Source organism: Panthera pardus, unplaced genomic scaffold (genome assembly GCF_024362965.1).
Source record: "Panthera pardus isolate Hobbes unplaced genomic scaffold, ASM2436296v1 HiC_scaffold_6, whole genome shotgun sequence".
NCBI lineage: Eukaryota > Metazoa > Chordata > Mammalia > Carnivora > Felidae > Panthera > Panthera pardus.
The window spans coordinates 112545818-112689996 of record NW_026526991.1 but is presented as its reverse complement, the minus strand read 5'-3'; the positions used below and the strand labels follow the sequence as shown (position 1 = coordinate 112689996).

Below are 144179 nucleotides of genomic sequence, written 5' to 3'. Positions count from 1 at the left end.
TGTGCAGTTCAGTAACATTAAGTACATTCATCATGTTGGGCAACCACTTCCGCTATCGATTTCCAGAACTTTTTCATCATCTCAAACAGGAACCTGTTAAACAATAAATCCCCATTATGCCTTTCCCCCCATCCCTGGTAACCACATTCTGTTTTCTGTCTCTATGAATTTGCCTATTCTCAGTGCCTCATTTAAGTGGAATCATACAATATTTGTCCTTTTGTATCTGGACTATTTCACTTATCATATTTCCAAAGTCATCCATGTTGTATCATGTGTCTGAATTTCATTCTCTTCTGTTGTGGAAAAATAGACATGAAATTTACCATTTTAACAATTTTTCAGCATACAGCTCAGTACCATTAAGTACATTCCAATTGTGGTGCAACCGTCACCACTTTCCATCTCTAGAACTCTTTCATCTTCTCAAACAGAAATTCCATTCTCATTAAACAGTAATTCCCCATGCCTTCTCATCCCACCCCCTGAAAAGCACCATTTCATTTTCTATCCCTAGGAGTTTGACTTCTCTAGGTACCTCCTACTAGTAGTCTCATACAATACTTGTCTTTTCGTGTCTGCCTTATTTTACTTAGCATAATGTCTTCAAGATTCATTCATGTTGTAGCATGTGTCAAAATTTCTTTTCTTTTTAAAGCTGCATAATATTACATTGTATATACCACATGTGCTTTATCCATTCATCTGTTGATCGGCATTTGGGCTGCTTCCACCATTTTGTTATTGTGGATAATGTTGCTGTTAACATTAGTGTGCAAGTATCTGTTCAAGTCCCTGCTCTTAATTCTTATGGGTATCTATCTAGGAGTGGGATTGCTGGATCATAGGGTAATTCCATGTTTAACATTTTGAGGAACTTCCAAACTGTTTTCCACAGCATTTTACATTTTCACTGGTAATGCACAAGGGTCCCAATTTTTCTACATCTTTGCCAACACTTGCTATTTTCTGGGTTTTTATTTGTTTGCTTGTTTGTTTGTTTGTTTGTTTTTGATAACAGCCATCCTAATGGGTGTGAAGGATCGTCTCATTGTGATTTTGAGTTGCAATGCCCTAAGGACTAGTGATGTTAGATACCTTTTCACATGCTCATTGACCATTTTTACATCTTCTTTGTATATCTTTTTTGGAGAAATATCTACTGGAACCCTTTTTTCAAGTCCATTTTTGTATCAGTTGCTTTTTGTTATTGTTGCTGAATTATAGGAGTTCTTTATATATTTTAGATATTAATCTCTTCTGAGATATTTAATTTGCAAGTATTTTTCCCATTCCATAAGTTGCCTTTTCACTATGTTAATTGTATCCTTTGATACACAAAAGTTTTCATTTGAAGAAGTCTTGCTTATATTTTCTTTTATAGCCTATGCTTTGGTGTCATATCTAAGATGTATTACCAAATCCAACATCATGAAGCTTTCCCCTATTTTCTTCTAAGAGTTTTTATAATTTTAGCTCTTATGTATAGGGCTTTGACCCATTTGAGTTACTTTTTTGTATATGATGTAAAATAAGAGCACATATATTATTTTTAAAGTTTTAAAATAAACATTGGTAAAAAATAAAATAAACATTAGTATATATATATATATATATATATATATATATATATATATAAAATCACTCAACCATAAAAAAGAATGAAATGTTCACATTTGTGACAACATGGATGGACCTAAAAGGTACTATGTTAAATTTCACAATAAGTCAGAGAAAGACAGATGCCATATGATTTCACTTATATGTGGAATCTAAAAGACAAAACAAATGAACAAAGAAACAAAAAGCAAAAGCAAATCCATTAGTACAGAGAACAAACTGATGGCTGCTGGGGGGGTGGGGGAGGGGGAGATGAGCAAAATGAGTGAAGGGGAACGGAAGGCACAGGCTTCTAGTTATGGAATGAATAAGTCATGGGAATGAAAAGCACAGCAGAGGGAATATAGTCATGATATTGTAATAGTGTTGTATGCTGACAGATGGTAGTTACACTTGTGGTGAGCATAGCATAATGTATAAACTTGTCAAATCACTATGTTGTACTCCTGACACTAATATAACATTGTATGTCAACTATAATTGAATAAAAATAAACATTAATGAAGATAAGACATAAAATTATTTTTAAACGTTGGGGATCATTCAACAGGATGTTGACTATCATTTAAAAATTACCCTTGCATTGTTACTTTTTTTAATTCTCAGAAACTCATAGCTTTGAAAATCACATTGCTCTACTTTTTCTTCCTTAAGTTTTGCAATGGCCTTTGGTTGAATTGTATTGGAAAGTCCAAAATAGTCACCGACTTTAAGGTCAACAATGACTTTCCCACAGTGCTCTGGAAAACCTCAACCCCTGACAGGAGCAGGTGGTTTCCAGCCTGCTCAGTTCCAGGGAAGTTTAGCTTCTCATTTGGTTCATGAGGAAGAACAAGAATAGATTCTCTAAGCCTAGTGCATTCCACACAGTAGGTGATCAGTAAAGTCTGTTCAATGTTTGTCTGATTGGTTTGTTGACTGTCAAATTCCTGGAACTGAGCACATCCCATTTACTGTCATGCTGGCCGGTGACACAGATGAGATCAGCCTCTGCTGGGCCTCCACTAACAGATCTCCCAGCTTAGGGAATGAGGGACTGTGCAGATTTGTCCAGATTTGCAATGTCCTCTTCCCTTCAGTCTGTGAGCCTGGGCATTTAGGATGATTGGGCACTTGGAGGGTAAGAGCTTCCCTCACATTAGCACCACAGACATAGGCTGTTTCTGTGAAATCAACACTTCTCCATAGACCTGCCTTACAAAATGCAACAATGGCTTCCTTTTAGTGAGTACTTAATTGATTCTATGTGACTATGTCATCTAATTCTAGAGAATAAGCTAGGAACTTGGTTGGTTTTCATTCCATCTTACAGATGAGCATACTGAGGATTAATCAGTGTATTTCAGGCTATTCAGGTAGAATTCAAACCCAAGTCTGGCTGGCCTGAAGACTCTTCTCTGAACCATCACAGTATCTACACAGTCCTGATTCTAGGTTGCATTTCACTGTTCTCATCCTCCAATACTGTCAAATTATCTCATAAAAGACCAGTTCCCAAAGGCCTAAATTCATTCCTTGGCTTCCCAGCTAAGATCCCTTAGCAAAGCCTTCAAGAACTCAGAAGACACAATAACTGCCTGGAGAAGGCTGATCAATGAGATTGTTCTGGAAGGCTCCTGCGGGGCAACTTAATACCAGAAAATAGGGCTCTCATCAGCTCTTCCTGAAACAGCTTTAAAAAAATGGTAATCATCGCTAAAACCCTCTAAGATTCTGAAAAAGCAAATACAATTATGAAGGAAATATATATTTTATTTGCAACAGCCTGAAAGGATAGTTTGGGAGGTCCAATTTATGATACAACAGAGTTTTATTGTGTCGGCCCTGTGTATTCTTTAGATTATATACCAGCTCCTGTATACCGATATGGCAAGTACACTGAGATTCCCAAAGGAAGGCAGCAATAAATAAAAGTTGAGAGACTAAGGGTTTCAGTGTTTTATTGCTGCCGAGCCTGGTGAATTTAGGTTAACCACTTTAGAGAACTAAAGATTATTTTTAATTAGTTCATTCATTCTTTCATTAAGACGGTCAAAAATTTATTAGGCATCTTCTGTTCTAAAGTGTATACTGTGTGATTTTAATTTATGGAGGTGACATATAAAAGCCAATGCTATTGAAAGAAGGATTAATTCTATTTCTCAAGAGAAAGGAACACATGACTCCAAGCAAGGCCACAGGGGAAGCATCAGGATGGTGAGGAGACAGAAGACAAAAGTGATGGGAAAGTCTGAGTTGGAGTCTTTATTGAGGCTTCCTCAGGAAAGGCAAAACAGGGTGGGGTTAAAGGGCTTAGTATTGACTAGATGGAATAATTACATTGGGCTTTGGACAATAGGGATGGTCTCTAGTTACCTGGTACTGGCCCTGGGATGATGTAGGGCAGAGGAAGTATTGGCCAGGTGTGCGGGAGTTCAATGAGCAGTGGTAAGGGCTTTAGACCTGGGACTGTCTGTTTTGCATGTGAGAGAGGTGTTCCTGACCAAGTGGTGTGCTAACTAGTCCTGGCAAGGGTAATCTCTCCCAGAGTCTGCAAGATCCCCAAATGCCAGTGTATCAAGAATGCAGAAAATACAAAAATATACTTAATAGGAGTGACATCAGCAAGATGGCAGAATAGGAGTTTCCCTCACAGAAGCATCAATTTGAACAACCATCCACCCATGAAAACACCTCAATAAGAGCCAAGGAATCCAGTGAAGAGTTTGCAGCACCTGAGTAGAGCACAGAAGTGCAGAAATAAGAAAATGCACTGAAGAGGGCAGGAAGGACAGTTTCACATTACCCATGTGCTATGGTCTGAATGTTTGTGTTCTCCTAAAATTCATATGTTGAAACCAATGTCCCCTGGGAGGGCATTAGGACATGGCGCCTTTGGGAGAACTTTGGGAAGCAGAGCCCTCAGCAATCAGATTAGTACCTTTATAAAAGAGGGCCACAAAAGCTCTCTTGCCCTTGTTACCATTTACCATTTTTTTTAAAACATTTTTGCCATTTTTACCAGTGAGAAGTCAGAATTCTGCAATGCAGAAGAGGTCCTCACCAGGACCTGACCATGCTGGTAGCCTGATCTTGGGCTTCCAGTCTCGAGAACTGTAAGAAATAAATTCCTGTGTTTATAATCCTCTCAGTCTACAGTATTTTGTTATAGCAGCCTGAATGGACTAAGACACCACACCACCCCTCCCTAACTCTTTACAGTGAAGCATGGAGAAAGATACCCACTGTTTGCAGGGGGAAGAGTGACAATGAGCACCCCTCTTTGCCATAGACCACAGCATCAAGATTGCCTCAGTGAACCCAGGCAGCAGGCTGGTCTATGCAGCCCCAGTGCCAAGCCATCCCCTTACCCCAAGCCCCTGGCCTCCTTCCCCTATGGAGCTCCAGGTACCTCCCAGAGACTCAAGTTCCAGTTTGATCCCAGCGCCACGCTGACCTCCATGGATCCAGGCACCAGGCCCACTTCAGTAAACCCTGGTGTCAAGCCAGCCCCCACAGACTCAGGACCAGTATTATCCCTGTGGATCCAGGCATGAAGCCCATTCCAGTACCAAGCTGGCCCCTGAGGACTCAAGCTCAAAGCCTGCCTCAGCACCAGGAGGGCCCCCACAGATTCAGGTTCCAGACACATCCCTGCAGACTTAGTCTCCAGGCATGCCCCTTGGACCCTAGTGTCAGGCCAGCCGCTGCCAATCCAGGACTCACCCACCCCAGTATACTCAGGTTCCAGGTGTGCCTTTGTGGACCTAGGCACCAGGCTCACTAACCCACTGACCCAGGCACAAGCCCAGACCCACTGAGGAATCTAGCACCAAACTAGCCCATGGCCCCCACAGGCTGATCTATCCAGAATTTCTGAACAGGCTGACTGCTGAAGAGCTTTTCCTGCCAAAGTCAATCTGTAAAAACTGGAAGAGGTGATTATCTCTTCAAATGCACAGACATCAACACAAGGCAACAAGTATCATGAATAATCAGAGAACTATGACATAGCAAAGGAATAAGACAATGTTCTAGTAACTGATCCTAAAGTAATGGAAACCTACAAACTGCCTGGCAAAGAATTCGAAATAATTGTCAAAATAAAGAAGCTCAGTGAGCTTAAAGAGGACACAGATAAATAACTAAACAAAACCAGGAAAATAATACATGAACAAAATGAGAAGTTCAACAAAGAGACAGAAACCATAAAAAGGAACCAAATCATTTTAGGAGCTAAAGGAGACAATGACTGAACTGAAAAATTCAAGGGAGATTTAACAGTAGACTCAATCAAGCAGAATGAAGAACAACACTTTATTATCAGATAGGCTTTGTGTTAGGTGATTTTGCCCAACTGCAGGCTAACATAAGTGTCCTGAGCACATTTAAGGTAAGCTAGGCTATGATGTCTTTGTAGGTTAGATATATTAAACGCATTTTCAACTTAAAATATTTTCAACTTAAGATGGGTTTACTGGTACATAATCCCGTCATAAGTCAAAGATGTAGGCACATTGTTAAAGACCTAGGAAGAGCAGGAAAAGAAAAAGGTAAAGAAAACTTACTTAAAGAAATAACGACAGAAAACCTCCCAAATCTGAAGAGGTACTTAAACATCCAGATCCATGAAGCCCAAAGAACTCGAAATAGATTAAATATAGGGGTGCCTGGGTGGCTTAGATGGTTAAGTGTCCAACTCTTGATTTCAGCTCAGGTTATGACCCCAGGGTTGTGGGATCAAGCCCCATGTCAGGCTCTGTACTGTCAGCCCAGAGCCTGCTTGGGATTTTCTCTCCCTCTCTGCCCCTCCCCTGCTTGCTCACTCTCTCTCTCTTTCTCTCTCTCTCAAAACAAATAAGTAACCTTTAAAAAATAAAGTTAAATAATAGATTGAACATAAAAATATTGTCACCAGAACACATTATAATCACATTCTCATAAGTCAAAGAGAGAATTTCAAAAGAAGCAGGAAAAAAGTGACTTGTAATACAAGGGGACCCCCATAAAACTGTCAGTGGATTTTTCAGCAGAAATAGGCCTGGAAAAACTGGGATTATACAGTCAGAGTTGAAGGAAAAAAATGTAGACCAAGATTACTATACCCAGTAAAGCTGGCCTTCAGAAATGAAGAAGAGATAAAGATCTTATCAGATCAAAAAAAGCTGAAAAAGTCCATCACCAGTAGACCTGCCTTACAAGAAATGCTAAAGGGAGTTCTTCAAGCTAGAAATGAAAAAATACTAATTAATAACAAAAACCATATGAAAGTCTAAAACTCACTGTAAAGGTAAGAATACAGTCAAATTCAAATACTTCAGTACTGTAATGGTGGTGCATGAATTATTTTAACTCTAATGTAAAAGTTAAGACAAAGTATTTTACTAAAGCTATAGCTACAATAATTTGTTAGTGGATTCACAATATTAAAAGATGTAAACTGTGACATCAAACATAAAATGTGGGAGGAAGAGAAGTAAAAATGTAGAGTTTTTGTATGTGGTTGAAGTTCAGTTGTTATCAGCTTAAAACAGACTATTATAACTATAAGATGTTTTGTGTGAGCCTCGGGGTGATCACAAAGAAAAAAACCTAAACCTATAGTAAATACACAGAAGATTAAGAGAAAGGAATCAAAGCACACCACGACCAAAAAAAAAAAAAAAAAAAAAAAAAAAAAAAAAATCATCATCATCATCAAATCACAAAGGACTACAGCAAAAGAAGAAGAAAGGAACTACAAAGCAATCAAATCACAATTAACAAAATAGCAATAAGTCCTTACCTATCAATAACTACTTTAAATGTAAATGGATTAAATTCTCAATCAGAAGACATAGAGTGACTGAACGGATTAAAAACATAATTCGACTATGTGCTGCTTATGAAAGAGTGGCTTTAGCTTTAAGTACATTCTTCAGGCTGTAAGTGAAGGGATAGAAGATGTCCCATGATAATGGTAACCAGAGCAGAGCAGGAATGGCTATACTTATATCAAGACAAAATAGACTAAGTCAAAAACTGTCACAAGAGACAAAGAAGATCACTATATAATGATAAAGGGATTAATTCATTCAGGAAATATAACAATTATAAATACATATGTACTCAACATTGGAGTACCTGAATATACAAAACAAATATTAACAGAACTGAAAAGGAGAATAGACAGCAATATAATAATAGTAGGGAACATCAATACCCTACTTCAACAATGGATAGATCATCTAGACAGAAAATCAATAAGGAACATTGGACTTAAACTGCACGTTAGACCACATGGACCTGACAGACATAAACAGAATACCCCAAAGACCAGCAACAGAATACACATCCTTTTCAAGTGCACACAGAATATTCTCCAGAATAGACCTTATGTTAGGCCACAAAACAAGTTTTAACAAATTTAAGAAGGTTGAAATTATATCAAGTATTTTTTCTTTTTATACCACAATGTTTGAAACTAGAAATCAATAACATGGGAAAAATTGGAAAATTCACAGATATGTAAAAATTAACAGCATGCTCCTGAACAATCAACAGGACAAAAAAGAAATCAAGAGGATATAAGCATTATCTCAAAACAAATGAAAATAGAACACAAAATACAAAAACTTATGGTATGTAGTAAAAGCAGTTCTAAGACAGAAGTTTATAGAATTAAATTCTTACATTAAGAAAATAGATCTCAGATAAACAACCTAACTTTATACTCAAGGAACTAGAAAAAGAGCGAACTAAGGTTAGCAGAAAGAAGGAAATAATAAAGATCAGAGCAGAGATAAATGAAATAGAGGTCTAATGCATTATTAGACTGTGCTTATTAATACTGTGTTGTATACTTGAAATTTGCTAAAAGAGTAAATCTTAAGTGTTCTCACCATACACACACACACACACACACACACACACACACACAGTAACTATATGAAGAGATGGATATGTTAATTAGCTTGATTATGGTCACCATATCCCAATGTATATGTATATGAAAATATGTACATTTTTTAATTTATTAATCATACCACAATAAAGCTGAGGGAGAAAAGAAAATATAGTTAATATAATTGGCCCAGTGATAAATGAATGCCAAATAGACCAAAAAAAAAAAAAAAAAAAACTAAGAAAACACAATTAGAACTTCTTCTATATCTTATTCTTTGTGCTCTTGAAAATGTGGTAGTAGATCTTGAAAATGTGGTAGTAAGCAAAACCAGCATGGTTATCTTTATGGAACATTTAGTCTAATTGTAAAAGGAGACTGGATTAGGTCATCTAAATTCTGCAATTCATTGCATAGTATTTACATGGTGAGGGCATCACCTCTACAAGTTATTTGCTAAGTCCTTGGTCAGGATGTAGCCCTTAATTACAACATTGTTTCAGCAGAGGAAAAGATTTTCTTTAAGCAACCACCTCTGTGTTGGTTTCCAGGAATACACCATGGAAATGAGTGGGGCTAGTGTCCCTCAGCCACATAAACTTGTTCTCCCTGTTCCAGAGCTGCATTCAGCAAGGCAGAGGGAAGAGATTCAGGGCCCCTCTCTGGACTCTCCGTGGCTGAGGACCGAGGATGGTCTGCCCCACCCCATGCCAGAGGACCAGAATCTCCCTGGGCATGCCTGCAATGTGACTGAAAAACAGCCCTGAAAACCAGAAGTAGATGTTGGGGGTAAAGAGTCCATCCTTCAGTCAGGAGGATGGGAGAGAGCCGCAGTGCATTTTATTTCTTTCCATCAATTTTCTTCCTCAGTACATCACAAATCTATATCACAATTCTTTCTTTCATTCATGGTGATTGTAACCCAAGCCTCCATCATCTTTCTGGACTGTTCCAGCTATCCCCTCACTGGCCTCCATGCCTCCACTCATCCTCCTCTTCCAAATGATTTCTTCTTCAGCCACCAGTTATTTAGAAGTACTGTAACATTTCTAAGAGCATGGGAACTAAGAACATTTCCATTTCTAAGAACATGGAAAATTTTTTTCCCTACCATTTTATTTTCTCATTTCATTGCACTGTGTTGAGAGAACCTGGCCTGGATGGTACTAAAGTGTTGTAATTTCTCAGGCTGTGCTGTGAGGCTGGTATGCGATCACTTTTTGAAAATGTTCCTTGTGTGCTTGAAGAAAAAGTTTAAATTCTCCCATTATGAATGTGAATCTGTCGACTTTTCCTATGAGTCTGTCAGGTTTTGCTTTGGGTATCTGAAGGCTACGTGTTAAGTGAATATAGATGTACAAAGACTCCAAATTATTATATTTTTCTGGCGAACTGTAGCCTTTACCACTGGGCGGTGATCTTTCTGATGGTCTGTCCTTTGAAGAAGAGCTGCCTGTGGGGCGCCTGGATGGCTCAGTTGGTTGAGCATCCAACTTCCATTCAGCTCATGATCTCGCAGTCAGTGAGTTCGAGCCCTGCGTCAGGCCCTATGCTGACAGCTCAGAGCCTGGAGCCTGCTTAGGATTCTTTGTCTCCCTCTCTTTCTGTCCCTCCCCTACTCATGCTCTATCTCACTCTGTCTCTCAAAAATAAATAACTGTTAAAAAAAAAAAAAGAAGAAGAAGAAGGAGAGCTGCCCTGTGTCAGCTGCCAGCATGCTCTGCCTCTGTCATAGCACTTGGTCCTCATGTTGCCTGATATTGCTGACCCAGAAGGAGAATATAACTGCTTTGGGTCTCTGTCAGCCCAGGAAGGTCATATAAATCCACTGACAAACCAACAAGGCCAAACAACTACACAAATAATATTATCACTGAGCATATTCAGGTGTTTTAAAATATAAGGTACAGGGGTACCTGGGTGGCTCAGTCGGTCGAGTGTCCAACTCTTGATCTCTGCTCAGGTCATGACCCCAGGGTCATGGGATCAAGCCCCTCGTTGGGATCCATGCTGATCCTGGAGCCCGCTTAAAATTGTTTCTCTCTCCCTCTGCCCTTCCCACGCAGGCCCACTTTCTCTCTAAAATAAGAAAATAAAGGGGCGCCTGGGTGGCTCAGTCGGTTAAGCGGCTGACTTCGGCTCAGGTCATGATCTCGCGGTCCGTGAGTTCGAGCCCCGCGTCGGGCTCTGTGCTGACCGCTCAGAGCCTGGAGCCTGTTTCAGATTCTGTGTCTCCCTCTCTCTGACCCTCCCCTGTTCATGTTCTGTCTCTCTCTGTCTCAAAAAAATAAACTTAAAAAAAAAATAAAATAAGAAAATAAATAAAATATAATGTTCAGATAATTATGGATCAAGGTAGGCTCATCACTTGTAACAAATGTACCACTTTGCTGGCAGATATTGATAGCTGGGAAGGCTATGCATGTGGCGGGGGGAAGGGGTATGTGGGAAATCTCTGTACCTTCTGCTAATTTTGCTGTGAATCTAAAAATGGCCTAAAAACAAAGTCAAATAAAATATAATACAGTAATAGAAAATTTGAGGTACAGTAAGGCCAATAGATCAGGAGATGGTTGCCATTGAAATGACAGCTTGTCACAGTTCTCAAGAGGAGGAGACATGGAGTGGAGGGCAAGCACCCATCAGGGGGCAGAAGGAGCCAGAGGAAATGTGGGCAAGAGCCTTTATTGTGCTTTCCATGGGAAGGGACAGGGAGCTAGGGTAAGAGGTTTAGGATTAGCCAGTTTTCAGCAGGCTCTGAACCATAGGGACTCTCATTGCACAGTGCCCAGCTTTGGAGTGATTAGGGCAGGTAGATAGTAGCCTGGAGTCTGCGAGCCCAATGAAGGAAGTGGTTGGTTGTGTGGGCTCTGGGTTGGTTGATTTGTATTTGAAGAGCATGCTTGCAGGCAAGTTGTTTACTACCTCTAAGAACTGACTAGCCATGGGACAGCCAGGTCAGCAAGACTCCCAGATGTCAAAGCATCAGATTACTGGGGGGGGGGGGGGGGGGGGGGGGGAAGGCATGGTTAATGCAGTAGGGCATTTGCTATATGCCAGGCACTGTACTTGGGTCTTATGTCAGTTAAGCCCCAACAACTGTAGGAGGAAGAGATGAGGATACAGGCCCAGAGACATGAAACAACTTTCCCAATGTCACAGAGCTAGTACATTGTGAAATCTGGTCTGACTCCAAAAGCAGTCTTCTAAGTAGTTTCCAAAGAAACTCTGACATTAATTCTACCAAAGGAGGGAATGTGGCTCATATCATAGTTATTGACCCTTGACCTGAAGCTTGGGTGCTCCCTGCCCCTTCCTGATCTCCAATATCTGGATATTCTCTAGTCTTCCTGGGACCCATATAACTCAGATTCATGGTCCTGATTCCTTACCAGGGAGTTGAAACTCCACCCAATGGCTCCGCCCACAAAGCCAATGAGCAATGATGCTGTAGTCCCTTCGGTCAAGTACAGAATGAAAGAGTCAAAACCATAGGTTTCTAAGGCCATAGTTGCCAAGTTCCAGGCCCCAGAAATCCCCTGTAGCCACACACCCCCCACTGCTCTACTCAGGCTGCTCAGTGCAATGCTGACCAGCCTATTAGGATTCATTCCCCAGCCCCATACTGGCCTTACAGTGTCCTCAGCCCTAGGCACTGCTGATTTCAGTCACCCACTTCTCCTTTCCACCTTTCCTGCCCCCACCCTCCCACAAATCTGCAGAGACCCACCCAGAGCAGCTTTCCTCCAGCCCCCACTCTCCCCACCACAGCCCCAGCCCTGCCCAGGAACAGGTGGGTAGCTGGCTGCTGGGCCACTCAAAGAATCTGGCCGTGGTTCAATAGCCAGTGCTATCGCATGGGCCATTCTCCATAGTTTGAAAAGTCCTGGGAGAGGAGAAATCTGGCAGCAGTAATAAGGGAAGTGAGCACTTACAATGTCAGCCCCAATCTGCCACTCTCACTCCTCCAGGTGCTCAAGATGCCCCCCCACAGCCCACCCTTCCCCTCAGCAGCCAGGACCTGCTTTGTTCACTCTCTGCCCTTCCCAATTCCTGGGAGGTGCAAATCTCCTCTTTTAGGCCTAACTCAAGTTTCCTGATGGCCAATGGTGGACCTGGAAGAGATTTTGGACATCATAAAAACTCAACTCCCTGGTTTTAGAAACAAGAGAACTGAGGTACGGAAAGCTGAGGGCTGGCTGCTCCAAAGTAGGAGATGGGACAGGTGGTGTGCACAAACACATGCACACACACACGGACATGTATACACGTAGATGCACACACACAGCATCCACACATCAGGATGCAGGATGCTGGTGTGACTGGTGAAATCTGAATAAGCTTTATGTATTGTTCTAGTGTTAGTTCCCTGGTTTTGATAGTCTACTGTGTTACACAGAATGTTACCACTTGGGGAGGCTGGGTTGAAGGTACATAAGACCTTTTTTTTAAATTTTTTTGGAAATCTATAATTATTTAAAAATAAAAAAGTTTCTTTAAAAATCACCTGAGGAGTTTTTGAAACATGCCAGTGTCTGTGCCTCAAAACAGAACATTTGAATTAGAATCTCCAGGGGTTGGGAGCCAGGTGAATATATATATATATATATATATAAAGGGTCAATAAAACCCAATAAAGGAGAAGTTATATGTATATGTATATATATATATATGTGTGTGTGTGTGTGTGTGTGTATGTATATGTATATGTACATGTACATGTATATGTATGTATATGGAGAGAGAGCGAGAGAGAGCCCAAGGGGTGAACCTAATGGGCATGTGTAGTCTTAGGGCTCCAGTTGGGACATCATATACCTCGGGTTGAACACGATGATCCCGGCATGCCGCAGGCGGCCGTGTGGTGGGATTTCAGGGGCTCTTGAAATCGCAAGCCAGCAGATGCCTAGCTAATCTCAGGTGACAGGATCCAGGAGACGAGGGTTCTCTGCAGCCACACGCTCACTGCAGGGCTTCTGCCCACCTGGCTGTGCTGCGAACCTGGCGGAGAATCAGAGCCACAGCACGCTGGTGTTGAGGCTGCACAGGGAGACCCACCTTCTCTTTGTGTGCCGGCATTACGTTCCCCGGATGGCAGTCTTTCTCAGACAGTCTGGAGCACGGACTCGGCAGTTGGGCATCACCCACCCCTGAGGTGTCTAACCTATGCCGTCACTGTCTTTGACTCACACAGCAATCCCTGATCTGTCACCTGTGGTGAAGGCGACAGCAATGGTGTCCCTTATGATGAGTAGCACAGCGATAGCCGTGCATCCAGGAAGGCACTGACTTGGGCTATTTTTCTTAAAAGGCAGCTGAAGACCGTGGGCTCTTCCTGCAGCCAGTTCAGCATAACCTTCTTTGCCCCATAGACACGGTGTCCCGGTTCCAGGCAGCTGAGGGCCTCTTCTACAAGGGCCCGTGTCTTGGGCTGGGTTCCCCACAAGCAATCCCTGAAACAAGGATTGGAGCGTGACTGATTTATCAGAGAAGGGATTTCAGGAAGCACCAACAGGGAAGTGGGTGAGTCCGACTGGGCAGGGAGAGACCAGCCCACAGGGTGCTGGAAGCACGGAGCTAACAGACTCCAGGGGCTGGACTCCCCGACGCCCTTGGTTGTGGGCTGCTCCCCGGCATTGACTCCTGGACACTCTGGGCCTGCCTGAAGTCCCCCTGACTCCCCACCAAATTCCCGAATAACAGAAATCATAAGAGATATTAAAGGATCCTTGTCAGGGGAGCCTGGGTGACTCAGTCGGTTAAGCATCCGACTTCAGCTCAGGTCACGATCTCGCGGTCCGTGAGTTCGAGCCCCGCGTCGGGCTCTGGGCTGATGGCTCAGAGCCTGGAGCCTGCTTCCGATTCTGTGTCTCCCTCTCTCTCTGCCCCTCCCCCGTTCATGCTCTGTCTCTCTCTGTCTCAAAAATAAATAAAACCTTAAAAAAAATAAAAAAATAAATAAAATAAAGGATCCTTGTCACGTTAAGCCACTAATTGTTGGGGGTGATTTGTTACACAGCAGTAGATAACCAATATACCTGGGATCAGTGTATCCTGAAGCCCTCAAAAAAAATCTCAATGTTCCCCTTCTCCCAGTGTGTATATTCTGGAAATATCTACAGGCTCCTTTGGAGCAGGATTAGAGGAATATCTACTCTATGCACTTGCTGCTGCTGCAGTGTCCTCCCTCAAGGAAACTTGGCTTCTCTTTTATTGGTCTCTGGGTCTGAAAACAAGTTCAGTCCTCAACTCTGGGCAAGGGAGAACCATTTCTGAGCCAGGTCAGTTGTGGCTGACCTCAACCTTCCACCCAGTCTCTTGTGATCTCACTTCACCAAGAATAAGCCAAGCAGCACCCTATGGGGTTCCTGTCTACCTTGCCACCAGATGCTCCATGGCCTATTCAGCACCACCACAGATTTCTGTGGGTCAGTCTCCCCGGTGGCCATTCTGTTCTTGCTATCTGTTATGGGAGTTCCTTGCAGTTATCTGGACTCAGAAGTATGGAGTTGTGTCATATGCGCTAATAGTGGATCCCAGTCCATCACAACATCTCCACCTCACTGACTGAGGTGGGGGTGGGGGGTGGGGTGGGCATCAACAAAGCCATTCTGGCAATGCACAGGGCCAGCTTTGGCTGTGCTTGCTAGGTTGCTAATTCCTGAGCCACAGAAGTGTGGCGCTCTATCAGTAAACTCCCATCTAGCCTTATATTTCTTTCTCCCCGGTCCTCACAACCTCCATCCATGAGCCATTCCCAGGCAGATCCTACCCAGTCCCCACTAGTGACCATCAGGCAGGCAGCCCTGCAGCACTTGGGGCCATACCCCTTTCTTCCAGTAGCTGGGACAGTGCTTCCCTGCTCAGGCCAGGCTATGTCATGACCCTTGTTACTGGGCTTGAAGACATGAGGGAAGGCAGGAAAGTTCTTGGGGAAAGTACACATCACCTTGCAAGCATCTTCCCAGCCTCTGTGTGGTGTGCAGGCGATGGGAGAGTGCTCACCCCCAGCAACAAGGAGGGCATCACCTCTGCTGGTCCTGAGGGCTCAGGGGGTCAAATTCATCCTCAAAAATGCCACATCACAGGTCTCTGGTTTCCACTTCTTCCCTAACAGTGTCCTGACTTCAGCAGATGAGACCTGCCACGACTTGAACCTCTCCCATCTTCACAATTCAGTTTGGGCCTGGCCTTCAGCACCCACCATGGCTAGATGAGGAGCTCTTTAAGTACTTCCATGGAGGCCTCTGGGGTTCACGGTGTGCCCTGAGTGATAACTGCCTGACCTAAGCCTCTTATCTTCTTTCTTCTGGGTAACTATGGCAGTTACAATGAATCCTTAACAGTGGTCATTCCCTGGAGTGCCTGGGTGGCTCCGTCAGTAAGCCTCCAGCTCTTGGTTTCTGCTCAGGTCGTGGGTTCAAGCCACATGTCAGGCTCCATGCTAACAGTGCAGAGGCTGCTTGGGATTTTCTCTCTCCCTTTCTCTACCCCTCCCTGTTCTCTCTCTCTCTCAAAATAAATAAATAAAACTTAAAAAAAATTAAAGTGGATATTCCCCCTATACATTTAGCCACTAGAGCTATTGCATTAGCCACTGTATCTGCCCTTCTGCCTGTGGCCCATCTTAACCCCCAGCAGGCAAAAAGCCTTAGTAAGTGTGATTCTGCAGCACCCTGGTGGTCAACCACCATTAGGCAGCAAGTGATGTAATTCAGAATCCAATCCTGAGGTTCTGCTTCTGAAACTTCTCCTGGTACCCATAGTCTTAGGCTGGTTCCGTGACAAACAGCTGTGGAGACAAAGATTTGGATGCAAAAGATTTATTTGGCAAGTAGTCCCAGGAAACACCAACATGGGAGTGGGAAGGGAGATAGGAGACGAGGGGAAGACACTAAGGGTATGTTCACAGCAATTTACCAGTGCAGTCAACTTGGGCTCCACCTTGCTACGATCTCTGGGAGACAGTGTGGCATGAGCTTCAGGATCCTCATCTTCTGTAAAGGCCGGGGCATTGTCCTCCCACTCCCACTTACTCCTGGAGATGTCACCCTGGTGTGTCCCATGGGCACCTGAGAGAAAGTCCTCAAGCAGAGAGTGGCAGGTATTAGCGGTCAGCTGCTGTCGGCACAGACTAGAATCAACGCAGTGCTGCAAGATGATTCAGGACAGTGGCAGCATCTGCTACAGCCTGCAGATATTCCAAACTGAGCTGAGGCAAATGTACCAGCATGGGGACACATCAGCAAGCCAATGCGAGACAGGCATGGGGTAAAAGGCATCAGCTGAAGATTGCTCACAGTGGGGCATCAGAGTATGATCTCCAGCTCTGATGGAGACCAGCCCAGGTCAACTGTGATGGAGAAACAACACTGAAAATGTAGAGCAATAGCCCAGGCCAAGGGTGGGGGGAGGGTGGCAGTGGTGGCCATGAGCATTTGAGTGTTTTATACGTGAAGAATTAAGTCAGAGAAGACCCAGAGGAAAGGCGGAAGGTGCCAAACAAGCATTTTTAATATCCTAGCATTGCCAAAGACCAGCCTTGGATGGGAGAAGATGGTCAAGCTGATAAACTAGCTTTTATGAGCATGCTCCACACTTAATCACATCAGCTGAGCACAGGACTTGATCGGTCCCATTAGAAAAGAAACAAATTCCCATACAACAAAAGCCAGTAGCTGCCCCCACATAGTGTCATAACAGTACATTTCAGGCAATTCAGTGAAAAATCAATTAGTTCAGCAGGAAAATAAATAAATAAACAAAAACAATAGCTCAACCCTCTTGGCAATGTACCAAACATCCAGTGATTATGTTTAAGGAAACGATGTTTCCCTTTCCAACCAGCTATTGTGACATTGGCTGACAGTATCATTATTACTGAGCTACCTCCAAGCACAGGGAGCTACCACAGGAAGAGCTGGCTTTGGTGTGGAACAAGTCAACTGGTAAGCAGTTGCCATGAATGAAACGCCAAACAGAAGTCAAAACCAAGGGTAGAGTCCTCGGTGATCCTCCTTTACTGTCAGCTTCTGTCTTTGATCCTGAAGAGAGAGCACGAGAATACAATTGTCCAAGGAGACATGACTAATCCTTAAATCATGCCCACAAAGGTACTGGTGGGACCCATATAATTTGTGGAGTCCAGTGGAAAATTAAAATGCGTGTCCCCTTCTTTAAAAATTATTAAGAATTTCAAGACAGCAACAGTAGATCATTAAAGCAAGTGGGGACAATCTGTGAATGCACAGATGGCATGCCCAGGAAGCCAGCCTGGGCAAAAAGGTCGGGTACAGAGAGAGCACTGGGCTGGGAGTCAGGATCCCCAGGTTTGGTTCTCACTATGCCATGTGCTTGCTATGTGACTGTGGGTGAGTCACTGAGCTGCTCTGGGTCATCTAACCACACAAGATAAAGAACAAAGATGTGAGGGAAATTCAAGGCTTCAAATCTAGTTTGCTATTTACAAAATGTTTTGTGTAAAGTCAATCTTTTAGGAATCAGTATTTCTATAAATTCGTATATACTTAGTCTTGAGAAAGCTTTATTTAAAAAAAATGTCCATTCCTTACCTGCCTCCTGCCGACCACTGTGCTAAATTCCAGGGATGATGATTAGGGAAATCCTAATCCTAATCCTTCCTTATGGGACCCAGACTCCAAATCCCCAGATCCAGATATGGGACAATGATAACAACCAGAGTATATCTACCAATGGTACCTCTCAAGGGTGTTGCCCCAAAACACTCTAATCTTGAAAGCTGCTTTTCTGGAATTGCCTTTAAAGAAGGTTAAACCACCAACAAAGTTAACCCCATTGCCTGACAATTGCTCCTATCTTTGGACCACTTACTATAGTACCTAGCTTTATTATCCATCTTGATTAATAGTTTTTTTTTTTAAGTTTATCTATTTATCTTGAGAGAGGGAGAGGACACAAGTGAGGTAGGGGCAGAAAGAATGGGGAGAAAGAGATCCCCAAGCAGGCCCCACACCGCCAGCATAGCCCTAACCCATGAACCACAAGACCACAGCCTGAGCTAAAGCCAAGAGCCAGACACCCAGCCAACTGAGCCACCCAGGTGCCCCCCCCCCATATCTTTTAATAGTTTTAATTCAGAGTAATTTGGGACCATTTCAAAAATTTAAACCCAGCCTCAGAGGTTTTTAAAAACATAACATTTGTTTGGTGTTTTACATTTTGCAAAGTAAATTTTACATGTATTTCCTTTGTTCTTCAGGACAATAGAAGTACTTACAATAGAAATAAGTATTATTTTTATCATCGTTTTGTGTATGGGATTTCTTCTCTAGTGAAAAATAGCCAAAGCAATATATAGTTAGCCTTGGAATCAATTCTTAAAGCAAAACAAAAAAAAATTTTTTGAGAAATGGCAATATCATAGGGATATGTCTTTATTGTCTTAACATGGTAACTTCAAAGGTGAAGCAGTTACCTCAGGCATGAGTTCTGGTTGACTAAAATCATTACACCATTTTAATCACACTCACACACTACCAATTCATGAGGTGTGGGCACACATGAAATGCATTGAAATAGCAGTTTGGGAATAGTAGAATTTTTTCTTCAAGTGAAATCTTACCCAGAAGTATAATATGTTATATAAAATGGGCTGATTGGATTAAAACAAGGTAGGGTAGCCTCACCCCTCTGGCTACTCCCCACCCCCTTCCTCTTCTGACTTCCCCTGGTCCTTGGAACCCTAGGGTCTCTCATAACACCATCAGAAAATCATTAGAGAATTCCAGCAAGCTGTAGAAAATTTAGTTCTAAAGTGTTATGTTTGGGGAAAGTGGCTTGTTGATTCAGTGAGGAAAAGAGGTAGAAAATTAATGCTGAGAAGCAATAATTAGTTAATGGGGAAAATGCAATGGATTAAAGTAAGATTAATCATATTTTAAAGATTAATCCTATTTACCTTCCTGAAGCACAGAAAGTATAGATGAAATTTGCTTGAAAACATGCACAAATATTCCCACTCATGCTTCTACTACAGCCGGGGTCAGAACAGAGGTAAATTTGTGATTCTCCTCAACAAACATGGTTCATATTAAAAAGAGTGGCACACAGCTCTTTGCGATTTGTGAAGAGAAAAAACAATTTCATGTTTTCCACATAAGTCCTCCAGGGTGGAGGGGGTGGGTCAGGAGGCCTCGGTGGCACCGGTCTGATGGACACAAGTGGTTACTAGTGGTTCTTTTGGGTGGCGTCTTTTTCAGTGGGGAGTGGGTGGGGGGGGTGGGTGAAACTCCAGTTCATCCAGGACCTCAGAGCCCCCGTCCCCCAACTCCAATTTGAGGCACTTGAGTCCCAGGAAAGATGTATTCTTCAACTTTTGTGAAGACAGCCACATTCCAGATAGGCTGGGAGTGGAAATCAAGACCCAATAAACCTTAAGGAGCACAGATATGCAATTAGAATTACGAGATTAATTTGAAAGAGTAGCCCAGTTGAGGTTGGGTGGAGGTGGGGGAAGGATATTTTAGTCCTTGGAATTTGGCCCAAGAGCAAATACATTGGCTTTCTAATTTGCCTTCCATGCCTTGATGAGCCCATATGATGAAATAATGCAAAAGAGAGTACCACAGCATGGAGTACTTACTGTGCTAAGTGCTTACTATGCATTCCTTCCCTTCAACTCACATGAGCCTTCACACGAGCCAGAGTCTCTCTCTTAGCTCCATTTTATTGCTGGCCAGGAGGCTGAGATCTGGAGATGGAGGAGCCTGTCTACATCACAGGGCAGGTAAGTGGCAGGGCCGCCTTGCTGAGCCCATGCTTCTGATTCCTAGGTCTGTGCTTTTGGCCTTTGTACCATGCTACTTGCCACACTGTATGCACAGACTCTGATATTTTGTCTGTTGTATCGTGGAAGGTGGAGAGCAGCCAAGTAGGAAGACAGTTACTGCGACTTCTCAGCTCTGAGACACAATGATGCAGGTGCTCGTGTCTAGAACAGACCACCAAACCTTCCTAGCTCACCAAGCTTCTCTCTATCCGCCTCCATGATCCACAGGAACCTGGAAGAACCATGCCAGGGTGACTGGGTGTGGTGGCCCTCTGCAGGGAGCTAGAGCGGGCCTCACCGTCTTCTCTTGGCCCCCAGGACACCACCCTTCTGGTTATTTACCTCTTAGCTCTTTCCAGAACACACTGCAGAGCAAACAGCCACGGAATTTCCTATGAACACATGGGTTTTACTACTCTTTTCCTGCTTTAGGGATTTTGAATACATTTATATGGTTCTTGTAAATGCTAAAGATAAGGCATGGAATGCAGCTCTTAACTGCCCCCCCTCCCTTCCTCCAATTTTTAGTCCTCCTAATACAAGAATGGGCCAGACTCCACCCATTATAGCTGAAAGTGCTAACATAAAAATCTGAAAAAGAAAAAATCCAAACCATCTTGCCAATACTCTCAGAAATCAAGACTTTCCACAGGGAGTGGAGAATGTTCTGCATTCTACTTTTAGGTGAAAAAAATAAAAAGAGGCAGAAAAAAAAACAGTTAAACAAAACATCCATGCCTGTTCAAAGAATAAAAAAAAAAAATTAATAGCAGCTTTTGGGCCTCAGCTCAAAGCAATATTGTGAGTTTACCCTTTGAATCTCTTCCTGCTCTGCAAGCATAGCAGTTATAGATGATTTTTTTTTTTTTTTTTTACCTAAAAAAGACAGGGTCACAATTAGAACCAAAATAAACATATCCAAGGACTAGAAACTGAACACAATGGTTAAGTGCTGATGTCATGAATTTGTGGCACTCCAAGCAGAGAAGGCCAGAACTCGATCATGGGGGGAGCTGGGACTGAAAGCTTCCTTTTCCTGGAGGCCAGATTCAAGGGAGTGGGGCAGGAAAGGCAGAGCAAGGCTGCTGTCCTAATTCATCCTCACAGCTGGGGAAGGAGCTGAGAAAAGTTTCACCTGGGTGAAGGTATCACCCAGGAATGGAGTACCTCCAGGTCAGGAAAACAGGCCATCCTGGGTGGGCAGCAGGAAACAACCACAAAAGCAAGGAAGTATGAAATGAGAGGGACAGAGAAATCAGGAACAATTCCCAGTCCAGGTGGTCTTGCAAAGAAAAGTTCTAAGGGACGCAGGAAATGTAGCTCTAATACAGTGTTTCCACAAACTCCATAACCACTCTTTGTGTAATAGAAGCAATCTCAAAGTGAACTTAAAAGGAGCATGTTTAAGCTCTTGAAGATATAAAGGAAGGCTAGTCAAAATATTAACAAGGCTTTATGAAACAAAACTAAGAAACAATGAAATGGGGAAAGAACCGATCAGAAGTCTTGGAAAAGAGAAATATAATAATTGAGATAGCAGTTGGTACAGTATAATCTCAGCTCAGAACACATTCAACAATCCTTCACACAACACAATTTCATGTTCAGAATGTGAACCAGAGATATTTGGTCGTCAGTCTCTAATGCGTGTGTGTTGGCAGGGGGTGGCCAGTGGGGGCGGTGAAGCAGTGAAAAGAGGTGCAGGTGTTGAAGGTGGTGGCACCTCAAGCCCCACCCTGCCCCATGACCAGCATTATTTAACCTCTCTGGATCTTTACAGCCTTATCTGCACAGTGAGGATAATAATGACCACTATAGGGTTGTGGCAAAGATGGAGGACATGATTTGTGTTCCGCCCTTAGAAAGAGCAACCTATCAAGGAAGGAAAGTACATCGAGACTTTTTATTAAAAATTGTATTTTTTTAATAATAAAAAAGACCATGGTACCTTATACATCTCCTCCCTTCGTTATCAGAGTAGTGAGCGTACTTTCTGGATATTTTGTTCAGGGAAATGTCCTGTAGATAGGTTGTTCCTGACTCCTATTTGTAGATGCTTTTCCTGGGAACTGCACTCTCCTTCACTTCAGAGGCTGCCATTCCACATGGCTTGAGAGAATCAGAATCAGATGGCCACACTGACGTTTCATTTGCTCAGTTGACAGGAGAAAAATGTTTCAAAATGACTCAATCCTCTTACTCCCTAGAGTCTTCCTTCTAAGTGCTCCTTCTTAATTCGATAAAAACTTATCTGTGTTAATAAATGTCTACGTCTGCTCCAGCCCTGGAGTTTGTTCCGCTTGGCATACACCCATCATCTGATCACCGAGATGCCTGGGTCTGCTCCCCAACCATGGTGAGTGGAGCACAGTGACGTTATGGCTGACTGGGGAAGGGCTCATTTCCAGTAGCTGATGTCCTCTCCCTGCAGGAAAATAGAGGGTCCTGATTAAATAAAGCACAGCAAAATTAGATCTTCCAAGATAAGTAGAACCAGAAACACCTGCATATTATTGCCTAGGGCGGTGTCAGCAAACTTAAGGAGAGAGGGTTAATGTGAAAAATTCCATATATCCAAGGTGGCCTTGGCATCAGAAATGGAGGAAACGGCCTTCATATACCTTAACAGTCTTTCTCTTCTTTACTTACCAGCAAATTTTTTAAGTTATAAAATATTTCAAACACTAAAGATAATAGATGTTAACATTTTGCCAAATTTATATCAGGTTGACCAATCTAAGAAACGAAATGGTATAGATGTGACAAAAACCCAACCCTAAAGCTTCCCCACTACCCAGTCTCTCCACTGAGATAGCTACTACTTAATATGCATGTTTTATTTTTATTTTTTTTTTACTACATACCCACTAGGTAGCCATAAACTATGTACTATCAAGTGCTTTAAAATTTACAGGAAGGGTATCATACTCTTTCACATATTCATTTTTTCATTCAGTATTGTATTTTTGAGATTTCACCCATTTATTTTTGCCACAAATAATTATAGGTTTCAAGCAATAAGTCAGTCACTGTTTTAGGTTCTGGGTGGTAGGATTGGGAAAAAAAAAAGACATAGACAACCTACCCTTGTGAGATAAATACTAGAAAAGATTAAAATGTCAAATATATGCTATGATGTATATGAAATATAGTGTGTATGGAAAATATACTTCAGCAGTGGTCAGTACTAAGGAGAACATTTAAAGAAGGAATGGAAGTAAGGAGTATGTATTTGGGGGTGGGGAGCGTGTTGGCAATTTAGGCAGATCACAGTGTTTCAGGTTCCCCATGGCCTGGTATCGTCCTGGTGAAATGGTGACTCTTACACAGAAGGCTGGCTATAGTGCAGATCCTTGCTCACGGCTTCTTTGGGAACCGCCAAGTCATAGCATGTGCACATCTCCAAACACACATCTACCCCACTTCCCCAAGGAATGGATCATGCCAATGTACACTTGGTGTTGGGATTTCCATGTCCCCACATCCTTGCCAGTTCTTACCAGACTTCTAAACCTTGCCTTTCTGAGGAGTGTAAGTGATAATTTAATTTTTTATCTCCCAGATTATTACTGTGGCTGAGATCGCCATATTGACCACTTAGGTTTCCTTTCCACAAGTGTCTGTTCACATCCTTTGCTCATTTTTCTATAGGGTTGCTTGTCTTAATTATACTCATTTATATGATTTCTTCATATGATGTGGATTCATTCTCTGTCACTTTATAGAGATTGCAGATATAGTCTCCCTCTCTGTGGCTCCTCTTTGTACTTTGTCTAGGGTATCTTTTGTGATGCAGCATTAAAACCATCTAATCAAAATGTTCATGCCTGTCATTTGTTTCATTTGTGCTTTTTGTTTCTTAAGAACAGCTTCTCTACCCCCAACGTCATAAAAGTATTTTCTTTTAAAACTCTGTTTTCTTCTAAAACTTTCACAGCCTTTCATACAAGTCTGTAATTTGTGAATGATGTAAGATAAAAACCTATTTTTCTTTTTCTCCATGACAGCCAGTTGGCCCAGCCCTGTCTATTAACAGTCTTCTCTGTTGATTGGTAATGACAACTTTCCATCAAATGTCAGGTTACCAAATATGAGATGTGTTTCTGAATTAATAATCCACCCCACAGGTCTGTTTTTCTATCCCTTACCAGTTCAGCTGTCTTTATAATTATAGTTTTATAAGTCTTGATGTCTACAACAACCCCCACCCTCTCCACCATTAGCCTTCCATTAAACTACCTTTGCTACCTTTGCCTTTTCCACTATATCACAATAATTTTAGGATCAATTTGGAAAATTCCCAGTCAGGAGTGGAATTGCAATTCATTTAGAAGTTAATTCAGGAGAACTATTAGCCTTACAATATTGAGCCTTTCCAATTAAGGAAAATTAATTGTTTATTTAAATCTTTTTTGATGTCTTTCAATAAATTTTGTAATTTCTTACACAGACTTATCGTTTTTGTTACATGATATCCTGTTGCTAGACAGAGAATATTGTCTGTAATCCCATTTACTAATAATTTATTGTGGTATATGGAACTATTAGGTTTTGAACATTGGTCTTATATCTAGCAACCTTGCTGAATTCTCTCAGAAGTTTATCTGTAGCTTAGTTTATTTAATAGTTTATCTGCAGATAAACATATTGTCTTGAAATATTACTAGTTATGATTTTTTCTTTTTCAGTCATCATGGTTCTTTTCCTTATTACTAGAACTTCAAGATTAATATTAAATAGAAGTTGTGATGGTAGCTTAATACTAATTTAAAAAGGAATGCTTTTGATATTTTACCAGTAAATATAATGTTTATTGTAGGGTTTGATAGGTTATTAAGTAATTTCCTTCCTAGTCATGGTTTACTAAGGATTTTCATTAGGAATAGGTTTTGAATTACATAAAATTTATTCCCTGCATCTATTCAAACATTACGTTATTTTCTCCTTTGATTTGTGAATGTGGTAAATTACTCTTCTTGTATTCTAGGAAAACCCCAGAGTTTGGTGATAATGTATTATGTGTATTGTTGCATTTATTTTGCCAATATTTTATTTAGAATTTTGTATCAATATTCATAAGTAAAACTGTCCAATAATTTTCCTCTATCTTACTCTTCTTTGAGTTTTGGTATCAGGGTTATACTAACTCATAAAAGAATTTGGGGGAAGGTCTTTCCCTTTTTTCCCTATATTGTGTGAACAGTTGGCATAAGATAGAAAGTATTTATCTCTTAGAGTGTTGACAGAATTCAAGGATTTTGTTTATATAAAAGAATGGGAAACAGATACTTTAACTTTAAATTCGTTTTCTTTGTGGGTTATAGATCTAGTCAGGTTTTCTATCTATTACTGAGCAGATTTTTATAGTTATATTTTTCTTAGAAAATCTAACCTCAATTGTCATATTTCTCTTGGTAGATGTTGCTTAAGACTATATGTATTTGTCTCCTTTTTCTGTAGCTAAAACTTGCGAGAGGCTTATTTATTCTTGGTCTTTTCAAAGAAACAGCTGTTGGCTTTAGTAATCTTTTCAATTCTATTTTTGTTTCCTATTTTGTTAATTTCTGTTCTTGATTTCTTCTCTTATACTTCCTTTGTATTTAATCTGTTGTTGTTTTTCCTATTAACTATATTGCTTCACTTTATTATATTTAAAGATACAGATTTATTTTTAAAAAGTGTTTTAGGGATGCCTGGGTGGCTCAGTCGGTTGAGCATCAGATTCTTGATTTCCACTCAGGTCGTGGTCTCACAATTGTGAGATCGAGCCCCGAATCAGGCTCTGCACTGAGCATGGAGCCTACTTGAGATTCTCTCCCTCTCTCCCTCTGCCCCTCTCCTCCACTTCTTTGCTCGCCCTCTCTCTCTCTTTCTCTCTCTCAAATAAAATAAAGAATTAAAAAAAAACTTTTAGCTATCTCCCACAAGTATGATTAATTTTCTACATTTTATTATAATTCTTTCTTTGACCATTAATTATTTAGAAGATGTTTTTAAAACTTAGCAAAGTAGATTTTTGTGTGTGTTTTTTTGTGGTGTTTAATTTCTTTTTTTCCTTTTGCTATAGAGAATGTGGGGTATAATATAGTAAATGTTTAATATTTTTGAAGTTTTCTCTGTTTTTATAAATTACATTCATGAATGAAACAATGTGAATTTCTTTAATCATTGAGTGAGAAGTTCTCCATATAAAGACAGATACAGATATAGACATAGGTATATAGAGAGATGGCCAATATATTAGCTTTGTCATTACACTCTTCAAATCATTTTATCATTTTAAATCATATCATTTTAATTTTTTCCCTACTTCATCCATCAAGGCTAGGCAAAGGTTCTTAAAATCTCCAAGATTGTAGATTTGTGAATTTCTGTCCATTTTGTACTTACATGATCTTAGGCTAAATTATTAGGTACTTAAAAGGTCAGAATTATGTCTTGTGTTGAATTTTCCTTTGATCATTATGTGACAAGACTCTTTATTCTTAATAGTGCTTTTTTTTTTTTTTTTGGCCTTAAGGTGTATCTTTTCTGTTATTACTATAGCTTCACAGTTTAATTAGTATTTGCCTTTACTGTGAACATTTTTGTGTGATTATGTTTTAGGTATGTTTCTTGTAAACAGCATAGAACAGGATTTTTAAAAATCCAGTCTGAGCCACTATATTATATCTGATGGTGAGATACTTTTAAATGCATCACAATTAGTAAAATATTTGGATTTACTTTTATCACCCTCATTTTTCATTACATTCATCCTCACAGAGACAAACAAAAACAGAGAGAATTCATTGTCAGCACACCTGCACTACAAGAAGTATTAAAACAACTTCTTCAGGCAAAAGGAAAATGATACCAGATGGCAATTTGGATGTACAAAGGAATGAAGTGGTCCATAACTGTAAATAAATGAGTAAATATAAATGGCATTTTTCTCATGTTTAAATGTCTTTAATTGATAATTGACTGATTAGAATAAAAGTAATAACAATATATTGTTGTTTATAACATATGTGGGACAATTTAGAACCAGAGCATAAAGGGCGGAGAAGGGAAGCCTAGGTGTACTGTTGTAGAGTTCCTGCACCATACATGAAGCTATTTAATGTTGTTTGAAGATACACAGTTTTCACATAATAATGTCCATCGTAAACTCTGCATCAACCACACATATACAAAAAAGAGGTAAGTAGTGGACATAAAATGGAATCATTAAAAATACTTAAACGAGGGTCACCTGGCCGGCCGGGTCAGTAGGGCACGGGACTCTTGATCTCTGGGTCATGAGTTCGAGCCCATCACTGAGCACAGAGTTTAAGTTAAAAATAAAAATAAATTGGGACTCCTGGGTGGTTCATTCTCTTAGGCATCTGACTCTTGGTATCAGCTCAGGTCATGATGTCATGGTTCATGACTTGAGCCCTGCATCCGGTTCTGTGCTGGCAGCAGGGAGCCTGCTTGGGATCCTTTCTCTCCCTCTCTCTCTACCCCCCCCCCACTCATGCTGTCTCAATCTCTCTCAAAATAAATAAACTTAAAATTTTTTTAAGTAAAAAATAAAATTAAGAACAGATTAAAAAAATACTTAATCCAAAAGAAAGTAGATAAAGAGGGAAAACATAAACACAAAAAAAGACAGAACAAACAGAAAGAGATAGCAAGATGATAGATTTAAATCCAATGATATGATGAGCACATTGAGTTCACATGTTCTAAGCAATTCAGTTAAAAGGCAGAGATTATCATATTGGGGGAAAAAAGAAAGAGCAAGACCCAACCACATGCCCTCTAGAAGTAATCAACTTTATGTATAAAGTCAGATTTTAAAAGGATGGAAAAGATATTCCATGCAAACAGTAATCAAAAGTAAGCTGGAATGGCCACATCATTGTCAGAGTAGATTTTGGAGAAATACATTATTAGGGATTATATGAGGTAAAGAGGGACATTTCATAATGATAAAGAAGTCAATTCACCGTGAGGATATATAATAAAACTAAATGCGAAGGCTCTCATTAGCAGAGCTTCAAAATAAATGAGGCAAAAACCAGTAGAAAGTAAACGGAAAAACAGACAAGTATACCATTATAGGTGAAGATTTCAACACTGCTTTCTCATGACTATTAGAACAAATAGAAAATCAATAGTTATCTAGAACACTGACAACTCTATTGACCTAATCAATCATTTAGAGAATACTCCACCAACAATGGAAGGATTATACATTCTTTTAAAGGGCACACAGATGATTCACCAAATAAACCAACTCCTGGACTATAACATAAGTTTCAATAGATTTAGAAGAAATGGAATTATGCAAAGTACATGATCTGAACACAGTATAATTTCACACAACTAGAAATCAATAACAAATATATTTGGAACGTGATCAAGTATTCAAGAATTTAATAACACACTTCTAAATTACCCATAAGTCAAGGAAAAAACATTTTGAATTGAATGAAAATGAAAAAGCAACATAACAATATTTATGAGATACAGCCAAAGCAATTCTTAGAGGAAATTGGTAACATTGAATACCTATATTAAGAGACATCTCAAATCAATTAACTAAATGTTCACCTGAGGAAAGTAGAAACAAAAGCAAATTACACCCAAAGTAAGCAAAAGGAAAGAAACAATAAAAGAGCAGGCATCAATTAGGTAGAAATGAAAAGGAATCTTAAAAGAATTAAGAAAGTCAGTGAAATCAAAAGCTGATTATTTGAAAAGATCAATAAACCAAAAAGCAATTAGCCAAACTGATGAGGAAAAGAAAAAAGATAAATTACCAATGTTATGAATGAAAGAAGAACCATCACTACAGATCCAGTGGCATTATTGGGATAGTAAGGAAATATAATGAGCAATTTTATGCCAATATATTAGGCAAATTAAATACACAAATTAAATAGACACAAATTGCCAAAGCTCACTAAAAAACACATAACTAGAAACCCTCAACATGTTTGCTTTTAAATGAATTTGTAGTTGTAACCCTTCTCACAAAGAAACTCCACCTCAGATGGTTTCACTGGTGAATTCTACTATATTTTTAAGGAAGAAATAGTATTCATACCACGCAGATGTTATCCATCTGATAAAGGGTGTATGTGGAAACCTATAACTACTATCACATTTAGTGAGGAAAGAAAATGCTTTACCCCTAATATTGAGAACAAGATAAGAATGTTCACTCTTACTACATTTATTCAATATTACATTGGAGTACATAGCGAAGGAAATTAAACAAAAAGAAATAAAATGTATATAGACAGTATGATCATCTATGGAGAAAAACCTAGAATCTACCAAAAAAAAAAAAAAGCTAACAGAAATAGTAATTTTAGCAAAGTGTCAAGATTAAAGGTCAACATACAAAATATCGGACTTAAGGGGTGCCTGGGTGGCTCAATCGGTTGAGCATCTACTTCAGCTCAGGTCATGATCTCTTGTTCATTGATTCAAGCCCCACAATGTGCTCTGTGCTGACCACTCAGAGCCTGGAGCCTGCTTCATGATTCTGTGTCTCCCTCTGTCTCTGCTCCTCCCCTGCTAGCACTCTGTCTCTCAAAAAATAAAACATTTAAAAAAATAAAAACAAAATACCAGACTTAACATTTGAAAATTGAAATTAAAAAAATAACATTTGTTGTGGTATCAAAATGTATGAAGTACTTAGGAAAAGATTTAACAAAATATTTTTAAAACCAATGCACCAAAAACCACAAAACACCACCAAGAGGTATTAAAGATGACCCAAATAAATGGTGAGATATATCATGTTCATGGATCAGAAGATTCAATATTGTGAAGATATCAATTATCTCTGAATTTAACTATTCAAAGCAATTTCAGTAAAATCTCAGAAATCTTTTTTTTTGGTAGAAATGTATAAGCTGATTTGAATATTTATATAGAGATATAAAGGACCTAGAGTAGTCATAACAATTTTGAAAAAGAACAAGCTGATTTTCTATAGGTTTGATTCTGGGTTTTTTAGTTGTTTGTTTATTCATTTTTTTAAAGATTCTACCTGAGTAAAATAATATGATATTTGTCATTCTCAGTCTGACTTATTTCATTTAACATAGTACACTCTAGGTCCATCCATGTTTTACAAATGGCATGATCTCATCCTTTTTTATGGCTGTGCAATATATTGCCAGAAGGGAGGTGGGTGGAGGAATGGGCTAAATGGATAAAAGAGTGAGGATTTCCAGTTTGGAAATGAATAAGTCACAGGAATAAAAGACACAGCATAGGAATATAGTCAATGACATTGTAATAATGTTGTATGGTGACAGATATGCTCACTACACTTGTAGTGAGCATAGCATGATGTATAAACTTGTCAAATCACTATGTTGTACACCTGAAACTAATCTAACAGTGTGTGTCAAATATACTCAGGGGAAAAAAAAAGAACAAGTTGGAGGAGTTATACTCCCTGACTTAAAGACTTGCTATATAGCGTATTTAAAGAGACAGTGTGGTATTGACAAAAAATAGATGAATAAATGAATGTCCTTATGAATAAATAGGGACTTGCAAAATAGACATACACATATGTGGCCAATTAATTTAAGAAAAAGTACCAAAGCTAATTCAGTGAGAAAAGACAGTATTTTCAACAAATCGTTCTGGAACAATTGGATATCCGTAGGCAAGAAAATGAAACTTGACCCTTACCTTACACCTTATACAAAAATTAACTTGAAATGAATCACAGACCTAAATGTAGACCCAAATTTATAAAACTTCTAGAAGAAAATATAGGTCAAATGCTAATGACCCTGGGTGAGGCTAAGACTTCTTAGGTAGGATATGATAAGCAGAACCATGAAGAAGTACTTGAAAAATTGGACTTCATCAAATTTTGCTTTTCAAAAGACAGCACTAAAAAAATTAAAAGGCAACCCAAAGACTGGGAAAAATATTTATTGTGCTGGACTTACATTCGGAATAAAGAACACTTAGCAACTGGCTAACAAGAAAATAATGAACCAATAAAAACAAAAAAAGGGAAACAATTTGAACAGCTGCTTTACAAAAAAATATATATAAGCGGCAAATAAACAAATGAAAATATGTTCAACATCATTAGTCACTAGGGGAAAAGCAAATTAAAACCACAATGAGGTACCACTAATGATATGTCCACTAGAATGGCTAAAATTGAAAGTACTGAGTTCACTATGGAAGGCAGACCAATGGCCTCCAAAGATGTCTATGCTCTAATCCCTGGAATCTGAGAATATGTTACCATACATGGCAAATGGGTCTTTGAAGATGCAGTTAAGGGTACAGTTGTTAAGATGGGGAGATTATGCTGGCTTTCTGGGTGGATCCAATCTACACGCATGGAGGTGAGAACCTTTCCTTGTTGCGGTCAGAGAGATGTAATGATGGAAGATAGGTTAGAGAGATGTGATGCGACGAGGACTCTACCCACCACTGATAGCTTTGAACTGGAGGAAGGGGGCCAGAAGCCAAACTGGAAGGCACATCAGTTTACAGCCAACAAGAAATGGGGCAGTGAACAAAGAAATGGATCCTCCCCTGGAGCCTCATGAAAAGAGCACAACCCTGCCAACACCTTAATTTTTAGTCTAGCAAGATTTCTTAGCCACTATATTTGTATTGTTTAAGCCACTAAATTTGTATTAAATTGCCATGGGAATATGCAGGTGTTGGTGAGAATGTGGAACAGCTGTACCCCTCAATGGTGAAAATTCAGGATGGCACAACCACTTCAGAAAACAGTTTGGCAGTTTATCGTAAGTTAACACAAACTTACTGTGCAACCCACCAATATCATTCCTGAAATGTTAGCCCACTAGAAATAAAACCGTATGTTTATACAAGACCTTTTGTAATGTGCATTGCAGCTTTATTCATAATAGCTAAAAACTGGAAAAATCCAAATGTCCACCAACTGGTAAATGGATAAAGAAAATGGAATACTTCCCACCAATAAAAAATGAATGAACTGCTGATACATACAATGACCTGGATGAATCTCAAAACCCATTGTGTTAAGTAAAAAAAAAAAAAAAAAAAAAGGGCAGACAAAAAAGAAAAGAGTTTGTGCTATGTGATTCCATTTATATCCAATTCTAGAAAAATCAAACTACAGTTACTGTAAGCAGATTAGTAGTTACCAGGCGTGGAGAGGGTAGAAGGAGAGTATTGACTGAAAAAGCATAAAGGAAATTTTAGAGGTGAAGGTCATGCCTGTTTTGTGATTTTGGTGGTTGCACAACATTTCAAATTCTTCAAATTGTATACTTTAAAACTGGTTAATCTGTTGTAGATCATTTATGTGTCAGTGAATATAATTTTAAAAAAGCAAAGGTGATGAGCTTAAATAAATGAAAAATGAAAAAAGCCTGAGAATTTAACCCATTCAAATGTGTTGTGATTAGTGATATATTTGGATTTTATTTTCATTATGTTATTTTATAATTTCTATGTACCATGATTTGTCGTTGTTTCTTTTTCTCTTTGCCTGCCTTCTCTTGAATTAATCATATTTTTATTATCTCCTCTCCCTCAACAGTGGTTTAAAAGTTATATATTCTAATTTTACTAAATTGGTATTTACTCTTAAATTGTTAAGTCATATTGATTTAACAAGATCTAAAGTTAATTGATAGCATTACCCTCCAGAAGAGCAACATAAGAATCTTAAAATTCCTTAACTCTTAACTTCTCTATCCTATCTTACTCATTACTGTGATCTATCATTTCAATTCTTATTGTTATAGTACTCAAATACATCATTATTATTGGTGTTCTTCTGTACAGTCAATACTTGTTTAAATCTGCCCACATGTTTCCTGACTTATTTTCTCAACATTGCTTCTTGTATCCTCCTTTCTTCCACCTATTTTGTTCTTACTTAGATACATTTCTTGATAATTCTTTTAATGAAGTTCTGTGAGTGGCAAATCCTCTACATTATTTGTTAACTAAACTGCCTTTATTATTTTCCCTCTCTTGGTTAATACTATAATCCTAAGAAGATGTTATTATATTATCTTCTGGTCTCTATTGTTGGTATTGAGAAATATTCTGTCATTCTAATCCTTGTTACTATGTATGTGATCTCTTATCCCTCTTTGATTTGCAGATTTTCTCTTTTTATTTGGTGTTTAAATAGTTTCACTAGGAAAAATCTAGGTGTGGATTTTTTTTTTTTTTATCCTTACTCAGCTTGGAATTCCTTAGGATTCTCCCATTTGAGGGCTCATGACTTTAATCAGTTCAGAACTATCATCCATTCTCCTCTAAACCTTTCTCTGTATTATCTCTTTCTGCAACTCTTAATATATTTATGTTGGACTTTCTCATTATCTTGAACTCTTTTTAATATTTTCTGTCTTATCTCTCTGCCATATTTTAGGTAAAATCCTCTAACCTTTGGTTCAATAAGTCTCTCCCCTAGTGTGCTAATGTGTTGTGAAACCCATCAAAATGAGTTTCTCATTCAGGGAGTATATCTCTCATTTCTAGAAAGTTTATTTAGTTATATTTGAACCTTCTTTTATTTACTTATAGTATCTTGGTCTTTCCTTCAGTTTGATTCCTTCTGTTACGTTTTAAAGCATTTTTAGCATACTTTTCTCCTCTCCAATTGTTCTTCTGTTATCTCAATTTCATGGGACTTGAATCTTACTGTTTGTTGTGTCTGCTGACTGTTGCTCACACTGAATTATTTCATTGTATGTTTTTAATTTTTTAAAGTCATGAGCTCATCTCTAATGGAGCTTATTTTCTGAGAAAATACAGTGAGGCCTATGTTGTTGGAGTGTCACTTAGGGGTGATTCAGGATCACAGGCATTCCAGGGGTATCCACTTTGGGACAGATTGTTATGTTTATTTCTCTGCTAGGAGTTTCCTGAGACTTGCAGAGATATTTGCATGTTTTCTGAGTGGATTAAAGACATGTTTTGGACCCAAAACCCAAGGGCAAGCCCAGTGCTTAATTTTCTCTAGGGAGACTGTTTCCCTAGACTCAAGCTGAGACAGCTTCCTTGTCTTCTCCTTGTGCCAAGAGACGGATTTTTTCGAATCTCCCTTTCCACTGAGAGTTCAGCTCTTCGGAATTCTGATTTATACTTCTCAGGATTCCAAGACCTTGTGTCCTGTCCTCAAATAAGTGTTAAAACCCAAGCCCCTCGGTTTACCAGGACCAAAAGCAAATTCCCAGGTCAGTTCATGCACTTACTGTTCTTTCAGTTTCCTCCTCATTTCAGATATTCATGATCTCAACTATGCAATTTTTAAGGGTTACATGTATCCAGAATTTCTGTGTGTTTGTGGAAGGAGGGATTTCAAGTTCCTTAGTCCATCATCATCTGGAACTAGAAATCTCCTCCACCAGTTATTCATGTGGCCACCTCCCAAGAAACATAATTTCAGAGTAATCTGTGACTGTTTACACATCTCTAAAACACATTAGTTAAGTTGAAATATTCTGCCAATAATCCAGATGTATTTGTCTATGCAATGCCAAATATCCAGATGTGTGTGTCCAATTCATCTGCTATTTCAAAATATAATAAACTTACATTATTAAGCACATTGCTATTTCACAAATTCAGGAATTTGGGTAGAAACCAGTCCCCTTTTTTGCTGGGACTAATTATATTTTAACACATAACTTTTATACTGTCACATAGAATGCTGTGATTCTCTTCCTTCTTGTTGTTGTTGTTTTTCACAATAATAGTATTAAGGTCAATAAGTATTTATTAAACTCTTGGCTGATGGTGAAAAGAAAGAAAACCACTCTGTCCTTTGGGAATATTAAAATCTACTTATTTTTATTTACTCACTCCTTCATTCAAAACTTTTTTATTGAGCACACACAATATTCCTGGAGAAACAGTGGCAAACAAGGGAGTCCTGCCCTTGTGAAGCAGACCATTTAGTGGGACACAGACAATCGCACAAGTAACAAATAATTAAAATTGTAATAAACATTATATAGAAAAGTAGGAACACTATTTTAGAGTCTATGATACATGGTCTCAATTTAGTCTGGGTAAGTTAGGGAAGGCCTCTGTTAGAAGTGTAGAAGCTGTAATCTTAAGGCTACAACGAGTGAGGAATAGAAAGGTACAAACAGGAACTACTGGAAGGTGTGTGGCAGGGCCTGGGACTGCAGGAGCTCAGAAGCTTAAGGACACAAAGGTTGTTGGGTGTGGATGGGAGCGTCATCAGGAGGCTGATGTGAAGGTAGGGCTGGAGAGGAAGCAGGAATCTAATCAGGTCTCAATAGGACAGAGTTTGGATTTTGGATTCCTTATAAGTGCAGTAACTCACCATTGAAGTATTGGGGCAGAAGAATGATGTGGAAAGATCCCTAGCTGCTGGGTGGGAATAGGTGGGGCAGGGTGATGTGAAGGGAAACAAATGAGTTCAGAGGCTAATCTAGGTGAGAGGACATCACAGTGTACAATGAGGCAGCAACAGTGGACATGGACAGAAATAGATGAACTTGTATGTTTTGGAACTATACTTTGGTGTTGGATATGGGTAGTATGGGAGAGGAAAGTATCAGGTTTTACCTGGTAAAAATAACTGGGTATATGAACATGCCATTTACTCAGATAGGGAGACCTAGAGAAAAAACACATTTCTGGGGGAAATTAATTCATTTGGGAGCATATTAACTTTGAGATGCCTAGGTGACATACAAGCAGAGATGTCAAATGGACAGTAGGATGTGTATGTCTGAAGTTGAGAAGAGCTGGGTGAAGTTATAAATGTGGCAGCCAATGACGTGTAACTAGTACAGAAAGCCATGGAAGTGGTTAAAATTACATGGGAGAGGCTGTAGACAGAAAGAGGGCAGGAGCTTTGGTCAAGCGGAAGAATAAATTTTGTGAAAAACTGAGGAGTATCTGAAGTGGGGAGAAAGAAATAGAGCTTGGTGTCATGAAATCCAAGAGAAAACAGGGTTTATGAATGATGAAGTGGCCAACTGAGTCCAATATTTCTGAAAGGTCAAGTAAGATAAAAACTAAAAAGTGGCCAATGGGCAGTGCAGATGCCATGGGTGGGTCTAGCAAAAGCATTTTGGTAAAGAGAAAGAGAAAGAAGCCAGAAGGAAATGGTTTAAAGTTATCCGTGGGAAATGAGCAGGCAGAGATAGAATGAGTGGTGAGCTCTCCCGGAGAGGGGTATGGGGAGGGCTGTAGCGATAAGACTCAACTCAGAAAACACAAGATAGCAGAAGACATAAGGAGTTTATCATTACAAGTTTGGGGAAAGGAGAGTCAAACAGGCTGGAACAGGTCGGGGAGAACTTCCTGATGAGATTCAGCCTTTGGGTAACGGGGAGGATTTGGATAAATGGATAGGGGAGGAAGCATGTGCCTGGGAACCAGTGGAAACAAAAGCACGTGGACGGAGGTGGGCAGAGAACAAGGGGGACCAAAGAGAGTCCAGTGTGAAGACAGCAGATGTCTGAGAGAACTGAAAAGCAAAGTTGGATGGGAAGAGTTGAGGACATCTGGTTTTTTAAAATCTGCCCACTTCTTCTGAGAAACACACTCCCCACCTTTAGATAAACCTCCCCTGCATTCCATCCATGAGGTTGTACAGGGGCTACCATCAGCCCTCTCCCACCTCCCATGGCTAGACAGGTCAGGCCGGTCAGACACCCCCATCCCCATCCCAGTACCAGGGCCCTTTCTGACAGAAGCTACAGAAACATTCTTGTGGAGAGAAGGAAATCGGCCTTCAGAAAGCAGTAGAGACAAGGGGCAAAGTCCATGGCATCCAAGCCCCTCTGGGGCCCACCCTACATCACTGTCCTTCCCGTGGTCTGAGTACAAGAAGCTCCCCATTACATTCTTTCCCCCTTGGGCCCCCGCTAATTCTACTGAGTACTATTTGCCACTAACAGGATTGTGAGCCCACAAACAAGATGGCGCCAGAGATGAAGAATACCTATTGTGAGGCTGAGCAGCACACTGAGAGGTGGTAGCCTTCCCAGCCACCTAGGAGGTTAGAGAAACCCCTACCACAAAGCAGGCAAACACCCCACATCCAGAAACAGACTATCTTTACTTGCTAGTGACAACCTTTGAAATCTCTTGCTTCTGTGTTAACCAATTACAGTTAATTCCATTAATATCATTTTGCAACGACATCAACACCCTTTTCTCAGAAGCCTCAAGCATTAGTTCATGTCAGAATCAAGACACCTAGACTTGCTGATCTGAGCTAGCGTGAAGGCTCTGAAGAACAGAGGAAGATAGAGGTTGTTGGTAAAATGAGCTCACGTCTTTTATCCACAGGCTGGAGGTCTGGCTGCCAAAAGTCCACAGAGGGAAGTATGTGGCAGGTTTATGGTATGACGGAGGTAAGAAGGTGGTGGAAAGATGAGTTCCCTTGCCAAAGAAGTGACAAGGAAGCATTTCTCGGCCTCACAGGCTCTGTCGCCCATTCTCTTCTCAGGTTTTGATGCCTTATTTGGATTGCAAATGCACACACACAGCAAAGGGTCCCCCGCTGGCTGAGATGTCAGGCAGCATTTGTTATGTTATTCCAGTGCACTTTTATGAAGAAGCCACAATAACTCTGGTTCTTATTTAGGGTCTATGAAAGCTGATTTCTTGCACGTGGGGCTCCCATAGCCCACTCGAGCTCCTCAAATCAAACCTGGGGGCCAGGCCTCTTCAGAGGGCTGCACTTTGTAGGGACACCATAAAAGTCTGTTGTCGGAGCCAGCTCCCCCTATAAAAAGATACAGTGCCTCAAAGATTTCATAACTTGGAAAATGTTTATGAGATAGTATGTGAAGAATTCAGTTTATAAAACTGTGTGTATAGAGCAATCCCATTTTTATAAACAAACATATGCATGTGTCTATACATGTGGGGTGTGTTTGTGCATGTGCGTGTGATCCTGAAGTGTTACACACCAAAATGTTAGCAGTGGTTATCTTGAAGGGAAAAGAAAGGAGGCTTGTAGGTAAACACTTCGTTTAATTTCTCCTTACTTAACCACATTTTCTCATCTTTCTACAATAAACATGTATTACTTGGATAATTTTTAATGCGGTTCTTTCTTTTTTTGATGTCATTCTTTAAATGAGCATCTGGAAGCTTCCTTATAAACAAGTATTGAAGGCTCACAGTTGTAGGGTTGTTTTGGGGTTTTGTTTTCTGTTGGGGGCTGGTGGGGGGAGGTTAGGGGAGGTCAATTATTGTTTGCTCCTATATTGCTTTATTGCAATATCCCGGTGGACATGAGGTACCCAAACAGTGTCTCATACACACCATGCTACTCTCACAAAACCACCTAAGGATGGTTCTCTGGGTTGTCAGTTTTACTTGACTAACCAGAAATAACTCCACTAGATTGTTATCTAGTGGCTGGTACTAGGGTGCAAAATCCCTCCCTAATCAGCCTTTTACACTCAGTCTAGATAACTATATGCTCACCACTTGCTGTATGCAGTTCATTAGAAACCACTTAATCACAATGCTTTCAGTCCTAGTAGGGGGAATCCCCAATGAAGCCAAGATGCCATCTTGCACTCCAAATACTTAGTAGCGGTTGTTAAAAGGCCTTGCATGCCCACATACAACCTACTGGCTTTATCCCTTGGAATTAAAAAATGCCTTAAATAGATTTCTTTCTCAGTCGAGCTCTGTAACAGAAATATATGCATACACACAGAGTCATCTATGTATTACAAGGAAACAAAAGTAAATGCATCTGCCTAGTGCCTAAGAGCATGGATTTTGAAGCCAAACACTATGAGGGCAGTAATATCCTCCATGTCACAGGTGGGGAAACTGAGGCTCACAGAATTTAAGGAGCTTGAGCAAAGTCACACAGAGAGTAAGTGAAAGTTAGAAACCGAACCAACATTTATGGGACTCCAGAACCTGTGTTTTTCCTCTCTTGCTAGTACTTCCCCCACTCCTACAAAGATAGGACTATGGAGATGTGTATACATCTTAAGGACCTATGTCACCAAGTTGTTTGGGATAACTATGGTTTTGCTCCCCAGCTAACTCCCAGAAGGAACAAACCAGACTGTTTTCCTTTTGCTTGTATTTTTCCTCCCTCCAACTTTCCTGCATGGGGTATGCACACACATACACACATACACACAGTCCTCCTGAAGTAACCATTTGCAATGGAACTAATGAGGGTTTCAGATGCCTCTGCAGCTGTAGGAGACCTCCTTCCAGGCAGCTGCACAAATGTAGGCCCACTCACTGCTAGGAGTTATGAGTTGCCTCTAGAGAGTCTGGGTTGAGGCCACTCCCTTCTTTATTAGGATGGTAAAGGGTTCAACAGTCTTTCCTAAACCTCCTTGTAAACAACAGTTGGAGATGCCATGGGAGAGGCTGGAGGAACAGCCATTTTAAAGAGGCTCCGAGGAGCTCAAGTGACTTGACTTCCCTGCCCTTTGTCTACTTCATAAAGAGGTTGTGAAGCTCTCAGAAACTTTCCAAGGAGGATAGATTTTGACAAAACATAGTGTGAGATCCCTGTGGAGGTATCTATTGCCTCTTGGTAGAAGCTGGCCACAGTGGCAGCCATTTTCTAGAAGCTGGTCACCTGGCAGCCATTTTGTAGACTCTATCAAAGGTTGTGAAGAACAAAACCATCTAGAGCCCACAAAGATGGGGGGAAATCTGCAGGGACAGAGAAGCTGGAAGGGAGTTCTTCAGACAGAGATGTCCTTATCTGAAAAATGGGGGTAATCATATTTGTGTGAATACATCCAATGTAGGGCCTGATGTGTAATGAGCCTTCCAAGAATCTCCAGTAGAGCAAATCTAACTTGATTTTTAAAACTTAATATCAATCTCAAGAACCAAATATTAGCCTAGCCAGCTGCCCCTCCTGCCAGCAGGTTTACTTGTACAAACAAATCATGTTCCCCTAGTAAAGAGGATCAAGCTGACACATGCCATTGTTCAGAAGGCAATTATCGTAATGAGGGAAAGCAAACTGAATGGAGGGCTAATCCAGCTGCTATGTTGATAAAGCATAATAAAGGTGGCCACTATGGAGCAGGACGCCGAGTTAATTTGCACTTTTCTCCACAAGCCTCATGCTGCATACACCACAACTACTCTCATAACTAAACAAGAGCTAATTACTCGTGTTAATTACCCAGCCCTGGGTCAGATCCCGAGGCTGGTTAAAGGTGGCCAAGGGCTAAGTGCAAAGGTTCTTCCTTTGAGTGTTACAGAGGCTGTTTGGGTGCCTGGATCTTGAGATCAGTTCTTACCACCTTTAAGATACATTCTCTGCACAGACGAAAGTAATTCTATAGATGAGCCCAGCAACTTCCCCACTCCCTCCTTTTAAGATGCTGCAGAACCAAAATATTTTTCCAGATTTTCTTCTGTCTACACAGAACACTATACTCTGTGAAAACTTTAGCAAAGTTAACAAATAATAAATGGAAAGACTACACAGTATATGATTCCATTCATATAATATTCTGAAAAAGACAAAACTATAGAGACAGAGGACAGGTCAGTGGTTGCTGGGGTGAGGGTGGAGGGAATCCTGGGGCTGATGGAGCTCTTCCCTGTGGATTGTGGTGATGGATATATCAAGGCTACGCATTTGTCAAAACTCACACGTCACAAAGAGTGAATTTTACTGCAGTCTACTGTATAAATTTTAAAGGTAAAGGATAAAACTTGCACTCTCTCTGACAGTTTTCCTGTCAGAAAATGCATTACTAGCAATTGCCAAGATACCTTTTTTCTGACAGAGGACATCTTTGAAACTCTAGCAAAAATGGGAGAGGGGCAACAATGGCTTGTTTCACTAATTTGTAATAAGTGCCCTGTATCTATTGTTTTTGAAATGATGAAGCAGGTGTGGATATTTTTTCCCTGGGAATGCTAAACTGGTGTCTGCGAAAACAGAGTGGAGCAGAGGCTTGAACGATTTTCCAGTGAGATCAGTCCAGTCTTAATCTCCATGACGCCAAAATACTTGGCTGCAAAGTGGAAAGTTCAGTCAATGACCTAGCTGTTTTGTCTCTGTGTGTCCCCCAATCTATGTGACTGCTCAGAGACAGGTTTCAGATTGTTTGGCTGGTGCCAAGGAAACCCAACAGAGATAGCCTTCCTCAATAAACGAACTTTCTTTGCGCTTCCTCAACTCCCTTTACTCCCTTGGGCTACAGCCTGAAGTTCCCTGTCATTTTATTTCAACAACAGTTGCTTTAAAAGACAAATCAGCAACTTTATGATGTTATAACCTACATCTTTCTTTATTTGCCCCTTGGGGCCCACAGAACAACTCCTCAAAAAGGCTGATGCAAGCCTTAAATATCACAAAGGTCATTCATTATCACAGCGACCTCAAAACTTATACCATTTCCAAAATAATCACACCAGAACTGACAGACAGTTTTGCATTCATTTGTAATGTTAAGTACTTAATCAACAAGTTAAATATTCTTCGGGTTTGCAAGAATGATGACAGCCTCTGAATGGTTTTCTATCACTTAAGTGGGGTTTGTCTGATTAGGGCTGACACATGTATATAAGAAAGCAATGAGGTTTACCTACACACTCTTTTTTTTTCTTGTTGGGAATATGATAATGTGATAAAATTAGATCTTAACGTGCTTGCACGTTTTTGCCTTTCAATTATGGGTATACCTTTGTTGCAGAAGTAAAAGGAGAGAAAGGAGTTTAGAGATGGATTCCTACTGCATCTGTTATCTGTCCACAGTGACGGGGGCCAAAGGGGGAGTCATCTCAGGGAGGTAGATGCTTAAATTCAATTTGTAGAATCATAGACTTTCAGGTTATCAGAGGCCTTAATAATGGTTCTGATTAGCTTTTCTTGAGTGCAAGGACAAGAAAACACTCCTCTTAACTCAAGAAATTGTAAGAAAACACATGAACTGGGTCTGAAGCTGAAAAACCATAAGGAATCAAGATAGCTCTGAGGACCAGTGACTTGGTTTGTCTCTCTCATGCCACATGCTTTCTCTCTCAAGGTATCTCAGCCTCTCTGTTCACATGCTCCCTCCCATCCCTATAAAAATAAACTCTTTTTAATTTCCTCACACTTTCAACTTGCTCGTGGTCCTTTATGACTTTTCCAGCCTCTCCTTAGTATCAAAACCATTGCAAACTTGCTGGTTCACACTGTGTTTCTTAGTTTTGGAGAGAGACAATGTGATTGGTTTAGCACATTTTTCCATGCCAGGCCCAATTACATACGACCATCATCCTGTGAACTGACGGCCCTGAGATCAGGTGTCTACCCAAACTGCTCAGTCCAAGGTACAGAAACAACGTATAAGACACAGCCATCTTGGCAGCCAGGGCTCTGGGTGGGCAGTTCCCATTAGGAAGGCAGAGGTGGCAGGGCTGTGGGGTCATGGTGCCCTTGTCTAACAGTTGAGTTTCTTCCCCAACAGGGGTTTCAAACGCCAGTGCCTACAGTAGGCAGGCAGGTGATAGAACTGAGTTAAACTGTCCTGGTCAAAAGCATGCATCATGTGAGTGGGAAAGACTTTGGGAAAGTGGAGAATACAGCCTGGTATAAAGAGGACAAGGAAATTAGCTCCAGTTGGTAGAATGATGTGCAGTAAAGAGGGCCCAGTGTTGGCAGGTCTTCCAATTCTCCAACAGAATCCAGACATTGGACACTTTATTTAAAATCTCCCAAACTTTAATGTTCATGTGAACTTTTTAAACAATATGGGTGAACCAAAACATTCTCTTATTTCCTCCTGCTTTTAACCAACGATTAAGCTTCAGTGCCCAGCTCCTCCTGAGCACACAGCAGTGAGGGAGATGCCGCCATCTTTAAAGGAAGTCCATTCTGCTTTTCAACAGTTCTGCTCATTTAAAATTCTTTCATATATATGAATCTAAATCTGTCTCCCCACAATATGTCCTTTATGATGTGAAGGGAAAAAAGTGGAAAGCCCCTTCAACCAAGTAGCCAAAGACGTACTTGAAGACAACTCCTGGCAGGATACCTACTTCTTTCCATTTCTTCAGAAGTACTTCATGGGGTTAATTCCCTCCACCATCCTGCTTGTGAACACACCCCATCAGTTTATGTCCCCCTCAGACTGTGGTAGGTCAGCCAGCAGTCAGAGTACAGCACAGAATGTCACAGAACTGTTTCACTTTTCCCATGTGAGACTTTATACCTCTATTAACATGATTGAAGATTATTTCTGATGACAAGTTTATACTATACACACTGTGTTTCAGGTAGACTTAAGTACTTTCAGGTATTTTTCTGGCTCTTGGTTTTTTACAGCGACACGTACTAAACCTGATGTTTATCACCTAGCTCTTGTAGAGTTGGGCTCTTGGGACCTAAGTAAATTCATTGTCTCCATTAAATGTTATCTTGTTACGTGTCTCCCACCCCATCAGCCTCTCCTGGAGGTCCTCCTGTTGTTGCTGCTGCTGTCCAAACTTTTATCTACCTAGAACCATTATTTAATATCTATACTCCAAAAAGAAATGCCAAAAGTCACACCAGCATATCAGTCTATTTTTTAGATTTGCTTCTCTTTCTTTAAGATATTTTGTCATTAGAGTGAAATTCAGTTTTTATAGCAAAATTTCACTTTTATTCTGAGGTTTTTGATAATTCTTCACTTAAAAAAATGTTTATTCATGGGGCACCTGGGTGGCTCAGTTGGTTAAGCATCTGACTTTGGCTCAGGTCATGATCTCATGGTTCATGGGTTCGAGCCCTGCATCGGGCTCTGTGCTGACAGCTCAGAGTCTGGAGCCTACTTCCAATTCTGTGTCTCCCTCTCTCTCTCTCTGCCCATCCCCCACTCACACTCCCTCGCTCTCGCTCTCTCTCTCTCTCTCAAAAATAAACATTAAAAAACATGTTTATTCACTTTGAGAGAGAGAGAAAGAGTGCGTGAGTGCGGGAGGAGCAGGGAGAGAGGGAGAGAATTCGAAGCAAGTTCCCTGCTGGCAGCACAGAGCCCCACATGAGGCTCAGTCCTGTGAACTGTGAGATCATGATGAAACAGATGCTCAACTGACTGAGACACCCAAGTGCCCCAATAAGTCTTCACTTTTATTTATGTGGCCCTAGGATTCTATCTCTTCCTTGTGAGATTGAAATCTATATTTCTAAACTCCAGAGCATACATCTGGCTGTGCTCTGTACCCCCCTTCCTGGGAGTCCTGCACAAAGACAGTCAGGTCATGTCCTCCTCATGTTCTCATCATTTCTGCATCTCCAACCAGCTGTTCTTTGTTGAACAGAATTAGGTCCACTACAACAGTTTCCCTCATTGCTCCTTCCGGCTTCTGAGAATTAAAACAGAAAGCATGATCTGCTTCCAGCTATGATGGAATGGATGATATCAGATTAATCCCCCACTGAGAACAACTATAAAGCTGGATAAAACACAAAGGCCAACTGTTGGAAAGCACTGGACAGCAACCAAGGCAACCAGGGCCCCAAAGGGGCGAAGATCCCAAAGACACAGGAAACGCATTGAAATGTGCCTAAGATTCTGCGTACAATTTCCCCTCGAGGCATTTGCTGACTTCTAAGTTGTGCTTACCCAGGCCTAATGTCTCAGGTTGGGTTCCCTAAAACAGAGACGAGCTAGCACGATGCTCACTAGAGGGTGTTTTAGGATGAACCTCTGTGAAAGGGAGAGGAAGAAGGCAGGACTGTGTTGCATGTCCAGCCTCTGCTGACCCCACAGGGAGTTCTAGAGCTAGAAGAAGCCTCCTGAGTTCTCTTAAGTTGTTGCACAGGGTACAGGCTACCCCTGGAATAAAGTGCATGTTGGTGAGGGGGAGCAGTTTTCTTCAGAAGAGGCAATTCCCAAAGAAGACTGATGACTAGAGGCTACCCTCTGATGAGACTCTAAGCAGCTGGGGTGAGAAGTCTTTGATTCCTCAAGGGTGACCTAGCCAGCGCATCACAGTATCCATCACACCTAGAGACTGAGAAAACAACCAGAAATCAGCCTCTAAGAAGTTAAAAAGACAAGTATTAACTTCAGTACTCTTATGGTACTACAGACAGGGAAATTGGAGTTCAAGGTGTAGCAAGAAGGAAGGGTACTGATAAACACCCAAGTGTTCAGTTGAGGACTTGGAACAACTAGCCCATGGAAGTAAGAGAAAACCTGAAATAATCTCAAGGAGATCAGCAAATTATCCACCTCTCAAGAGAAAGTGAAATCTTTTCTAAAAGAAAGTAACATCAGCCATACTCTTCATGATTTTTCTCTTGTTTTCTTTTTTTTTTTAATTTATTTATTTATTTTGAGAGAGTGAGAGCAGGGAAGGGGCAGAGAAAGAGGGAGAAAGAGAAAGAATCCTAATCAAACTCTGAGTTGTCAGCACAGAGACCGCCTTGGGGCTCGATCCCACAAACTGTGAGATCATGGCTTGAGCCAAAATCAAGAGTCAAACTCTTAACCAACTGAGCCACCCAGGCCCCCCTCTCCATGATTTTTCATACACAATGTCCAACATTCAATTAAAAACTTATCAGACAATCAGGAGACAGAAACAAATGGGGTGGGTGGAGGAGGGAGGTAGTAGAAAGAGATAAAACAGAAAATAGAACCAGATGTAGGTGATCTAGATGCTAAAGTAACAGACACAGGTTTTAAATAGCTATGATCAACAGTTTAAGAAAACAATGGAGAAGATGGAGAATTTCACCAGAGAACTGGAATCTATAAGACACCAAATGGAACTCCTAGAACTTAAAACACAATAATGGAAAATAAAGATCCAATAGATTAAACAAGAATAATACACAGCAGAAGACAGGTTTAGTGACTAGGAAGAGAGATGAGTAAAAAGTATCCAGGATGAAGCAGCACAGATGGGGAAAAGATGCTTTTTCAAACTTAACAGACATATGAGAAACAGTGAAATGTTTCACATACATAAAATTAGAGTCCTAGGGAGACAAATACAAGAGAAAAGAAGCAATATTTGAAGAAACAGAAGCTGAAAACAATTGTCCAAACTGACATATTTAAGAAGCTTGGGTTATTTCACACCAAGGATGCCTGCAGGGCTGGGTGCTGAGTCCTTCACCCCTAATAGCAGCAAACAGTCATCAAGCTTTTAAGATGTCCACCAGGAAAGGATTTAGGTCCACCCAAGTCCTCTCCCTCCTCCTCGCCGCACCCTTATAACTGTATCTTCAGCACAGGAAAGACGCTGAGGCTGGAGGTTCAGTCCTCATCCAAAGTCACCAGCCTACCATAGCTGGTACTCCAATCCTCTGCTATTAACCTCTCTGCCATCCTCTGCTTTACAGAGATGCATTTATTAGTTTCACTCCTAATATCTTGCTTGGATAATTCCTACAGACAAAGTGAGAACTCTCATGGGGACAGGGAGGTGGGGTGGGGGGACAATTCTAGGAGTATTCTGGAGGACAGGAACACCTGGCTGGGTGCTCCAGGGGCAGGCATGAGGCACAGAGAGGGTGACAGGTGAAGAAAGAGACAACAGCAGATGAGAGAAGCTTCCAGAAGGAGAGATGGAGGCGAGTACCTTCAATCCTGTCAATATTTGGGGTTTTTTCCCCAGTAGCTGGTCTTGGGCTCAGGAAGAATCAACTCTTTTCTGCTTTCCTTTCCCTCCTGCAGGATGTCCCCACCCCGCCAGCACTCCAAACTCTGCTATGGTCTGGTTCAGCCACATTATGGATTAAATAGGATTTTACAAGTTGACCTAGGGGCCCAGTCCCCATTGTAACACAGTTTCTATAGCAACACATGTTCTGCTTCCAACACCACTTACAACTGACCTGAGAACACAATTCATCTTAAGTTGGGATCTGCCTATACATGAGAACTTAAGGAATAGCACCAGATGATGACATAAACCTCACCACAAAGTAGACACAATTAATAACTAAAGGAGCATGGGAAACCACTGGGCACTGAGTTCTAAAGACACAGACACAGCTAAAGTCTTGCAGCTTGCAGGAGGTTGAGGTGGGGGATTTCCCTGCAGGTGGATGAAGTGTGGGATTAGCTATGAAACATAACCTGCAAGGGAGGGCAAAGAAAAGCAGCTATGCAGGCAGGAGGGCAAATGGAGGGGCACGGAGCTTGCTTTCACCTTTGGAGCCTCCCAGGAGTCCCCTTCAGTCTGCAGTACCCACCCCTGCACCCCCGTTTCCCGGGTTCCCGATCAAGTATGGGAGGCAGAGTTCCGAAGGCGCCTGGCGACCCGCAGGCTGCAGTTTGCTTTGCTGCCGGGTGTTTGTGTAGGCTGCCCGCTGGCCCTCCCGGGCCTTGCTCCATGTCTGCCCCAGGAGGTTGGCTCCTTCTGCCCACTCACAGCAGCCAAGGCTCCTGTTCAGGTTGGTAGGCTCCAGAAGCATTTATGAGGCCCAGTCGGGTGCCGGGCCCTGCAACACACAATGTGGAGGTAGAGGTGAGCTCCCGGGGACCAGGCCCGTGGCAAGGGAGGGTCTGGGTAGGTGGGCATGGGGCCAGTGCGCTCAGGGGAGCTGGAGAGGAAAGGGACACCAGGGAACTACATTAGGGCAGCCGAGAGTTTCAAAGCCTTGCCTCCCCTGCACTTGGCCTTTTCTCTACTTACCTAGGCAGTGCAGTGCTTCAGCCCCTGAGCCAGGAGATGGGGTAGAGCAGGGTCGGGCAGAGTCTGGTTTCTCAACCAGGCATCTGGCTGTCTGTCAGGTGCTACACTTACCAGCTTGGGACAGTCTCTTCTAAACCTCCATTTCCTCATCTTTAAGATAGAGATAATGGTGCAGTCAGTTCGGCCACAATATGACATAAGCGTTCCTAAAAATTACCGCTCTGCAAAACCTCAAGATAGAAACCCCAGGGTTTATGGGGAAAGTAGTGTTGGAGCACGACACCCAGAAACTTAATCAGTGACACAGAAAATAAAGGTAGAAACCTAATGACAATGGCAGCACCGTTTCACACATGTTCGATGATTAAGAAATACGTAACTAATACAAGGTAGTCTGGAGCTTCACCTTGACCGAGACCTGGAGTTAGCTGCCAGAAGTGAATGTTGGCGGGTGAGGTCCCTTCCCAGTGGAGGGAGAAGGGCTATCTGACATTGGGTGGAAAGTACTAACACCAGATGTGGTGGGTGTGGTTCCTGTACACCTGCACCCAGGTAACTGACAGGTGATTAAGTTGCAGCTGGGTGCCATCTTCTGTGTTCCTAGTTTTGTGTGTGCGTGTGGCCAAGATCAGACCAAGGCAAACACAAAATTCACAGTATGACTGAATTGTTCCCCAATACGTCAGTTATGGCGAGACCAATTTTCACTTTTAGAACTAGTGTTATAGCCAAACTGGCTGTACCAACCGCCTCAGGAGGGGATCTTGTGAGGATTAAATTAGATTGTTCACGTAAGTGTGGAATCCAGTGCCTGGCAAGTGGTGAATGAGGGCTGCTGGTGTGATGGATATACATCAGATTATTCAAACAAATCAAACAACGACCCAATGAACAGCAGAGTGCCTAACTCTGGAGTGTGGAGTGGTCATAGAGGGAGCGTGGGGGTGGGGGTGATCATTTATGGTGGTGAAGAGAAGGGAGTACATGATTGAGACACCCAGCAGCAAGCTCTGCAATGTGCTGCGACCAGGACAACGTTCACACTCTCCCTGCCCCCGTTAACATGAGTATGATCGCAGGGATATGTCTGCCCACCACTGCAGGAGCCTTACCTCCTCGTACTCGCTTACATTTTGTGGAGTAGAAATTTGGGCAAGGCTCAGCTGACTGAGTCTTCCGCTCCTCATGGTATCAACAGACGTCAGTCATTCAGTGTTAGTCAGCAGACAGGCTGGTCTGGAGAGTCCAAGAGAGCTCCCTTCCCGTGTCTGTTGCCGTGGTGGGCATGGCTGGAAGGCTGGGAACGCCAGTCAGAGTGCCTACATGTCACCTCTCCAGGACAGTCGGACTATTTACGTAGATGCAGCAAGTGTTCTTATCTAGCCTTGGAAATTCCAGAACACCACTTCTACTGCAGCTTAATGGTCAAGCAAGTTAGCCTGTCCCAGATTCAAGGGCAGAAGTTAGGGTCTACTTCTCCGGGGAAGGAGCGGCAAAGACCTTCTGCCATAATGTGGGCCTCCTGCCCTGGCTTATCTAAGGTTGCCCTTGGACTGCAAGCTCCTGTGGAATGGGGACTTGGTTTCATCCAGGTTTGGATCCAGAGCGTCCTTGTATCTGGTACCTAAAAGGCCCTAGTGAAGCTTGAGGACATGGATGAATAAATAAACAAAACAGGACCACCTCTACCCCTTTTGTTCAAAGCCTCTGATGCCTCAGGAGCAGAAAGTATGGTTGTTCCTCTTGTATCCCCAGCACATAACGTGCCGTATGACACTTAGCCAGTACTGAATGTTTACTGAAAACCCAAACACATACGCTTACGGGCTGGGGTCCCGCCATGCAGCCATGGCTAGGAGGCTGGCCCCGGCAGGCCAGAATGCAGCTGAAGCCTGAGGCCGGGCAGGCTGGGCTGAAAGCAAGACCCTAGTGGTGGGATTTCTGGTGATGGCGGATGGGGCCGGGACTTAAAGCTGGTCATGACGGTGAGCTCCGGGAGACAGATGGAAGCTGGACTGAGGGCGGGGGCAGAGGGCACTGAAAGTTCGCTCTCCTGCTGCTGGAGCCGGTCGGGCGGAGAGAGCCAGAGCGTCTGATCACACAAGACCCCGACGTTCATCCAACTGTGCTTCACAGACTTGCCTGCTAGCACACTGACCGCACCCAGCACAAAGGAGAAACAGAATTGAATTTGGGTTCAATTCAAGCCATAGAGCTTGGGAAAGAAGGGAACTGGCCCCAGAAATTGAGCACGTAGGAACGTGGGAGCCGCTGGTTACCATGAGCAGAAAACCAGGTGTTGACTGTGTGACTATTTTAAGTCTCATTTAATTTAGTACTTGGATTAGGTGAGTGCTATTTATAAGGAGTGATACGGCCCTCTGCTTTGGTCCTAGAGCAGGTGGGGACCCAGGAGCCTGTGGATCTCTCAGGTCAGGTTCCATAGTAGGAGGCCCAGGCCCTGCCTCAAACAGCGCTGAGCAGGCAGAGGCCATCAGCCTACAGACAATAGCTCTGCGTGAGCTCAGTGAATCAAGCCTCAGCCCCCACTCTGCTGGGGCCTCTGCGTGGCTACCATGCGCAGGGAGACCCTGGGCTTTGTCTTGCCTGCCCTCAGCCTTCAGGAAAGATGAGACAAAATGGTTTGTCCCTGCTGGGTGACCCCCTCCTCAAACAGGCCTTTGGTATCTTCCACTGGACACAAAGAAACGGAGTCCACATGCCTCCCTGAACTGGAGCAGCGACGAGCTGAGCTTTGAGACAGACCCCAGCTTCCTGGAAACCTGTGCTTTGGCTTCCCACGCAAGGCCCGGGTTGCCCGTGGGGACTTTCTCCGGAACAAATGGAAGATATACACCCCACCTTGAGAGGCGGCTGTGAGCAGAGCCACAGGCCCGGCTGGAGGAGGGGCGAGGCCTGCAGAATCCCACCTGCCACCAGCCGCCCACCAGGCAGCTGGGGCGGGGAGGGGGGGGGGGGGTGCAGCAGGATGGCGGCAGCCTCGGGAGAGGACAGTTTCTTAGAACAGAACCAAATGACACACGAATCAGGGTTGAGCATGCTGGCAAGTCAGCTCTGCCCGGGGTGACAGTGTGGCATGGGGGCTGGGTTCCAGAAGGGTCTGCTGTGGTAGATGCTTCTGGGGGCGGGGGGTGGGGGGGTGGGGGGGGGGAGGCAGTGTGAAGGCCTCTCCAAGCCCTCCTTGTGCAGCAGCAAATCTGGAAGTTAGCAGAGTGCTCATCCTCACCCCCTTCTGCAGGGAGAGAGACCTGGAACACTGGTCAGAGTGACACAGCCACCTCCAGAGGGAACTAGGCACCCCATGTGCTGTTTGGGTTGTAAATAAGGCCAGCGCCACAAGCGTCTGGAAAACACTGAGCAGGGCCCACTACCTGGCAGGCAGCGTATCATTTCCCGAGCCTCTCTGGCACAGTGCCCACCTCTCCAGTTAGCACTGTCCCTCCCAGTCTGGGCATGGAGGCAGTGACACATTTTAAATTGGACCTGGCCCTTTTCTGTGTGTGAGATGTCAGACCACTCACAAGGGACCCAACCTGTTTGGTGGCATGACGGCAAGGGTCTGCCCTTCTTCCAGACCCAGGTGGCCGGGTATCGATGGGACTGGGCCGCACTTCAGAGGTTCCAGGGCTGCTTTCATTGTCCCAGGACAGGTGTGACAGAGAAGAAACTGCGTTCAGGGCACGGCAGTTCTGACTAAAGCTTTCCTCTCACCCAGGAAAAAGGCAAGCCACTGAGATTTGTATTTCCCTTATCACCTTTAATTCGTTACCTGGTAAAGGTGCCCAAGGAGGCATATGTTTTTTGAAGAGGTTTTTGTCACTAAAGCATGGTGAGTGACACATCTTTCTGAGGACATGCATATGACTCCTCATCTCCCTGAAGCCTGGTCCCCAAAGCGACACCTTGGCACACCCAGTTCTCGCTGAGGGTCAGGGACACGCTTTTTCTGTTTGGAAATGTTGGCCGGGTCTCCTTGGCTCCCCTTTTGTCCCCGTTTCTCCAGAAGAGTGAGTCTGGGAGGAAAGGCTGGGCTCTCCAGAGCCTGCTGACTTTCTCAGAAATGTTCCTTCCCTGGTGACAGGCAAAGCCCCCACTTTGCTGTTACCTCATTCCTAGTGCCTGCTTCCACAGGGGAAAGCAGGCCTCTCTGCCTTATGCAAGGGGGAGGGGGTAAGGGAGGGTGGCAGAGAGTGCATCCAAACCCGCCATTTCCTTCCTTCTGGGGCAGGGACCAGCCGCCCTCCAGGCCAGGCCAGCATTTACCTCTGGGGGAAACGCCCTTCCCGTTTGCTTAGATCCTTCTTCCTCCTGGCAGGTGCCACCATATTTTCTAACACGTGATACCCCCACCTTACTCTCAGAGAGATTTATAGATACCAGTGGCTTCTTCCTCCCCTCAGTGGCAATGGCTAGCCCAGAGCTCTCTGCGTTGTTCCTATAAAACCGTTGAGACCTTCACCGAACAATGATCCTGTATATCTACAGGCCCCACCCCCTTCCTCCCATCTCTCTTCCCCAAAGAAAGCCTCTTTTCACTCTTTCTCTCATCTTTTGAGTTAATACCTCAGGGGGGCTGAAACTGGGCCCCAGGCCCTGAGACACAGATCAATGGAAATCAGTGAATTCAGAGGAAGAGGGTGAAGTGTGTGTGTGTGTGTGTGTGTGTGTGTGTGTGTGTATGTGTGTGAAAGACAGCTACTTTGGACTGTTTGATCATTTATTACCCCCCAAAAAGAATAATGGCTCCATGTCGACATTATATAATAATAGTAATTTAACAAGAACGAATTAACAAAAGGGTCATTAACAAATGTCCTCAGGCCAAGAAAGAAAGGAATTGAAGGAAGGAAGGAAGGAAGGAAGGAAGGAAGGAAGGAAGGAAGGAAAGAGAAGGAGGGAGGGACAAACAGGGAGGAAAGAAAAAAAGAAAGAAAGAAAGAGAAACAGGGAGGAAGGAAGGAAGGAAAGAAGGAAGGGAGAGAGGGAGAGAGAGAGAGAAAAGAAAGAAAGAAAGAAAATGAAAGAAAGAAAAAGAAGGAGGGAGGGAGAAAGAGGAAGGAAGGAAGAGAAAGAAAGAAAAAAAGAAAAGGAGGGAGGGAGAAAGAGGGAGGGAGGAAGGAAGGAAGGAAGGGAGAGAGGGAGAGAGAAAGAAAAGAAGGAAGAAAGAAAGAAAGAAAGAGAGAAAGAAGGAGGGAGGGAGAAAGGGAGGAAGGAAAGAAGGGGAAGGGAGGAAGGGAGGGAGGGATGGGTGAACGTTGGTCCTCAGGTTAAGAATTGTAAATGCATATAAAGCTCACTATGTGTCTGGAACTGTTCTGAGCACTGAGATGTTAACTAACCTCACCACAACCCTCCAAAGTTAGTACTATTACTACTTACCCCATTTTACATTGAGGATCCTAGAGGAAGGTCTGAGATAAGACAGCAGATGGAGCCTTCCAAGTTTCTAAGAAATTATAAGCTTTCAGGATCTTTGGAGGCAATTTAGCAGAACAGGGTTGTCACATCTGGGCTGAGTGACAGCCATGTGCTGAACTGACGTCCTCATTTTTTCAAGAGTCCCACACTGATCGAAGCCCTTGAAACAGGGATGTGAAAGAGCTGCCATATTGTGTATGACCAGAGAAAGAGAAGGAAGAGAGTAAGTGATACTCGCCCAAGGCCTCGCTCCAAAGTGGCTATTGTCTAAAGGAGAAAGGGTTCTATGGTCAGTGAAAACTAGGAAATGCTAAGTTAAATAGACTGAAAGTTTCTTTATTACAGGATTTCTCAGAGCATTAAATGTGCTATCATGCACTGTGACTCATATAAAAGGAAATAGAGAATGAAGCACTTCCTCAGCCTATTAGACCTCCTTGTGAGGAGAAACTCATGAGACCAGAATTCCATGCAATACACTTTGGGAAACATCTCGTGTCTGACTAAGTCTTTCCACTTTTAAGGTTAATGTTGGCCTGATCTGGCCTGGAACTTGAGGTATGTCTCTGTCCAAAAGACCCAAATGTCTGGAGATACCTAAAGAAGGGATTGGATCTACCATTTGGGAGACAGAGCAGCACGGGGGGAGGTGGGGAGGGAATTTCAGCACTTGCTGTGTCTGATAAGATCCCCCAACACACACCCTTACCTTTGGGCCAGTGTGCCTAGAAGAGAGGTTCTAGTTAGCAGTGATTACCCAGAAAGGAAATGCCAGGCTCCTTTTCTGCCTAGGACCACCCCCCACCAGGAAATAGATGACAAACCCACTGCTGTTTTTAAATTAGGAGTCCCTATGATCCAAGAAGTTCATGTGTTTATGGTAGAGCTTGACTGTGTGAACACCTGGCTATGTGAACACCTGGCCGTGTGAACACCTGGCCGTGCCTCCCCACCCAGGAGTAGACTATTGAGGGAATTATTTACCATGAACTCCAAGATACTCCACTATGTCACTGGGAGGGTCATTCACGCAGAGCAAGCAGTACAAGAGCGGGAGGCCAAAAGGACTTCATTGGGAGCTACATAACTTCTGAGCTAGCAGGAAGAAAACTTGAGGCGGTGCTGTCTCACTGATGATAGCTCCAGAAAAGTTATATGCACACATATACTTTGAAACCCTCCCCAATAACCAGTCATTGACCATTCCACAGAAGCTTCCTTCGGGAGGGCCCTCACACCAACCTATTCTAATTTATTTATTTTGAATAATAATTCTAAATTAACTGGTCTTCTTGGGGCACCTGGGTGGCTCAGCTAGTTAAGCGTCCATCTCTTGGTTTTGGCTTAGGTCATGATTTTGTGGTTTGTGAGTTCAAGCCCTACATCAAGCTCTGTGCTGGCAGTACAGGGTCTGCTTGAGATTCTCTCTCTCTCCCCTTGCCTCTCCCATGCTCGCTTGCTCTCTCTCTTTCTCTCTCTCTCTCTCTCTCTGTCTCAGAATAAATAAACTTTTAAAAAATTGTTTAAAGTAACTTCTTTACTTAGAGGTAATAGAGGTCTTCTTGTCTCTATTCTTGTTCAACTCCTGGACCCACTACTAGATTAATCTTAAAACATTATTTTCACCATGTTCACTTTTCCCCTGAAAAACTTTGAAAACAGTTTCAGGCTATCTGTCCTGCCTTATTCCCACAGTCCTGCAGCATGGGCCCCTGGACCAGCCAAACTGCGTATCCACCGATAATTCTGGGTGCATTCCCACCCAGTCAGCTTTGTTTATGTCGATTTCCAGCTCAAGTGTCCTTTCAAGAGTGACGGCAGCTGGAATGCAGAGGCAAAGGCCTTTGAAAATTCTCTGCTCTGTAAAAGCAATGAGAACAGTGGCAAAACTCAACAGAATCAACTTTTTCAAAACTCAGAAAATTCACCAAAGGCTTCAGCAACCAAGGAGTATTTACTGGGAGAGAAAAAACAAAAAGGGGAAGGATCTCAGGGTGCCTGGGTGGCTCAGTTGGTTAAGCGTCTGACTCTTGATTTTGGCTCAGGTCATGATCTCATGGCTTCATGAGTTCAAGCCCCGCATCAGGCTCCAGCATTAACAATGCAGAGCCTGCTTGGGATTCTCTCTCTCTCTCTCTCTCTCTCTCTCTCTCTCTGCCCCTCCCCCACTTGCACTGTCTCTGTCCCTCTCAAAATAAATAAATAATCCTAAAAAAAAGGGGGGGCAGAATCTCCGTATGAACAGTGAACTTTATGGTGTTGTAACTTGCCCAAGTCTCACCCGCCACTCCCCAGTTCCATAGTGGCCACGAAGACCAGTAGCCTGCATTCACAGCAAAAAGTAGCAGTCTGGCACATGAGGGTTAAAGCCCACTCCCACACCTGTCTGGTTCCCTGGCAGACCCCACCTATAAGACTTGTCTTTATTTGACCTGACTAAAAGTCCACCTAGTGCAACCAGTCTTTTCCTCTGCCTCCTTGGTGTTCCTTGAACAGATCAGGCACACTCCCATCCCAGGAACCTCACTATTGCCTGGAGGGTCCGTGCCCTCTCTGTCCTTAAAGTCCTTGTTCAAGTGTCACCCTCTCAGCAAGGTTTTCCCTACCCACACTGTTATCATGCAACCTGACTCACAGGCATTTCCTACTTCCCTTTCCCACTTCCTTTCTCTGCAGAGCACATATTACCTTCTAACATGCTATATATTTCATTTGTTTATAACGTGTATCAGATGTCTTCCCACTAGAATGCAAGCCAAAATGAAGGCAGAGTTTAGTTTGTTTTACTTGGTGCTGTGTCTCCAGAGCCTAGAACAGTGCCTGGCACAAAGCAAGTGTTCTGTAATATTTGTTGAATGAGTAAAGGAATGAAGATTTATTTTTTAATGTTTATTTCTTTATTTTGAGAGAGAGAGCACAAATATGGGGCAGGCAAGGAGAGAGAGACACACACAGAATCCGAAGCAGGCTCCAGGCTCCATCCAAGCTGTCGGCAAAGAACCTGACATGGGCCTCTAACTCACAAACTTCAAGATCGTGACCGGAGCTGAAGTCAAATACTTAACCGACTGAGCCACCCAGGCACCCCAGGAATGAAGGTTTAAAAAAGAAAATGTTGACAGAAATGCTGCACTTCCTGTGAAATGTAGCCTGTAGGTGTTTGGTAATTATAATACTGAAAAGAGATGAGAACTTATTTGCAGGTGAAACTGGTCACTGAATCCTTAACAGACTCTTCCAGGGCTAAAGCAAATGTCCTTCTGTCAGCACCTCCGTGCTTCGCACACAATACATTTTTGTTTATTCATTGAAGCCCAAAGCCTGGCCTTTCTCCAGGAAGTTATAATAATACAGAGCCCCCAGGGGTCCCTGTGACCCACTGAAGATAGAAGGGAGAGATTATGTCTAAGGAAGGTGACTTGTTTGGTTTGTCTGACAAACAATACTTCACTTCACTTCACTTCGCTTCAGAAGTGATACCCCAAATAAACAAGTTCTCTTGGAGGACAGTGTGCATTCTAGCTACAGTGCTATAACTTTGCTTCTAGAAAAACGTTCAGGGTCAGTAGGAGTTTTTTCTTTTAAATCTTAAACAATGGCAAATTTTCACTTTGAGAAGGAGGGCTTGTTTCTGCAAAACAAAATCTAGTGAGTACAATGGCTGAGCAGTTGAAAACATACCGAATAGATCAAGTGTGTGATGTGAGTTGAAGGCTGAAAGCTCACAGCTTAGCAAACACTGCTTAGTGCTGTCCCATCTTGGTGGTCTATCCACTGAGCCACTGTGGGAAGCCGCGGTCAAGCCTAACCCTTCTCCGTGTGCTTTGGGGCTGAGGGTTCTTTTCTTGTAAGATTAGATCTCCAGACCAAGATGGAGTATACACACGTGTCTCTGTTCCACCTGTTAAATACAAATAAAAATACTTATTTAGTAATAAATATAAATAGATCTATTTATATATTCCATATAAATATTGAATATAAATATAAATATTGCCAATATAAATATATTTATAAATTTGCATATATATATATATATATATATATATATATATATATATATATCTCAAACATAAGAAGACTCAGAAAGGTGCGGAGAAGGCAGACTGGTTAGGGATCTCAGAACTCAAGGAATGACATGGCAGTGAGTCCCCTGTGTTTCCTTTTGCCTTCTGTATCTCAGACTGGGTGTGGAGAAGCTGGCAACCTGGAAATACCAGTGGAAGAAGTAAAAAAATAATAATAAACCCAAGAAAAGCCTGCCATCTCTAGGTAAAGGACCAAGAAAGGGGAAACCTAGCAAGATGGGAAACTTCTAGACAATAACCACTCTACCCCCAGCCAAACACCAAGTAAGAATTGCTGTCACACTGCCACACCATCAGCACAGGCAGAACGGGGAGCCTGTGTATCCCACCTGTTCTAACGAGGTGCTCTTCCCTCTCTTGCCCACTAGGGTGCCGTCAGAGAAGACTGAATAGGGATCTGGAAACTTCAGTCCCATCCATGAGTTATAACCCTCCCCCTAGGGCCAGTGGAGACCATGTGGGGACCCTGGACTTCCACACTCACCCAGTGGTAATGAGGTGGCATCTCCCCCTTCCCCAGTATCAGAGGAAGATAGATGGAAAACCATAATTTTCACCACCATCCAGTGGTACAGAGCTCTGCCTTGCCTTGACCCATGTGGTATCAGTGGAAACTTGCAGAAAAAGAAGATTTAGATAAATTGTAGAGTCTGTTACACAATATCCAGGTTCAGGATACAAACAAAAACCATTTACCACTCCAAGAAGCAGGAAAATCAACAATGAGTGAGAAAAGACATTCAACATTCAACAGACACCTATACCAAGACAATACAAATATTAGAATTATGTGACGAGGAATTTAAAGCAGCCACCATAAAAATGGTCCAATGAGCAATTACAAACACACCTACAAAAAGAAAATCTCAACCAAGAAATAGAAGATGGAAAGATGTAAATTCCCTAAATGGAAATTGTAGGACTGAAAAAAAAATGTGATTACTAAAATTTTGAATACTTAATGGATAGGCTCAGCAATAGAAAGGAAAGGGCAAAGGAAAGGATGAATAAACTTGAGCATAAAACAATAGAAATTATCCAGTCTGAACACAAGAGAAAACAATGAAAAAAAAAAACAAAAAAAAAAACAAAAAATGAACAGAGCCTCAAGAACTGTGGGAGCAGAATCCCCAAAGAAGAGGAGAAGAAGAGAAGGGCTAAAAAGGCATTAGAAGAAATATGGCTGGAAATTTCCAAAATTTAGCAAAAGACATAAATTTACAGATCCAAGAAGCTGAATGAAGCCTAAATAGGATAAGCCCAAAGAAAACCACACCAAGACATATCATAGTCAAACTTCTAAAAACTAAAGACCAAAAAACAAACAAACACCCTAGAGAAAGAATACCTTACTTTACCTAGAGGGGAAAAACAATTTGAATGACAGTGAATTTCTCATCAGAAACCATGGAGGCCAAAAGGAAGTGGCACCACACTTTCCAAGTGCTGAAAAGAAAGAACAACAGTTCTTTCTTTTCAGAACAACAGAAATCCTGTGTCCAGAATCCTGTGTCCAGTGCAAATACCCTTCCTGAGTAGAAAGACATCAAGTTATTTTAAGATGAAGGAACACTAAGATAATCTGTGGCCTGCAGACATACTCTAAAATAGCTAAAGAAAATTCTTGAAAAGAAAGAAACTGATAAAAAGAATTCTTAAAACATCTGGAAGAAAAAAAGAACAATGGAAAGAATGTAAAAAAGATACATACCATAGACTTCTTGAATTTTTCTAAAGTTGAAACAAAACTTATAACATTGTTCAATTGGTTCTAAGTGTATGGAGAGGAAATACTTAAGTAAATTATATCATAAACAAGGGAGAGTAATAGGAACTGAAAAGCAGGTAGGATTTGAGCACTTTATTCAAACTGGTAAAATGTCAATTGTTATACCAGTGGTAGACTGTTATAAATTATACATGCATAATATAATACCTAAACCAATCACAAAACCATCTATGCAAAAGAGATACACTTGGAAACACTGTAGAATTCAAAATGGAATACTGAAAAATGTTCCAAGTAACCAACAGTAAGACAGAAAAACAAAAACAGAAGAAAGCAAAGGGAGCAAACAGAAAACAAAAAAATACAAAGGCAGACTTTGCTCCTAACATCCAAATTATTCCATTAAAGGTAATTAGTCTATGTTTCTGTTTACATAACATTTTCAAAATGACAAAATGAAAGAGAGGGAGAACATATTAGTGGTGGCCAAGGGATAGGAATGTGGAAGAGGAGGAGGAAGATCCTTGTCATGAGGATCTCTTGGTTTTGACTGTGGTGCTGGTTACACAAACGTGCCCATGTGATAAACTGTCCTGGTGTGTAACTGACTTTCATGTTGTTCTGTCTCTGCATAAGATGTCACCTTTGGGGAAAAGCTGGATAAATGGTACACAGGACCTCTCTAGTAGTTTCACAACTTCTTGTGAATCTGTAATTATTTCAAAATAAAAAGTTAAAAGAAAAGAGATGAAGTTAGGATACAGCTGCCTGGTTTCTAATATTTGGCCTGATGTCCTCTCTGGTAGGAATCTGTAGGTGAAACTCAGGGGTTGTCCTTACACCCCCCACAGCTTTGCCCACCATGAATTTGGTAGTTAGAGAGAAACTATTCCATTTTTAAAGTTTTAGCAATTTTAATCTCCTAAGGAGATACCAAATTATCCTGGGACAAATGTTCCTTTTTTCTGGGGGGGGGGGGGGGGAAGGGGGGTGGCGGGGAATCACCTGTAGAGGTGGTAATAAAGTAAAAACCTGTTGAGAAACCTGAACCTATGTGGTAAAGTAGTTTGAATCAGACAAGGAAGTTAAGGTTTCTCTTCATTAATGGGAATTGAGTGTGTGCATTCATAACACGGTTATTTTCTCTGTATCACATGTTGTTCTTGAGGCACCAGGTAGGTTCTTGAAACAGCTGTTTCTAAAAAGGATGGAGTTGAGGGGCACCTGGGTGGTTCAGTCAGTTAAGCGTCTGACTCTGGCTTGGGTCATGATCTTCGAGCCCCACGTCGGGCTCTGTGCTGACAGCTCAGAGCCTGGAGCCTGCTTCGGATTCTGTGTCTCCCTCTCTCTCTGCCCTCCCTGGCTTGTTCTCTCCCCCCCCCCCCCTCTGTCTCTCAAAAATAAATAAACACCAAAAAAATTTTTTAAAAAGGATGGAATTGAATGGAAAGGAGCATGGGAAAGACACACAGGCTTATCACAGGGTAAGTTACTAACATGTCTGTGCCTCAGTTTCCTCAACTGTTACATGGAATAATAACGGTAACTCCCTCATGAGGTTGTATGAGCATTCAAAGAGTTGATATTTGCACAGCACTTCGAATAGTGCCTGGCATACAGCAGGCATTAAGTTTTGCCATGTTATTATCACTCCAGCGTATCAGAAGTGTCTTTCTGGTGGCCAAGGGACAAGCACACATCTTCGTGCGTGACCTGTAAAGATGTCAGTCTGGGGGCAAGAATGAGACAGAAGTGAGGCAGGATGTATCTTCCTCTATTTGAGGCCTCCTTTCTGCTTTCCCTGGACTCTACAGCATGGAGATTGCCATCTGGAATTTTCCATGGTGGGGGCACAGACAGCTAGGATAAGGGGACTTGAGAAAGGGGTCCTGAGGCCAGGTCTAGGTCTGTGGGCTCTAAGAGCAGCTACTTGTGAGATGAGTTGCAAGTTACTTTGTTATGTGTCATTTCAATATTGATCAGGCAGCAGACCCTTCTGCAATTGAAGGCTGGTGATTCCAATCCACAGCATAATCCGAGGACTGAGTGCTAATCTCTGTCTCTGTCTCTGTCTCTGTCTCTCTCTCTCTCTTTCTCTCCCGTCTCTCTCCTTTTCCCCCTCATAGACTCTCTCTGGCACCCCAGGGCTCCTGGCCTTCCTCCATTGGCCACCTGTTCCATTATCCTCCATCTGAGGGGCTTAGACCCGGAAGGAAGGAGGAGCAGTCCCTTCCTGTTTCCTAGGGCCACACGATCCTGTCAACCTCTGGCTGGCCAATGCCCTGGACTGCATTCCATGTAAGAAATTCTCCACAGAACAATGGGGACAATTCTAAAGGTAATATCACTGGAAGAAGGACAAAGGTAGAAGTTTTGCTCACTTGAACCTTTCCTGTGCCTCACAAGGGAAGACATTTCACATTCTTGTGTCTTCATCAAGTGTCTCTTGGATGCTCCCTCCACTGTTTCCCAGACTCTGTGGCCCTGAGGTTTCAGCTCGTCCAGCAGGTATGGGCCCCCCTGAAGTCACATTTGTTTCATTGGGAGTTACCAGAGGAAATGAGTGTCTCTCACTGAATTCTTCTTGTGGCTCTCGTGCAATGGCTCTCTGTTGTTCTGTGTGTTCCCCTTTTCTGGAACAGTCCCCAGGTTTTCCTTTGGGGACCCATCCTCCCCACAAGTTCATTCTCAACCTCAGGTCCATGAGGAGACTCCTGGGGAGGCGCAGACACTGTTTTGCACTTAAAAAGAGACAAAGAAAGAGCTTCACGTCCTAATTTCTTTCGTCTTCAAATCAGGTAGCGGTCCTCTTTTTCAAAGTTGCTTGACTATTCTACCTTCTCTGCATCTCCATATGAATTTTAGAATCAATTTACAGTTTCTGCATCATAAAAATGACTGAGATTTTGGTAGGAGTTGTGTGAAATCTGGGGAGAGCTGACATCTTAGCCATATTGAGTCTACTCACAAGGTATCTTTATTTATTTAGGTCTTCCTTCATTTCCATCAGCAACAGTTCACAGTTTGCAGTGCACAGATCTTGTATATCTTTTATCAAATGTATTCTTATTTCACATTTTTGGATGTTATTGTAAATGATTTTTTTTTCTTAATTCCAACTCCTGGTTGTTCACTGCCAGCATCCAGAAATAAAAGCGATTTTTCTATGTTGATATTGTACCTGGAAGGCTTGCAAATAATTCACTTACTCTTTGACCACCTCGACCACCTTTGATCACCTTGACCATATTGTCTGCAAGTAAAGAGAGCCTTGCTTCTCCCTTTCTGTCTCAACGTCTCTTATGTCTGTATCTTTCCTAACTTCCCGATTAGAATCTCCAGTACAATGTCAAATGGAAGTTGTGAAGCAGACATCTTTGCCTCAGGGGAGGGAAGAAGATCTAGTCTCCCACCATCAACTATGATGTTAATTATACATTTTCTATAGATTCTTCTTATTAAACTGAGAAAGTTCCCTTTGGTACTCATCTCCTACATTTTTTGTGTGTTTTTTTTTAATCAAGAACAAATGTTGGATTTTGTTAAATGTTTTTTATATAGCTATTAAGATAATCATGTAATTTCTTCTTTGACTCACTGCATAGTTAAAAATGTGTTGTTTTGTTTACAATTATTTGGAGATCTTCCAAATATTGGTTATTGATTTGTAATTTACTTCCACCATGGTCAGAGGACCTACTTTATATGACTTGAATCTGTTTAAATATATTGAGGCTTGTTTTATAGACCAGAATATGATGTAGTTGGCAAATCTTCTGTGTGTACTTGCAAAGAAAGTGTATTCCACTCTTGTTGATTGAAGTGATCTATAAATGTCAAGCAAGCCAAATGGGTTGATAGTGTTGCCCAAGTCTTCTGTGTCCTTGCTAATCTTCTGTCCACTTGTACTATTAATTATTGACAGAGTGGTACTGAAAATTTGGACTTTAATTGTGGATTTGTCTATTTTGTCTTGCGGTTCTGTCAGTTTTTGCTTCATTTATTTTGAAGGACTGTTACTCAGTATATAAACATTCAGAATTGTTATGTCCTCTTGATTAATTGATCCCTTCATCATTATGAAATGACATATTTTCCCCTGGAAATACTGTTTGTTCTGTAATCTGCTTTGTCTGATATTAATATCCTCTCTCCAGCTTTCTTTTGATTAATGGTTGGCATAGTATATCTTTTCTCAGCCTTTTATGTTTAACCTACTTGTGTCTTATTAAAATTGCGTTTCTGTAGGCAGCATATAGTCTGCTCCAGGTCACAGTCTTCCGCTTCCTCACATTACATAACCAGGAACCCTGTTGTCAATCTTGCTTCTCCCAGACGCCCAAGGACCTCCCCTGACCATGGGGATGATTAGAGGGCTGCAGATGGTGGGATGGAGCAGGGTGAACAGAGGCAAGTTCTGGTTCACCCTGCCACAGGTACTGTCTTGTAAGGGAGGTCAAATTCCAGCATCTCAGCTGTGTGACCTTGGACAAGCTCTTGACCACTCTGAGCCTTAGTTTCTCCACCAGTAAAATTAATTCAATAACGTTGGTTTGACAGGGTTATAAATAACCTGTGTATAACACCTTCCCCAGGGTCTGGAACTCATTTAGTGATAGACACTATCATCATTATTGTTACTTTTATATCAATGTATGTACCATACAAATGCATATATTTACATTACAAATCAACCTCTTAAGTGAGCACAAAGCAGCAAGCATACTTTTTTTTTTTTTTTAATTAACTTGCTGTGCCAGGGAGGTAATAAAATGAATGAAATCAGCATTTTTTTTCCAACGTGCCTGTCATAAATTAAGCATCTAGGTAAGTGTCTCTTTCCAAGGCTACAAATACTCCTGCCCCAGCCCCTGTGGGTGAACAGGGCCAGATGGAGAGGGGGCAGCACATAAATTGTCTGCTGCTCTGCTCTGTGCCCCTTCTCAGAGAGGAGCCCAGCCCAGGGCACTTGCTCTTGAGTTGTGTGATTATGACTCCACCTTGCAGGACCTTGACAAGGAGCAAAGGTCCTAGGTTTTCATCAGGTGCTACCCGTGGGTCTTTTCCATCTGACATATTAGCTCCTGCCTCTTCTTGTAAAAATAATTCATGCTCCCTGGCAGCATTGTGTAATGCACAATGCCGGGTGCTAGGGATCGCCTGCAGACTTCAGCAGGGCCGTATTGTAATGTGCCACTAGATTAATCCAGCCATCTAAAATGCATTCTTTAAAAGCCAAAGGTCTTTCCCATGAATAACCTGGCAAGTATTTGAGCTTCATTATAATTTCCCTCTAATGGAGTTTGGGGAAATGAAATGGGAGTTATTAGCCAGATTTATAAGACTGTCTCTGGAGAAAATAGGGATGGAAAGGGGCTGGCTTAGCAAAGGCACAGTGGTTAACTCCCTAGCCAAGGAGAAAGAGCTGACCCTAGCTCACAAAGACAAAAATATTCTTACCCAACAACCACCATTTCCCACTTCTTCTGCGCTCTCGGTGGAAGGCTAGCTGCGCTTGTATAACTTGAGGGAGGACTGCACGTGCATCCCCCGGTGGCACCCTCTCCCTGTCTTCAAAATCCTGCCCTGCAACCCCACTTCTGTGCATTTATCCAGAAGAATGGAAATGAAGATCTCAAAGGGATCTTAGTACTCCTGCATTCATTGCAACATTATTCACAAAAACCAAGATGTGGAAAAAACCTACATGTCCATCCAGAGGGAAATGGATAAAAGACATCGGGTATATACATACAATGGGATACAATTCAGACTTAAAAGAAAGCGATTCTGTAATATGGGGCAACATGGATGAACCTTGAGGACAGTGTGCTAAGTGAAATAAGCCAGTCACACAAAGACATGATTCCACTAAAATAAAATACAGAGTATCTAAGATAAAATAAGTCAAATTCACAGAGTCAAAGAGTGGAATGGTGCTTGCCAGGGGCTGGAAAGAGGGGGAGATGGGGAGTTACTAATCAACAGGCGTGAAGTTTCAGTCAAGAAAGGTGATAAGCTCTAGAGAGGGATGGTACAAACTTGAACCTGTAGTCAACAATGCTGTATCATACACTTAAACATTTGCTAAGAAGGTAGATCTCTTATTAAGTGTTCTTACCACCACAAAACAAATTTTAAAAGAATAATAAAAATGAATCAGTAGAGTTAAGCCTTCAAAAGAAATCCTACCCTAAGAAACCATCGTGTTAGTGATCCAAGTGGAACATGCATGAATGCATTCTCTTGCTGGTGTCTGAAGGATTTAAAACCGCTTCATTTGAATGCAGATACACCTTTAAGAAAGAGGACATCTTACATGGGAAAATGGCTGGCCAAGGCTCCTGAAGAGGGAAGGAGCGAATTCTCTCCAGATGGAGTTGAGAGCCTTGGCTTCTCTCTGGGGAGAAAGAGTACTGGTGAGGCATGAGCACAGGGGCTCCAAGGACACCCACAGGATGCTGAGCATGCTGGGAAGTTGAGGGAGCTTCCAGGAGTGGGCAAGGGATGGAGAAAAGGGAACTTTTCTCTTTGGAGGAGATTTTTCTTTGTCCTTTTTAATGTTTATTTATTTGGGGAGAGGGACAGAGAGAGAGAGAGGGAGAGAGAGAACCCCAAGCAGGCTCCTCACCATCTGGGCAGAGCCGAAAAGGGGCTCGAAATCACAAACCATGAGATCATGACCTGAGCCAACATCAAGAGCTCAACCAGCTGAGCCAACCAGACGCCTCTCTTTGTAGGGGATTTTTTAACTGTCTCTTAGATCTCTTGGCCCTGCTTTTAGATTGTAAGGAACTCAGGCAGAGAAGCCATAAACAGTAGCACCAATAATCGTATTAAGGAACTACATTTGTTTGCTACAGCAGCCACAGCAATGCACCACAGGCCTGGGGGCTTAACCAACAGAAATTTATTTCCTCACAATTTTGGAATCTGGAAGTCCTAGGTCAGAGTGTAGGCAGGGCTGGTTTCATCTGAAGCCTCTCTCTTTGGACTGTAGGTGGCTGTCTTCACTCTGTGTCCTCACATGGTCTTCTCCCTGTGGGTGTCTGTGTCCCAATCTCCCAGTCACACAAGATTAGAGCCTCCATGACCTCACTGTAACTCAATTACCCTTGTAAGCCCTATCTCCAAATACAGGCATATTCTGAGGTACAGGGAGTTAGGACATCAAAGATGAATTTTAAGGGGACATAATTCAGCACATAAACCCATAACTTGTAGAATGTCCACTATTATAACACTAATGTAAAGCCAGAATGGTTACTGTTCATGGCGTATTTACCGGGCTTCTCATGCATTACCTCACTATATCTGATCTTCAAACCTACCTGTGAGGTGGGGTGCCTGGGTGGCTCAGTTAGTTATGCGTCCAACTCTTGATTTTGGCTCAGGTCATGATCTTACAGCTCATGAGTTCGAGCCCCGCATTGGGCTCCGTGCTGACAGCTCAGAGCCTGGAGCCTGCTTCAGATTCTGTGTCTCCCTCTCTCTCTGTTCCTTCCCCTCTGCGCTCTTTCTCTGTTTCTCAAAAATGACTAAATGTTAAATAAATAAATAATAAACAAACATACAAACATTTAAAAAAAAAGACCTACTAATGAGGGCTCACACTTTAGAGATGAGGAAACCCAAGGCACAGAGCAGTTCAGCAGGCAGCTCGCCAGGATAGTGGCAGCATGGAACCCACATCTCTTGCTGCCTGAGTCTGGACTTCTGATCACTCCAACATCCTGCCTCTTCTCCTAGGTCTACTACAGAAAAATGTGTAGACTATAGACAAAAAAGAAGAGAATAAGAGTTATCCACAGTCCAAGCCATCTAGGCTTTCCATATAGATCAAGACTATATTACATATTCAATTTTCCTGTTCTTCTTTCCTCTTCAACACTGGCTAACGCCTTTGATGCTGCTTTGCTGGTGGCAGAGCCAAAGGAGAGCTAAAGAGGCTTAAAAACTGCATCTACAAAACATCCAAGGGTTGGGACAATGTTAATGACACAGCGTTGGGTGTAAAAAGCCGGATCCTTAACAATATGTGTAGCATGAGCCCAACTGGCGGGGGGAAAAAAAAGACCACAGAGCATGCTGCTAAGGGTAGATCCGTGGCCATGGGACTCTGGTATGATACTAATTTTCCTCCTGTATCATCCACATTTATTTCCTATACTTCTCAAATACGCTGTAATGAGCATGTGTACAAAATGACCTCTGTGAGCAGAAGTGAAAGCAATAAATGCCATCAGAGAAAAATTAAACGGTGCTCCTTACAACACCACTGGTCCAGTTCACGGATTTAGTCTCCATTCTGGAAGACCTCTCCATATGCATTCGGAAAGGAAAACAAAGGCAGCAGACAGAGTCTGTGAGGAAATCCACTGGAAACAACATCCTGAGTGAGAAAAGCGACAAAAGAGCCACCTCCCTAAAAGCAGCCCAAAGTGGCCATTTAAATAGTAAAAATGACGCAGGGCTTCGAAAACAAAGTCCCAGCTTTCAGTCAGCTTCCTGAGCCAGTGAAAACAGCAAGCGTGGAAGAGGAAGCCTGTGCTCCCCATGTCCCCAGGGGCCCTGTGGCTGCCACCTATGCCAAGACCCCAAGAGCCCAGAGATCTCCATCTCGTCCTCCCAAGGAGACCATCAGCCCCGTGCCCCAGGTGACCGAGCAGAACCCCCGCCAACACTCTGCTTCCCTCCCAGCAGCCTAGGGGGCCACCGCCACGCTTCTCTTTCTGAAAGCGGGTGGCACTTGGATGGGGAGGCCAGGGAGGGGGCTGGGCACATGTCCCACCTCGGGCCACCTGCTTCCTGCTGGACTGAGCAGCCCGGAGCCAGCCAGCCAGACACAATGGGCAGGACCCACGTCAGATTCTTAGGGGAAGAAAATTACTCTTTGTGGACTGAGAGATCAGGACAGGATATCTATAACTGTTTAAAGAAAAGCCCGGTCTGCAACCCCCTCCCTCTTCAAGCACTTCCGAAATGTCGCGCAACACTCCCTGCTCTTTAAATATCCAAACCCAGAATAAATGTGCATGCAGCATTCCTCCCAGCAACCCGGTCCATGCGGCTGCCAGCTGAGTCAGAGTCCGAAATGTTAGAGCCGGAGAGGGCCTTCCAGATCAACAGGTTCAGACTGAGGCTAAGACGCCCGCATTGGTGCCCCTGCCCTTGGCATCACCTCTCACTGCGGCTCCCTGCCCAGGACCGTCCTGGGGCTCCAGGCACCTGGTGGCTGTGACCTCCGCACCTCCCTGCTTTGGCCACTTGGGCCACTCTGCGCTTCTGAATGAGTGCAGAGTCTAGGGAGGTGAGAACTTGGCCTAAGTTACACAACTTGTTCAGGGCAGAACAGGAGTTACAACCTGGCATCCAGACTCCCACCCTCCTGCTCTTTCCCTGGGACCCTGGACACTTGGACCTGTTGACACTTTGCTGCGGGCTGTCCTGTGATAGCACCCTGTCTGCCCTGGATTGAAAGCTGTGGCATGTGCTTTAAGACCCTGGCAAATAGGTTGAGACAGACATTTCTCTTAAGAGTTTGGGATTTCTAACTAGTTGGACTAACGTCTATGGTTTCGTTTGGCTTTTCATTTAAAAAACATAATTGGTGTCTGGTTACATATGGCTTCTACCAGACCTCAAGATGTGAAACAGATACAAACAGAGCTGATCTGGTTGAAGTGGGGACCAGGAGCCCAAAACTCCCTCACCCATGGCCTCTGCCCCCTGTATCCCTGTGCCCTGGAGAGAGGTCCTGGGACTCAGGGCTCAGAGCGATGGCTTGCAAAGCACTGGACCCATTGGTATTTTGTGGACTCACATACGTGAGAATCCCTGATCCGCCATTATGTGAGCCTGGATATGGAGGGAACGTCCTTAGTGCTGTACATTATCCTTCTCTGCTGTCTGGCAGCAAATAAGGATGAGAAAAGACGTAACAAGCGTGCCTGAATTTAATGCCACTGAAAGGTAACAGTGAAATGTGGCAAGCCCAAGCCCAACATCAACCATCCAGTCTTTCATTAGTCCAGAAGAAACTTACTGAGCACCTACTGTGTGCCACCTCCAGTGCTAGGTACAGCAAATTATTTGCAGAGAGGTAATCCATGGCCTCTATCCTCAAGGAAGTTTGTGTTCTAACAAATCTGACACATAAACACAAAGAAATAATAAACACTTGGGATATGATTCTTTTGCAGACACTTATGAACAAGAGCTACCCTTTCTAGAAAGGGGACCATTAAAGGTTAAAGAAATGGCACTTGAGGATAGTATGGTTTTGACAGGTGGAGCTGGGAGAGGAGGGCAATCCAGAACAAGGAAGCAGCATGCGCAAAGAGCCGGAGGCCCTCTGGTGCCACAGGCTATACAACTCCTGGAAGTACATTCATGGAGTTTATTATCATGTGAGGGGCAACCCCTGGAATCGGTCCGTGCGGCGGCTCAGCCAGAAGCACAGATGTGGTCAGGAAAGCGTGAGCTTGACTGGGCAGCAGGAAAGATCTGTATAGGGCAAAAGGGAGAGATCAGGCACTAGAACGAGATGTGGAGGGCCTGGTATACCAGGCAATGTGCTTTGTGACTCCACTCTGCACACAGTGGGCACCCACTAAGGGTTTTTGAACAGGCAAGTGACAACAGTGAAGCTGTAGGAAGCTGAGCCTAGTGACGAGTGCGGGTGTGCAATGGAAGGGGAGGGGGAAAAAGCTGGGCCAGTGGTTGCAAGTTTCTGCCACAGTGAAAGGGACAGGTGATGGGGTCAACCGTGAGTGGAGGCAGTGAGAGTAGAGAACAAGAGATAGATAGATGCCAGAGATAAAAATGACCCAGGGAAACCAGCCGGGCTTGGCAAACCACTGACTTTGGAGGTCAGGGGAGAGGAATACCAGAGGCCTGGGTGCCCTTGCACATTTAGGGAAGATGGCAGGGGCGCCTGGGACTGAGTGGGCACATGGGAAGTTTGATTTTAGGCTTGGAATGTTTAGAGACATGGGAGAGTCAGTTCAAATTATGAACTGAACCCCCAAGCACGGCCTCCCTAAATCCCAGCACAGGTGAGTACAGGAAAGTTCTCCATTGGATTGCGAAATAGCCTGACTCTGGGTGAGGGTTATCAGTTCCGGTAATACCCACATTGCTATGTCTCCTCCATCCGACTCCTTCCCCCTCCTCTCCTCCCGGGAGGGAGCGCAGGGCTCCCATGTGCAGAAGGCTGGAAAGACTTCCCCACGGGCCAACATGGGCAACAATTAGAAGAGCAAGAAAGGGGGATTCCCTCGGCCCAGTGTTTTCCAGCTGGGCCGTGCTTGTCAGGGTAAACAGCAACCAACATCATCACAGTTGCTTGCCGCTTGGAATATTATTATCTGAACAGTTGGTGGATATGAACTGTTTTTGAAACAAGCTATCAAAACAAACCCAGGGAGAACATCTGTGAGGCCGCCGGCCTGTGAGTCGCTGAGGAAGGAAGCCGCTAACCCGTGTGCTTCTCCGTCAGGTGTCCTTCTGCCTCCAGAGTTCACCTGGGGTGGGGTGGCCCAGGGTGGGAGGAGGCAGAAGCTGGGTGAGGGCGAGGGAGGCTCTGGTGCGAACAGATTCTGAGCAAACGCAGAAGAACTACTTCTTTTTCTTTTAATCATTGTTTTAAGTTTACTTATTTATTTTGAGAGAGAGAGAGAGAGAGGGCACACACTTGCAAGCAGGGGAAGGACAGAGAGAGAAGGAGAGAGAGAATCCCAAGCAGGCTCCGTGCTGTCAGCACAGAGCCCCATGTGGGGCTCGAACTCACAAACTGTGAGATCATGACCTGAGCCAAAATCAAGAGTCCCACACTTAACCGACTGAGCCACCCACGTGCCACCCCCCCCCCCCCCCCGCCAAAGCCCTACTTCTAAAGACACTGATGCTCAGGGGAGAAGGACTGTGAGCCAGTGAGGGGAGGACTGGACAGCCACTGGTCCCAGCACAATCACTTCAGACCCTTGGGTTGACCTTGAGTGAAAACACCACATGTTATTTATAGCCGTTGTTTCAAATCCATGTTTTTTATTATCATGTTTATAAAAATAAGTGGTAGGTGGCCTTTCCTTCCTTGCCTCTCCAGCCTGGGTATAGAGAGGTTTTTATGTGCAGACCTCTCCCCTTTGTATAGCTTATTTTCCTGTTCAAAAAATTTAACTAATGCAGGCAAGGATAACAAATGTTTGTTATTGAAAACCTTGGATGAGGCTGAGGCACCTGAACTTCCTGGAGGGAAAGTCTGCAGAAATGGGGGGGTGGGGGGAGGCGGGCTCCCGTATCCTGGTCAGGCAGCCCCGCAGGCCCTTCTTTCCTTCGCATTGACCTGGGGCAGGGAACAGCTTTCCAAACAAAATTCTTCAGACACTCTCCCCTCCCTGGGGTTTCGTCTGTGGTCTTTGTGTGTGGTGATTTTTCTGAGACAAGGGAAAGGATTTGCACAAGCAGAATTGCTGCTTTCCCTCTGTTCCACCCCACATATCCCCTAAACAACACTAATGGATACTCCCCCGACTGTCTCTTCTGGCCGTCCCACACTGTGCCAGTCACTTGTGTGAAAAACAAATTGCACCCCATGATTTAAGAATAAGGGAGCAGGTTGGGAGTTTCGGGGGAATGAGTTCAATTCAAGGAGAGATTGGGGAATATTGGAAAGCCTTCTTGGCTGTAGATCCATTCTCCGAGAGGTTTATTAGTAATAAATTGGATATTTTGATCTTTAAAAAAAAAAGCCACACAATGAATTTTCCATGGGTGAGTGTGCCAACTGCAGGCTGCAGTATAACAAAGAGGACAGTGACTGGAAGTCTGGCATGAAGTCTGTGATCCTGGACTCGGAGCCCGGGCCCCGTGGCTCCTGAAACCATCTTCCTCCTCTGCCGGCCAGAGCGCTGACCGGGCCTCAGCTGGCCTCTCTCAACGCTCTGCCGTTCCCTCTCCCCTCTCACTCTCCCAGCAATGGGAAACCAAGGCTGTGGGTTCCTGTGGCCCTGGTGAGGACAGAGCGCTCTCTAGCCAGAGCTGAGAGAATGGTGTGGGAGGATCCTGAGGCCAGACAGCATCCTGAGGGGCGAGAAGGCAGGAAGGCCAGCGAGCATTTCCTCTCTTTGAGGCTTCCCCTGGTGGGGCCTCCCTGGCCGAGCAGAAGGAAAATCTCCTCTTTCAGTGAGCGTAGACTCTCTCTTGGTGACTGTGCCACCTTAAGGAAATGCTGCCAAAGTGGGGAGGGATTCGGGGGGGCTCTCTGTGGGGATTCAGAGACTGAGATAGATGCAAATGCAGACAGAAAGAGGAGCCTTCTGAATTGTTTTGGAACAGGAAGGAACAGAGTGCAGGGCGGTTCTGGTGGGGGTGGGCATAAAGTTACTGTAAGTGAAAGGTCGGACAGGGGCAAGGGAGGACGCAGATGACAAGAGGGTCCTGAAGAGGATCTCTGCCAGAAAAAGCTCAGGAAATGGTGTCAGGAGGATGGATCATTCCACTTAAGAAAACCGTGCGGCAGACAGGACTCCAGTTGTGTCCAGATCTGCTTGCACAGCCAGAGCACTGATTCCTGGAGGGAGAGAGCCCCGCGTCCAGACACCTTTAGTCCAGGCTGCTGAGAAAGGCCCCGGTCTCCTGGTGGAGAACAAGGAAGAAGTTTGGAGTGCTTCAGGTCATTTAAGTAAGGGAAGCCACGAACTGAAAAACATACAAGATGCTGTCTTTCTTTCCACCTCTTATTGGTTCATTGGGCATTGGTGTGGTTGTAAGAATTTCCCACTAAATTGATAAAAGGACTCAATGGGATTTGGAGTAATGACAGGCAGCAGGATGGATCTCACAGACGCAACGTTGAACAAAAGAAGCAAGACACAAATGACTACATAGGGAACGCTTCCACTTACGTGAAGTTCAAAAGCAAGCAAAACACAAACTAATCCACGGGGACGGAAGTCAGAAGAGCGGTCACTACTGGTGTGCTGACTGAGACAGACCACCAGGGAGACTCCCATGTTCCATGGCTTGGTCTGGGGATGGTCATACAGAGTAAAATATGTGAAAAGTCATGAAGCCATGCAAATAAGACCCAGGCGCTTCACTGCATGTTGCCATACCTCAACAAAAATGTTCTCAAGACAGAACGATATCTCTTATGTAAGTGTATTTGCTCCCTCTCGCTGCTATGACAAATTACCATGAACTTAGTGGCTTAAAGCAACACAGATCTGTTCTCTTTTTTCAAGTGTTTATTTATTTATTTATTTGAGAGACAGAGCACAAACAGGGAAAGGCAGAGAAAGAGGGGGAGAATCCCAAGCAGGCTCTGCACATCAGTGCAGAGCCCCATATGGGGGCTCCATCCCACAAAACCACGAGATCATGACCTGAGCCAAAATCAAGAGTCAGATGCTTAACCAACTGAATCACCCAGGTGCCCCACAAATCTGTTATCTTGCGGGAGGTCAGGAGTTTACCACCGAAGTGTTAGCAGGGCTGAGTTCTTTCTGGAAGCTTTAGGGGAGAATCTGCTTCCATACCTCTTACCCCTTTTAGAAGCCACCTTCATGCTAGGGCTCACTGCCCCTTCTCACATCATCCCAACCTCTCACTTCCGTCATCACATCTCCTACTACTGTGTCTTTTACTCCCCAGTCTCCTTCTCATAAGGACTTTTATGATAACCTTGGGCCCACCCAGACAATCCAGAATAAGCTCTCCATCTCAAAAACCCTGATTCAATCACATCTGCAAAGCCTCTTTTGCCACATAAGGTAATATTCATAATTCTGGGCATTAGGACATGGACATTTGAGGGGGGGCATTATTTAGTCTATCACAATATCATTCAATGAAGGTCAAGTTCCTTATACAGGCAGAGTGCCCATTTCCAGGTCAACAAAAGTGTTGGGATAATTAATGCCAGCTGTTGTTGGAACACACAAACTCCAAAATTTTCATGGCTTTATACAATAAACAGTGGTTCTTAACCTAGGTCCAGAATCCCCAAAGGATCCTTAGATAAAATTTGGGGGATCTTTGAACTTGGATAGGAAAAAATTACATCTTTATATTCTCTAAACTTAGTATTTTCTTCAATAATAAGTGCAGTCAGTAAATCGCATCAGTATTGATACCTATACCTATAATGTACCTATAATGTCATCACCAATAGAAATCAAAGATATTTTAATATCCCCTTACATTGTTGTATTTATATCAAAATATCAAAATACTCATCACTACTTCAAAAGTATAGTGGTTATTAAAATTCCCTTTATTATTTGTTAACTTATTTAATAATGGATTAATAAAAAGATATGTATATGAAATTTTTAAAAAATATTTTGGTAATTATTTCAGTACAAATTTCAATCCACTTTGTTATTTTATCCACTTAAAACCTTTTCTAAGGAGGCTTACAGGACTTACCAAATAGACAAGGTAGTCCAAGGCTCACACACATACGCACGTAAAACAGGTTTTAAAACCCTGAAATACGGCTTTCCTTTCCGTTCCTGTAAATTTTGGCGCAGGTTGGATGGCACTCCTACCCCACAGCTGCCCCATCTGGATCACGTGACCTTCAGGTGACCCCCCCCCCCCATGGGACTCACGGGTGCTGCTTCCTTCCTGGGTCCCGGCCCCGGAGCGGGACACTCTCCCCAACCTCTCTGAAGGAATCCCTCCTTCATGCCCCAACCTTGGGGCGGGGGGGGGCGTCCTCTCAGTTCTGCAGGGAATTATCTACACAACATGCACCCCACTGGTAATGTGGGCGACAAAGCCTCTCTCCTAGGCTCCCTAGGTGGAGACAGGTGGCACGTTTGTTTAATCGCTTAACCGGCTTCTCACTCTTCCATGCTAATTCCAATTCTACCCTTATTTATTCTCCCAGACCAAAGTAGGACTCCTCACTTCTTTCTAGCTGGCTGTGAAGGAAGCAAGAGTCTGCAGGTTGTTGCTGCCACTGCTCTGCTCTTGCTGTCGTTTGACTTGGGGTCTCACTGGTGCGTTCATCTGGGTTACCCTGACGATGTAAGTGTGTACACACCCAGGCTTCCCGCCCACAGCCGTCTCCCTGGACTGCTTCCTTCTCCCTGGGTATACCACCCTTGGAGTGTTTCCCATGTTTATGATTTTCCTGACCCACCTGCCGCTGGCCAGTTATTGACCGAGTTCCTGGCTGCACTACAACTCTTCCATTGTGACCTTACCTTCCAGTCCTACTTCCTCTATACCCTCCTTTTCCCTCTCTCCCGCATCACACCTGGATGGCATCCCTCCACCTGTGCGTTCTGCCCCTCACCTCCGCCTCTGGCCCCAAGATGTCCTTCCATTGGAGTAAGTAGACCTGCCTTATCGGGATATAGCTTCCCATCTGCTTGCGGGGAGAGTGTAGAGAGTCCACCTGGGGCACTTATCCTCCATTCTTCTTTCTTGTAAAGGCCTGAAGTCCCTCAGTGGAAGCAGGAAAAGGATGCTTTCCCACTCACAGCTGTTCGCTCCAGGATCGCAATGGTGTGAGCCATTCTGCTTTGCCCAAGCAACCCACTTTATCCCTTTCTCCTCCCTGTGACGATGCTGCACCCAGTGCCCCATGGGGAGTGTGCGGAAGCTGATGGAGACAGCCCCCAACTCTTATGTGTGGTACTCACCTAGGCAAATGGAGAACGGAGGATTCTCATATGGACGGTGGGTGGCATGGGACCTCCCAGCAGGTGAGCTGGCCATTGGCTCCTCCTGCCCGTATGAACGCATGGAGCATCTGCTTCTCTGAGACCCCACTAATGGCGCCTCCCCAGCACCCACTCTGGTGCCAGCGCCCCAGGGTGCTGCATGTGACAGATGGCCTATCGGGGTAACTGCTGCTCGCCAGCCTATTGCCTCTGAACCCAGCAGAAAATCCCTTCCTGTCTAACAGCTGCTCCAGTACCTGAAGATGAATGTTCTCTGAAAGCAGAGCTGCCAGCACACATCTCCCCAGCCCATTTTTCACCTGCTCCCCAGCGACCGACCTGTGGAGCATGGAGCACTTTGACAATGCATTTGTTAGCACGCTTGAAAACCCCCAGCTCTCCAGCCAATCACGTGTCCCTCCTTCCTGCGCAGGAGGCTCTGAGTGACTTCCCCACCTAGATGTTTCCCATGACTTTGTTGCACTTTTCTGTGCATCTCAATCGTGTGAAGGGAAGCCAGAGGCGGGAACGTGAATGCACAGCAGGCATGCAGGCGTCCCGGGACGGGCAGGTGTGCACAGCTCTGCAGGAGAAACTGAAGGACTCACCACGCAGGGAAAATGAGCAAGTGAACATGACCGCTCCGTAGGGCTGTCCTAATGAAGTGCCACGAGCTGGCTTGGAATAACAGTAATTATCTCACAGTTCTGGGGGGTAGAAGCCCCAAATCAAAGTGTCAGTAGGTTTGGTGCCTTTTCAGAGCTTCTTTGGAGGACTTGGGTCCATGGCTCCCGGCCTCCCTAGTGGTGGTGGTCTGTAGTCCTTGGTACCTCTTGGCTCGTAGCAGCATCCCTCCATCCCTGCCTCCATCATCATGTGGCGTTCTCCCTGTGTCTCTGTGTCCAACCTTCCCTCTTCTTACAAGGACATGAGTAGTCTTGGATTTAGGGCCCATTCTACTCCGGTGTGACCTCATCTCAACCTGATGACATCTGCGAAAGCTCCATTTCCAAATAAGGCCATATTCACAGATTCTGCGTGGATATGAATTTGGGGGGTGGGGTGGGAGAGGGACACTGCTCATCTCTGGATAAGCAGGAAAGGAAGGAGGGGAGTAGAAAGATAAAGAGAGACAGACAGATATATAGATAGAAGGTGAGGGAGGGAAGGATGGAGAGGAAGGCAGAAAAAACAAGACCAAGGTGACATGCCAGGCAAAGGAAACAAAAGAGGGGATAGGAAAAAACATGGGAGAGAAAGGCAACTCACATTTATTCCATTTTTGCTGGTGCCTGGAGCATGCCGGGACCCTCAGCTCATCCGTTCGTTCAGCAGATATTTTTGAAGCATGTCCTAAGGTCAGGCCCCGCTGTAAGCTGGTCACAGGACAGGACAGAGCCGAGAACAATGTCTGCCTTCATGACTTGCAGGCGCATGGCTGGCTGGACCATTCTGCCAGTGCTCTGAGGGGACTGAGAAGGTAGAAGACCTGCTGGAGGTCCCGTGGCCCTGAGGCCAATAAGTGGCCGAGGGGGCATTCCAATGAGGGCTTCCCTGCTTTTACATCCAGGCCCAGTAAGAAAAGGAAAGCCTTGTGCTCTGTGAGGTTCATGGTAGAAAGTGCCCCACGTTATCATGTTACTGGTAGCAAGAAAATTCGTAGCCCTGCCTGGAGAGAGCACAGGCCACGTCTGGCACACATCCCCCACGTGGGCTCCTGGCCCATCTCCTGCAGGGCAGTCCCTGGAACACGGCCCCTGGTGGGCAGGGACACCCCTCACTAGGTCCTTCCTGAAATAAGGAGCCAGAGCCCAGGCCCAGCTGTGGAGCCGGTCTTAGGGTTTGGCGGACGGGCATGGGCAAACATGTCGCGGGAACACACATCCCTCCTCACCTTAGTCTGGCCACCTCTGTCCTCCGCACCCTCCACCTTTACCGTGGGTATCTCTCTCCAAACCCTGGCCCAGAAGCAGGAGGGACCCAGGGCCGTGGCTGTGAGGCCTGTCCCACCTCCCTCAGACCCTGTGCCCTCTGCCACCCAGAGGTGGCTGGCCCTTGCCCCCCACCCCCACCCCGCAGCGGACCCCTCACTGCTGCAGGCCGAGGGCTCGCCCCACGTGGCTCCCCAGTCTAGCTCTCTGGTTGGCTACCTCTTTCCCTGGACCCGAGGAGGCGGAGGCTTCCTGCTCTGCCACAGGCATCTGTCTCTTCCACCTCTGCTTCCTTCCTGGCCTTCCTGTCATCACTGCTCAGACAGTTCCCTGTCTCGAGGGCCCTCCTCCTTGACCACTCTCTACTTGGTCCTGCTGCCCTTCAGAACTCATGATTCAAGGACATGGAACTCATCTTCTTTCCCTGGCCCTGCTGCTCCCGGTCCAACACTGGGTGAGGAGGTCTAGATCTGCACCTCCCTCCCCACCACACCACACCCCACCCCGCCCTGCCTGAGGGTCCTGGTGGATTCCTGCCCTCTTCCTCTGCCCCCAGCACTCAAGCGCCGGCCCTGCCTTCTGGATGTCTCTCCACCTCCACTGCCCCTCCCTTAGTCCCAGCAGCACCCTGCCTTGACTCCACACTCACCTCCTAATCAGTGCTCCTCCCACCCCACCCTGTACAGCAGCCAGCATGAGCTTTTGGAAATACATGTGATTGCTATATCCTAAATGACTCTTACATATCTCGAGACTTCAAAAACATTTCTCTAGGCTTCCCTTTGCCAACTGTCTTTTCTCAGTCTGGCTCCAGCCTACCCTGTAAAGCCTTGAGTCCTGCACTCCTCCGCAGAGCAGCCTCTACACCCACGCACGCGCACACACTCACGCACCCTATGCTCTCATCACACGCTCTGCAGTTATTTACAGAGTGCCAACTGTCTGTGCTTGGGATACAACACGGACACGCGTACCGTTTCTTAAATGTCACACACGTGTTTTCTGTGCTTTTTCTACCAGGACCTCTCTCCCTTTCCTCCTAATGTGGGCCTAACCCTTTTTTTGGAGACTTGGCTCTTTTGTGAAGCCTGGCCTGCTCCTCCCTACCGGGAGTAAATCCCCTGCTGCATCTCTGATACTGTTGTCTCAGTGGGAGATGACAGCCCTGTGGGCGGGGACCTGAGTCACTCACTTTATGCATCCCGTGGCCTGACATGAGGGCCCAGGACGATCGCTGCATGAGCAAGGGAACACACGTCCCGGAAGTGCCGAGTACTCCCCAATCTTCTCTGTCATCACTCAAAAGCCCTGGCTCCCAGAGCCACCAAGTTGTGCACAGGCAGACTGGCACAGTCTTGATGCCCATTGGGCCCAGCAGCAGTCTCGCGATGTCCCCAGGAAAGGAGCTGCCTTGTCTCCGACAATTGCTGGATGGCAACTCAACTATCACTTACCCAGGGAAACCTGGCTTCCCTCCTAAACCACTTATACATGCTTGGAGACAGGGAAAAAGACACAGGGACTCACTTGAGGAAGCCCATGCTATGGGCATTGTTGAGGCCCTGGCTCGTCAGGGAGGCCACACTTGTCCTCCCCAGGTCCAGGTTCCCCGTGGGACAGATCATCAGGGTGGCTGGGTAACTGCACTGCCTGAGGGTGAGGGACAAAGAATGGGAGCACTGGGCATTTCCATTCTGGCCTGGGGGTTTCACACTCCCCCTCTTTCCCTTTCAGAGGCAACATTGCACTTAAATATTCAGGGACTTCTGCAAAAACGTACCATGAAAACCCTAGGAGCAATTCTGTTTCTTGGAATGAGTCTAGTTTGGCTTACAGTGTTTGTTCTTTTTTTCCTTCCAATTTAATGAACCAAGTATTTAGGAAATTAGCTCACAGAGTCATGCCACCAGCACCAAATTAGAGCCATCTGTACAGATAAAACAGTTAGGAGCTTTTGTGCCACAGCGGGCTGAGATGTGTGGCTCATTCAGTCTCCGAGGACGCACTTTATCCCTGAGTTTCTTTTTTTTCCCCAACACAGAAGAAGCCTCAGTCAGCGCATAGGAAACAGGAAGGAACCCGTTGTTTTAAATAGCAGGCAGCAGAGAATTGACTCATTATGGTCTGTTCATTCAGCAAGTGACAGCCAGAAGGCGGCCCGCTCAGTCCCCACATTCCCAAGATGCGGGTCAAGGGGCATGGCCAGGATTTTCTCACAGAGAGTCTAGAAGAAGCCAGTGCAAGCCCCTTCCAAGGGAATTGGTGAAGCCTAAGGTTTCTATCTGGCTAAACTTTACACACTTTATACTAGGACTTTACAACACTAGTGTCTTTAAAAAAAAAAAAAAAAGACAAAAACAAAAGCTCCAGTAGAAACCTATAAGAATACGTGGAAGTCAGACAATATCCTGTGTTTCCCTTCCCTATCCTGATTTACTCTGAATAGAGCAAACACGCTTTCAAGCCTCCTTTCTTATCTTGGCAACCGTCTATTTTCACTTTTCTGGGCTTTGGGCTGTGAGGCAGCAGGAGGGGGTGACCTCTCCTGGGACAGGGGACCCCATGCAAGGTCCACCTGCAGGGAAAGGTGCCCCCACAGGGCATTTGGGCCCAGGAGAACCAAGGGTTAATGTGCCGCAAATCCATCATCGTGACAGCCAAGCATATCAATTAGCCCTGCCTGAAGCTGTCCTGACCTCTGAATTTAAAATGTTTTATGTGTGTTATGTTGTTTCTGACGTTCAGATTGGACCCCAGGTGTCCCAATGGGACCTGAGGGAAAATTTCCTCCACTGCAGCACATATCCCTCCAATGGCCCTGCCTTTTGTCAATACGGACCCAGCGTCACCTACTTTCCAACAGACGAGCCAGGGGGCCTTGACACTGTCCCTCCTAAATCCTTCTTCTAACACTTTCCAGTTGTGAACGTTGAGAGCCTCAAGGTTCATGTGGCTACCCTTACTGTGTCCTTTCCTGCCCTTTTCAGACAATTGACTGTCCCCAAAGGAGGACCCAAGCATCACACTTCCCAACCTGGGCATTGTCTTTTGTGCCTCATAGAGTCATTTGACCAGAAACTATTGTCACCAACAAAAGTGGTCAAAAAGTCCTCTTCAGAGCACTGACATTACTCCAACTATCATGCAATCCTGGACACTTGAGGCAGCAAATTATATAGCATCTTCAGGTGAAAATGTTTTCCTGCCATTGTCCTTTTCTAAAACATGCCAAACAACCAGTTCTCAATATGCTCAGGAGGTGAGCTAAAATCCTGGACATTGAGGGTGGAGAGTCTTCCACCTTTTCATTTTCTTCAAAGCCATTTTGTATCCTACAGGTGTCAGTATAAGCCAAAGAATGGGTCTTGTTACAGATGAAAAGTTAGAGTAACCACATAATTTATTGTCTAAATCTAGACACTTTTGAGTGAAAAGGAGGGTTATTAATAATTATGCCAAACAACAAGTGTAGATGGTTGACTGTCCCAGGAAAACTGGAACATAGAATCACCCTATCCACTATAAGCTCTAAACTGGTGTCAGCTCCAATATTGGACATTCATTTGGATCCAAGTGACCCTATGCTCAACAGAATGGAGGGGATTGAGGAGGGTAAGGAGTGGCTGTCAGCAACCATGACTGTCTGAGGCTACACAGGGGTGGGGAGTGGGGAGAGAGGGGATTAGTTCATCCCAGAGAAAGCTGGCTCTGTTGCAGACCTGAGGAAAGCCAGGTTCCTTTTCTTGTCTAAGCAGCTAGCTACTCTCAGCAAAGTAACTGAGTTCTGCCAACTTCATCTCCAAATGCAAAAGACAGCAGAGTCCTGAGTAGTCCTGAGGCTGGAATTTCAAGCTCACTCTCTTCTTAGGCCTCCGTGAACTCTGTCAGAAGACAGACTCAGGTCTGTAATATTCATTCTTCCTTAGCTTTCAGGCAGAAGGTGTTCACCTCTATTCCTTCTAACAGGTACAGTGACAGGCCTGCTCCAGATCCTTTCCCCACCCTGAGCAAGGCTACAGGGTCAGATGCCATCTCCTTCCAGGTCCCCCATTTAATCCAACCAGCCAGCAGTTTGGTAAGAAGCAACTTCTCTAGCTTCAGGGACAAAATTATCTGAAGAAATCATATTGTAACTTTTTTCTCCTTAGACCCCAAAGAATCAAAGAGCTCTTAACTACTTGATGGAAACTTCTTCATTCACTTAAAAAAGGCTATTCCTGGGGTGTTTGGGAGGTTCAGCTTGTTGAACGGCCAACTTCAGCACAGGTCATGATCTCATGGTTCTTGACTTTAAGCCTCTCATCAGACTCTGTGCTGACAGCTCAGAGCCTGGAGCCTGCTTCAGATTCTGTGTCTCCTTCTCTCTCTGCACCTCCACCACTTGTGCTCTGTCTCTCTCTCTCCCTCTAAAAAATAAATAAACATGAAAAAAAATTTTTAAAGGTTACTCCCTTCTAGGGTAGAAACTCAACTGGCCTACAAAATACTATCTATAACACAACTTATCCTCAACCTCTAGGCAAAAATTATATTGAAATTATATTGAAAAATTAAGATGATCTAAAATGGTTACAAAGATAAAATTTTTCCCCTGAATCATAGTACACTGAGTAGAAGATTTAAGAAAACTCCTTTATATATCATAACATATCACCTGAAAGGGAAAAAATTCTCCATGTAACCATAAAAAGGAATAACGAGCAAGCATATATTTTGCATCCCCATATAAATTTAACTGAATAATAGAATAGAATTGAAAAATTCATTTTTCTTTGGAGCCAGTTCTCTCATTTCACTCTCATATTCCCTGAGCAAAATTAACACCGGTGGTGGTGATCATAGTCTTTTACTTGACTGTAATCTCCCAAAAGGCAAAATTTTTGCTTTGGTCACTTTTTTCCCCAGGAAGGTGTTCAATAAATATTTGATAAGTATATAAATTGAAAAGTCTTATTAAGCATCAAATTATGACAATAAATATAAATGGCTTAAATTTATCCAAAGCCTCAGATTAAATTGAAAAGTAAAATCTAAAACTTTTCTGCTTATAAGAGCTGTATCTTAAACCTAAAAAAATAGTATAAAATGATAAATATAAAAGGATTGTGTCAGTCTAAATTAAGAAGAAGCATGAGTACAGAGGAAAGATTAATATAGCAGAAGTACAATTTAAGAAAAAACATTAAAACAGAATAACAATTTCATATCATTGAAGTAAAATCAACTCAATTGACAAAGAATTATTTATTTTGTGGATTTGTATTTGTTTGTTTGTTTGTTTATAGATGTGCCAAAGAGCCATTTGAGGATTTGTTTATTCAATCCATTGCCTTCTTTATTTACTAAGTATGGCAATAGATTATATAATGTAAAAAACCTAGAAATACATAAAATATTGACAGAAACAAAATTGCCATGGGACATTCTAATGAATCTGCGATATACCAGTAGCAGATAAAGTAGATTAGAAGATGGAAGACTTGAACAATAATTATAATAAATGATGTTATCCTAAATTCTTCTTCTGATTAAAATGTAAAAAGTTGCCAGACATTCCCATTCTCACCTTTACAACCCAGACAAACTGGATAAGCTACAAAATCATAGTTTTCCAGAACCCATCAGAGAGCTGAGAATGCAAAGTAACCTAAGTGGATTTAACCACCAAAAGTGACAAGCTATTTGTAGGAAATAAGATATCTACAGCTGCTCTTATCCCTGGTCTCCGACAAAGTGGCAGGACAAGGAATCCTCCATAGCTGTGAATGAGGAGAAACCAGCTGAAACTCCAAAAACCTTTTAACAAGCATGTGTGGACTTGCATAATAGACAAAAATTCCCAGGAGTTCAAGCCACCGAGTCAGGCTATTCCTGTCCACCAACGCTTTTTCACACAGATTTCATTGAATTCTCAGGAGAGTAGGCCAAAGGCTGAGAGGCAGAGTAGAAGAGCTGGAAGAGATACAGCCTGCAGTGTGTGGGTCTTCCACCAAGTTCAAGGCAGACAATCTATGAAGGTAGAGGAGCAAAATGGAAAAGCTGAGAAAAATCAATGCCTGATATGCTGGACTTTTGACTGCCACGAGATGAAGCAGGGAAGGATAGCTGAAGGAAATTGTTCCGGGAATTCTAGGCAGATAGGTACAGAAAATCTGGGGCAAGAGCAGAGAGCAAAGAGAATTCCTCACAACTCAAAATGCTGGCAGTCAGGCTGTTAAGCCAAGTGAGAGATATCCTATGGCTCAGAAAGCTGTTAGCTCAGCTATTAAAAACAAAAACTTCTCCAGAATCTTACCATTACTCAGGCCCCCAAGACCCAGGGAAGGGAAAGTTCCGATTATACTCTCAAAACAGTTGCATCTACCAGTCAACCAAATCAAAATAAAGCTGCAATAAAACCCAGACCCAACTACACAAACTCAGGCCCTCAATTCTAGTACCCCTTCCTGGGAGTAAACTGTTTATGTCAGTATTTTATTTATTGTGTTTTATTGTTTATTTTTCTTTTACACAAAATTATTTTGTTCTTTTACTGTTTTTTATACAAAATGGCTGGCATTAATAAAAAATTAGAAGACACATGAAAAATAAAGAAAATATGATTTATGATGAAGAGAAGATATAGTCAATAGAAGCAGACAGATCACTCCTGATCCAGATTTTTGAATTATCAAACACAGAATTTTAAAATAACTATGATAGAAATGCTAACAGATCTAGTAGGAAGGTAGAAAACATGCATGAAGAGAAGAAAACATGTCTAGAGACATGGAAACTATAACAGAATCAAATGGAAAGGCTGGAAATAAAAAAAATACAATATTGCAAATAAAAGTCTCGATGGCCTTAATGGTTGGCTGGACTCAGCAAAAAAAAAAAAAAGGAATCAGTAAACTTACAGACAGAGCAATAGAAAATTTACAAACTGAAACAAAGATAAAAAAATGAATGAAAAGAACAGAACAAAGAATTTGAGATCTGTGAAACAATATCATATCAAGCATTTTACTATATATGTCATTGGAGTCCCAAAGGAGAGAGAAAGAACTGGGCAAGAGAATATTTGAGCAGGAACGTCTGGGTGGCTAAGTCAATTAAACATCAGACTTCAGCTCAGGTCATGATTTCATGTTCAAGAGTTTGAGCCCTGCAGCAGGCTCTGTGTGGACAGCTCAGAGCCTGGAGCCAGCTTAGGATTCTGTGTCTCCCTCTCTCTTTGCCCCTCCCGCACTCTCACTCTGTCTCTCTCTCTCTCAAAAATAAATAAACATTAAAAAAAAAGAATATCTGAACAGATAATGACCAATAAATTTCCAAATCCAAAGTCAAAAACAAAACAAAAAAAAAACCTCAGCAAATCTCAAGTATAGAAAATTAAAAGAAAACCATACATAGGCACAACATGATCAAACTACTAAAAATCAAATAGGAACATCAAATCTTAAGAGCAATCAGGGAAGAAGGAAATGTTATTTCTTACCAGAAACAATGGAGGTCAAAGGGCAATAGAATGATATCTTTTTAAAGTGCTGGAAGAAAACAAATTATTAATGTAAAATTCTATATCCAATACAAATTTTCTTCAAAAAGGAAGGCAACATGAAGATATTTTCAGACATACAGAACTTAAAGAAATCATTTCCAGCATACCTGAATTGGTGAAAGAAGACATATAAGAAATGTTCAAAGATTTTTCAGACTGAAAGAATTCTATCTTTCTGAAGGGAAACAACACACCAGATGGAATATATAGAACCCCAGATCTGCAGGAATGAATGAAGAGCAACAGGAAGTGTAAACATGAGTGCAAATAGTTACTATAAAAGATTTCATCTTTGTAGTTGTGTAAATGTGTGTGTGTTCAAGCATGTGTGTAATTTTTAAAAGAATTTTTAAAAAATAAAATAAAAATAAAATAATTTTAAAAACATTCCTGACTATTTAAGCCAAAAATAATATGTATTGTGAGTTTCATAGCATAAGACAATAATAACACAAAATATAGGACGGAGTAAATGGAATTCTTCTACAGCTCGTGTACCTTAGAAGGTAGACTGTGAGCAACCATTAAATGTCACAAAGAGATATAATTAAAAAGTCAATATGAGTGAAAAATGGAATACCAAAAAATACACAGTTTACCTACCCATCCCCCAAAAAGTCAAGAGACAGGGGGAGGGGCAAACAGGAATGTATTAGACAAAGAGTACAAAGTTTCAGTTATGCAAGATGAATAAGTCGTAGAAATCTGTACAGCACAGAGCCTATAGTTACCAATACTGTGTTGTATACTCCAAAATTCTCTAAGAGAGTAAATCTTACATTGAGTGTTCTTACCACAAAAAAGGAGAAGGAGAAGAAGAAGAAAAAAAGAGGGTAAGAGGAAACTTTTGGAGATGATGAGTAACTTTGTGGTGAGGGTTTCACAAATGTATACTTACCTCCAAACTTATCAAGTGTATACGTTAAATATGTAAAGTTTTTTGCATGTCAATAATACTTCAATAGAGTGGTTATTTTTAAGTCAGGAAAGAAGAAACAAAGGAATGCAGAACTAATGAGATGAATAACCAGTTCACCTGGGAGATATGAATCTAATCATATAATAATTACATTGAATGTAAATGGGATAAACATTCCAATTAAGGGTTGGAATTTGACGAACAGGATCCAAAAGCAAGATGAAATATATATGCTGTTATGTATAAAGACGAGGACAGGTTTAAAGCAAATTATAAGCAGGAGAGGGTTGGCATGGCTATAATCAGTACCAAACAAAGTAGACTTTATGTCAGAGTATTACTATAGATAGAGGGTCATGTCCTAATTATACAAGGATTAATTCATTAAGAAGACATGCATATACAACTCATAGCAGATTTTCAAAATGCATTTTAAAAACTAAAAGAGCTAAAGGGAGAAATTGATAAAATCACAAGTACATTGGAAAGTTTCTTAATATCTGTCTTTCAATAACTGATGAAAAATACTAGTGAAAATATAGAAGACATGAACAAATAATCAACTAACTAACTTAACCCAATTAACATTTATAGAACACAACTCCTAATTTCAGAGTGCATATTCTTTGACTGCACACGAACATTCGCCACAACTGACCACAGGCAGGGCATTAAAATAAGTCTCTATGAATATCAAAAGATTTCAACAATACACAGTATATCTTCCAATCACAAGCTGAATTATTTCATGGTTCCTAAAAACATAAAATGCACATTCATTTTAAGTTGTAAAAGTTGATGACATGCTAAGTAACAAAAACTAAATTTCCTCTCAATCAAATTTTGGTCAGAAATTTCTCAGTCCGTGTTCTCTGATTTCAAGTGATAAAAACTGAAAATCAGTAATCTAGACAAAAACAATGATTTTTAAAGTCTTATTCACTTGGATGTTGAAAAACACTCTTCAAAGAAGCAATGATATGAAGAAAATTAAGAATATAATGGTAAGCTATTCTGAAAAAACAATAAATGTGACCATTACTGAAACTAGTTGGGTTGAAAGAAGAGTTAAAGGGGGAGGAGAGAGGAATAGGCAGAGCACAGAGCATTTTTAAGGCCATGAAACTAATCTCTATGATACAATAACGGTGGAGACGTGTCATCACAAACTTGTCCAAACCCATAGAATGATAGTATTAAGACTGAAGACTTTGGTAAGCTCTGGAATTCAGGTGAATATGATGGATCAGTGTAGGTTCACTGGTTGTAACAAATGTACCAATTCAGGTGGCGGATGTTGATATGGTGGAGGAGGCTGCTCATGTGTGGGGGCAGGGAGTACAGGTACCTCAAAGTAAGTCTTTTGCAAATGGGTGGAGCATGAACTTTCAGAAAGCAGGGAGATGCTCTTTGCTTTATGCCATTTTTTTAATGCTTATTTTATTTTGGGGTGGGGGGGTGACAGAGCACAAGTCGGGGGGGAGCAGAGAAAGAGAGAGACAAGGAATCTGAAGCAAGCTCCAGACTCTGAGCCCTCAGCACAGAGCCCAAAGTGGACCTCGGACCCCTGAACCACAGGATCATGACCTAGCCAGGTCGGATGCTTAACCAACTGAGCCACCCACACACCCCTACTTTATGACATTTTATGAAAGGTTTCATGAAACTTCTTTACTTTTGTTTTTTTGTGGGTGTTTTTGAGAATAAAATTATTTTATTTTTTATTGAAATTGACATATAACACTATCATATTTTCAGGTGAACAACATAGTGATTTTATATTTGTATATATTGCATAATGATGACCACAATAAGTCCAGTTAGCATCCATCACCAAACATAGTTTTAAAAATTGTGTGTGATGAGAACATTTAAGATTTACTCTCTTAGGTAACTTTCAAATATGCAATACAGTATTATTAACTATAGTCACCGTGTTGTACATCACATCCCCAGGACTTATTTAGTTTATAACTGGAAAGTTTGTACCTTTTGACCCTTTTCACCTATTTTGCCCTACCTTCTGCCACTTGCAACCATTTTTTTTTTCTTTCTTAGATTCCACATATAGGTGAGATCATATTGTATTTCTCTTTCTCTGACTTATTTCACTTAACAGAATGCCCTCAAGATCCATCCATGTTGTCACAAATGGCAAGATTTCCTTCTTTTTTATGGTTGAATAATAAAAACTGTCTACTTATGCATAACAGAAGGAACCTGTATATAGGACCTCTCTGTTGACCTTCCACTCAATTTTACTGTCTATCTAAACTTATCCTAAAACAATAAAGTCTATTTAAAAAAAAAAAAAGAGTTAAACTCAAAGGAAACATCATGACCTTAATTATGTTTATTATTTTAAAAATGATTAAAAATAAAAAGAAAGTAAATAGACTATAAAGTGAACTTAACAGTAGAAAAAAATAAATTTGTAGAAAAATGAATTGAATAACTAAATTAAAATCTAGTTCTTTGACAAGAAACAAAATTGATTAACATTTGGCAAGTATAATAAAGAAAACAATTTTAATAAAAAAAGATGAGAAATTAGAAACTGATAAACATCAGAGACAAAAAGATTAAATAAATATAAATCTGGAAATCTTTAAAAAACGCTTTTTCTAGTAAATATAAATAGCCAAAAGCAATGCCACAAGATGTGGAAAGTTTGAAATCGACAAGACCTAAGAAAGTTTGGCAGGAACCACCTTCAAAGTAGACTCAGCACCTGACAGACTTCCTGGTCGATTTCTTTAAATTGCCAAGGTTAGATTAGCTCCTCTGTTACATAAACATTTTCAGAAAGTACCAAAAAAAGGAAGGAAAGTTATTAATTTATTTAACAAATCACATAACCCCGACACCAAAATCTGATGAAGGGAGAAGGTAAAAGGGCAGAGAATCATTGGCGAACGCCATGCAGGGTTGGAAAATGCCAGGTGAGCCATCCAGATCACTGATCTCTTCGTGCTGGGGTGAGATAGCGGAAATGCCAAGATAAAACCGGAAGGGTGGACACAGGCAGACATGACTCACTTCCGTTTTTGAGCCTCTATGTATAAAAAAAAATTTTTTTTAATTAAGAAATGACAAAACAGTTTTTCAAATATAACAACATTTAACGATAAACACTTTCAATACTTATAAAAATAAAGACAAATACAACTGTGTTAGAACATCATGTGGCGATAATGCCAAGAGTAAAAGCGAAGGCTTTAAAGAAGGGAGATCCTTTCAGCAACTGGCCCCTCCACACACACACACACACCACCCCTTCACCCGCCCCCACACACTTTGTGCTAGATCCCACTGAGGCAGAGAGCAGTCTGCAAGAGGACAGGAAAGTGGAAACTTTCAACGTTCCTGGAAACAACTCTTTTTATGTTTCTGCCTCCTGTGAGTGAGGTATACCATGGAGGATATAACCTGGCTGCCAACAGCATTACCACTTATAATGAGATAGTACCAGAACAAAACAGTGTTTATATTATGTGCCATTACCTCTGAAGTTCCAATCATGAAGCCTGCAGAAAGAGACGTTGCCAACCTACCTTGACTACCTTGGCCCATCTCTGCCGGGGATAACCTTCTGCTCCTCAGTTTCCCCTTCCCAGGCCTGCAGATGCCCAGGGAAAAGTCCGGATGTTCAGCCCAGAGCCCTGCTGCCTTCTTCCCCCAGGTTCTGTGCTTATTCTATCCCAACGCTCCTGACTCATTTGTCATTTACTGTAATTTTTATTTCCAGGTGCCTCTTTTGTCTCATTTGGCAAACAGGCCCCTTCACAGCTTTGTGAAGCCATGTCACTAGGTTCTGGCCAGTTGGATATTGACAGAAGTGGTGTGTGCAATTTCAAGATGTCATTAAAGGAAGAGGCAGGAAATTATCTTCCCTTTTTCTCCTTCCTGCTGGCTGGAATGCAGACATGAGGACTAAAGCTGAAGCATCCATGGATCATGAGGTAAACTTGGGGAATAGAGCCCGACACAGTGGAGCAGATATATATAAGCCCAAAGGCTGTGTAAATCTGAGGCACCAAAGAGAAGACATTGGCCCAGCACTGGCCTCCTCAGGGGAATGTTCTGCCTCCTGCCTGCTAGGAGAGCATAGGAACCCAGCAGGACTGGATCCTTCTTTGCTAAGGAGGAAAGGCTGCCCATCCCAGCAAAGGCTTGGGTGAGATGCTGATCCTCCTAAGGCAGCAACATCAGCAGTCACCTGTTCTGCATCACCTGCCACCATTCTGCTTTGTATCAGCTGGAGCTCCTACCCACTTTCAAATTGTAGAACAATGCCAAAAAAATTATACTGCTGTTAAGCTAGGTAGAATTAGCACCCCTTCTTGCCTTTATCCCAGTTGGTTTAATAACTGTCTTTGGAGGTCTTATTCTGAGCTACAGAATAAGGGGTCTGGCTTGGGGCAGAAGCTCTCACTGTTCTTTCCAGAGCTGGAAAGGGGAATGGGACTCCACACCTTCACCCCAAGCTGGCTGGCTAGCCTGAGGAAGACTCAGGGGACTACGGCTGCACAGACCTCCCCCAAACTTTGACGGACTCCTGGAAGGAGGGGCAAGAAGAATCCAGGCAAGTGTAAAGAGAGGAGGAGGAGCCAGGCCAACTTAACAACACCCCTGGGAGACTCTTGTGAGTCTGCTCTGAGAATTCCTCAGAGCCTGGATGTCCTCCTCCTCGGGAAGTAGGTGGTACAGTGCAGTTATAACCTACTTGTCAGCTAAATCCTCCAGCCACTGAAAATCTAAGCGAGGTTGGCTCACACATCTTTTCCATGACTCGAGGATGTCATGTCATCCCTAGAGATTTCACATATTCATTTGGGGACTTAAGTTTTATGGTCCAATTGGCCTCTACCCGACAGCTTGGACTCACATTGTGCTGACCGACATGTGATTTGCACACAACCAGGGTGACACTGGAAATACTTAACCATCATGGAATAGGCACTGGCAATCAGGGCAGACATCGGCTGTTAACCCTGGGGGTGAAGCCACCACTGCAGGGCAGGTGAACATGAGCTCTGCGAAGGGTCCCACATAGGCATGCATATGCCCAGTGATGCTGAAGACAGTGCACTTTACAAATTCTTGAAAGCTCAGAAGAGAGGTCATTTGTGTACCATACATCTCCTGCTTTTTTCTTGCTAACGAAAATTCATTTTTATTCCAGCATAGGGTCGATGTTCTCCAAAGGTGAGCTCTCCAACAGGAAGGACCAGGAGAGACCAGGAGGTGAACCATGATGGGCCTGAGTGATCATGACAACCCAATTTGCCCGCTGCCGGGTGGGTTTAGGTGTAGGAGGCTGAACTCAGAAATACCAGATCTAGCCGGTGTTCTAAAGGGGAGTGTCCTAGAAGCTTCCGGAAAATATTTTCCTTCTTAGTGAAAATAAAAAGATATAAAAGGAAAATCTCTCTCCTGCTCCCTTTCCACCTTCTGCCTTACAAGGCAGTCACATGAGGACCTGTGTTCAGAGTTACATAGATGTGACACAGCCAGGTGGGAGAGTCCACAAGTGGAGGATAGCGATGCAGAGAGACGGGAGGAGCCTGGGCCTGCAGCTCTGGAACCACTGCTCCCCGGACCCTCCTCAGAATCTCCGTTGTTCCAGCCACTTCATGAGAGAGCTTCTGCTTCTTCTGGTCAAAATCTTGACCACAAACAGCTTGTCACCATCTCCTAGTCATCTCTTGTCTCCTCTCTCCATTCCTCTCAAACTGAGACAAAATTTTCCTCATTTTCTCCTGAAAAGCAGGTCAAACAACTCTTATTATTGCTTGGGTCCCTGCCCAAAACCAGCCCTTGCATAGTCTCATCTTGTACCCCCAAGAGCTGAGTCAAGCTATTTATCCCAACAAAGAAAATTCCCTCTCTAGGAAGAAGTCTCATTCTAGTCCTGAATATGATTTTTGTCTGAAAAGAAAAAAGAAAGGAAAGAAAAGGGGAGAGGAGGGGAAGGGAGGGGAGGGGAGGGAAGGGAAGGAAAATTTAGGGCAGATCCCATTCAGGGATCTCCAAGAGATAGTTATCTCTACAAATCATGGAAGGCCCTGATTGTCCTTGGCTAGAGATCCAGGAAAACAACTGAGGAGGGCTGAACCCCTTAAAGAGAACTTACGATTCATTTGTTCACTCTGTCATTCAACATGTATTTATTGAGCACATACTATATGCTATGGACCCAGCAATGACAGAAAGAGAGAATGTCTCTCCCTACATGGAGCTTACATCCTAAAGGGGTAGACAGATAACCACACACACACAAAAAAAACATAAACAACCAAACTGGAAAAATAGTTATAAATTGTAATTACCCCCCTGAGGGAAGCAAAGACTGTTGACATTTTAGTGCATTCCTAAATTCTAGTAAAAAACTCCAATTCCAAGATTGAGCAGAAGAGTGCCGTGCACCCTGAGGCAGTAAAGAACTCATGGATTTGACCAACTCAAAGTAAATGTTGGATGGGAGCCAAGAGGGTGGGGGAGCGGATGGTGAATTAAGAGAGGTAGCCGTCACCAGGAACCGATGGCCTTGAGGCCATGGTAAGGCATCCTAATTTTAATCTAAGTGCACTGGGAGATATTGGAAGGACTGGAAGCAGTCAGGCAGCCTAATTATTCTGCTCTGATAAAGGAGAATGGGCTGGCAGTGGGTGGGTCTGGAGCGAGACTACCAACTTCCCCCTCATGAAATGCTTGCCTCGGCCCATCAATGGCACCCTTTGTGAAGGAGTCGCAGTGGACATGGAAAGAAATGGAACATTCAAGACATATTTTTGGAGTAGAAACAAAAGGCCTTGCTGATAGATTGAATGTGGAAAAACCATAAGGACATTAGTCCTAAGCTTGACTCTTGTACATATTTCCAAGAAAAATAGGAACTGAACACAGATCCCCAAAGCCTGAATGTTGAGAAGTTTCATAATGGAAAAGGGTAAGGAACACCATTTCCTACAAGCATTTACAAAGCACTGGTATGCCAGGTACTGTGCTAGGCTCCTGGGAAATAAACTACAAAACCCCCTAGCACTGGAGCGGAGAGGAAATCTGTTCCGGAATCTTCATGTGGAGGAGGGCAGCTGAGCCAGGAGCCCAAGATTCATCCCTCTGAGATTTATCCTCATCAGGCATCAGCACAGCCTCCTTTTCTAAGCCTCAAAGATTTGCTGGAGTGAGAACATCTCTTTCCACCAACATAGAACTAGATAGCCCGAATGCTTTCCTGTTAGAAAATGAAGACAATTCTGGGTAAAACATGAAAAACCCTTTTTAAATGCATAGCTGAGGATGGGGTAGGGGATGGGGGGTGGTCGTGGTAAGAGAAACCCCCAAAGGCCAAAAAATGAAGAGAAAACAAAACCACATTGGCCTGGGAGAACTCTCACTTTATCTTATCTCTAGGGGTTGGCTGGCCTTGGAAACCCAAAGATTTGAGTATTAATGGCTGCAGCCCTGGGCCTGAGAAAGGGAGGGAGTTGGAATTAAGACCCCCACAGGAGTCTTTGAAGTGAAAGGGTGCACCAGAAAAAAAATCAGTCCACTGGCAAACTGGGACAATGAGGAAGCTGGTCTTACTTAACCTTTTGGTGGAAGAAATGCCACAGGATTTGTTTTTTACATTGAAGAGTATTATCTCATAGTAATCCAAGAACTCCAAGCCAAGGACAGAATATAAAAAGTGATCATAGAATGGTAATCCCCCTTGTGGTCTGACAGAAACAAATGCAAAACTGCTCTGAGGAGAGGTGCCTTGGTGGTGCAGTCAGTTGAAGGTCCAACGCTTGATTTCAGCTTAGGTCATGATCTCAGGGTTCGAGCCCTGAGTTCAAGCCCTGCATCAGGATCCATGCTGTCAGGCTGTCAGCACAGAGCCTGCTTGGGATTCTATGTCTCCCTCTCTCTCTGCTCCTCCCCCTGCATGCTCTAGCTCTCTGTGTGTGTGTGTCTGTCTCTCAAAAATAAACAAACTTAAAAAAGAAAAAACATCTCTGAGGAGCCCCAGCAGGCCAGATGACAGGGCATATTATCCAAGATTACATTATATGTGAAAAGACAATTCTCAATAAACAGCAAGATTAGAACTCCAGAATTATAAAGATACTTTAAATAATTAACACATCAAAGAAAGAATTACAACACATGGAGAAAAAAAACTTTTCCATGGAAAAAGAATGTTCAACCTCACTATTAGCCGCAGAAATTTAAATTGGAACAACAATGTGGTACCCTTGTTTGGCATAACAATTATCAACCATTACAGAGTGGTGATACTCAAGGTTCTAAGAGTGAGGATAACTGGACCTTTGTCACCTGCCAGTAGGGTACACCTGATGTCTTGCCTTGGGTGCTCCTGAAGCAAAGCCTGGCATGGTGGCTTGATGGTGATCCCAGGAAGCAGTGTGGAACACGCACAGGGAAACCAAAGGAGAGACGCCAGCCCGGGGTTGTGTTATCAGGTAACTCCACACTTGGTGGCTGGGGCTCAAACCTGCAGGACCTTCTGAGGAGGCTCGTGAAATGCATCTTAAAAGTTCCCACCCTGAGTCACCTGGGAGCTTCAGTCCGTTAAGCGTCCAACTCTTTTTTTTTTTTTTTAATGTTTATTTATTTTTGAGAGAGAGGGAGACAAAATGTGAGCAGGGGAGGAGCAGAGAGAGGGAGACACAGAATCGGAAGCAGGCTCTGAGCTGTCAGCACAGAGCCTGATGTGGGGCTCAAACTCACAAACTGTGAGATCATGACCTGAGCCGAAGTCAGACGCTCAACCAACTGAGCCACCCAGGTGCCCAAGCATCCAACTCTTGATTTCAGCTCAGGTCATGATCTCACGATTCGTGGGATTGAGCCTTGTGTCAGGCTTTGCGCTGGCAGCAGGGAGCCTGCTTGGGGTTCTCTCTCTCTCTCTCTCTCTCTCTCTCTCCCTCTGTCTCTGCCCCTCCCCCACTTGCACTGTCTCTCTCAAAATAAATAAATGAACATAAAAAAAAAAGTTCTCACCCTGGGCAGGGAGGGGAAGCAATCACCTACTGGCCCCATCACCGAAGGTTCAAGTGGGCTCGCAGGCACTAATGCTTCCAGATTGCACACTTGGGTGTTCCAAGGCTTTAGAAATGCCCTAAAGAGGAATCTAGAGGCCACAGGAAGGTTGTCAGGTTGCCCCTCACATAGCTGGTCAAAAGAATGGGGGAACAAGAGGCAGGGCCCAGCAGACTGAAGCAGTGTTTGAAACACCACACTGACCACACAGCATGCACTTGGTCTCAGGAATCACCCTTCAGAGCATCCACTTAGGGAAATACAGCTGACCCTTGGACAACACAGGTTAGAACTGCGTGGGTCCACTCATACGTGAATTTTTTTCAACAAACATATTGGGAAGTTTTTTGGAGATCTGTGACAGTTTGAAAAAAACTCACAAACAGTGCAGCCTAGAAATATCAAAAAAAAAAAATAAGGAAAGGTGAGGTAGGTCATGTATGAGTGCATAAAATATAGATATACTAGCCTATTTTATCATTTGCTACCATAAACGATACACACATCTATTATAAAAAGTTAAAATTTAGGGGCACTTGGGTGTGGCTCAGTCGGTTGAGCATCCAACTTCAGCTCAGGTCATGATCTCACGGTTCATGTGTTTGAGCCCTGCATTGGGCTCTGTGCTGACAGCTCAGAGCCTGGAGCCTGCTTTGGATTCTATGTCTCCCTCTTTCTCTGTCCCTCCCCCACTTACACCCTCTCTCTCTCTCTCTCAAAAATAAATAAACGTTAAAAAAAAAAACTTATACATACAAACACAGACTGTACATTATCTTTTCATTGTTGATGTCTAGCGTCAGTTATACATATGACATCTGCAGTGTTTTATGTCACATAAGGCTATATTGATGTACGTACTGACAGATGATTCATAGAGGACACAAACTTGTGGTATTGATAAACACAGGACAGTACTCTAAATGTATTTTCTCTTCCTTACAATTTTCTTAATAACATTTTCTTTTCTCTAGCTTTTTAAAAAAATTTTTTTTAACATTTTTATTTATTGTTGAGAGAGAGAAAGAGACAGAGTGTGAGTGGTGGAGGTGCAGAGAGAGAGGGAGACACAAAATCCGAAGCAGGCTCCAGGCTCTGAGCTGTCAGCACAGAACCCGATGTGAGGCTCAAATCCATGAACCTTGAGATCGTGACCTGAGCAAAAGTTGGATGCTTAACCGACTGAACCACCCAGGTTCCCCTTCTCTAGCTTTATTATAAGAATACACTATATAATACATATACCATGCAAACTATATATTCATCAACTATTTATGTTATTGATAAGGTTTTCAGTCAACAGTGGGCTATTAGTCATTAAGTTTGGGGAAAGTCCAAAGTTATATACAGATTTTCAAACGTGTGGGGCGTCAAGCACCCCTAACCATCATGTTGTTCAAGGGTCAGCTGTAATCAAAATAGGGGTGACGTATGTACTTAACTATATCTGAAAGGGCTGGAGGGAGGAAAAGAAAAATGGAAGGAGGGAGGAAAAATGTCTTTAACCCATTAAGCTTTCCTATTCAACCATATGTTATCCACTGCCCCAGGGAAAACAGCCACAGCTTAAATGCAAAGAGAAATACAAATAGTTCATTCTTACCTTTTGAGCTTCTGGTGGCCTTAATGGATTAAGGTTGATTTAAGGAATTTCTTTCAAGATTAATTTTACCTATCCTCAATTTTTGTTTTACATTTTGATTTTAAAGCTTAACTCCAGCATCAGGTGCAACTTCATAATGCATAGATTGAGGCACAAAAATATTAACTGAAGCAGTTAATGCCACAAAAAAAAATTGGAAAAAAATCTAACCTAATTGTCCAAAAAGAATGTATTGATTAAGTAAGCAATGATACATTTTGACAATGGATCATTATGCAGTCATTAAAAATGATGTTTACAAAGAGTTTTCAATGATTTGGAGAAATATTCACAATATAATGTTGAAGGGAAAAAGTAAGAAGCAAAATTACATATATAGTATGATCTAGACCGTGTAAAAATGTATAGGAAAAAATTGGAGCAAACCAGACCATGTTAAAAAATCTGCCTGAATTTTGAGAATTTTGTGATGTTTCCTCCTTTATGCTCATTTCTATTTTCAGTTTCCAAAATGAGTAAATACTGCTTCTACAATCAAGGAAAGAAAAGCACGTGTGTGCCTCAGTGGTGTTGTGGAGGGCAATGGGAAACCTTAGGTCCCAGCATCCCAGATGATGTGACCGTATAGTTCAGAGCCCTGCCACATGGCTTCATTTCCATCCGAAGCCTCTGTTGCACCTGTGTGGCTGCTGGGACTGTTCTGACTCATTACTTGTGGTGTTGGCTATCTACCATTCAACATTCATTCGACAACTGGGGTGAAATCCAGACCAGCCCCTCGCTTGATAAACCATAGTATAGGGGATCCTAACGAATGGAGGAAGAGGAGGCTTGGAGGGTGTCTGGCAAGTCACTGGCGCAAGTTATCTTTGAGGGAGCAGCCCAGGGCCATGGGCTTTGGAATCAGATGGGTACTCGCTAGTTATACAATGGCAGTAGGTAGAATAATGGCCCCCAAAGATGTTTGCATCCTAATCTCCAGAATCTGTAAATGTGTTACCTTACATGGCAAAAGGGACCTTGCAGAGGTGATTAGTTTAAGGATTTTGAGGTGGGGAAAGTATCCTGTATTATTCAAGAAGACCCAATGTAACCACAAGTGCCCTTCTAAGAGGGAGGCAGGAGGACTGTAGGAAAAGAGAAGGTGTGATGGTACATACAAATCAAAGGTCACAGAGTGAGAGAAAGGCGGAGAAGAGAGGGATTTGAAGATGCTGCACTTTGGGTTTGAAGACGGAAGAAGGGGCCCTAGCCAAGCACGCCTAGCCTTCAGAATCTAGAAAAGGCAAGGGACTAGATTCTCCCCCAGAGCTTCGAGAAGGAACACAGCCTTGTCGACACCTTGATTTTAGGACTTCTGACCTCCGGAACAAATATAAATGAATGAATGAACGAACAAATGAATGAGTAATCCGAGCTGCTAAGTTTGTGGCAGTTTGTTAGCACAGCAATAGGAAATGGATACAACAACTGTGAACAAGCCTATTTCCTCATCTGTAAAGAGAAGCGTGTCATTTGTGTCTCTCCTCATCGTTATGAGCATCAAACCAAATACTGTACTTGCCATGCTTACTAATATGCATAACAAGCATTCAGTAAGCAATAGTTATTCTTTCTCACCCTGTAGGAGATCACCTTACAGCTGAATAGCATTTTGTAGAGCACATGAGAAACATACAATATGGAATAAACTAATCAGTGAGGTAGGGAAAGTAGCATGTATATAATGTCACCGCTTTACATATGACACCATCAGGGATGGCGGAAGTTAAGCAAATTGTCTAAGATCACACAGCTATTAGGTGGCAGAGAGAAGATGTTTCACTCTTGACTTTTTTTTTTAATGTTTATTTTTGAGAGAGAGAGACAAACAGAAAACAAGCTGGGGAGAGGCAGAGAGAGAGGGAGACCCAGAATCTGAAGTAGACTCCAGGCTCTGAGCTGTCAGCACAGAGCCCAATGCGGGGCTTGAACTCATGAATGACAAGATAGTTCCTGAGCTGAAGTCAGATGCCTACCCAACTTGGGCCACCCAGCAGTCCCACACTCTTGACTTTTAGTTCAGTGGTACTTTATTACCCTTGTGCTTCTCACCCAGGAAATCTGTTAAATATGCAGATGCCCAGAAAAATCTGGCCCAGGAATCTGCATTTTATCAAGCTCTGTAGTTACTTTTTATACAGGCTGGTCTAGTGACCCTACACTGAGAAAATGGTACCCTGCCCCATTTACTGAACAGCTGTCCAACTGCTGAATGCTTCTAACTGCTTCCACTTCTTGGAGGAAATGGGAGGCCACAGATGCCCTGTTATGTTGCTACCTTTATATTTTGAAAAATTTTGAACATACAGAAAGAAGAATTAATTAATGACCACTCATTTACCCACCACCTAGGTTAGAGAACTACTAGCATTTTGCCCTATTTCCTGCATCTCTCTAGAACCACATATTTTCCTTTTTGGCTGAACTGTCCTAAAGTATATTACAGACACCATGCCATTTTTTTTTAACTGCATTTTAAAAATAAGGACATTTTCCTGTTGTCCGCAAGAAACAATCACACTTAATGAAATTTTTTGAGATCATCTAATATCAATTCTTATATTCAAATTTCCCCAAGTTTCCCCCAAATATCTTTAATAGGTGACTTTTTTTTTCCAAAATCAGGAAGTATGCTCTATCAATTTTCATGCAGCTAGTCTACACAGAGCTAGAGGATTTCCAGGGTGATGTGCTGATGGGAGTCCCCTAGGTTTTCTGTACCTGAACAAGAACATGGATGAGAGTCTGGTTTTCCCCTGGAGTCTGGGCCTCCCTGTCCCAGGCTTTTGCCCTTTTGAGCTGAGGATTGACCGTAACGGCATTCCCTTTACCAAGGCCACAGAGCCTCTTCTGTGGCCTCTTCCTAGAACTACAGCCCCCTCTCCAGGTTCTGGTAACCACTCAGACCTAGATAAGACCAGGGATCTCAGCTTTTTCTAGCCCAAGGGTATTATACCATACCCTGTTGATTTCCCTTAACCACTGCTCACAACTTTGTAAATATCTTTGTTAAACCCTCTGCAATTACCCCACTTCAGTGTCCCATTGGGACCCTGACTGATAAAGTAATGGTACCAGGGATGGCCCTATAGGAAAATAACCCTCAGATGAGATTCTAGAATTGGGTTGCTCACATATTTGAGATGTATGGCAGGGATATCCTCTTGCCAGACAGAGGGAAACAGAATGCAGTTAATCCACAAAATACAGTAGCATCAGGGCACATGGGTGGCTCAGTCAGTTAAGCATCTGATTTGGTTCAGGTCATGATCTCATGGTTCATGAGTTCAAGCCCCACATTGGACTCCCTGCTGTCAGCACAGAGCCCCTTTGGATCATCTGCTCCCCTCTCTTTCTGTCCTTCCCTAGTTCATACTCTCTCTGTTTCTCTCAAAAATAAATAAACATTTCAAAAAATACAATACAATACAATACAATACAATACAATACAATACAATACAATACAGTGGCATCGTAGTTGCTCCAATTATCACCATGAATGGCATTAAAAGAATGTGGATGGAAGACACAATGTTGGCAGATCCAGTGGCTTAGCTATGCTGACAGTGGTGATTACTGTGGTGTGGGGTGGCTGACCTATGATAGTCCCAGAGACCATATACAGAGGAGGGATAAATCGAAGGTCCTGAATACTTGGAACATGGATGGAAATGCAGAAAGCCTTGATGGTAGCTTTGAGAGAGTCACAGATCTCTTGTTGGGCAGCTATGCCCAGGGACTGATTATAAAGGTGACATACATACAGAGTCCATTAAATGTTCAATCCCACTAGAATTCTTATGCCTTCCACTGGTACAAAAGTGAGACACTGATTCATAGGACATTTGAGCAGACACAGATGTGGCAAAGTCACCTCAGGACTTGTTCCACAGCCCTCATTGCCTCCAGGCCCATAGCAAGAGTTATGTCCTAGTATAGCCCAGATGGAGAAGGACAAAGCATGGTACAGGGGAGAGACAGCCTATACATCAAAAGGGTTGCAGAACCCCCAGGAGGAGACTGGGAAGCATATATAAGAGGGAGTCGTAAGAGCATTGAATGGGAGAATTTAATGGTACAGGCGTGCTCACCCAAGATTTAGGACCTCATGTGCTGGCTTGAGCATCTGGGAGTGGCAGTCATAGCTATACTGGCCAACTAAAGCCTGGACTCAACAGTGGCTGGCCGTTAATGAGGACTTTTCTAGCATTCTGAGAAGGAAACTGAAGATTTGGGAGGTTAAGAATGTTGGAGGGGATCTATTCTGTACAACATGCACAGCCACACCTTAACCACACTCCCCAGGAGGCCAGAGGATACTCTCCTCTCAAGGCCAGAAGAATTCCATTGTGAAGTGTTCACAGACCTCCTTGAAAAGCTTTTGGCTGTTTTCTGTAAGCAGGAAATGACAATGGGAGAGGTTGCAATGAAATTAGACTCCTTGGTTTAAACGGAAAAAACGGGATCCCAGTGTAGTAGGGGTCAGGAGTCTCAAAGCCACAGTGGACACAATTACCATAATAAGGTGTGAAACTGGAGTGGTAATTAGAAAGTTTGGGTCTGTAGGGATCTCTGGCACTGGCTACCTAATCATGGGTTCCTCGGGACTGCAGTGGATGTACAGACTATTTAGGTGCTACTTGACATATATAATTCTGGGTCTAGTGGGGAAAATCATGGTGGACAATCAGGATTTACCATGTTTGGACCCAGAGGCCCAGAATCCTTTGACTTGGGGGCAAAGGTGAGGGAGTCTCTTTGAACAAGCACCTGAAATGTGGCCATACCTCTATGCTGTGAATCTTCCCCAATCTTTCCCCAGAGAGACCAGAGGCCACTAAACGAAATGGGGAAAGGGAACTATCCAGAACTTTCAGGGACTGTTAGATTCTGTTTCTGAACTCATGCTAACCACAGGAGATTCAAACTGGCACAGTGGTCCACAAGTCATAGTGTGAGCTCAAGGAGATCAGGTGATAAATGGAATAGCAGTAGTCCAAGTCTATCTTACAGTGGGTCCAATAAGACTGAGGAACCACACTCGTCTTACCTTCCCAGTGCCAGAATGTATAATAATAATAGATATGTTACCTACTCACAGAATCTCACACTGGCTTCCTGACCCATGGAATGAGGCCATTATGGCAGTTCCAAGTGGGAAATGTCCCCTTCCAAATGGAACTTCCCTCTCCCCCACACCAAGACAGTGAACCCAAAGAAATATAGTAACCCTGTCAGAATTGCACAGATTAATGTAACCATCAAATACTTAAAAGATACAGGAGTGGTAATTACTACCACATTAACATCTAACTCATGTTTGACTGGTGTAGAAACCAGATGGATTGTAGAGAATGACTATAGATTATGGAGAATTCAGTCACATGGTGATGCCAATCGCAACTGTAGTTCCAGATGGGTAGCTCAACCAAAACAAATAAAAACACCCTTGGCACCTGCTAGGTGCAGCTACAGTCCTAGAAAAGGGTTTTTTCCAATTCCCAGCAGCAAAGCTAGTTGCCTTCACAAGGCAAGGACAGCAGTACACTTCCACCTGAGGTTTTTATGACAAGGCTTCATCCACTACCTTGCTATCGCACTATTGTACTACAGTCCACAGAACTTGATCATTTTGATATCTAAAAACAAATCACTGGGGCGCCTAGGTGGCTCAGTCGGTTAAGCATCCGACTTCAGCTCAGGTCACGATCTCGTGGTCTGTGAGTTTGAGCCCCGCGTCGGGCTCTGGGCTGATGGCTCAGAGCCTGGAGTCTGCTTCCGATTTTGTGTCTCCCTCTCTCTCTGCCCCTTCCCCGTTCATGCTCTGTCTCTCTCTGTCTCAAAAATAAATAAAACGTTAAAAAAATAAATAAATAAAAAATAAAAACAAATCACTGTATTTCATTGGTGACATTGTGCCAATTGCACCTGGTGCACAGGAAGTGGCAAATATTTTCGGTGCCTTAATAAGAAGCATGAATTTTGGGGGATAGGAGATAAACCCCATGAAAGTTCAGAGGCCTTCCACATTGTGAAATTTCTAGGGACCCAGGGGTGTGAACGATGTCAGGAATGAGTGACAAATTGCTACATCTTGCACTTCTTACCACAAAGTGATTTGATATTTGGTAGATCTGTGGATTTTGGGGAATAATATATACCACCCTTAGGTACACTGCTCTGACCCATTCAGGCTGCCAGTTTTGAGGGATGCCAGATCAAGAAATACAAGCTGCTCTGCCTCTGGGACTACACAAGTAAGCAGACCCAGTGGTAGAGAAAGTGTTCAGACATAGACTATAAAATGCTGTCTGTAGCCTCAGAAGAACTCTAATGGGAGAACTACATGGATATCTCTAAGGTGTGAGGTGTGTGGCCTCTTTTGCTGACTATTCTTCATTGACAAAGCAGTTCCCCACTTGTCACTAGGCTCTGATAGAACCTAGACCTGGTCACACAATATCATGTGACTATGTGACAGACACCACCATTGTGAACTGAGCATTATCTTATCTACCAATTCAGGCACAAGCAAATTGCATGAGCACAGTGATGGTTAATCTATATATCACCTTAGCTGGGGCAAAGTGCCCTGATATTCAGTCAAACATTATTCTTGATGTTTCTGTGAGGGTAGATTGGTGACAAGGAGAACTGGGAAGGGATATATGGATAGACTTCAATGAATGGGCCAAGATTGTGAAAATATTTACGTTCTATGTGAGTGCCTACCAGAGGGCATATTGGGACTAACTCAATGGAACCATGAAAAAGTAGTTTGCTCCACCCTTTCCTGAGATAGAAGCTATGGTAGTCTCAACAACATGGACTTCACCTCCCCAAGGTTAACATAATCAGTGCCACAGCTGAATGCCCTTGCTGCCATCAGCAGAGGTCAGTGCCGAGTTCCCAATATGGGATTATTCCCTAAACTGAATAGCCAGTCACCTAGTGACAGGTTGATGACACTGAATCTCTTCTGGCATTGTGGAGGCAGTGACTTGTCCTTAAAATGAATAGATACATACTCTACATTTATTTGTGCTTTACCCGCTCATAATGCTCTGCCAGCACCATCCTTCCCTACAGAATGCCTTATTCATCACTGTAAATCACATTGCCTATGACCAGGAAACTCATTTCTTAAAAGTAAAAAGAAAGTGCAGTAGAGAGTTTGTTCCAATTAAATTCATGTGGTCTTTCCACATGCCTCAGAAAGTAGATGGCTTCATATTCCAGTTAAATGGCCCACTGAAGGCTCAGTTACTGTGCCTGCTGGAAGACCGCAGTCTGCAAAACCTGCTATTGGACATGGTACATACCTTAAACCAGCAGCCATGTATGGTCCTATCCCATAGACGGAATGCCCAAGTCTGGAAACCAGACTGGGAGCATGGATGTGGGCGTGGCCTCTCACTGTTGTATCCTCTTAAGGGATGTTTGCTTCTGATCCTGGCAACCTTGGGCTCATTGGCCTCAGTGGAGGTCCCTGTGAACCAGAAAACATGGGTGAGGTTCTGTTAAGTCAGAAGCTGCTACTGCCTTCTAACCATTTTCAGCTTCTCATTCTACTGAACCAATAATCAGAAAAGAGGGCATGCCACTCACCAAGGTGATCTGCTTACCAAGGAGAAATTGGGTCACCAGTATACAATGAGGTCAGGAAGGACCAAATGCAGAATCCAAGACTTCATAGACCACCATTGAGTATTCTCTTCACTAGATTACTCATCAGTGGAAAACTGAGGCAACCCAAAAAAGATAGTGCCACCAAAGGACACAGATTATGAAGAAATGAGGGTAAAAAAAACCCTGATCAGTTGAGGTGGTAGCAAAGAGTTAGGAAATGTGTAATAGGTAATAACAGAAGGAAGACACAATTATCAACTTGAGTCTCATGACCAGGTATAGAAGGAGGGATAATAGCAGCTTTTATGTTAATTGCTTGATTCTCTTCCTTCACTTTTACCCCCAAACCTTACATGAAGAGCATTATCGTTAACACTTTAGGTTTCAGGTGGGAGTACGATGTCATTCAGTAACTAATGGGATTTTGTACGTCCTGGGGCTGGGGACATGACGTCTTCATCTGAACAAGGTGGATGATGAAGGGCAAAAGGTGTGAAAAGTGTTGGATATTCTCTTTCTTCCACTCTGTACTCTGTTCCTGGAAACTGGCCTCTGTGGACCACATCGATGGGCTCCTTTGTCTTCAGCATCCACTTGGGTTTGGCCATGGGAGGCTCTGACAGGAGGCTGGAGGAAGAAGACAATGAGGTCATAGCCATCAGCTCCTTAGTTTCCATCAGATCTTTCCCATCACATCACAGGTTGTCAGTGGCCACATTCCTTTACTAAAGGTTACAGTACTTTACCCTCCAGGTTCTAGTCTCCACACCTCCTCTTCTTCTCAAGCAGAGGGGTGGTAATGACACTCTACTCCCAAGATGATTCACTAAATGTTGCTGATTTCCCCTGACCTGACAAATACTCTTGTAAGTAGTCCCTTTATTAAACCCTTCTCAATTATTCCATTTGGATAATCTATCACAGTCCTCACCAACACAGCCCAGTCAGTCAGGCTGAATCTAGAGCAGATATTTTCTCAGATTAGTGCCCATCCTCACCTGTTCTGATTGGGCCTAATTCAAGGCTCTTGAATTTGTGATTCACCTGTCTATATTCTGTATAAAAGTTTTCAGTGCCACACATATTCAGACACTTTTTCACCAGCCTTCTGAATAAATAATCAGGAACTTGTTCAACAAAGCTCTTCTAGGGGTGTCTTTGTGGCTCAGCTGGTTAAGCGTCCAGCTTTGGTGCAGGTCATGATCTCACGGTTTGTGAGTTCGAGCCTCGAATCAGGCTCTGTGCTGACAGCTCAGAGCCTGGAGCCTCCTTCGGGCTCTGTGTCTCACTCTCTCTCTGCCCCTCTCCTGCTCATGCTCTGTCTCTCTCAGTCTCTCATAAATAAATATTTAAAAAATTACAAGAAAAAAAAGCTCTCCTAGCCTCAACTGGTGTGACTAGCTTGCTTGGGGAAGAGTTGCAATGGACTGAATATCTGTGTCTCCCCGAAATGTGTATGTTGAAATCTTAACCCCCACTATGATGGTATAAGAAGGTGGGAACTTTGGGAGGTAAGTAGGTCAGGAGGGTGGAACCCTCATGAATGGAATTAGTGGCCTACCAAAAAAAAGGACCACAGAGACTCTTCTCTATGCCATGTGAGGATACAATGAGAAGTCATCAGTCTATGGGCTGGAAGAGGTCCTCACCAGAACCTGACCATGCTGGTACCCTGGTCTCAGACTTCCAGACTCCAAAACTGTGTTTCTGCCATTTATAAGCCACCCAGCCTACTGTACTTATGGTAGCAGCTCAGACACTCTAAGGTGACAATTCTAGAGCATTGGCCTCTGTCACTAAAACACCTTAGGAAGAATGTCCCAAATGGTAAGCCAACTGGAGTGCTGCAGATGAGCTCCAAGAATGCCATGAGAGATGATCCCCTCATCCTTCTGGGCAGCTGAGCAGGGCCTGAGTAGCTGGAGCAGCCTCACCTCCGAATCCTCGAAGGGCAGCCCCCAGGGAAGTGGCATGCACTTGGTCCTGCAGGCAGCTTGCACAATGAGAAATACCCCACACCTGTGGTTTTGCCTCCACTACTTGCCCAAGGACTCCGGCAGCCAGCCACAAAGTCTGCACCTGCTGTTCATGGACACGACCATGAGCTACTCCAGGACTTTGTGTTCCACGTGCCAGGGGGCGTGGCCCACAGCCCAAAGAAGGCCCCTAGGGTGGCAGGGGTTCCCGCAGGCACAGCTCTGTCTCCAGCTTTGTGTATACTGGATATTTTGTTGTTATTTTGGTTGATATGCCTTTTAGTGGTGCCCAAGTGAGCTGATGACAATGCATGTTTTTTTTTAAGTTTATTTATTTATTCTGAGAGAGAGAGAGAGAGAGAGAGAGACCTCGCATGCTAGTGGGGGAGGGACAGAGAGAGAATCCTAAGCAGACTCTGCACTGTCAGCATGGAGCCCACTGAGGGACTCAAATTCACAGACAGTGAGATCAGGACCTGAGCCGAAATCAAGAATTGGACGCTTAACCGACTGAGACACCCAGGCATCCCTAACAATGCATGTTTATTCTGCAAATTAGAACTTCTTTATTCTGAAATAGTTGATATGAAATAAATTAGTTTGGATTTGGAATTCTATTTACATCACACACACACAAATCAACATTACATATGGCACAAAGAAAAAGAAGAGCTATTAGATTCCTTAAACATAAACATATATAATAATATAAATATATGTATTAGATTTACTCACTAAATACATTTAAATATATACTAGATCTGCTTAAATATAAATATATACATAAATGTAAGTGTTGTAAATATTGGAATGGTGTAAAACATTGTCTTACATTTTGTTGCCCATTATACATACATATCTTTTCCATCGGCCACAGTTTTCCATATAAATGTTATCATCTATGTGGTGTCATGTTGTGAAAAGGTCTGGGAAGCACTGCTCTACGGTAACAACACACATGATTTCCCCACCTCCCATACCTGTCATGCCCACAGCATATTAGCACAAACCACAACTAGGGATTAAACCTTGAACTGAACATCTGAATTAAAGGCTTCCCTAAACATAGACACAACTCTCTCTAATCCTTTCCCTCATAAACACAGGGATAATTCCCCATGGGGCTAATGCAGTCACATACACACATTATGTCCTCAGAGATTACCCTGATATCGGAGTACAAATTGACCTGGGGAGGAGAGAGTTGATTCTGAAGAGTAAAAGGGACAAAATGACCAGTAAATGGTTCGAGTAAAATTCTAACTCAGAAATCTGGCATGTCACAGGAACTATGTTACCTAGCTGCAGTCAACATTGACAGGTCTGAGCTTGAAATGCCTTGGTTATCAGGCCCCTACATCCTTCTAGGCCCACTAATGAAAAGGGTGAGCTCAAGAAAGGAGAGTGGAAGTCAGTGGCAACATGAATGAACCAGACACAAAATAGTGCACAGTCTGTGATTATATTTTATAAAGAATAAAAACAGGCTAATGTAACATACAGTGTTAGCAATCAGGATAGTGGTTAACACAGGTGGGGTGGTGGAAGCGAAGGTGGAAAGGGGGCGCAAGAGAGGCTTCGAGGTTGCTGATAACTTAAGGTTGCTTAATCTGAATGTTGGTTATGTGGGCTGCGTCTTTGAAATTTATCGGGATGTGTACTTAACTACACGTCCAGGTTTGTGTGTGTTTATTTTGCCTCAATAAAAACATGTTAAATGAAATGGCAGAGGGCTCATACTAACACAAAAATACTTGGTAGTTAGACCCAGGTATAGAGGACAGAAAACAAAAATGAAAATCCAGGGGCCCTAGCTGACCACAAGCTGAACTGAAATAATAAGTCAGTGTTATTAGAAGCAAAGAAATAAAGATCACCTGATAACTTGGGCTATAATAAAGGATAGTTGTATGACTTACAGAGATTGTAAAGTAATTCTTCTATGCTACAGTGTAGCTACTTGAACTGTGATCAGAAAAATGGGTAGTTTTGATTAACATCCCTTCAAAAGGACATTGAAAACCAGAGAGGATTCAGAGAAGAGCTATAGAGATAATTAAAGATATGGGAAATAGACTTTTAAAAAAGGTTAAAAGTAGTGCTTTTTGTTTTTGTTTTTGTTTTTTTTTTTGGTTGGGTGCTGGTTCTCTTCGCTTGATAAATGGTCACATGACTCCCCAACCGTTTCCTCTAGTTCTTTGCCCCATCTGCCTCTTCTTTATTGGCAGGTGGACTTGTAAGAGCCAAATACGTCAGCCGATGTTAATTTATTGAGCAGCTATGTCCATGTCATTCTAAAAGAAAAAAGATGTTAGGTCATTAAAAAGCACCAGTCAGAATAATTGGGGTGGCTGAGCTTAAGGAAGAGAAGACTTGATTGGCCTTAAAATAGCTGAAGATTTCTGAGAAGGAAGTTCATCAGTCATTCTTTACCTCTGACAAATTGAAAGTAAATGATCTTAAAATAAAGCAAAGATTTCAGCAGACCAGAAAGACTCATTAAATGAATGAATCACAAGGCCAGGGGGACACTCAAGAGGAGAATTAGGATATTCTGACTAGACTAGGTTCTCTCTAACATCATAATCTTTATTATCTCCTGGATAATGAGTTTGATTTTATTTGTACCAACAATACCTTACATTTGTAACGCCTTAGAGTTCTCCTCCAGGGACATGTTTATGCCCATTTGCCTCAACTCGGAACCCTGCCTTTGAATCAGGGCTGCCAGAGAGGAATCTGCCCCTGAAAGGAAGCCCCAGAGGCAGCCGGTGGGCAGGCCCTGGCCCTGCAGTCCTCCTGCTCCCTGGGGGCTGCAGGCTGGGGGCTGGGGGCTGGTCCGCCAGCCTGGAGGATGGAGGCAGGGGCTGCCGGCTGTCGCCAGTCACCATGGTGACCTAGCAGCCCGCAGCTGCTCTCCCCACCATCTGAAGATGTGGGAAGGGTTCCGGAGGCAGGCTGGGGGCGGTGGGCGGTCCCAGAAGTGGCCGAAGCCTAGGGAAGTCCTGGGACTTGCTCTGCACAGCCAGTGGCCTCTTCTGCGGCTCCCAGCCGAATGCAGGGTCAGCTTCGGAGCAAGCTTTGCCAGAACAGCCTGAGAAATGTCTCCTGGCGCTAACATGCTCCTTCCTCCACCACTCACTGCCCTGGGAAAGTCTGAGGCCTGGAAAAGAGACCACGGCTGAAGGCCATTTTTTTCAAGTGAAAACAGAATGACGTGGAATCTTAGGTTTAGGCCAAGACTTTGTTAGCTTGTCCACCCAGTATTTTGTCCATGTTGTAACTGTAGCTGGTGCAGGGCCTTCGGCACAGCCGCTAGGCTCGAATCCCGAAGAGGAAGCCGCCCTGCCCCTTAACAACCTGCTGCCCTTCCAGCGGCCCCTTTGCACAGCCCCCCCCCCTTCGCCCCCGCCCTGCACACTCCAGCCCCTAGACTCAAGCAGCACCCCCTGCGTGGCACCTGCCGCCTGGCACACACAGCAGGGCCCGGGCCAGCGCCCGAGGGAGCCAACAGCTGGCAGGCCATCTCTCAGCCCGGCGCCTGCCCTGCTGAGCCTCAGGGAGGAGGGGAGTCCCGGGGGAAGGGGCGGGGGGGGGGGCGGGGGGGCTCTTGATGGGGGAGTCTCTCCAGCAAGACATCTGCTCCCCTGGCCGCGAGATCTGAAGGGCGGATGCAGGAGATCCGAGGGGGCGGGGCGTCAAGGCAGCCCCTACCCCGCAGCTGTGCCAAGCACCGGCTCCCACTCTTCGTGGCCACAGTCTGTCCCTTTCAAGCCTCGCTCTTCTCCCCTCCCCCACTCAGCTGGCGGCTCGGGAAATAGAAGTATCACCAGCAAACTGCCACGGAAAAACAAAGCTGTCTGCTGGCGGCCGTCCCAGCCTGCCCGGGCTCCCCTGCCCACCCCCACCGCGGCCCCTTCCTGACACGCGGCTCCCCCACCCGGAGCAGCTCTGGGCCACCGGCCAGGTCAGTGCAGGACCCCTTCTTGCTCTCCGGTCTGGTCTGCCGCCCCTGTCAGATGCCGGGAGGATTGCTGGGCTGCAGTACTGGGCCCTCGGGGACGGAAGTGACAGATGAACAAGGGGACTTCTTCTCACTAAATCACCAGTCTGGAGCCTCCCTGGCGGCTCTTGAAGAAGCAGCCCCTCCACCCCTGTTGGATCTCTCTCTCTTGGCCACAGCTCCTGGACTGAATGGGGTGGATGGGGGCTTCAATCCACTGAGCCGGGGGAGTTGGCTTTTGGTCGAAAGCTCTATCAGCGACCCCACGCCAATTCTACCAGCCTGGTTGGGAGCAAAGAAAGAGCCTGTCATCACACCTTGATTAGCATAAGGATTTAAAAACCAACAAACAAGCAGTTCTGCCCTTGGCCTTGCCAGAGAGAGCAGTTTACAGACTGACCAAGGGGCCCAGACATTTATGTTGCCCAAGACTCTCAGGCAACCTGGGGTTTTTTCTCCAGGCACACTGCTGACTGAGCCCAGAATACAAGCAGAGATCATGCAGGAGGCAACAATGAACGGGACCTCCAGGTCCAGTCACTCTGGGAATCTTGTCCCCAGAGACTAGTGGAACCCTGTCTACAAGACAGTACTGTCCTGCTGGCCTAAGCAATCCAAGAACACTCCTTTTCGGAAGTCCCCAAATCAGGGTACAACAGCAGAAGGACAAGACCACGCCCACACTCACACCCCCAAAACAGGCTATCCTTTGGCAGCTTATAATCATTGTCCAATTGCTTCTGGTTTCTGGGTTTTGCAGTTTGGGCCATCCTCCTGGTGACGCAGAGATACATCAGAAAACTCGTAGAAAGTTGAGCTTGTTTTCTAGGTGACCACAGGGCAAGGATCCCTATAACACTCCAGCCCATGTCATTTCCCTGCACTGGTCATCAGCCTCCTGCAGCCTACTGGCCTCTGAGCACCCCCAGGCTGGCTAAGGGCTGGCAGGTGGCCTGGGAATTCTATCGCTCCCAGAGTTTCCACCTGCCTGGATACACAGAGAATACAGATCAGAACAAGCATTGTGCATCATAACATCACAAGAGCCAGTGTGTGTGTGAGTGTATGTGTGTGTGTGTGTGTGTGTGTGTGTGTGTGTGTGTGTGAGGCTGGGGGGAACCAGCACTCCCAGCCTCCTTCCTTAGCACCCCCGCTCACCCTCAGCTGCCCCAATTTATCCTGCGCTTAACCAAGATCCTTGATGAGCACATCTCCATCATAGCATCATAGCATCATCCATTCATTTGACCTCTCTAGTTCCGTGAAGTGACAGCAGAGGCTGTGTCTTGTTTGTGGCCTAGGACAGCGAGCACTTCCCAGCGAGTGTTTGTGAATCGACTCTTCCAGAGTGTTCTCTAATTCCCAGCTCAGCCATCCACCCCCCTCGTGTCAACGAGACATGAGCTAGCCTGGTCTCCTTGGCTCTTCAGCCTTCTCACCATCCACACCCAAGCAAATGGAGCATGAATTTTTAATGAATTAGGCAAGCCCCATGCTTTTAATAGGCCAAAAATGGAAAAACACTTATCTGTATACACAGAACGGGCTTTATTCTCCTAGGAGTTCCATCAGAGAATACAATATAAGAGGTGATCAAACAACAAAAACTAACAACAACAACAAAATCCCAACCAAACAAAAAATAAAAAAGAAAGGAGAGAACTAACAACAACAACAACATCCCAACCAAACAAAAAATAAAAAAAGAAAGGAGAGAAGAGGGGGCAGGGAGGGAGACATGGGATCTCTCTTCGAACCACCCCTTGCCAGCACTCAGCCCTCCTCAGACATTGTACCCGAGTCCCTGGAAGCCACAGAAACAGACGTAGTGCACATAGCAGGTGCCCAGTGCACCCATGGGAAGAATACTGCTCTGGGTGCAGGAAAATCTGGATACCAATCACGGGATACATTCTGGAATACACCACTTGGCTTCTCTGAACTCATGTTTTCCTGCAAAATAACGATAAGCCTGCCCTGCCTGCCTCACAGGAGGGTTGGGAGGAATAAATGGGATCAGAACCAGGAGAGGGAGAGTCCAGCACTCCTTCCAAGGAAAGTGTGGAGGTGATGAGCCCCCAGAGGCTGGTGTGTAGGAAAGGCCAGGTGGGCCCTGGGACAAGCCTAGAAACAAAAAGACACGGCCCCTTTCCTCGCTTCCTCTCCTCCATGCTGCCCCTGAGTGTTCCTGCTGTGGGCTCAGTCGTGTTCTCCCCCAAATTCACATGTTGACACCCTAACCCCCAGTATCTTGGAATGTGGCTGTGTTTGGAGATGGGATCCTTCAAGAGGTAATCAAGTTAAAATGTGGTCATATGGTTGGGCCCTAATCCCATATGACTGGTGTCCCTATAAGAAGAGACTGGGGCACAGACAAATGCTAACACACTGGAAGAAGGCAGACATCTACATGCCAAGAGAGACCCTCAGGAGGAACCAACTGGCCGACACCAGATCTCAGACTTCCAGCCTCCAGAGCTGTGAGGAAATAGATTTGTGTTGATTAAGCCACTCAGCATGTAGTATGTTTTTATGGCTGTCCTAGTGGACTCACACAGCCCCTTCCCGCCTTTCTACTCATCCTCTTGCCCACTGGGTGCTGGTGTCCCCCAAAGAGCTGCTCCCCTAGCCAGCCTAACAAAGCACCAGAGAAGCAAATGCACAATGCCTGGTCACCACGCTCTCACATCTGTCAGGCCAGGACACATCAACGAGGGGACACTGTCAGGCAAGATGTCCACTTCTGTCACACTGCGAAGACATTTAGGAGAACACGTGCCCTGTCCATCTCGTACCCTACACAACTGGCAGTCCCCTGCTCCCAAATGGGTCCCAAATGCACAGGCTTAAATAGCTGTGGGTATCACCTGGAGAACCTGATAACAGTACAGACTCCTGAGCTTGCCCACAGAGATTCTAAATCAGTAAGCATGAGGTGGAGTCTGAGAATCTGCTTTGAGGTGAACCTGAAGCACAGCCAGTTTCAAGAATCGCTGACCTAGCTGCCTTTGTGTGAAGGATGCCCCTGTGTTTCATAGGCCACTTTGAGGTTGGGTCCCATGTGTGAGGGAGAATGGCAGTTAGGATATTGTTAGCAGAGCTCCCCAAAGTTCATAGTGCATTAACACACAAATGCCCACCAACTCCGGAGAAGAAGACCTCTGAGAAGCCCCTCTGTGTGAAGTCCAATGGGCCCTTGCCTCTTATTTCCTCCCTTCGGTGAAGCCCAGTTAAAAATGATTTCTCAGAGTCCCATATCATAGAATACTGGAGCTATATCCGGGCATCATAAGGGGTCATGGAGCTCAAGCCCCTCCATTTTCCTATAGAGACTGCTGTTGGGAGGCCAAGTAGCCTGCTCAGGCCACATAACCAGCTGGAGCTGGAAGCCAGCACAGGTTTCCAGATTCCTTGTTGGATTCTTGCTTTCTCGACTGCACTCTTAAACGCCATTCCAGCTTCTGAATGTGACTGTGACAGCAAAGAAAATAAGGCTCCAATATGACTTATTGAGCACCTGTATGCCTGGCACATCGTATGCATTATGTCATTAGTTCTCACGATAGCCTCTCAGTAGACCTCATCCCCCACGCTTTTTATTAGAGAGCCTGTCCGATATCACACACACAATAAAGTTGCATTTAGGATTCATCCCAGGCCTGCCTAACTCCAAGTCCCAGATAACCCATAATCTGAGGACACGAAGCCTGTACTTTTTAAAAAATAAATATGGGGGCACCTGGGTGGGTCAGTCGGTTAAGCATCCAACTTCGGCTCAGGTCATGATCTCACGGTTTGTGGTTCGAGCCCCCTATCGGGCTCTGTGCTGTCAGTTCAGAGCTTGGAGCTCATGCTTCGGATTCCGTGTCTCCCTCTTCTCTCTGCCCCTCCCCTACTCATGCTCTGTCTCTCTCTCAAGAAATGAATAAACGTTAAAAAAATATAAATAAAAATAAATAAAAACAAATTTGACATATAAAATTGTGTAAGTTTAAGGTGCACAGCCTGTTACTTTGATACATTTTATATATTGTAATATGATTGTCCATGTAGTGATACTTGCCACATTACATAGTTACAGTACAATCTTATTGTCTATATTCATTACACTGTACTTGATTTCTATGGCTTATTTAGTACATACTTACAGGTATGTACCTTAAATACCATCACTCTTTACCATGCCCCCCATCCCCAGGTAACCATTTTACTCTCTGTTTTTTTATGGGCTTGACTTTTTTATATTCAAAATATAAGTGATATCATATAGTACTTGTCTTTATCTGTCCGATTTCTCTCACTTAGCACAATGTTCCCAAGGTCCATCCTTGTTGTTGCAAATAGCAGGATATCTCCTTTCTCGTGGCTGAATAATATTCCGTTATGTATATGCACCACATCTTTTTTATCCATTCATTCATTCATTGATGAGCATTTGGGTTGTTTCCTTATCTTAAGCCTGTACTTTTTGAACTACTGCCAAAGGGTGCCTGGGTGGCTCAGTCGGTTAAACGTCCGACTCTCCATCTGGCTCAGGTCATGATACCGTGGTTCCTGAGTTCGAGCCCTGCATTGGGCTCTGTGCTGATGGTGTGGAGTCTGCTTGGGAGTCTGTCTCTCCTTCTCTCTGCCCCTCCCCAACTTGTGTGCATACTCTCTCTCTCTTTCTCAAAATAAATAAACATAAAAAAATTTTTGTAACTGCTGCCAAGAGCCAGAAGAACACCAGGACTCTCTTGCTGGGCGCACAGGTCTTTCCTGGCAGGTCACAGATGACACCCCTGATGAGGTGGGCAGGGCAGCAACACCTATGCCAGGAGCCAGGGCAGTTCCACCAGAGGAGAAGATACTTCCCGCCCTAATGCCAATGGCATCTGGTTTCCAAGATAGTCCTTGGCTTTCTCTTGACCTCCTGTTCTTTAAGATGGGGCCACTTCACATCAGCTTTGACAGCAGAGGTTACATTTCACACACTGTCATCTGACATATCTCATTCTCTTCCTGGACCTACAGAACAGCTTCCTGTGGGACTCCCCAAGCTGATACCAGCTGCTAGGGCCCAGTCACAGTGACCCAGTACATGATGGAGGAGAGGGTGTGGGTGACACGGAGGGGGTTTCCCCCACACCCACTGCCTTTCATGACAACCATTTTTAGTTCATAGGTCTTTGCTCTCCTCATCCTTCAACATGGCCTCCTTCAACAACCCCCCTAATCCCCACCCTCCCCCACTCCCTGTCCTATCAGAAGATTGTAGCTTCTTTCATTGACAGAAATGGGTCTGTTCATTCATTCATCCTTTTGTTCAGCAAATATTTATTAAGTTCATCATGTGTGCCAGTCACTGTTCTAGGCATGGGGAAATATAGCAGTGAATGAAAGACACCAGCCAAACAACAACACAGACAAAATGCCCTCCCTGCACCATGGAGCTTCCACTCTAGCTGGGGAGATAGAAGGTGAATAAGAAAAATAAGAAAGTGTAAAGTAAGTAAGTGATAAGGATAAGTAAGTAAGTAATAAGTAAGTAAGTGATAAGTGTGAGGGGTGATTTAAAGGAGACCAGGGAAAGCCTTATTCGAGTTACTGTTCAAAACAAAACAAAACAGAAGAAAACCATGAAGAAGTGAAGAAACAACCATGTGGATATCGGGGGTGGGGAGGTGGGGGGGCCACAGTATTCTACTCAGAAGAGCAATTGCCAAGGCTTGGAGGCAGGAGGCAGAGGGGAGAGACTGGGACGATGGGAGATGAGGGCCCTCAGGTGGGGAGAGGAGATCATTCTCGTAGAGGAAATTCTGGAGGGTTTGGCAGAGGAGTGCCGGGACGTGAGTTCTAGCTGGATGTCTGTGTCTGCCTTGTTGAATACAGACTAAAGGAAGGGAAGGGCAGGAGCAGGGAGACCACTGCAGGGATTCGGTAGTCCTGGGGAGGTTTGATAGTGGCTTGACTACAGCAAAAAGGTGATAAAAAGTGGTTGAAAATATAGTTTGAGGACAGTGTCAATGTCAACTCTTGACTGCCTAGAACCTGAGCAGATGGAAGAAGGAAAGTGGTTTCACGGCCTTCCCAGCCCCATGCCTCCCCACCACACACACTTAGAAGCACACGTGAGCCCCCACATCCCCACACCCCTTGCCCTCCCGACAGATCCTAACAGTCCACAACTTTTCTAACTCCTCTCCAGTTACCAAAGCTCTCATGTCCTGACTTCCCAGCAGAATGTCCTTGAGCTAGTTATTTCACCACCCTGGACTCCCTCTTTATCTGTGAAACAAGAATAAGGATTATATTCCCACCCCCACCCCCCTCCACCCGCCACGGTTGTTGCGGAGTTGAGCAAGAACCTATAATCGCAGAGCACGCGTAAGCCACTCCATCGTGGATAATCACTCTTCCTGCAACGGGCCTACGTAACCACGTTTGCAACCTGGTCACGCCGTCCCGGGTGTCCAAGCCGTGGACCAGTATGAACTGGTCAGGAACCGGGAGCTGGGTGCTGGGTCCCCGCAGGAAACAGACGGCGGCACCTAGGCCCCACCCAGGGAAACATGCACAGGCCCAGGAACTAGCTCGCTTCGCAGCCTTCCTGGGCCACAGGGGAGGGGACAGGCCGCAGCCGCGAGACACGGAGCCTGGGGCGCCGCGGGGCGGCGGGAGAGAATCTCGGCCTGTGGGCCCCCCCGGCCTCGGTCGTGGGAAGGCCGCGCTGGAGCCCAAATCCTGGCCCTGGCCCAAAGCCCGGCTCTCAGCCACCTCCCGCTCGCCGCCCGCCACCCTCCAGCCACCGACCCATCCTAGCGCAGGGCTGGCTCTTTCCTGCCACCAGGGGCTGTTTCTGCAGTATTTTTGTCTGGGACCTTTAGGCCTTTCCCTGCTGGGCACTGCAGACGCTTCCTGCAAGGCCGCTAGGGACACGAGTCTCCCTTGCCTCGGCTCCCACGGCCGGTACCTGCAGGGTCGTGCCCAGAGCTGCTGGGCTGTGCGGGTCAAAATCCCCAGTTTGAGTCCCGCTCTACCACCCTGGGGCTGTATGGCCTTGAGTGGGTTGCTTAACCTCTCAGACTCCACTTCCTCTGTCATTCACAGGGCGATTAATGCCCACTAGGTGGGACTGGCGTGGGATAAAACAAAACTATGCATACAAAGCACTTAGCCCTGAATCTGTCAGTGGTAAATGCTCAAATGATGGATGGCTTCGTTAGAATGAGTATAATGTAGGCTAGCAGGACCTACCACCCATATTATATAAACAAAATTAGAATGAAAATCAACAAAACATCCTATCCTTTTCATTGCCAAAAAATGTTGACTAAGTTTGTATCCTCTAACTTGAGCTCAGAGTTCCCAGCCTTCTTCCAGAGAGCATGCACTTTTTAGGTAAGTTAATACCTTCGGGTGGGAAAGAGAGAGACAAACTCTCAAAGACACCATTTTATTTATTTATTTTACTTTTTTTAAAGTTTCTTTATTTTTGAGAGAGAGAGAAACAGAGTGTAAGCAGGAGAGGGGCAGAGAGAGAGAGGGAGACACAGAATCCCAAGCAGGCTCCAGGCTCTGAGCTGTCAGCACAGAGCCTAACGCGGGGCTCAAACCCATGAACCGCAAGATCATAACCTGGGCCAAAGTCCTTCACATAACCGGTTAAGCCACCCAAGCACCCCAAGGACACCATTTTAAACTCGCTGTGATTTGGGGGTGTGCAATAAACCTATCCAAATGTATTCAACAGAACAGATCTTCCTCCTCCCTGCTGCGGACCTGCCTGCTGCCAGCCTCCCTGGGTTTCCCTTCCTCACAGGCAGCACAGCCCTTCCAGAAGCAGGTGAGGATGGGTGGGTGCTCCCCCTCATCCTGGCTGGGTATTCACAAGTCTGTGAGCCAAGGGGCTGTCTCAGGGCTGTCTGGGTGGGCGCCAGAGGATGGGAGAGACAATAGAGAACAAGTGCTGGGGCCATTTTCTTTTCTGAAAAGATCTTCATTTCCACGCTAATTGCAATTTCTAGCCTGCCTCAGTTTCAGACTCAGCCTTATTTGCCGAGTTGTCTGGCAAATGGCTCCTGGCGTGCTTCCCCCACCTCCTTTTTCTTGGCCAGACATGGCCAGTCATAAATTGACAGGGAAAAACACAGCTCTCCAAATTATTTTGGTGTCTAGCCTAGGGTTCTTATGAAGCTTGGGACAAATCCCAAACAGGTCTCAACTGCCGACCTCACCTGGCACCTCTCAACTTTCCTACCTCACCTTCATTCCTCTCTGCTGACCACAAATGAATTCCTTCTTCCTCAAACCTTCCCAAACGGCTCCACACACCAACGACCACATGAAGGCTAGAACCAGACCCTGTGGGAACCAGAGGCCTCTAACCCAGGACTGGACTAACCCTCCCATCTGAAAGGCCCTTACTCTGCTACTTAACGAGGCAAAAGCAGCGAAGGGCTGAACTGTGGGACCGACCAGATGTGAATGGAGATGGGGAACGTGCAGGTGGAGTTGGAGGAATAAAAGGAAGGTGTTCTGAGCAGGGCGAAGCGTGGAAGTCAGAACAACATCTGTGGTCAGGTTGGTTTCACGAGACCCGTAGCTCCAGGCCTCAGACTGCAGAGGCAGCAGTTTGTTTTTAGTACATTAGGGCGAAACCAGGAGTTGCCTTGGATTTTCAAGCACAGAAATTATGATGAAAGCACACTTTTTTTTTCAAAGGTGGGAAAGAGAGTGGGTTCAGTGTACTGAAAGGTCCAGGCACCTTATCTGAAAGAAAGTGACTCCACAGGTGTACATTCATTCCTATCCTTCCAGTCCCTTCATCCTCGAACCTACTCTAACCTCTAATGAAATTTAAGCTTACAAACTGAAGGATTTCAAATGGGTCATTTTTCTACAGGGTGAAGTTCATAAAAGGGGGTCTGTGTTTTGACAGCTGAAGGGAAAAAAAATTACCTAAATTGATGAGGGAGAGGCCCCTGGGTGGCTCAGTGGGTTAAGCCACGGACTCTTGAATTTTGGCTCAGGTCATGATCTTTCCAGTTCTGAGAGTTTGAGCCCCGCGTCTGGTTTCCTGCTGACAGCACAGACCCTGCTTAGAATTCTCTCTCCCTCTGCTCTCTGCCCCTTCCCCGCACTTAAAAAGACTTTTTAAAAAGTGATAAGGGAAACAAGGGATGCCTGGGATGCAGACCAACTCATCTCATGTCAGCGCGTTAAGACTGAAGACAGGTCCCAGGTGAGAAGAATTATAACCATTTAAGAGAACTGACCTCTAATTCTAATAAAAAGAGTTTGTTTATATTTTCAGCATTTTATTCTTTCGGTTGCCAGAAGATAGGGGATACGTCACATTTAGTGCTGACCGCCACGTTTTGTCATGAGAACAAGAATTGTGAAGTCTGTGAATCAAATTGGGAAATGGGCATTACCTTGACCTTTAGAGCATCCTGATTGGCTAGCTGTGCTGCCCTCTCCCCGGGCGTCAGCAGGGTCATAAACGTAGAAGTAGAAAGGCAGGTGATCAAACAAACCTGCAGAAGCCTCAGCTGCAGCACCGGGCTAAGGGAGGAGGAGGGTGGGCGCTTGGTGCTAGGTTCAAGTCCGGTCGGTCGGTGCGCCTACGAGGGAGCACGTTATCCCCGCTAGAGGGTGCTATGGGGCTGGGAGGGGACTGGAGCAGTATGGTGAGCGCCCGCCCGCGTGCGTAAGACTAGGCGTGCCCATGAAGTGGCCCTGGCGGTCTGTGTGCACGCGTCTGTGTCCCCACTGCTCGCGGGCAGGACAGCGGGGGCAGGGACAGCGTGCTGGGGCGGAAGAGTCTGAATTTTGCGGTGGCGCTGTTCGTGAGTCTCCCGGGCGAAGCCGCTCCCCTGCACCCCTGGCCTGGGACTGATTTCTGGAGGAGGTGGCGCGTGTGTCTGCGTGGCTGTCCACCTGGGCCATGACGGGCCCTCACACAGAAAACGATGTTTCTGCTCCATCAAGGATTGCTCCACCCAAGCGCTTGCATCAGGTCCAGGCGGGTACAGCAGGGTTCGTCCATCCAGGCCTCTAAAGGAAGCTTTTCTCTGCCCGGGAAAGCAGCTTCTCTCCGGGCAACATCCGTCAAAGTCCTGTCGGGAAACCTCGCACGTAATACTAATGCGCTTGGACAGATTCGAGGACAGGAGCCGTAAAATTAAAAACCATACCAAAGTCCCGGAGTGGGATTGAGGTGTTTTTCAGTCTTCAGCAAGCCGCCCCGGCACCTGGGTGGCGGGCGTAATTAGTGTTTACTGATCAGCCGCAGCCGGGGTGCGGTAACCACGGCGACCGCGCCGGGCCTCGCACCACCCCCAGCCCAGGAACCCGCCGCTCCGCGGCTCCGCCCCGCCCCAGGATGCCCCGCCTCCTCGCGCTCCCCATTGGTGGTCGGCTCCGGCGCTCCTGAAGCCACCAATCACCGGCCGCGTCTTCTTACAAAGGGTGGAGAGTCGCCTTCCTGAAGCCATGCTCTCTCTCTACAGGAAAGCTAGGCTGATGGCTCAATTGAGGTTAATGAAAACTCCAATCAGAGAGGCAAAACGCGAGCGGGATTATCGTATTTACATAAAGGAGCAATACGAGAACCTGAGCAGCCCCTAACAGCTGGCCCTGGAAAGGTTTCTGTGGCGAAGGGCCATCAGATGTGCTCATCCTATATACTATGTACACTCTAGTTCGGGTTCCATCACCACCTAATTCCGTGTCACTTCCATCCGAGGGTCTCTGTTTCCTCAATTTAGAGAGGACTGGATAGTCTGTCGGGACCCTTCCAATTCTAAATTTCTATGAGCTGCGGAAGCTGAGTCACCCCCCTGGGAGCCAACGCTGTTTAGCATTCAGGCCTGAACAGAAAATCACAGAATGGGAGTCTGGTTTGACTTTTTTTTTTCTGTCCTTCTGTCTACAGAGGAAGAAATAGCTGTCTCATTCCCCCTTGCCAGGAGAAAAAAAAAAAAAAAATCAATAGGTGTTTAATCTGCAAGGGAGATGAATTTCCCTTCAACCGAAGGAGATGTGGAATGGCTCTGGGCTGAGGTTTGATTGAAGTGTCAGGTGTCAGAGCCCGCAGGGATGATAAACAATCTCCCTCACCCCCTCGCTTTACAGATAAGAAGTCTGAGGCTCAGAGATGCTGGGCACCTTGCACAAGGCAGCCCAGCTTTCAGAGCAGAAATACTATGCCCTTTCTGTCCCATCATGCTGGACAGCTCGGACCATCTGCTTTCCTCAGGGACTCGGGTTTGCTGTGCCTCCCCCTCTTCTTCATCCTCTCATACTGTCCAATAATAATTGGCAACATACACATCCAGCCCTCAGAAACTGGAGACAAGGACCAAGCTGAGTTTTCTGATATTAGTCAAGGTAGATCCCTTGAAGAAAGAAGAAGGTGCCTTTAACTTGGCCACAATCTGAAGCTCTGAAGCATTCCAGTGATTCTGCAGTACATAGGCTTTGACTCTGCAGGACTTGCAGATGATTTCACAAAATTTCCAAACCTTAAAAGGCAGAGTGATGAAGCATTGCATCAGCAGTATAGTGGCTAATGGCTGGATTCTCTTAATTTCCAAATATCCCGTACCCACAACATAGAATCAGTTGGATCGTGTACCTGTAAAATCTTGCAGCCATCCAAGGATAGATTTCCTCATTTTACCAAACGCACCAAAGATCTTGGCATCTTGGACCACCTTACCCCAGCTTATTGGACCATCTTACCCCAGCATCAGGCATTTACTGAACTCCCCTACAATCTCATCGATGTTAGTAAAGGCTTTTGTGAGGCAAGGGAAGAATCTCAGAAGCTTTCCTCTGGCCTATTCTCGTCTTGCTGTCTGCCCACCTTCAGCCACCTGCCTCCCCCACCACATGTACCAATTTAAAACAGCTTTCAGGCCCCCATGATTTTCTCCTAGTTTTCTGGTTAATTCTTAAAATCCAACTTTTCATTTTGTTTCATAATTTCTCCAATGCTGTTCTAAAATAGACAAACAGCAGTCAAATTGGTTAACCATCTGCACAGAAATTGGAAGTTCATGGTGATGTCTAACCAAAGAAAGAAAGAAAAGGAGGAGGAAGAGGAGAGGGAGGAGGAGGGGGAGGAGAAGGAGGAGAAACAAGATAAAGATAAAGGACTATAAAATGCATCCTATAGAGCAAAGTTCAAAATCTTTTCCACCACATTCAAAGCGGAGCCTACCCCGCTTTGTAATTGGTACTGCCCATTCATTTAACTAACCTTTGAACACCTATTCTGTGCTGGCACCGGGGATACACTGGTGAACAAGACAGATACAAAAACCCTTGCCCCTAGAGCACACAGGCTCCAGGCTGTAGTGGGAGCTGCTGGCAGAGACTTCCAGTGCAGGAACGGTGTGAGGCATTCAGTTGGATAGTGAAGGAACAGAAAGGAGGGTGGATGGCTGGAGCAAAGTGCTCAGAGGTACGGCGGTAGGAGGTGAAGTTTGGAAAGGGGAGGCAGGGCCAGATCTTTCAGAACTTCGTACTCCTATTAAGGAGCTGTAATTTAATTTTAAGTCCAATGAAAAACAATTGCAGGGTTTTAAGCAGGGGAGAGGCATGATCTGATTTACATTTTGTAAACACCACTCTGGCTGCTGTGTGGCTAATGGAGCGTAGCATTATCTAGAGAGGTATCTTCTTGGCATGAGGAAAAGCAATCCATTCAATTATCTTGAGTCGACATCCCCATTCTGGACTTTAATTTGCCCCAGGAGGAAACACTGGTACTGGTTATCCCACCCAGTCTAACTTGGGCTGTAATTAATTTTGGCCTTTAGGTTTACAAATCAGTCACTTATGACTTCTTTGGAATGAACCTCTGGGCTAGTGGACAAAAATGAGTTTCTAGACCTGCAAAGCTCTGAACTAGATTCTGTCCAAAGTCCTGGGAGGTCCTATGAGCAGTGGGTCAGAGCCCTCAAACCTCTCTCAGCCACAGCCATCTGCTTTAAAATAGCCTCATGTTTATTGACTGAAGGAGTAGGTGAAGGAAGGAACAAATGGGGAAAAAAAAAAAGATAAATGGCTGGCTGGTTGGCTTCTTGAATGGATGGATGGATGGATGGATGGATGGAAGGAACCAGTGTGTGTGTGTGTGTGTGTGTGTGTGTGTGTGTGTACACATATATGCATGGAGAAAGAGAGAGAAAGTTTGGGCAAGTTGGAGACAGACCAGGTAAGGTCTCAGAGGAGAGGGAGAGGATAGATTAAGAGGGCCAGTGGAGAAGCTAATCTGGCCTCTAAAGCCACTCCCTACTTATTCTGGAAGATCCCTCAATAAGCCTTCGTGTCTCTTTGGCTGCCTGGATACCTAAGGAAATGGCATGAAGCAGTGGTCACCTCCAAGTCCTTTGCTCCTGGAGGGCAAGTTCAACTATCCTCTCTTCAGACCCTGCAGCTGCATTCACCCCTCGCTGGGAATACAGACTTCAGGTTAGGAAGACCCAGAAAGAGAGAAGTATGGGGCTGCTGAGACACCAGATTAGGGTTCCCTGTGGGGCCAGAGACAAAGGTAGAAGCAGAACCCTCCCACCCCCACTGCAAGGCTGGTCCTGTGCCTCCCAAGGACCCACCTGCACAAAGGCAAGGCTATTGGGTGCCAGCGTGGTAAGCGGTAGTACCAAAAAGGCTTATCTGACCAAGTCATTGTCCCGCACTCCCAAACTGCCCCTTAAGAAGGGAATCCAAGGCCAAGAAACAAATGCAGTCTGTGAGGTTAACACCTCCTTCAACTAGGAGCCACTCTGTCTTGGTCTCCAGACAGAGAAAAAAGCTTGAGATGGAACAATGTGCCAGCTTAGCAGGACTGGAAAATGGAGAACAAAATGCCACCAATTTGCTGTGCATCCACTCTGCTTGGAAAAATCTGGCATTTCTGATTCTGGCGGGAAGTCCCACTCTGCTCTGTTAGCAAAAGGCTGAGAGACCCGGAAACAAGATGCAGTGCCTGAAAGCATTCTGCAAGGTTTGCTTTTGTTCTCATGCAAGGTTTCCAGCAGGAGATAAATGCTTTCCACATGGCCTGAGAGTGGAGGAGGCTTCTTTCCACTCGCTTTTGATCCTTAGACACTGCAGCATGTAAACAATCATCATCCCACAGACAGTTTCCAGAAACAGAACTTCACTCGCTGACCTCCTACCCCCACCTCCGAGCAAGATGACCATGTTCCCACACCATCCTGCACCCCACCCTGCTGCTGACCCAAGAGCCATGCCAAGTCCCCAGGGAGCTCATCATCCAGAGAGGAAATGCCTGAAGCAAAGGATGCCCTTGGTGGCCATTGTCTGTGGTCACTTGGGCTCCCTGCCCAAAACTGTCTTCCCCAGAGCCCCTGGGCAATCTGACTGCCCTAAGACAGACCACAGCCCTCTCCTCCTACTAGCATGAAATCAGATTAGAAAAAACCCAAGGGCAGGGGATATACATTGATGGCGGTGAACACATCAATTACTACAGATTTACTATCTCTCTCTAGGCAACTTGTAATACATAACTATAAAAATATTCCCTTCAAATACTCTTTGATTCCACTTCCAGGAATCTATCCCAGAAAACAAGCGGGAATGTGGCAAAAGGGAAAAAATTATAAATAACTTAAGTGCCTGACAATAGAGAGTTAAGTGGTCTCTTGCACTTCGAGTCAACAGTCACATACTCCTATCAAATATAATTTTTTAGTTCACATCCTGATAAATACATATTTGTTTATAATGAGTCACATATGGGTACTACTGAACTAAAGACGTTATGTGCACTACAAAACATACAATGTGGAAATTTTGGCCAATATTCAAATTTTTTTATTTTATTCATTAATACTACAGAAACATTTTGGCTTTGGGCGACATGATTTTGGATATGCTCCATTATTTTTTAAAATCCTATCTTCACATTTGGTGATGCAACAATGGAGAGGTCAGTATATTTTTATACTTGGTTGTAATAGTTGCCATAACTGGAAGCAATCTTTTATAAAGACACATACAAATAGAGGAAAGGCATAATTGGGCACACTTATTAATTAATAAATTAATTTTTCATTCTCATATACTAAGTATACAGACTTTTATTGAAATTAGGCTGAGTAAATTTTCTACTGCTATGATGTCAATCAATAGGTCTTACATTCTTTATATTTTAAACAAATGCTTCCAAAACACTAAAAACTTAACTGGAAGGTATTTAAACAAGGTAGCAAATTCTGTTTCCACATTTTAAAGTGAGTATATGAGAGTTTTTATATACAACTGCACTTTTTTCCAGCAATAAAGTCATAGAACATTGGAAGTCTAAATGCTCTATTTCTTTCAAAAAACTTTATGTTTTATTTATTTTTTTAAATGTCACCATAATTTGATGAGACAAATTCCATGTAATATATATATTTTAAGAGTCAAGTAACATAATATGGGAAGCCACAAAAAGTTCTAAGTCATTTTTATATTTATTAACTCAAGTAATTTGCTACATGATACACATCTAATTTTGTGTACATAAAAGATTTTTTGCTCATTCTCTATGACCTTTCTATTCTAACATACTATACATATTTTATATTATATAAACATATATTATATAAATAATATATTTATATTATATATATAAATATATATGTAAATATATATTTATATAATATATGAACATATAAATATAAACATATAAATACATGTTTATATAATGTTTATGTTTATATGTTTATATAATGTATTAAAATTATGTAAAATATTGCAAAGGTTCTACTATATATTAAAAGCTTCGTTTTATTACCTGAACCGCATCACTGATACTCAGTGTAGAACTTCCAGCTTCAAATCCTTTGCTATAGAGGTTTGTAAATAAATTTCAAGTGTGGCATAAATTATTAGCTGATGTTTGTTGAGCACTTACTTTGTGCCAGGCATAGTTTAAGCACCCTACCTATATGAATTCATTTGCTTTTTGCAACTAGCCCTCATGTAGACACAATTACTATCCCTATTTTACAGGGAAGGAAACAGACACAGGGAAGTTAGGTAACTGTCCCAAGGTCACACCACTGACAAGCAGCAGCACTGGATTTTGAACTGTGACATCCAGGACCGAGGGACGGCGCTATTCCCCACCATGCTAGACCATTACCTCTGCAATGACGCTCAAGAATCTTGTTCCTGAAGTCAAAGCAGGTGCCCTGTCTGCACTTATTACTTCCATCCTTTGTTGTTGTTGTTGTTGTTGTTGTTGTTGTTGTTGTTTTAACCATTGTTAAAGACCTCATTTGATATTCAGAATATATGTCCTTCAATTATCCTTCCTGTAGTGGCTTACAAAAACAAAATTCATGTGTTTTGTTTTGGAAGCAGCATTTGGCAACTGCCACAACCGAATCATGTTGGAAACATATGTACTTTCATCCAACTCTGTGGCAAAACTCCCGCACGGCATTATGTATTCTCATACTTGTTTCTTCAAACATTCAGCAATTGTTCTCCTTGCATCTTCCAACAGTATTTTCTGACAAAATACTACATTTAAGTTCATCCCTGCATTTTTTCCATGTGTCACTTAGCCCAGTTTTACCATGGTATGTGGCTTTTAAGCTGCTGAGCATGTATTATTAGTAGTTTAGCAAAAATATTTAAGTACCGAAATAAATATTGCATGACTTTAAACATTGGTGGGAGAATGTTTTCGATGTTTGCTTTTTAACATTTTGCCTGTGGTGATACTCTCCTTAGCTCATACCTTAGAAGCTAATATCTCTGTATGTAATATACAGTTAAGGTAAGGCCATCATGAATGAAATGAATATATATCCATTATTTACATAATCTTCTCAAGATATGAATATATTTCTGGCTGACTTTCAGATCTGATGCTATTGGGTTTTTTTTTCTTTTACATCTAATCAGAATTATGATGAGCTCATGCTCAAAGCTGAAGAAGAATCCACTCTGCCATTTTCTTGTTCTCTTCTCATGCTCTACATTTTCTTTGGAGGAAGATTTTTTGGCTACCTGTTCATTTTATGAAGGTTATTATCTAAAAGAACATAATCTGGCAAAATCTCTAAGCCAGACTCAAAAACTACAGTAAATCAGAATTTGCTAAAAGCAAACAACGCTGTTGGACCCGCATTGGCCACAGATAACCAGGGGACTAGCAGACTGGGTGCAACACCATGATGAGTCCAGGTATTAGAGTATCAGTAAACCAGTTCTTTCTTACACTTGGATAAAAAGACATATGGGAGGAAGTTGGAATATTTTCTTCCCTCATCCTGAGGGATTGTCATTCATGCACCCCACAAGAGACTACTTTTCAGTTATTAAAAAATTATGTTATAGAAGACTATATATAAAGACATGGGGGAAATAGTCACAATATACTGACTGGTAAAAGTTTCAGAAACAGGATATATATGATAATTTAATTTTCTACATGAAAGTGTATACCACATATATGATAGTTGCTCACATAAATGGCAGGAGGCAAATTCAAATGTTTGTCTAACAGTACTTCATGCTCATCTGCACCTGTACCAACCTGCATCCTTCTGGGTGAAGTGGGTGTGGAGGGCACATATCACCCTGGAAAAGAATGAGAGAACACGTCTGACCTTCAGCGCTAACACTTCAGCAGAGATGAGCTCATGTGAGTGGGGGAAGGAGAGGGGGAGGACTGAAGTCAAGACTCAGCTTCATGAGAGCAGTCCAGGTGAGCCATGAGCTGCCTGAAAACTGGATGGGCACCAGGTACTTGGGCGGAGGGGGAGAAGAAAGTGTGAGTCAGCAGGCACATTTCCCAGCATCCAGCTCGGTCCTGGGACAGACTTTCTGTGAGCTTGGCCTTAAGTAATGACTTGTGTCATTATAACACGGTTCTTCCAAGGAAACTCACAAGGCTTCATGGCTTGTTCTCTTCACATGCCAGACAACGTGAGTTGGGATCGTCATGTCAAGAGGAGAGAGTTGCTCTTTATGTGCGAAACGAAAATAGCGGGTCTAGCATCTGGGAAATGTTAAGTCTTTGGCCTGAGGTAATGGGTCCCAAACTGTGTTCCCGCGGGTTCTGCTCAGCCCTCACATCCCTGTGGTCCCTCGTCTCCAGTCTTCCCACCTCTGAAGGTGGGGGCTTGCTTTGGTTTCTTGTTGATGCTGACACCGAATGGCTGGTGAGTGCACCTGGCCTCTCCACACCTATTTTAGCAGCTCTTCTGGGACTGATGGGAGCCCAGGGCAGATATCTGAGGTGACCTAGGACTCACGGCCCATCCTTGGCCATGGCCATTCAGAGTCCCACATTCCCCCTCTCTTCCTGCACTCACCACAGAGGAGGGCTGGGTCCCAAACCAAGAGACACCAGTGCCAGGCGGAGCACATGAACCCCAGAAGAGTTAGGGAATGAGTCGGACAGAAGCCCTGGGTTGCCTGTCATCGCCATACCTGGGGGCTTCCTTCCCGTTACACACACATCGAAAAGGTGAGGTTTTTACTGGCCCTGCTGCTGAAATCAGCCCTGGGTCTGTCAGGGCTGTATGTGGCCCAACACTTGTTTCCTTATCCCGGGATCAAAGCCTTGGGCCAAAGAGATCATAAAATAATAATAGTATTTATTATAGCTGCCATGTATCGAGCCCCAATAAAACAATTGCCCCTTTACACATATTCTTTTTTTTAACTCCTATTAACAGTGCCTTGAGGGTAGGTTCTTTCATTTTCATTTTTTATACATGAGGAAACTGAGGCTCCAGGGTTAAGTTAATAATTCACCCAAGGTCTCACAGCCAGGAAGTGGAATGGCCAGGAGCTGGTGAGCCCGCATGCATCCGTCTGGGGATCCCGCATTCCTTCCTCTGGGCAGCACTGCCTAGGTTGTGACCAGTCAGCATGCCGTTTTAGCTCCTGTCCCAAGGTCCACTCTGGTGCCCACGAGGAACCGGTGGCACTTAGCGACAAGCGGCTGGCGGCAGTAGGCATGACGCTCTCAGACACCCCGGCCACCTACTCCGTGGGATTTCACTCCACAACCCCAGCAGCCAACACAAGTGCCCCTGGGTGAGGCCTTCTTAAATGATATCAGATGCTCCCTGAGATGGGGCGAGGGACAGGTCGCCGGCACTGAGATCTGACAGTAGAGAGCAAGCCATCACGGAGTGAAAGGGGAAGCCGTTTGTGCACGTCCATTCGGCCATGAGCCTGCTGTGGCCCATGCACCAGCTTCCCGGCCTGGCTGCCCGCCCGCTGCACCACGGACTCTGGATGCACGAGAGGGAGTGCTCATGCATGGGTGTTCATGTGTGACAGAATGTATGTGCACACACGCGTGTGTTTAGAGGGGCACACGGACTCTCAGCCCAAATTGGGGATTGTACTGTCATTTGAGGCACCCATGGCCAAACATGTGCTCTGTACGCTTGCCAACTCTGGGGCCTCTGTCTAAAGGAGCCTATTTTATGGGTGAGAAGAAAAGCCGCACACGAATTTAAGAGGCCACCAGGAGAGCTGATTATGATTTTTAAGAGCTAATGCTACCACCCACGACTCAGTGTTTATGGACGACCTTTGCTCGCTGTCACTATCGTAAACTGTGTGCAAGACACTGTATATACGGGGACCAAGCGAAGCGCTTGGAGGGCAGAGACAGTCAGTACTAATCAAGGTGCCGGGAGGAGAGAGGGCCCCGCTGCTGGAGGAGAGGAGCGCTGAGACCAAACAAAGGCAGAGAAGGCAGCTGCTCCCGCGCACGCAGCTGTGTGGCAGTCTATTGAAGGTGACAGATCCCGTTAAGTTATGCAGCCAGGCGCACACAGAGGAGCCGTGTCCCCGTAAATCAACAACAGGCCCACGTCTTTGGGAAGGCTCCTGTAAGCCTGGGGGGTCTGAACAGGCCCACCGCCTGGGTCAAAAAGAAGAAAAAGAAAGGAAGAAGGGGGTCTGTGACTGTCCTACAACTTTGAAAGCCAGGCTTTGAGCAGCAGAGGTGGGGCAAGAAGCCCAGGGACCCCCCAACCTCCTACGCCAGAGCCCTGGGAGAATCTTGGGCCCTAGGGCTGCCGCCTTGGGCCCCACACTACCCAACCTGGTGCAGACAGTCCTGCAGTCTGGCGGGGAGAGGAGTGTGCTGGTTCCTTCAGGACAGTTTGCCTCTGCTCCTGGGTCTGCCTCAGCTAAAAGGCACTTCTCACTGACAGCCACAATGAACTAGTCTGCAAAATGGGACCCTGGATCTGTTCCCTCTGGTCCTTCCAGATCTATCAATTCTGATTCCATGACCGTGGAGATTGGGGGTGACATTCCCCCTCGAATGGTGGAAGCAAGGTGGTCCCACCACTGGAGCGGGACAGACCAGCGCAGACATTGAGCCCACATCTCTGACCACGTCAGGTCTCTGCTTTGCAGCTGCAACATTTCTGAAATGGCATTTGCTCCGAAACAGTGACACCGAAATAAAACCTAACAGGTTAATCACTTAAAAACTGTTAGTTTGGTAAAAAATAAATAAATAAATACATAAATAGAGCCTTCAGCTCCCTCTCTTTAGTTTTGCTTTGGCTTCCCGCCCCCCACCCCCATCACCTACTGCAGACAAAAGCAGGAATTAATCACTATTATTCACAGAGCAGCACGGGTTCCTGCAGACATCATCAAAGATGCTGATGCCTCTGGGAGGAGGTGAACAACCTCACTTGTATTGACTTCCAGTACTATGGAAACAAAGGAAAGGTGAGGAGAGAAGGGAAAGAAGGAGGAACTGTGGCTCTCTCTTCAACAGCCCAGGGTCTGCCTTGTCGTGTCTACCTATTCTATTTGTAATGCTGGGCACATTGTTGAAAATCACATACCTGGGGGAGCATTCTGCTTCCTTAAGGGAAAAGCTCTTTTTAGTATTTAGAAAGGCAAAATCTCTTTTGACTACAGAGATTTTTTCAAAATGAATGGGAAAATTTCACGACACTGTAAAGATGATCAGAATGGTTAATTTTATATTATGTATACTTCACTGCAATTGTTTAAAAGGAAGAAAAACCTAATAGGAATAAAGAGAAAAGTGTTCAGTTGTTTCTAGATCTAGCCTCTGGAAAGATTGTTGCACAAGCCCACTGATGCTCTTAAGAGTAAGGAAAAGCACTCAGGCCGGCGCGAGCTCCCAGCCTTGGCCAGTGATTAACACCCAGCATGGGCGTAACTCTGCTGTGGGTGCCCTGCTCCAGGTGGATCCGCCCTCACACTTAGAATCCTCACCCTTAGGGGAGCCCTGTGGGTTAGTTGGTTAAGCGTCCGACTTGGGTACAGGTCAAGATCTCACAGTTTGTGAGTTCAAGCCCTGCATAGGGTTCTCTGCTGTCAACAGAAAGCCATCTTTGGATCCTCCATTCCGCCTTTCTCTGCCCTCTTCCTGCTCTCTCCCTCTCTTTCTCTCTCAAAAATAAAAAAACATTAAAGAAAAAAAAAAGAATCTGAGGCGCCTGGGTGGCTCAGTCGGTTGAGTCTCTGACTTCGGCTCAGGTCATGGTCTCACGGTTCATGGGTTTGAGCCCCGCGTCGGGCTCTGCTGACAGCTTGGAGCCTGGAGCCTGCTTCAGATTCTGCATCTCCCTCTCTCTCTCTCTGCCCCTTCCACACTCACACTTTGTCTCTCTCTGTCTCTCTCTCTCAAGTATAAATAAACATTTTAAAAAATTAAAAGAAAAAAAAAAAGAATCCTCACCCTTAGAATCCAGGGCAGATCTGAAGTTCCTGTGTCCACAGGGCGTGGCTGAGCTCAGAGCCTTTGGTCCAGGCTACTTCTATACTCAGTCTAGATCAAGGGGGAACTGATTCTCAGAGGCCATGTTCCAAGGCCACAACCTTTGTAAGGGCAGAGCATAATAACACTCATCAAAGGAATTAATTCATTCAGCATGTCAGGCACCATGCTAGACACAGACAGACCTTGCCCTCCTGGAAGCCCCGGGAGACGCATGTAAGTACCATCTGTGTAGTCACAGGGCAGGCATAAGAGTTACAGGAGCACATGGGCAGGATGTGTCTCAGAGAAGCTTGGGTTTGAGGATCTGTGCTGGGAGAGCCCCAGGGCATAAAGTTGATGTCAGAAAGAGTGACTTCAAAAAAATAGAGTATCGGTTCCTCCAAAAGTTAAACTCCTAGGTACATACCCAAAAGAACTGAAAGCAGGGACTCAGATACCTGCACACTAATGTTTACAGCAGCATTATTCACAATAGCCTACAGGTGGAAACAAATCAGTTTCCATTAACAGATGAATGGATAAACAAAATGTGGCATGTATATGTACGATTACTATTATTCATCCATAAAATGGAAGAAGTTCTGACATGCTACAACATAGATGGACCTTGAAAACATTCTGGTACGTGAAATAAGCCAGACACAAAAGGACAAATATTGTGTGATTCACTTATCTGAGGCACATAAAGTCATTAAATTCATGGAGACCGTAGATTAGAGGTTACTAAGGGCTGGGGTCGGGAAAATAGGAGTTATGGTTATGGGTGTAAAATTCCTATTTGGAATGATGAAAAAGTTCTGGCAATGGCTGCACAACATTGTGAATGTACTTAATGCCACTGAATTATACAATTAAAATGGTTAAAATAGTAAATTTTGTGTAATATATGTGTTTCCACAATAAAAACAATTCTTTAGTTACTTAATTCCTACTGGGGGAAAAAAAAGCCCCATATCACTCTCATATTACATAAGATTTCCACAGGCAGAGAGAGAAGAAGCCAGTAATAGGTGGATTTTTGATTCCTTCAATGGCACACTGGATTTTCAGACCAAGATGTCCACTGGGGGGAAAAAAACCATACTGGATAAAATAGAAGCAAATTCCTTAAAAGCATCACTAAGCTAACCAGATAGTAACTACCAGGCTGGACTCAAAGCAGAAATGGGAACCCACAGAGGTAGCAGAACATGAAAACATCTCAGCTGTTTTCACCTTCAGAGCTAAAAATGGGCAAACTAAATGGGTTTCACTTTAACAGCCTGTTGGGGCAAGAAAACGGAAACCAAGGCTTGGGGATCCACCGAGTCAGGGAACCCAACAGGACACCCTCCCCACATGGAGGCCTCCACTTGGGCCCAAATCCATTCTCCCCACCCCACATAAACACACAACCCAGGGGTCATAGTGTAGATCGCTTCTGCAGCTAGCAGGCAAGGCAAGGAAAAAAACAAAAGGAACACATCCTTGGCCACTGGCCCTAGAATGGATTTGCAGCCCAGATTCACAAGGAAACTCACCCTCAAAATCTAGTGGAAGGTGGTCCCAGATGGGCCCAGCTTACGTGGTATGCACAGAGTCAATAAATATTAGCAACCACCATTACCACCTCCCATCACCACCTCCATCGCACCACTCTCTGCCTCCTCTCTGCCTTTTGTGTCTTCCAGCTGCACTGGCTTCCTCCCATTTCCTGGAAGCTCCCACACTCTCCCGCCCCTGGCCTTCCCCTTGGGGCTCAACATCTGCTCCATGATCAGCTGACCCATACTCATCCTTTTGACCTTGGCTCCAGCGGCATTTCCTCAGGGAAGCTTGATCTGACCTCAAGTCTAAGTCAGGCCCCTTTGTAAATACACCTTTATAAAACTTCCTTCCTTGCTGCCAGAGCACTTAAATCAGTTTTGAATTAGACATTTATTAGTGGGCTTACTTGATTAATATCTCTGTCCCTCGCAAGACTATAAACACCTTGGTAGCAGGAAATATATCTGGTAATATTCATCATAAATTCTAGTATTTAACACACAGGAAATACTCAAAATTATTTTTGAATGGCTGAATTGTGGGAGCTCAGAACACAGAGCTTGCCCCAACTTTGCCACTTATCTTGTGCCCTTTGCCAGGCACTGATCTTTCTGCAATTTAGTTTCTCCTCTTGTATAATGGAATAATAAGACCCACCCACCTACTTCTCAGGGTTCTTATAAGGTCCAAATAAAACCCAATATATGAAAAATTTTACTATAGGATTGTAGCTGGAACAATATCACATTATGCTATATGACTAATAAGTACTTATTGAGTACTTACTATAAACCAGGCACTATGCAAAGTGCTCCAAATACATGATCTCATCTAATCTTTATTTTAAAAACTGTGAAGAAGATATTAATGTCTTCATTCTACAAGCAAAGAAATCGAAGTCCTAAAATGTTGAAGAAATTTGCTTCATCTTCAACTGAGAAATTTGGGGTCAGAACTCAGTCTCTGATCCTGGCACCTGCACACTCTTAACCCCCATGCCTCAGTGTCATCCCAGAGCCCCACTGAGCCCAGCACTGCTCTGAGGCAGCAGCATCTACTCTGGAACCGACTGTCTGGTTGGCTAGGAATCAAGGAGCGAACATCGGAGGTCCTCTCTGAACCATGTCCTTCCCAACTTCACTAGAATAAATATACCAAAGCACAGCACTCCGAAGCATAGAGAACCTGGATGAGCTGGGGAAACCCAGTTTTGCAGAGGGTTCTGAGTCTGGCCGCCCCACAGAGGTGTCCCCATGACTATGGTGACGGAGCCACTTTCTTCCTCTTGTCCAAGATCTGCTTCAGTCCATGATGGCTTTCCTCCTGTCTTCCACTCACAGACACACAGTTCAAGCAGTCCTTGAGTGTCCAAAACCTCATGGCGGGAGAGGCTGATACTGAAGGAAGTTCTTCCTCATTTAACAAAAGGATTTTTCAAAAAGGATTTTTCAAAAAAGGATTTTTCAAACTTAAGGCAACAAAACAAAACAAACAAAAAAAACAGCTTAAAATTTTTGCCACTCGTCTCCAGATCCAAAAGAACTGTTTCCTAAGTTTTTGAGTAGAACTACACTTTGGTCTACTTAGGAATCAGTTTATGGCTTCCATTTTGTTCTTTGAAAGGCCTTCATGTAGTTATGGCAAAGCTGTTTTCATCTTCAATCACCGAAGGAGCTGGAAAACCTTCTGTGTTCAGTGCCTAGCACAGTGATATGTATAGGCATGTCTTAAAATCCCTCTGGGTAGTAAAGAGGGACAACCAGAAGAGTTTCCACTATTGTTTTCTAGGACCCCAAGATAAATCCGAAACAGTAAGGGCTTGATGACTATATTTTGAACAGCAGTTATGAGTGGGTAGCTATTTTATTTTAAACATACACACACTAAGTTTACTTTCTGTAAAGAGGCATTTCCAACTTCTAAACTCAAGTAAATTAAAACAACACACACACACACACACACACACACACACACACATACACACACCATCTCAGCCGTATTTTCACCAAAGATAATGAACAGAGCAGACAAATCAGTCTGACAGGTAATTTACCATTAACGGTTTGATTTCATCAGTCTAGCCACAATGCATTATGAACTAGGAAAATTAGACAAGTCAAGAGGATGATAGTATCAGTGTTTAATGTTTATTTTCCATTACCTGGCAGCACAATTATTCTCAATAAAATATAACCATTCTCTAAGAGAAAAACTTGAAGCAGTTCAGCTCATAAAATAGTACTATTAAAGTTTCAAGCAGACTCAGCTACTTGGAGAAAGACACCATGTGCCTTTTATTGATCACTGGTGTGACAAGCGAAAACCATGCAGATTGATCTCTCTGTTTAGGTGAAATGAAGGGAAACAGGGCAGTCTCTGGACAAATAACTTCCATATTCACTAAGTGAAAGATGTTTTTCTCCTTCCCTTTTGAATGCCATGAAAAATGTAGTCATTTTCAAAATGAGTTAACAGTTCTGTGTTGCTTATCCCAACCCAAAGCAGCATAGGACAGAGACTTGAAAATCTATGTCAATACAGACTATATCAGTAAATGTCACACATACTCTGGTGCCTTGAGCCCAGGTATAAACTCATCCAAAAGTGACTGAGACAAGAGTCTTAATAGATCTTACTGCCTAACAGACTTCTCAGAAATTAAGTTTTCAAAAATAGGGAAGTTGTTTGAAATTAGCCTCAGATACAAATATCTCTGTCATATGGGGAAGTTTTTCTTTCCAATGATCTGTTTTGAAAAAATAGTGAAATACAACTTTGAAAAAAAATCAGATCCCTTACATTTCAAATGTAATTTTCCCATTGTGTCCCCTTTAACCAATTACCAAACGAAGAAGCTGAGAATCCAAGATGAGTTTTAAGATAGCGTCTTCTTGGGAGTGGGAAGAAAAATAATTACAAGAATTCCAAAGCTGAATGGCAGTAAAATACAGTTTCTAAGGCTTGATAAGGTCCATCTAGCAGCATCTACCAAGAGAAGAGTGAATTGAGGTCTCAAATAAGAACAGCAGTAGTAGTAATAATAATAGAGTTATAGCAAGGTCTCCAAACTGCAGAAACCAAAGCATTTACAATTGGGAATGACTGAAAGAAGAGGGTGGTGCGTATCCCCCTTCTCATTCAACTCTCACTCACTAGGTTAGCACCCACCTATAATGAATCCCTTATTACTTACATACCTGCTATTCTCTTCTTTCCTTTGTTCATTCTTCTACTGGATTGTTGGTCTTTCACTTCTTAATTTCTAAGGGCTCTTTAAATATAAGGGAGATTAGCCCTTTGTCTAGGACAGATTCTCTCCTTTCTGTTTTGTGTCAGTCTTGGGAAGTTTTCCCCCTGGAATTTGCCCATTTTATCTAAATTCTCAAATTTGTTGGAATATTTCCATAAGATCCTCTTACTACCTTTTACATATCTCTAGAATTTGTGATGATGGCCACCTGTTTTTGTGCTTTATGGGTTATTCTCTATCATCAGTTTTATTAGTTTTTTTTCAAATGACTATTTTTTGGTTTTACTAATCTCTACTCTTGTACACTTACTATTTTTTTCTTTTAATGTTATTACTTCCATCCTTCTACTTCTGTGGGTTTAATTTGCTGTCCTTTGCTTATTTATAGAAGGTGAACTGTCACATTTCCAAGATCATTCAGTTACAATATTTTTAAATTTCCATTGTGATTTCTTCTTGGGCCTCTGGGTTATTCAAAAATGTACTGCTTCAGGGCACCTGGGTGGCTCAGTTGGTTATGCCTCTGACTCTTGATTTTGGCTCAGGTCATGATCTCACAGTTGTGCAATCAAGACCCATGTCAGGCTCATCGCTGGGCATGAAGCCTAAGATTCTCTGCCTCTCCTTCTGCCCCTCTGCCCCTCTCCCCAACCACTCTCTCTCAAAACACAAACGAACAAAGTGTATCCATGCACATGTGACTTTTATAGTTCCCTTTGATACTGATTTCTTATGTAACTCCACTCTAGTCTGAGAGCATTCTCTGTATGATTTGAATCCACTGAAAGTTGTTGAAATTTTCTTTATTGCCCAGCATATGGCCAATATTGGTAAATGTTACATATGCAGTTTAAATGAACATGCATTCTACTATTGTGGGTACACACACGTCAATTAGGGCAAATTAATTAATGGTATCATTTAAATTTTTTATATCCTTGCTGATTTTTTCTCAACAAGTTCTGTTATTAAGGGAGAGATGTGTTAAAATTTCCCACCATGTTTGTGAATATGTATATTTCTTCTTTCAGTTCTGATAGTTCTAGATTTCCATATTTTGAGGCTATGTAAATAGCTGCATTAAATTTAGAATTTTTGTATCTTTCTGTATACTGACTCTGTTATCAATATGAAATATCCCTCCTTATCTCTGATGATGCTTTTTTGCGCTAAGTCTAATTTGTAACTCCAACAGCTTCATTTTGTTAATGTTTACATGGTATATCTTCTCCATTCTTTTACTTTAAACATTTTTTGTATTTTTATATTTGCATACTCCTATAAAAGGTATATTCGTAAGTTTTGGTTTTGTTTCATCTAGTATGATAAACTTTTAAGTGAAACATTTAATCTGTTTACATTTCATGTATTATTTTTATGTTTTATTATCTATTTGTTTTGTTTTCTCTTTTCCCACCTATCCTACATTACTGTTTGTCTCCCCTTTTTTGCCTTTTTTTTAATCTTATGGTTTTCAGTATTTCACTTCCTTTACTATAGCTTATTAACTGTATATTTTTTACTACTCTTTTTTTAAATTTATTTTTTTTGTTTAATTCAAGTTAGTTAACATACAGTGTAGTATTTGTTTCAAGAGTAGAACACAGTGATTCATCACTTCCATAGGACACCCAGTGTTCATCCCAACAAGTGCCCTCCTTAATACCCATCATCCATTTAGCCCATCCCCCCCACCCACCTCCCCTCTAGCAACCCCTAGTTTGTCCTCTGTATCTAAGTCTTTTTACTACTCTTGATTATAAAAGAGATCAGAGATTACAGCAAGTCTCTTGATTTATTAAATCTGATGTAAATTAGTACTTTCACCACTTCCAGAACATTTGACTATATTTACTTGCCTCACATCATTCATATTATTATTGCCATATTTTAGACATGTGAGTACCCACACATATGCACATACATGTGTACCCCACAAATCATACCCACATATTTACTGTTTTAGTACCTTCTCCCTTAATCTCCATAGTTTCATTTGAGGTTATTTTTCCTTCTGCCTATGGAACTACATTTGTTATTTTGGTTTATCAAGAAAATACCAGTAACAAATTCTCTCCAATTTCATCATTCTGAAAGTTGTATTAAGGGGGCTCTGCACACAAATCCAGTATGTGGGAAGGAGGGGGCTGGTTCCTCACAGCAACAATAAACAATTCTTGGACACCAATTGGGGTCCTACAGTTCAACTCAATTCTGACATTACGTACCAGGAGACAGTGTCAGATCCCACCTGTTAAGGGTTCAATCCTACAAGAGTACCTCACCTCCCCATCTTTAAATGCCAGCTGGCAAGCCCAGGCTATATCATCTGGGCTTCTGACAGACTGCTTATCAGTTGGAGGTTCCAATTACCCTCTTTTTGGGTTCAATTAACTTGCTAGAGCAGCTCACAGAACTCAGAGAAGCATTTTATCTAATAAATTACTAGTTTATTGTAAAAGGATACAACTCAAGAACAGCCAGATGGAGGAAATGCATAGAGCAGGGTATATGGGAAGGGATGCAAAGCTCTCATGCCCTCTTCAGGTGCACCACCCTCCCAGCACCTCTATGTGTTCACCAACATGGAAACACTCCAAATCCTGTCCTTTTGGGTTTTAATGGAGGCTCCATTTCATGGGCATGAATAACCAAATCACTGCCATTGGTGATTGATTTAACCTCCAGCCTCTCTCCCCTCCCTGGAAATCAGGATGGTGGGACTGAAAGTTCCAACCCTCTAATCACGTTTGGTTCCCATGGAAAACAGCCTTATCCTTTGGTGCTTCAAAAGTCAATTCATCAACATAAACCCAGTTTTGGTGGAAAGGGCTTGTCATGAAGATCTCCATTTCACCTTTATGGCTCTGAAGAGATTTTAGGAACTGAGGACAAGAGACCAAATATTAATAACAAAAGATGCTCTCATTGCTCAATAAATTACAAGGGTTTGGGGAGCTGTAAGCCAGGAACTGTGGGCAAAAACTAAACACATGAGAAATATATGTTGGGTCATTTATTTCTCATGAATCATAATATACAAGTATTGGATTCTAGGTTGGCAGTTTACTTTTAACACTACTATTTTTGTTGAGAAGTCCACAGCCAATTTTATTATTGCTCATTTGAAGGTAATGTCCTTTTTCTTTTGTTTTTAATTTCTGGCAGTTTCTCCATGATGCCCTAAGATGTAGTTTTCTTTGTGTTTATTCTGCTTGGATTTATAAAACTTCCTCAATTTATGGCTGATTTTCAATCTATTTTAGAAAATTCCCAGCTATTATCTCTTCAAATAATGCTTCTGCCATGTTCTCTCTCCACCTTGCCTGGAACTCCTACTACACAGGTTAAATTTTTTTCACTGTGTTCCATACAACCCTTATGTTCAATTCTTTATTTTTTATCCTTTTGTCTCTCCAAGTTTCAGTCTGGATATTTCCTTTTGACGTATCTTCTGGTACAATTCTCTCTTTAGCTGTGTTTAATATGTAAGCTCACCTACTGGGGTTTTAATTTCAGTTACTACCTTTTTCAGTCCCAGTATTCCATTTCCCTGCTATTATGAATTTTAGGATAAAAGGCTGTCTCTCAGTGTCCTATCATTTCCAGGCAACCAACTAGCGCTTATTTATTAAAATTATCCACATAGCTGCTCCCCTTCTGAAAGTGTCAGCAAGGTCGGATTCGATTCCAGGCCTCTGCTTTTAGCAGAGATCAGGAAAGTTGCAGGTCTTAATTCAATGGATTATTTCTGTGTTATATAATCTATATTAAGCAATCATCATTCATATTTTCCAAATAGTAAGTGGCATTATGTAATTATACTACAGTGCTACATATCTCCTTTTAGTTTCTCTTTACATTTCTTTACAAATTAATGTCTTATTTAGGTATCACAGAATTTGCCTTTTCTATTCAATCTGTTTCCCTTGAATTGAATCTTAAATATATTTCTCCATTTCCATCTAGTATAAAGTGTTGCTTTTGAAAATTCTGATAATCTAATACAAATCACATGCCCTTTTTAAATGGATGCCCAAAAGATTTGCTTCTTTTTCTTTATAGTCCAGTAATTTCACTAGATGATGTCTTGGTATTGGTTATTTTAGGTCAATATTAATTATTTGCTGTGCTTTTCCGATACAGAATTTCAATGTCTTTCCCAATTCCAGGGTTCTTGAAATATTTTTATGTCTTTTGCTTGTCTTGTTTTTTTTTTTTTATAAACTCCTATTAATTACATGTTTGATCTTCTTTGCCTATCTTCAATGACACTTTTTAATCTTAAAATGATGTTTTCTTAAATCTTTATTTTTGATTTAAAATTGTTTTCTTTTTTATACCTACTTCCTTCAGGGCATTGTTTTGTCTGCTCTTAGGTTTCTATTTACAATTCTGAAATATCTCCTATTTCTAATTCTTTCCTGAGTTGTCACCTTATTTCTTGTAATTCTGTTTTATGTTCTTCTTTTATGTCTTTACCATTTCTTAGAGACTGAGTTCCTTTTGCAATCATAGGTTTCAGTTTTGTGGGCATGTGTTTTTGGCATACTTCCATTTTCCACTTGGATGTTATTCTGCTCCTTATTTTCTTATAACTTAATACGGGATTTGGCCTTGATACTATTATTTTGCTTGTTTTTGTGTAAATTTATTTTTTAGTACTTATAATTATTGTGTAATTATTAATAATTTGTGTAAAATTAACTCAAACTTTTGAAATAGGATTCAGGAAAGCTTTGTTAACAGATTCATCCTTGTTTTTGCATTGCGTTAAAAAATATGACAGCTTGATTCCTGGGGTTTCCTGGCTCTACTTCCCTTCCCCACTTTGAACTAGACCACCTTTTTGGTCTATTGTCCCTATCCTGTTCAATTTTGATTCCACTCTCAGCAACTTTTCTTTAATGTGACTTGTGCTGAAGAAAGCTTTGCCAAGTTGGTTTTGAGAATTCCCAGAGGCTAATGTTTTAGCCCCTTAATTCTTGATGATTATATTGTGGTTCTTCTGTTCTCAGACCTAGCAGATGCTACCCTGTGTCTTCTTCCTTGTTCCTCTGAGACACCAATATCATTGCAGACCTTGGAGGTGTTGGTGCTTTAATCCCACCTACTAGTATTTGGAGGTATGAAGATACCTTGTTACCTAGTTTTAGGGTCAATGTGATTATATTGTTGTTTTAATGTATGAATTGAAAAAGAATGCTCTCACCACCACCATCTTCCCAGAGTCCTCTCCACATTTAATTTTATATGAAGTATGATGTGAATCTCTTGTGGGGCAACTACTGTTATTAAATCCATGCTTTTCCTAACACTTTCGGTGAGAATGTTCCAGTTCACATTTTATTGTTTCATGCCAGGGTGATCCATTTGTAGTTTAAAACCACACCTCTTTAAACTATGCTTCATCACAGTCTTCAACATTTCTTGTATTTGACAAGCTTTGCCTTACTTCACCTGAAAAAGCACTCAAGAATTATGTCATTCTCAACATGTTACCCAATTACGTAGCAATAAATGCTAGCTCAATCTCAGTAGACTGGCATGACCACAACACAAATAAGCAATTTGGAAGGCACACTAATAAAACTACTTGAGATTGGCCATTCTGAGTGCACCTACTCAAAACAGGTGTCAGAATTAAATATATACCAGTTATCATATTATCAACCTCAGAACTGTAAACATAAAAGCAAGGATTCCATCTGTTTGGTTTACCATTTTATCCCCAGAGGTTAACACTATGCTTAAATACCTAAAACACATTCACTGAATTTGTTGAACGAATGGACTCTTAGCAGATTGTTTATATTAACTCCCTTCACAACCATTTATTCAGTGAGAGATGTTTCAGCACTACTCTTCATTTAAAATAGCAATTGCATCTTGCCTGCTGCTGGCTTTGTAGAACCATTAATGCCAACTGAATATGCTACAGCCGTTAATGAGTGATCCAACGGGTAAGAAGGTTGTCACTGTTTTGGCAATGCTCAGGCGATCAATTTGGATAATCTAACAAGTCAGGAAACAAGGACATGATCAGAGAGGGCATTCATAAGATGTAGCCAGATGTCAGAAATGTTACATCAAATCTGGTGATCTAGTGGCACCTGGGTGGCTCAGTTGGATAAGCATCTGACTTCAGTTCAGGTCATGATCTCGCGGTTGTCCTGCATCAGGCTCTCTGCTGTCAGCACAGAGCTTGCAGCCTGCTTCAGATTCTGTGTCTCCCTCTGTCTCTACCCCTCCCCTGCTTACGCTCTCTCAAAAATAAACATGTAAAATTTAAAAAAAAATCTGGTCATCTAGCATAAGGGGTTGAATTCTGGGAATCTTATAGAACTATGTCATCCAAAGATACTGGGATTGCTCTTTATAAAAGGTTTAGTTTCCACCTTAATGCAGTTGTGTTGGCTTCCCTAGAGGCCTTTGATTTCTCTTTAAGTCTAACTCCCCTTCAGGAAACCTGGACACTGTGGACACAAGGGCCTCAATAAGTCCCCAAACAGCCTCTGTGAGTAGCCACTCACTTGATCATCTAAATAAAGCAAACAGCAACTACTGAGACAGAGAAGGGGAGGGGAGATAAAAGAGGAAAAGACACAGAAAGTAGCATTTCATGTTCCCATGTACTTCTTAATGAGAAGATAAGAAGAGAGTTTTGTGAGTTAATTTTACTAGACAGCAAAGGTTCTTCACCCTAGGTTTTGCTTAAGTCTGAACTGAAGCATTCTGTCAATGAGTTGGTTTAATTAGAAAAACAAACTATTATACTCACTAGAAATATTAAGATACTTCTTAACAGAAAGACTTACAAGGTTGAAAATACAACAGTAGCATTTTCTTCAGTCAGAGCATTATATATGTCAGCTACACATAGAAGTACCATCTCTGAAAGAATCTGGCCTGGGACCCTTAAAATAAACATTCTGATAGAGACAAAAATGAAAAATGCTAATTACCATACAGTGTATAGAACCTATGTACCATGTCACTGTCCATACTCAAGCAAGCATCTGGTGAAATCACATACAGACCTACTTAACTTTGAGACAACCAAAAATTTCCCTGTATCCATGACTACCTGTCAGCTCTCATTTAAAG

The 144179-nt window shown here is 43.5% G+C and overlaps 2 long non-coding RNA genes across 2 annotated transcripts; one reads left to right on the top strand and one right to left on the bottom strand.

The window, feature by feature from the left end:
- Positions 1-89050: 89050 nt before the first annotated feature.
- LOC128774966 (uncharacterized) lies at positions 89051-120880 on the bottom strand. The gene is made up of 3 exons (XR_008419540.1): positions 120054-120880; positions 104250-104416; positions 89051-89283 (listed from the first exon to the last, which is right to left on the bottom strand). It is a non-coding gene; the product is annotated as an uncharacterized LOC128774966 (long non-coding RNA).
- A 1945-nt stretch (positions 120881-122825) lies between these two features.
- On the top strand, positions 122826-126834 carry LOC109276317 (uncharacterized). The gene is made up of 3 exons (XR_002084588.2): positions 122826-122986; positions 125392-125482; positions 126553-126834. It is a non-coding gene; the product is annotated as an uncharacterized LOC109276317 (long non-coding RNA).
- Positions 126835-144179: the final 17345 nt, after the last annotated feature.